This window comes from Ahaetulla prasina, chromosome 5, assembly GCF_028640845.1.
Source record: "Ahaetulla prasina isolate Xishuangbanna chromosome 5, ASM2864084v1, whole genome shotgun sequence".
Classification (NCBI taxonomy): Eukaryota; Metazoa; Chordata; class Lepidosauria; order Squamata; family Colubridae; genus Ahaetulla; species Ahaetulla prasina.
This window is the reverse complement of record NC_080543.1, coordinates 29353084-29465024: the sequence shown is the minus strand read 5'-3', so window position 1 is coordinate 29465024 and position 111941 is coordinate 29353084. Positions and strand designations below refer to the sequence as shown.

Here is a 111941-nt window from a genome sequence, read left to right as displayed (position 1 = left end):
ACTGTTTAAGCTAAAGATTTGAATATATTACTTTGAAGTAGGTCTTTTTAAAACAAATACAATAAGATGAGTTGAAATAGCTTTCAATTCCCTATGAAATATTTAAGGAACAAATTAGTGCAATTCTTCTCTTCCATTATTTATGCAATGTTACTCATTTTTATTCAAATACCATATACCAAATACCATCAATGTCAGTGCTATGGAGGATTTAGAGAAGTGTTTCTCAAACGTGGCAAATTTTAAGACTTGTGGACTTCAATTCACATAATTCTTGGTGGGAAACCCTAGACATTAAAATTTCCAGGTCTTAAAGTTGCAGAAATTGAGAAACACTGAGTAGAGCTAAAATAAATAAAATATACATTCCTGCCAGCCATAAAGCATTCTAAGTTGTTTTATATTAGTAATAAAGTCACAATCATGCCTACCAATATTATTGGGGGGAAAGGATAACTATACGTATACTTTTGCATCCTGAAGCTCCTTAAAGGCATCTATAAAACAATTTTAAAAAGTCACAATTTGCAAAGGAAAAATCATATTAGGATGCCTGTGTGAAGATGGGCAGTTTTAAAATTTGATAAATAAAATTTTAAAACATTGTTAAAATGTGTCATTAAGGCTACTATAAATTTAAGTACTAGAACTATAGCAACATACTATAACTTTTGCTAGAATCAATACAGGACTTGTTAATATGAACCTATTATGAGTTTACAATGTATATTAAAAATACCGAATACTAACATTGAAGATATGACATATTAAAAAAAACAACCATTCAATTTTATTTAGAACTGTTGCAAAATTCTGCTTCAATCAGGTCTATAAAACAATGTTATTTTTAAAAAAATAAATAAGATTTGGATGGAATTTGCATGAATTTTCTAAAGCCTACTCATTTAGTAACATTTAAGAAACATTGTAGCATTATTTGATGTAAAACAGTATTTTTAAAATGCTGTTGAGGGGATTTGCTTTTTTTGATGCAACTTTTACAAGTATAGTTGCACTTTCTGTTATCAAACTTCAAAAAGATAGGTGGACGGTCTTTTCTGCTAGAATAGTCTTTATAGTTCTTTTAAGCAGTGTTTTCAAAAAGTTCAGTGGACACTTTCTATTAAGTACTAAAACATGCTAAGTTATGGAAATGATAGGTGCAGACATATTTTTGTTAGACACTCTCAAATGTATTTTTGAATTAAAGATTTGATTTTCCTACTTTTCTATCCTGTTGTTGGATTGCTTAAGTAGCCATTAAATGTACCCCTATAAGTTGACTGACGTACAGAAAATGACAGAATTTGGTCAAGGATTCAAAACTTGTAATTTGAACAGGAGATAATATACAAAGGAAGTATAGGTACAAAGATTTATTTATTTGGAAAATTTATATCATAGCTCAACTTCAACCCTGCAAGCAGCTTCCAATAAACCGAAACATACAGAAACAGGGTAAGCAATTCTAATTAAAATAGAATAGAATAGAATAGAATTTTTATTGGCCAAGTGTGATTGGACACACAAGGAATTTGTTTTGGTGCATATGCTCTCAGTATATCACTATATAACCCACTATATAACTATATAACCCTATAAACCCTATAAATCACTATATAACCCTTAATAGGCAATCAAGAATTCACAATTTATCTGCTAGTGGGAACCTAGCCCCAATTGCAAGGAAAAAGCCAGGTACCTACATTGCATGTGACAACTAAAGAAAACCCATAAGCACAGAAGAGAAGTTAATTAGCAAGATTTATAAATTTTTGTTGCACTACAAAATGGAAGAGGAGATAGTGAAAGATACACAGAATTTTAACTATACAACAGATTTGGAGAGATGGGAAGCAATGTGGCAAGTAAATTCAAAATTAACCTTATCCACAGCATACAAGGAAAACCAGTTGAAGATGTTTTACAGATGGCGCTTTCCACCTACAAGACTTGCAAAGATGTTCCCAAATAATAATTCAACATGTTGGAAATGCAAAAAAACTCAAGGAACATACTATGATTTATGGTAGATGTGTCCGGCAGCAAAAAAATTCTGGGCAAATATTAAAAAATGACTAGAAAAAATAATAGAACAACCAGTTGAAAGCAAACCAAAAACATTTGTACTAGGAATCTTTACAAGAACATACACCAAAGAAATATAATATCTGATTTTACACATTATAACAGCTGCACCAATAACATATACACAAAATTGGAAACTGGAAAAGATACCAACAGATGAAGAAGTGATAGGGAACGTTTTACAATGTGCAGAAATGGACAAGTTAACAAAATAAATTAAAGAGAAAGAAGAGAAAGATTATTATATAATCTGGAACAAATGGTATGAATGGCTTGAGTCTAGAAATAAAGGAAAAAAACAAAGGGGAGAAATTTGAAATGTACAATGTGTAAATAATAAATATATAAGAATCTAGAAAATAAAGCTATCAGTATTAGATAATTTAATGTAAATGAAGAAAAGGGGATAAGAAAAAACAACAACAAATGTGATATGGGGGTGGAAGGTATAAAAGTGAAAGAAGACCACTAAGAAACGCTGTTTTGAAATAGGAGATATTTGTTATATGTTGTGTGTTTGTCAGATTGTGTATCACACTAAAACAATTAAAAAAATTTAAAAAAAGAAAAAGAAAACCCATAAGCAGGCTTTTATTTTGATCTAGATGTCACAGTAGCAGAAGAGACATGAGAGTTTGGTAACTGTTTAATAGTAAGGGCATTAGAGCAACATATATGCAGTGATTTCTATAGTTTCCGTGCAGGAGAAACAAAATGTTGACACATGGGGATTTTAGCAAATCTTCCACTAAGCACAGAAGATGGTCAGTGTAACATCCACAACCTTTGCCACATTCTGGCCCAAACAGGTCAGGAAAAAAAAAGGCAAAGCTAAAATGGACTGCTTGCAACCCATCAACTAGAAGTAGCTTTACAGCCTGTCAATATGTTCAGAAATGCAATTTATTTTGTTTTACATAATGTGTGCGTTAACTACCCATCCACCATCACCAACACTGGAAAGAGCTATTTTTTCCCATGATGACGCAAATGTAGCATACAAAAATATCCAACAATGAACTTAGACCCTGACAGACTCCACCAATTTAAGGGGCAAAGTGTTATCGAAATGAATTTAAATATTTTTTTCTAAAAAATGAAAACCGAGAAATGGAAAGCGCCTATTAACCGACATTCCACTCAAAAGGCGCCTAATCACACAGGTAACTTTTCCTCCGAGTCACCCAAACACAACAGCTGCCCATAACGCCACTTCTTCCCGCTAGCAAAATCTGCGCATGCCCCCGCAGGATACCTCCTCTCCCCCCCGCCGCCAGGCACGCCTCTTACCTGCGTCAAGCGGCGATAGATTGGGAGATGCTCGGCGTCCGAGGTCGTCCTGGCAACAGCAGCGTCACCAGATTCCGGGCGTTGCCATTGGCCGGGAGAGTTCGAGAATACCCGAGAAGGCGGAAGCGGAAGTCGCACGTGGAGCCGGCGAGTAGCCGCCGCAGATTCTGGAAACTTCTGCCTATTGTCATCCCCAAATCTTTTTTTCGCTGGAGGTGGCGAGTTTCGCGCGCGGGTGGGGCGCGTGAGCGTGGCATCTTCCCGCAGCGGATGAGAGGCTCCTTGCCTCTCCCCTCCCGCATCTCATACTGACTTGGGAAAAGAAGGGAGCTAAGCGGGTGTTTCCTTCCAGGAGCGGCCGGTAGAGCTGCCCAGTCATGGCTGTGGTGGGCTTTGATCTGGGCTCGCAGAGCTGCTACATCGCCGTGGCGAGAGCAGGCGGAATAGAGACCGTGGCCAACGAGTTCAGCGACCGATGCACTCCGTACGTAGCCGGCGGCTGAGAGTTGGACGCGGAGGGTGGGCTGCGGGGTGGGGGGAAAGGGTGGCGAATCGCCAGGAAAAGGGGAGGGGGAGGCAGTCCGTCCCCAATAACGGGGCTTGTCAACTCAGAAACGTGGAAATAAAACGTCCGGTGTATTTATGGGGATGGGGTGTAAGGATGCAGATTTCATCCCAGGTAACTGCGGCTGGCACTCGAGGTTTACGTAGAGCTTCTTCTCGAAGAATTGGACCTGGCTTAGACTAGCAGCACTCCCTTTTTATGGGGGGGGGATGGGTGAGTGGGTTATTTTGATCTTATTTCTTAAATCAATCTGTCAATCTCTCTCCCCTCGTTTTTTTTAAGAGCCCTTAACCCTTTTCGTTCAAAGTTCTGTGCAAAGATGCTTTTTGCAAGTTGGTATCCCTTTGTAAAGCCATAGAGGTTTTTCTGGAGTAGTTGTGCCTACGAGCATCCTCCCTTGTCTTTTACCGCGAGGCAGAAGGCCATTTCCCTCTTTTAAGAAAAGATCGGAGTAATGGCTGCAACCATCTTTCAAGCACATTCCCCCCTCCCGCTGGGGTTATTTTACACCTCATCAGGGTAGCCTTATTACATCCTTTCTATATAGTTCATGCAGGGAAAATGAAATGAACCAAAAACAAAAAAGCCATACCACCCTCCCAAAACAGCAGCGAGTAGAGTTACATGGGTGGTGGATTTGTGATGGTGGTTAGGATGAGGGGGGTGGGGTGGGTTATTTTGATTTTGGTCTTTTCTTTTGGGTGTTAGTTAATGAGTGGGATGCTGCTGCAGTACCTTTTCACAATTTGTTGCCTAGGCATATTCCCTGGATAATGAGTTTCTTCCATTTGTGATGTTCTGAAGGAGGTGGGAGTGGAGGGTGATGAGGGAGATTGAAGGAGGAGCCTGCTGGTTTCTGAGGAGGCATGATTAGGCCAACTTCAACTACAATCGGGAAGCTTCTGGAGTTTTCCATTCCTAGATTAAGATAGGAGGTGAAAGACAGGGAAACACCCGCTCCCCCCTGAAAGGTTGGCTTTTTCTTTGCCCAGGGTATGAGAGGATCTTCTGGAAAAAGAAAATCAGACTGACACATCCATGATATTGGGTTGTTCCACTTTGCCTATTCAGAGATTGTTGTGATGTATTCTTGCAGGAATTAAATTAAAATCAAAATCATGATGATTAGGCATTTAACACTATAAAATCCAGAGTTGTGTATTTAATGGATGTATTTTGGAGTGGAGTAGGTAATGTTTATAAACAGGATGAAAAGAGGTATCATAGTTTGTAAAGGGGGTGATTGGACACTGCTAGTTCAAAGAAAGAGGTATACAGTGACATTTCTTAGAGGATCTATGATCTGCAAGCTGCTTCCCTTGCATGCAGAATTTTAGTATGTAATTAACATGCTTTATAATTTGATCTCAGTGATATGATTCTCCATTGTTAGTTTTTAACTTTAGTATGATTGTTCAGATGTTCTAATCTTAATCCTAACAGCCCAATAAACCATAGTTTATTGGATTCATATATATCTTTATTCTTCTTGATACCAAGGTATAAATAGGGGTGTATAACTTGTTCCAGGCTATAAAAGACATCTAGTGGACTGTTTGCATACATGGAACACAGCTGTCTTTTGATTTAAGCTTTTTTAAAAAAGAAATTAAATTAGTTGAGGGTTGCCCACGAATCTTTCCTTGTTTCTCTAAATCATGGGTGTCAAACTCATATTGCCATCACGTGACTTTTGCGATGTTTTTCACTTTGCGGAGCTGGGGTAGGTATAGCCCACACGTGACACATCTGGCCCGCAGGCCGCCAGTTTGACACCCCTGTTCTAAATCATGATCAAATGTAGAGAATTCTAGCCCTTAAAACAGTTGAAATTGTCAATGTTGTCAGATTCATATTGATTTCTAACTGCATTACTGTTAAGATTCTTCAGTAATTTTAACACATCAAATGCATAAAATAACTATAATGTTAGCAATTGTTCTTGTAAGATATCTGCACTGTTGGCTTATTTGTAAATTCTTCAGAATTTTCAAGGAAATACTAAGTATAATGACTTGGTGTTTTTATACCTTTGTATGTCATATGAATAAACTTTCCAGTGATGTTGTTTCTGTATCACTTTTCAGTTCTGTAGTGTCATTTGGGTCCAAAAACAGGGCAATTGGAGTGTCTGCTAAAAATCAGGTAAGTTGCATTCTGAAAAGAGCAAGATAAATGGTATATAAATTACACAAAGATGTGATTAATAAATACATCATAGTGATATTTTTGGAGTAAAGCATAAAGTAAATGGTTCTACTGTACTGGCGAAATCCAAGAACTAAATTAGAAATCCAAGATTTCACATAATAAGAATAGCCATCTTTAATGTGTCTTCCAAATATGTTATATTTCCAGTATCCTGCCTTCATATGAAGGGCACTAAATGTTTAATTATGATCAAGAACTGAACTGTAACACACAAGGTGTGTGTGTGTGTGTGTGTTGGCATTTGATATTGGTGAGGTCAAAATGAAAATAGTGGCCCAGTGGATCTCCATGACACTCCTCTAAATGTAAGGGAATAGCTGCCCAATTCCTATGAGGTAGCATAATAAGAGCAGTTTGATCAGATCCACAGTTGCCTCAATATAAAAAAAAAACATAATTAGGGCAAGAAATTAGAAATATTTCTTTTCTCCTTTCATCCATGAATTTACTATTATATTTTTAATTAGCAATGGAAAATGAAGTGTGAAATTTTTTAAACCACTGATACTACTGTCTCCTTTTACAGCTAATTACACATGCTGACAACACAGTATATAATTTCAAGAGGTTCCATGGTCGTGCATATAATGATCCTTTTATTCAGAAAGAAAAGGAGCATTTGAGCTACTATGTAGTTCCAATGAAAAATGGGAGTATTGGAATAAAGGTAAACATGTCAGTAATATATTTACAATTTTCTGAGCAAAAACTAAACCAGTTGTGAAAAGGTTATGGAGATGAAACAAAAGTAGCATTGACTTGCTTTCTATTTCAAAACAAGGTTTGGGAGGAGTGTTGGAAATTCTTTGTCTAAAAACTAACAGTGAAGTGTTTGAAAATGCTACATAGCTTACTTCCCTCTTATTTCTGCAGGTAACATATATGGATGAAGAACATTTATTTAGTGTGGAGCAGATAACAGCTATGTTGCTGACCAAGCTGAAGGAGACAGCTGAAAATAACCTCAAAAAACCTGTAACAGATTGTGTTATTTCAGTAAGTAAATTGATTAAATTTTAAATTCAGTTGAATATTTTTTTTTGTCTTAATAGTTTCTCGAACAATGTAAGCAACTTTGAATATACCTTGAATCTGAAGGCAGGGTAGAACTGTATGGCAGGGTTCCATTACTGGTCTCCAGTGGTGTGCGGGAGCTAGGTTGCGTGTGCGAAATCATCCCCTCCACCACCACCCTGCGCTGCTACGAAAAGTAATATCTAATGTATTTATACATTTATTCAATGTATTTATTCATTTATTATCTCACCTTTACTACTTTATAAATAACTCAAGGCAGCAAACATTCCTAATACCCCTTCCTCTATTCACTCCACAACCACCTTGTGGAGTGAGTTGGGCTGAAGACAGTGACTGGCCCAAAGTTGCCCAGCAGGTTTTCATAATATCAAAAATTGTACGTTGAGTACCTGTTCAATTAACAAAGACTTAAATCAGATAGTGAATACTTTTAAAGATGATCAGTCTCATTTTGTAACACCTGGTTGGTTATTTATGGGGACCAATTTTTTCCCAGCTACTCAGCAAATAATTTGCTATTGTGTAGTAGCTTTCTATATTATAGTTTTGCTATAAGAGAACCAGGTTGGTGTAGTGATTAATGCATTAGGTTAGCAACCAGGAGTTCTAGCCGCGCCTTGGACATGAAACCAGTTGGGTGACCTTGGGACCAGCCCTAGGAAGAAGGCAATGACAAATTCTGAAAAATCTTGCTAAGAAAACTGCAGGGATTTATACAGACAGTCTCAGAGAATTGGACACAGTTGAAGGAGGGAAAAAAGCATTATATATGAAAATTGAAGCTTTGCATGTAATTTATTTTAAAAAGTTGTTTCAGTTAGAATTCTGTTAATTTGTTTTTCTTTGATGTAAATGTAATAAATTAGAAATGGTGCATTATAAAGCAAATCTGAGTTTTCAGAAGGTATACTATAAACTTTTAGAGCTTATTTTCTCATAGTCAGATCTGGAAGAGAAAGAAAGCATTCTTACTAAACAAAAATGTTAACAATACCTCCAAAATTATTCTCCTTTTCATTGGCTCAAAAAAAAAATATTCATTGAATCCACTTTTTCTTCCATAAGTTAGTTTGCCTTATTGAAATAAATTAACTACTTTTCCAAAAATTTGCTTATAAAATGAAAAATATCATTTGTTTTAATTTCTATTTTAAGCATTGCTTAGTACATTCCTAAAAGGAAATTATTTCACTCACGAGAAGTGAATGTACTTGTAGAGGACTTCATAGCTAATTAAAATCCTGTGACTTTTATTTCACAGGAATTGAGTTTTAAAACAAAATATTTCCCTCATGAATATCTGGTTTACATGGGTATAATTGCTTTCTTCAGGTGCCATCATTTTTTACTGATGCTGAAAGAAGATCACTGCTTGATGCAGCTCAGGTTGTGGGGCTAAATTGTCTCAGACTAATGAACGATATGACAGCAGGTGAGTAATTTAAGATCATTTCATTTATTTCTAGCATAATCTACACGTGCGCTTAATAGTTTTCAATAATAAAACAATGTTGAAACCAAGATAATGATAGAATAATAATCCCTTGCGGTAATACAAATGCTGCACACTCATCATCATTATTAGTTTTCGGAAGGCCTTTATGATGGGCATTGATCTGATTTTGGTGGTATGAGCCCACAAGAAAAAGAACTGCTGCTCCAGCCCCCTTAATCTCTTACAAATTTGCCTGGGAACATGTACTGGATGAGTTGTTTCCACATGAAGGTGCTCCAGAAGTTACCTAGGAACCAAACTAAAGAGGCTTTTATAGATAAAAACCAACAAGTTGAATTCCACATTGACTGGATGGGAATACAGCTAGTCCTCGACTTACAACCACAATTGAGCCCAAAATTTTGATTGTTAAGTGAAACATTTGTTAATTGAGTTTTGCCCCTCTTACGACCTTTCTTACCACAGTTGTTAAGTAAATCAGTGCAACTGATAAATTAGCAACCCGATTGTTAATGTGAATCTGGCTTCCCCATTGACTTTGCTTGTCAAAAGGTTGCAAAAGGTGACACAGCAATGGTCATAAGTATGAACCAGTTGCCAAGCATCTGAATTCTGATCACCTGATCATGGGGATGCTACAAAGGTGGTAACTATGCAAAATGGTCATAAGTCATTGCTGTTGCAACTGAACGGTCACTAAATGAACTGCTGTAAGTCAAGAACTAGCTGTAAAGCATCTCAATATTTGAAGCCCTTGATTTGTTCAGTTTAGCTTCCATTGATATGCCAAATTAACATACTCACTGTACTTTACTGGGATTGTTCTTGGAGACCATCCAAAAGCTGAAATTGGTACAAAATGCAGCTATCTGCCTACTAACAAAGATGAGTTGCCACAGCTATATAATACTTGTACTTCAGGATCTGGATTGGGTGTGTACATTTCCAAGTCAAGACATTCAAATTCTTCATTGTTTCTTTCCCATGCTAATGTAATTGATATTCTAGTTCTGGGCTGTAAATAATACTGCACTTCTCGGCCTGAGGTTCTTCAGATTACATCCTTCACTTGTGTTTTACTGGGCACACGCAAGTTAATACTGAATTATTTCTATTTCATTTTGTTTTACAGTGGCCCTGAACTATGGGATTTATAAGCAGGACCTTCCAGTTGCAGAAGAGAAGCCACGAATAGTAGTGTTCATTGATATGGGCCATTCAGCATTTCAAGTATCAGCCTGCGCTTTTAACAAGGGAAAACTCAAGGTAAACAGAGTTTAGAAAACAGGGCAAGGTTGCCTTTATATGAAGTCCAGTTTTATGGATAGTCCAATGAAGGGCCAATTGTGAATGTGTTGGATTAGATCTGTAGAAATGTAGGTTAAAGTTACCATTCAGCCACAGGGATCGTTCGGTGGATTTTGGCCAGTCAGCCTCATCTTCCTCACAGTTTTTTTTATTAGGATATAATGAGAGAATATTCCAATATATTCTGTCTTCATCTCTCAAGAGAAAAGGCAGAACATAGATATAATAGATAAATATCAGAATAAAAGCAAATGGAGCACTATATATTCTCCTAGGTTATTTCTTGCACATAGAAGAGACAGTAAATAGCGGATACCAAACAGATAAATGAAGAAAAACATCTCTGTGATGAAATAAAAATGACTTTAAAAGGTAAAATTTGTCTAGGCATTCTAGAGTAAGAAAATGGAAGTAAAAAAATTGGGGAAAAATCTATGCATGCTTGCAAAATATTACATTGGAATTAATATCTGTCAGGTTTCTTTATAGTCTCTGTTGAAGAAATATATAACTTGATTGGATGGGTGGAAACTTTTGATTCCTGGCAGTGCTCTTTGCCATGCCTTGAAAACACTAATAAATCCATACTTAAGCATTGACATTATTCTTAAAGAATGTTAGGTGGTAGGATCATCTCTTTGGCTTAACATCTGTATTGAAAATGTTTCATACATGGAAGGTAACAGAAGATAACAGTATGGATGATAACAGTAATTCGCATTCTATTCTTTTTCTTCAAATTAGGTTCTTGGCACAGCTTTTGATCCCTTTTTGGGAGGAAAAAACTTTGATGAAAAACTAGTGGATTACTTCGGAAATAACATCCAAATACAAACTAGACCCCAAATCAAAAATACGAGCCCTCCTTCGTTTATATCAAGAATGTGAGAAGCTGAAAAAGTTAATGAGCTCTAACAGCACAGATATTCCACTTAATATTGAATGTTTTATGAATGATACAGATATCTCTTCAAAGATGAATAGGTAAGAGATGAATGTGGCTAGAATATTATTTTTAAATTATTTTGCTGGTTCAGTCTGCGATCTAACTATTCTGTCTTTTCCCCCACAGTGGCCAATCAAAAGAACACTGAACGCAATAGAACCTTCTTTTTCTTGTAAATTTCTGTTCAGTTCATAAATATGGAGGCTGCCTCATATATAAATTACAGTTGGGAAGATGTTGCTGTCATGCTGAATCAATAGAGACTCTGTTACTTCCCTTTATAGAATAGAATAGAATAGAATAGAATAGAATTTTATTGGCCAAGTGTGATTGGACACACAAGGAATTTGTCTTGGTGCATATGCTCTCAGTGTACATAAAAGAAAAGATACGTTCATCAAGGTACAACATTTACAACACAATTGATGATCAATATATCAATATAAATCATAAGGATTGCCAGCAACAAGTTATAGTCATACAGTCATAAGTGGAAAGAGATTGGTGATGGGAGCTATGAAACGATTAATAGTAGTGCAGATTCAGTAAATAGTCTGACAGTGTTGAGGGAATTATTTGTTTAGCAGAGTGATGGCCTTCGGGAAAAAACTGTTCTTGTGTCTAGTTGTTCTGGTGTGCAGTGCTCTATAGCGTCGTTTTGAGGGTAGGAGTTGAAACAGTTTATGTCCAGGATGCGAGGGATCTGCAAATATTTTCACGGCCCTCTTCTTGATTCGTGCAGTATACAGGTCCTCAATGGAAGGCAAGTTGGTAGCAATTATTTTTCTGCAGTTCTAATTATCCTCTGAAGTCTGTGTTTTTCTTGTTGGGTTGCAGAACCGAACCAGACAGTTATAGAGGTGCAAATGACAGACTCAATAATTCCTCTGTAGAATTGGATCAGCAGCTCCTTGCGCAGTGTGCGCTTACTGAGTTGGCGAGAAAGAACATTCTTTGTTGTCCTTTTTAATGATGTTTTGATGTTAGCTGTCCATTTGAGATCTTGCGATATGATAGAACCCAGAAATTTGAAGGTTTCTACTGTTGATACTGTGTTGTCAAGTATTGTGAGAGGTGGAAGTATGGAAGGGTTTTTCCTAAAGTCTACCACCATTTCTACGGTTTTGAGTGTGTTCAGTTCCAGATTGTTTTGGTTGCACCACAAGGCTAGTCGTTCGACCTCTCGTCTATATGCGGATTCGTCATTGTCTCGAATGAGACCAATCACTGTTGTGTCATCTGCGAACTTCAGTAGCTTAACAAATGGATCATTGGAGATGCAGTCATTGGTATACAGAGAGAGAAGTGGGAGAGCACACAGCCTTGGGGGCCCTGTGCTAATTGTACAGGTATCTGATGTGATTCTGCTTAGCTTCACCTGCTGCTTCCTGTTTGTTAGGAAGCTTATGATCCACTTACAAGTCTATTCAGCTAGCCATAGCTGGTTTAACTTAGTTAGGAGAGTGACTGGAATGATGGTATTGAATGCTGAACGAAAGTCTACAACAGGACCCTTGCGTAGGTCTTTGGGATTCAAGATGTTGTAGGGTATAGTGCAGAGCCATATTAACAGCATCATCTGTTGATCTATTTGCTTGGTATGCAAATTGCAAGGGGTCTAACAGCAGATCCGTGATGGTTTTCAAGTGGGACAGGACTAGCCTTTCAAAGGTTTTCATGACTACAGATGTTAGAGCAACTGGTCTGTAGTCATTCAGTTCCTTGATGGTGGGCTTCTTCGGCACCGGGATAATAGTAGAGCGTTTGAAGCAAGAAGGAACATAGCACATCTCTAGTGATTTATTGAAAATTCGGGTAACGATGTGGGCCAATTGGTCAGCACAGACTATTAAGCAAGAAGTTATCTTGTCTGGGCTTGGAGCTTTTCCTGGCTTTTGTCTGTGAAATACGACTTGCACGTCCTTTTCTGTGATCACTAGGGGTTGTGAACCCAATGGGATAGGGTCAGTTGTAGGAGGCTTGGCTGTTGTTGGTGTGTCTGAGATGGGGTTGTGGAGATAGGTGGCTGTAGTTTCCTTTCAAACCTGCAGTAAAACTCATTCAGGTCATCTGCCAGTTGTTGATTACCTTCAGCCTGGGAAGGAGGTTTGCCATAGCCGGTGATATTTTTAAGAGTTTTCCACATGTTTGCTGGTTCATTTGCTGAAAATTGATTCTTTAGCTTTTCAGAGTAGCTTCTTTTGCTGCTCTTATCTCCCTTGTTAGTGCATTTCTGGCCTGATTGTACAGCATTTTATCACCTTTTCTGTAGGCTTCCTCTTTGGAATGTCGTAGCTGCTTAAGTTTAGGTGTAAACCAAGGTTTGTTATTACTGTGTATTCGCAAGTTCCTTGTAGGTACACATAGGTCTTCACAGAAGCTGACATATGATGTTACAGTATCTGTGAGTTCATCCAGGTCTGCAGAGGTATCTTTAAAATATTCCAATATATTCTGTCTTCATCTCTCAAGAGAAAAGGCAGAACATAGATATAATAGATAAATATCAGAATAAAAGCAAATGGAGCACTATATATTCTCCTAGGTTATTTCTTGCACATAGAAGAGACAGTAAATAGCGGATACCAAACAGATAAATGAAGAAAAACATCTCTGTGATGAAATAAAAATGACTTTAAAAGGTAAAATTTGTCTAGGCATTCTAGAGTAAGAAAATGGAAGTAAAAAAATTGGGGAAAAATCTATGCATGCTTGCAAAATATTACATTGGAATTAATATCTGTCAGGTTTCTTTATAGTCTCTGTTGAAGAAATATATAACTTGATTGGATGGGTGGAAACTTTTGATTCCTGGCAGTGCTCTTTGCCATGCCTTGAAAACACTAATAAATCCATACTTAAGCATTGACATTATTCTTAAAGAATGTTAGGTGGTAGGATCATCTCTTTGGCTTAACGTCTGTATTGAAAATGTTTCATACATGGAAGGTAACAGAAGATAACAGTATGGATGATAACAGTAATTCGCATTCTATTCTTTTTCTTCAAATTAGGTTCTTGGCACAGCTTTTGATCCCTTTTTGGGAGGAAAAAACTTTGATGAAAAACTAGTGGATTACTTCTGTGCGGAAATAAAATCCAAATACAAACTAGACCCCAAATCAAAAATACGAGCCCTCCTTCGTTTATATCAAGAATGTGAGAAGCTGAAAAAGTTAATGAGCTCTAACAGCACAGATATTCCACTTAATATTGAATGTTTTATGAATGATACAGATATCTCTTCAAAGATGAATAGGTAAGAGATGAATGTGGCTAGAATATTATTTTTAAATTATTTTGCTGGTTCAGTCTGCGATCTAACTATTCTGTCTTTTCCCCCACAGTGGCCAATCAAAAGAACACTGAACGCAATAGAACCTTCTTTTTCTTGTAAATTTCTGTTCAGTTCATAAATATGGAGGCTGCCTCATATATAAATTACAGTTGGGAAGATGTTGCTGTCATGCTGAATCAATAGAGACTCTGTTACTTCCCTTTATACTCTAGAAGCTCATCAAATTTATAAAAAACTAATGTTGATGTAGATAAACTTTGTTCAGAGAACACTGTCTTGGTTATGGGCATTTTATTTTTGTCATTGCTGCAGTAGATTGTATTATTCTCCATTACTTTTCAGGTTTTGCTTTGATCCAATCATTCAGAAACTTACTACTCATTCCTTTGTTCAAATGTGTTGTCTATAGCATACATAAACATGCCAAGTAATCTACATTAAAAACACGAATGACAAAGCTAGCAATTTCCTTAGACTTCCCAACAGGCATTTTAGAATATATTCTGCTTAGTACCTTCTCACTATTTTCATAAAGCTGTAGGTTCAAGTAAACAACCTTTCAAAGCTAACTGGGATATTTGGAATGTTGAGCATTTGTTGTGACATTTTGTTGTGACATTTAGCAAATGGGCATTGTTACTCAGTTTTCAGAGATGGTTTAGTCTCATTTTAGAACATGTTTCAGGTTCAGGTTGAACTAGTTCTGGAGTACTTGTGGCTGTTTTTGAAGTTGGAATGGCCCATTCTTGAGGCAATTGAAAATTTGGCACATTTTTCATACCTATTTACATCTTTTTATTTTAGATCCCAATTTGAAGAATTATGTGGTGATCTTCTGCAAAGAATAGAGATTCCCCTTCGTTCCTTGATGGAGCAAATCCAATTCAAAGTAGAAGATGTGAATGCTGTTGAAATTGTGGGTGGAGCCACACGTATGCCAGCTGTTAAAGAGAAGATAGGGAAGTTTTTTGGCAAAGATGTCAGTACAACCCTGAATGCAGATGAAGCTGTTGCAAGAGGCTGTGCTTTGCAGGTATTTTCAGGAAAGCAAATTTAAAATCAGAAGTAGGGCTGGATGGAGAAATACCTTTAGTATCTCTTCCCAAACTCATCCAAATCTTTTTATGGCTTTTTTGCATGCAAATTAAGCAGAAAGCAGATGATAAGAACAAGGATTAAGTTAACCTTGTTATCATTGTTTATTTGAAGCGTGTACTTAAATATCATTAGGTATTTATGGACTTTGTTTAGATACTGAACAATTGCTTATTGTGGAAAAAGTCTCCATGGAAAAAGAGTTTGTTTAAAGTCAGGCTGAAGCAATAAGAAAGCTTAATCAGTACTGATTTATTCTCATGAAGCAGACAGTTTTTAAAAGAATAGATTTTGGAAAGAATTATAATTAGGCATGACTAACAGTGGTGGTGCTTAAATAATGGTGCCTCATAAATTCTATAATATTTTCTCTCAAGTTAAAAATGGGAATTTGATAAAGATATACCTACAATCCAATAGGAAAAAGTCCCCTTTCTATAGGGATTGTTGGTATAAAAACATGTTCTCCTGAACCACTTCTGTGTTTTTCTTTCCTAAAATAGCTTTAATTCAAAAATAAGCAGAAAAACAAAAACAAGCAATCTTTTGACACATAAAACCCTATTAAGGCTATTAGTTCCACCCTTAAGATGGATTTCAGATATCAATTTAACAGTTTGTAGATCCATATCATCTTACTCAATTTTAAACCATTCTTTAGGGTTTTGCAAAAACCTTTCATAATTGCAGTTTTAAACTGATGAGATTATCTGGAAAATTTTGCTCTGTGGATAATAGTAAGCTGAAATAAAGAAAAATTAGGTAATAGTATATATTGGAGAAAATATAACATTACTCTGCTGAAACTCTTGAAATTAAAAATATTGTCTTTTATAAATCTCCTTTGGAGATTAGGCTTTGTAATAAATAATTAGCTAGAACACTTTTTTCAAACCGAAAAATTATCAGTTCTCACTTTCTTTTATAAACCACTTTAATCTGACTTTTTGGAAAGGCAATAACAAAATGCCTTCTATTGCATTTTCATTTTCCAGTGTGCAATTCTGTCTCCAGCTTTTAAAGTTAGAGAAATCTCCATCACAGATGCAGTTACATTCCCAATATCATTGATGTGGAGTACAGAAACTGAAGATGGGGATGGGTGAGTCATAATATCAAATTTCACGTTTCTCTGCAAAAGCCCTGTAATGTCAATACTGCCTCTTAAATTGAAGCTATCACATTTGACTGAATTCTTAAGTCAACCAAAGAAATTAAGTTCATAAATAACAGTATATTATTGAGTAGTTAATGATCTCAGTTCAGTAGTAGCCACTTGAAGTGAAGACAAATTCAGAAATCTCTTGATCTCCTGTCCTAGTTTTTTTAATAATTTCACTCATTCATTCAATTTTTAGAGCCACCTATATCACCAAGACTTGTAATAATACAACTAAACAGCAGTTGCAATAGTGATATGTGAACTGGAGCAGGTTTTTTCTTGCTTGTTCACATACCTTTCAAAATGTATTCGAACTCATTTGTCACCATCATCTCTGACATTGATTTTAATATTCAACCTTATACAAATATAAATTTGTCAGTTGTATGTTGCAATTACACTAAATCTTTCATATGACAATAAATTGGCAGATGTGACTACATTGCCAGATTCAGATCTTAATTATCTTATTGCCTGAGGCTTCAGCTCATTTGCATTGGATTTTCTGGATATATATATTTAAAAAAGGGATTTTTTCATTGCAAGAGCTCTTGAAATGAGTGGGAACTATGTGAATGTGCTTTATTAGCTTCCTATTTGGTTCATGCTTGATAGTAAAACCTCCTAATAGTAAATTCCTTTTGTTCTCAAAATTATTAACAACTGGGGAGAGAGTTATACTGAAATATTGTACTTATGCACAAGAATTGAAATGTTAGATTATTGTCTCATTATATCCAGTCAGTGTACAAGATAGAGACTAATACAGGCTGTTGGAAGGAGTTAAAAAAACCAATTTGAAAGTGTCCCACACCTTTAAAGCCCTGGGCACGGTACAGCTCAACGCCATCCCAGAGCCTAAAGTGAGTCTGAGATTGAGGATAAAATATTGTATGTATTAGCTTCTGTATTTATTATTTAGTATGCATGCTATTTGATTAAAATGGGCAGTCATATAGGACTCATGAATAAATAGATAAATAAGCAGTTAGGATCTGGCAGAGCAATAATAATAATGCAATAAGATTGTATTATACATGTATGTTATGTATAATACATAACTACCTCCAAATCCTTTTCCTCCTTAATCTAACTAGGATTCATGAAGTTTTCAGCAGGCATCATGTAGCTCCTTTTTCCAAAGTCTTGACATTTTACAGAAAAGGACCATTTGAACTCCAGGCATTTTATTCTGACCTCAGTAATGTCCCCTACCCTGAAAAAAAGATAGGTAAGTGGTTATGTATGTAAGAATCTCTTAACGTTTTTTATATTACTGAATATAGGAGGGATATTTGCAATATTTGGCAATTCAGGAATAGAACATTGTCTCCCCACTCTGGCCCATGCCACACCAGGGGTGATTTGTTTGTGAGAGAAAATACCCTGATCTGAAAGTAGTTTGACATGTTCAGATTGATTTACTTCCAGAATCTGCAAATCGTCTTAAAATGGCATAGGCCAGAGAATGAAGCAGAACATTCTAGCGTTTCTAGGAATGATCTGTTCCTCAATCATGAAATTTTCATATCTTTGATATAAAAGCTGAATAAATTTAACAGCAACAAAAATAACTTCTGTAGGAAAGGACTTTAGCTAAGTTCACAGACAATACAGATACTCCTCGACTTACGATTAAAATTGAGCCCCAAATTTCTGCTGCTAAGTGAGACAATTCTTAAGAGAGGTTTGCCCCATTTTATGAACTTTATTGCCACAGTTGTTAAGTGAATCACTGCAATTGTTAAGTTAGTAACATGGTTGTTAAGTGAATCTGGCTTCTTGTCAGAAGGTAACAGAAGGAGATCACATGAGTGCAACCGTCATCAATATGAACCATTTCTGAAGTATCTGAAATTTGATCATGTGACCATGGAAATGCTCAACAGTCATAAGTGTGAAAAAGTCATAAATCACTTTTTTCAGTGCCATTGTAACTTTGAACAATCAGTAAATAAATAGTTGTAAGTCAACGATTACCTGTATGTGTTTATTTTACTGTTTTGTTTATGTAATTTTGTATTCTGAATAATGAATAATTTTTATTTACAGCACGAGTATTTATAGAAGGTCCCCAAAACTTGCAATAATATAAGTGAAAACCATTGTGCTATATGCTGTTACTGTAGTCACTGATGCTGCTTAAAGAGATCTATCTAGAAATGGAGTAATTAAAAGAGATAAAGACAGTCAAGTGCTGGCTGATAAACCTTTGAAGCCAGGGGCCCTTTTTATAAAATGAAAATAGTTTTTTTTCCCCCATAAAATTATACGCCAGTATGTTTGGGAGAAAATTGATTTGCTGCTAATAAACATGGTAGCAGTATTATAAATTTCCATCTGTCGTGAATTCTATTGTTACTTAGCATATTTATGTATTTAACGTATCTTAGTGAATGATCAGAATAGAAATTCATTTGGAACATTCCCTCTAGGAGTACAAAATATGTGTTGGTAATCTGCCACTTTGCAACATACAGCACTAAATTAATAACAAGATTATATAACAAATCATGGGCGGGGTGGATTTTCTATCTCTTAAAAAAACAACTTGCTGTAGGAAACTCTAAAAACTTTGTGCTTTTGGAAAGCTAACCTTTTCTTCCATATTTGTGATTGTTTTCTTATTTTCAGGCAAATACATTATCCAGAACATTGCAGCTCAGAATGATGGAGAAAAAACTAAAGTTAAAGTTAAAGTTCGCATCAATAGCCATGGCATTTTTAGTGTCTCTACTGCATCAATGGTGGAGCAGATGAAAATGGAAGAAACTGAAAGTTCCAATATTGAGGCTGAAATAGAACCTCAGAGTCAAAAACCTGAGACCTGTAATGTAAATTGATCTCCTTATATAGAAAGTTTAGAATCTTCTTTATTTAAACTAGCAATGGTAGCATTTCAATAATCAAAATGCGTTAAGGGTGGGTCAGTAAGAACATTTTTTGCTTCTTGAAGTCTTCCAAATTCTAAATCAGGGATGGATGAAAGTACCAAGTGCAAGAAACTTTAAAACTGAGTTTAACCTGAATGGGCTTTGTTTTAGTTTAGTAAACAATGTTTGTAAACAAATGTTTACAAACTATCAACAGGGAACAACTATTGGAGCAGTATAGTTATACCCTGTACTCTCGAGAGATAAATTTTCATCAGTTTTATGAAGCTTATATGTGCAGAAATCCTCTATCTTATATTTCAGATGTATCAAATGTTAAGTGTATTTTGGATCCTTAATGGCTTTTTGATGTTACATTTTCACATCTTTTGTGCCTGGGCTCCCATTTCAGAAGAATACCCAGCAAGACAACACTGAGGCTGGGCCTCAGTCCCAGGTACAAACAGATGGTCAGCAAACATCACAGTCTCCCCCTTCTCCTGAGGTTCCCTCTGAAGAAAATAAAATTCCCAGTGTTGAAAAAGTGAGTGTCTTTTAAATGTGTTCTGTTGGGGGGTAAATGTAACCATATGTTGAAGTAAACTCATATAAATGCTCTGGAAATCCACATTAGCTAGATCTCATGGAGGTGCAGTGTTGAAACTGCACCCAAGAGAAAAGTACAGTACTGGGACTGTTTTTTTTTCTGCTAGGCCCTAATGTAATCGTGGTATTATATTGTTCACTCTAGGGAAATGAAAAGAAAAGTGATCAACCTCCAGATGCTAAGAAACCCAAAATAAAAGTGAAAAATGTCGAGTTGCCTATTGAAGCTAATTTAGTATGGCAGCTTGGGAAGGATCTGCTGAATATGTACATTGAAACAGAGGTATGTTAAATTATCTTCAGTATCCATATTCTGTTTTTTTTTTCTTTTAGTTGCAACTTTTGTCTTAAGGAATGTATTGAGGCTAATTATTAGCTGAAAAAATAGTTGAAAATGGACATTTCACTGATCAGTTAAACTTGAAGATGAGAATATGTTGATTTTTATATCAATGATGGGGTCATTTCCAAATTTATTAGATCTAATTGTTGATACGATTTTACTCAAGTTTAGGGTTGTTGACCCTTACACCATGGGAAATTACTATGCAATCTAGAAACCTGGCTGATTAGGTATTGTAGACTAAGTGTAGTTTAATTTCTTTCCCCTTCATGAGTGGCAGTTGACTTAGTTGAATCAGTTCCACGAATAGGAGGGGCATGGAGTGCAATGGATGTTCAGCCTTTAGAGCTTGCATTTAGTTAGTTGCCAAATTTTATCTCTCAGTGTATATTGTACAAAAATATTTTATAAATGCTCAACTGCAACCAACAATAGTTGCAGTTGACATTTGATGCTGTAAACCTGGTCAATATCTCTGCATATTTTAAGATACTTTCATTATTGTCATGAATTCCTTATGTGCAATAGTATGCTGTTTACCGCATTATTATCTATCAAAGTTAGTGTTTAAAAAAAAAATCACAGCTTTACAACACAGAATACTTTTTGCGAATCATTCACTGACTTGTAAATAAAGCTTTTGAAGAGATATAATTGAAGAGGCAATTACACTGTACTACTTAAGACTGTTCTGATTACTTTTTTTTTTTTTTTTTTTGTAAACAGGGCAAGATGATCATGCAGGACAAATTGGAGAAGGAAAGAAATGATGCAAAGAATGCCGTTGAAGAATATGTTTATGATTTTAGAGACAAGCTGTCTGGACCCTATGAAAAATTTGTGTGTGAGCAGGTAGTTGTTTTATTTATTTAAAATATTTCATCCAGAATGCTAGTTTAGGATATTTACAGTACACTAATTAAATATTATAATCGCTCATTGCATGTGCTGCCTAGGGATTCTCTGGGTAGAGGTGCAACATACTATAAAGTATCAGATTTAAAAAGGGTAGTTCATTTAATCCTCATTTAAAGCCATTTAAATTGGCTTTAATTTTTATCGTCACAGCTTTCAGTGGCAAATTCTTAAGTTTGCAATAGCATTTCAGATTCCATTATGTACCTCCCTTCTGCTTCTGTACTCATTTTCTTCATAACAATGTATTAATTGTAATTATTATTTTATATATGATTAAGAGCAATTTTGTATAATGAATGCAACTAATCAAACTATTAGCTGGTGGACGGTGCTGTTAATAATAAACTTATTATTAACTCTTGCTTAGGATCGCCAGAATTTTTCTATGCTGCTGTCAGAAATAGAAGATTGGCTATATGAAGAAGGAGAAGACCAAGCTAAACATGTCTACATGGACAAATTGACTGAGTTAAAGGTATAGCTAACTTTCATCTTATATGTTGGATTTTAAAAGTGCTATTGATTGCTGAAATAGCCTGTTCCTATTCTGATCTCTTTTAGAAATTTGGGACTCCCATTGAAATCAGGTATCAAGAAGCAGAGGAGCGGCCAAAGCTGCTAGAGGAACTGGGGCATAAGCTTCGCATATATGCTGGGATTACAGAGGAATATAAGAACAAAGTATGTAATTGTAGTTATAATACACACTTGAATTGTGAAGAGCTCTGAATTCTCTTTGTAAAATGTATTCTGATCAGTGGTGCATGACAATACTTAAACACTGATAATTTTTTTTACAGTTTACAGTTATATAGACTCCACTGCTACTAAAACAATAAATTGTAAGAAATCCCAGATTTTAGAGGATTATCCTGAAATACCATGATTATCATTCTGGTGCAAGACAATGAGGCTTTTCCAATAGGTGGACACAAAATAGAAAACTGAGTTTTAATAATTAGGCTGAACTGTTTTAATTAGTTCACCATTCAGCAAAACTGAAACCTGGAACTTTTGGTTGTTGCAGGTTTGTCCAAGACAAATTTCATAAGGATATTGTGAGTCAAGTAGGATTGTTGTTCATTTCCACTTTATTATGAGCAGGAAATGATTTTCACTTGCCCGTTATTTGACAATGGGTTGATCTGGTAAAGGGATGAAATCCTACTGGTTTGGACTGACTCAGGCAAACTACTAGGGATTATGGGCATCAGTTTGCCGAACCAGTAGTAATTACCCCTCCTTGGCCCCACCTATACCCGGCTGGTTGCCACTTACCTCTTCTGGCCACTCAATATTCCACAGAATTCAGTGTTAAATGCAGCTGAGAGAATGCTAACTTTTCTCCCTCCATTCACAATGGAGCTGCTGCAGCCTGTCCCTTTTAAGGTAGTCCCCAGGAGGGAGGGGGACAGGGAGGGAGCAGCTGAAATGGAGCCATTTTTGTGAATGGCAGAAAATGGGGAAGGGGATTTTCCTGCCTGTCAGCCATTCCTCAATCTCAGCACAGACTGAGGGAAGGATGTTAGGTAGGAATATTCCCCTCCCCATTTTCCTGCCATTCGTGACAAGGAGTGGCTGGGAGAGGAGGGGCCGGTGAGGAGCCCCTTGATGTGAGTGATGTGGAGTTGGTCATGCCCACCCAGTCACGTGACCTTCCCCAGCAAGCCACACCCACAGAACCGGTAGGGGAAATTTTTTAATTTCACTCCTGATCTGGTATCTATTTGTGATTATATGAGAATGTACTCTCACATCACTCATCCATTTTCTTGAATCAAACGTAGCAGAACCCCAGTCCATCTACGCCTTCTCTCCAAACCTCCTAATGTGTTTTTTCCCCTTAGCATCCCTTAGTGGTGTCCTCCCAATGGTATTTTTCTCTTAGTCTTCTGCTAAGAAATATTGGTTTCCAGTTCAAACCTGCCCGTTTTGATCTGTGGACAGATAACTTAAACCTGGCTATTTCATCCATGAACTATTTTGAATGTCCCTAAAAGACACTCAAAACATGAAGTGCCAGCCAAGCACAGAATGCAATATTTTATAAAAGTTACTTTTTACACTGATTTACATAACACATTTTGGTCATTGCAACCATCCGTCAAGCTTTAAAACTGTTTTTATTTACATTTTCCATTATCCTTATATTTCTGTGAACACTTGTTTTCGCTTACAATCTGCATAAAATTTATGTTAGTGAAGTTGAAATCTTGATGAGCTAAAAATTATATAAGAAAATTGATACGATTTTTTTTTTTTGAGTGGAGAGGAAACAATTTTTCTCAGTGCAAGAAACATGAACAGGCTATTTTAAAGCCATACTGGAAGATGTAATTTTATGTGAACTTCATAAATCTGATTTCTAATCTAAAGCAGTGGTCCCCAACCTTTCTGGCTCGGTGGACCAGCAAGTGTGGGTGGGTGAGGAGGGAATGGTTCTGTGTGAGTGCCACAACTCCATGGAACTTTGCACATGAACAAGCATGAGCGCCTGCCACTCGCGCAGATGGAGTTACGTGTGCGCGCATGCTCGCCCACCACTTGCACAATCTGATTCCTGGCCGAGGGGCTAGGGACCCCTGATCTAAAGTATAACAATCTAATGACTCAGTAAGCTACAGTCCTAAAAAAAATCTCCACAATTTAGCGATTGCTTACTATCCATGATATTTACTTAAGCAGTGAGCCAACATAATAAGCAATCTTATTTCTTATATAAAAAGTCAGAAATTTGTATCAGGCCTTTTAATAAGAGGCTTTGCTGAGATTGAATGGAACAGGAAAAATATACATGATTAACTTATATTTTGAGTTTAAATTAATTATGATTAACTTATTTATATTTTATAGTCACCCATGCCCTGGTCACCTCCCATTTGGGTTATTGTAATTTACTCTACATAGGTGTGCCTTTGAAGAGCATCCAGATGCTTCAGTTGGCTCAAAATGAAGCAGCCACATAGTGAAAGCTGCACTTGTTGCCAATTTGATTCTGGGTACAATTCAAAGTACTGGTTATCACCTCTAAAAACCCTAAATGGCTTGTGACCCAGTTATTTGATGGACCACCTCTCCTCAGTATCTGGCCCAACAGAACAGAAGGCAGGACATATTGCAGGCCCCAACTATGAAGGAAGTACATCTGATGTGATCTCAAAAAAGGACCTTCTCTGTATGGTTCCTGACATTAGAACATCGTTTTTTCAGGGATAAGATTGGCGCCTACCTTATTTTTCCACAGTGCCCTGAAAACATGGTTTTGTCAATGGGTTTGGGAGCCTCACTCAGAGCTGATCAGGTGACTTGTCTGATTCTGTTAGTGCTATAGGGGGGTGATGGGGGATAGCCTGGAGTCACTGTATCTGAGTTGGGGAGCTATATAAATTTGTTTAATAAATAAATATTATTAGCAAATAAAATAGCCGTTAATTGGTGAACAAGAATATTAGAGCTCAAATTAATTGTAACCAGGCAACACACTGTTTATATAGACATTTACCTGTAACATACCCTGTTGCTCTTCCTATATATAGCAAAAATAAAAAAAGAATTTAAAAAAAGAATATTAGTGCTGATACTTAAAGCTTGAGATAGTCTTGGAAAAAATGCTTATAGGAATAATTAATATACTTCATTTTTGTTTCAGGATGAGAAATATATTCATATTGACGAAAGTGAAATGAATAAAGTTGAGAAGTGTATCAGTGACACAACAGAATGGCTAAACAACGTTATAAACATCCAAGCTAAACAAAATCTTGATCAGGATCCTGTTGTGCGTGTAAATGAAATTGGAAGAAAGCTGAGGGTAAGTTTTAATTATGATGCAGATCTTCATGTCAAATAAAAAGCTAAATTCCTTGTAATTACATGTTTCTTATGATTCATTTTTCTGGTCATGTTTAATTTAAATCTGGTCTGAATAAAAGAAGGACAGAGTATAACAAATGTAATGGTAGAAGCATAAAATTAAACAGTTCCACTGTCTCTCCTCATTTCTTATTGCATGCCAAAATGAGGGGGGTGGGGTATTGAGCAAGATAAAAATGAGTGATGTCTGGTATTATTTATTTATTTAATTTCTACATGTATGTATTGTGATTTCTTCAGTTATTGAGAATCAATAGGGCTTCTGCATTTCTTAGTAAACATACTTGTACTACAAAATAATTTTAGCTTCACTTTCAGAGTCATCACATCTAACTCAAGCCTAAATAAAAGCAAAATGTTTGCTTTTTGGACTCACAATGGGAGTTGCATTGTGTCACTCTTGTAATGTTTCTCTCTTGTAGGAAATACATGGTTTATGTGACCCTATTGTTAATCAACCAAAGCCACAAATAGAGTCTCCTAAACAGGAAGAGCCACCAAATACATCTTTCATCAACAAAACTGAAGAATTAGAAGAAGAAATCAAAAACATTGAGACCACGCAACAGAATGGCGATTGCCACATGAATGAAAGCCCAGTTAGCATGGACTTGGACTAGCCTATTGCATTACAGTGAGGAATTTCATTGTGGTAAAATGTATTATGTGATATTAGGGAAGATATGTTTGGGAATTATTTATATTTTGGAATTCTGTTGTATTATGTGGGAATGAATATATTGACAAGCTAGAAGTTGAAATCATGATAATTTTAAAAGGAAAATTGCCTTGGTAACTTTCAGATTCCTGTGGAATTGTGAACACTGACCAAAATCTTCTGTGCAGGAATTTAACCCTTTGTATCAATTAAGGCTAAAGTATCTTGAAATTGTTGCAAAAGGCACTGCTCCTTTGAAATGAGTGCACTTAGACCTTTTGTAGTGCCAAGGTAGTTTTTCTTTTTGTCTTCAATTTTGTTATGTTTCTTCCATTGAAAAGGCATTTGGTCAAAATCAAAATGAAAGCCAAGCTTTAAAAAGTTATTCTATCATTGTTGGAAACATTTGCTAGAAGATGAGAACAAGTATGTGAAGCAGCATGCACAATTGCTTACATTTCACTTTTATGTGTGGAAAACCAGATGAAGGTATAATACATGGGTTTTGTTGTTGGTTCCTGTGATGCCTTTAGTGAGCTTTAATAAAGTTCATGAAAATGGTTACGATTCTTAAAACATTGGTTTTGTTTATTTGTCCTATTCAGTTTCTTACCTTTGTCTTGGAAGCCAACAGTTAGTAGGACATAATATTTTTAAAAGTCTCACTTAAAATTCAACCAAAATTGAGTCTTCTTTGCTGAACTGATTCCATCAATAGGCATGCAACAATCTCCAGCTCGAACTTTGGTCTAAATTTCTGGACTCTCCAGCACTCCAGCAAGATTGTCCTTATCCTTTACATTGAGGGTTTGCTATATAGTGAGAGGGGAAGTATACAAGCAGCACCCATTCTGTTCTTATGGCCCAATTCTCAAATGTGATCCTTAGATTCTCCTTATCAGGGCAGAAAAGGTTCCTGATAAGATTGAAATGAATTTCTATAGATCACAGGTAGTCTCCATTCTGTTTTTCCCACTCCATGTACACACTGTGCTGAAACGGGCATATAGCCAGATCAAACTAACAGTACTGCCAGATTTGAGGGCAGAGAGAAAAGAAAACTCTATTCTTATGAATTGATCAAAACAAAAAGATACTATTCAAGACTGAACTGTCATCTCAAACAACTGTTCTTGAATAAATTCGCTAATCTTCAAATTTCAACCATAGTAAATGGCGGACAAAAAAAATGTAAGTAGATGTTAGTGCTAGAATTTAATTTATTTATTTATTTATTTATTTATTCATTCATTCATTCATTCATATTTTTATACCACCCTTCTCCGAAGACTCAGGGCGGTGTACAGCCAATAAAACAACAGAAATCCCAAACAAATTAAAATACTATAAAAGTTTAAAATCTGATTCAACCGCTGTATACCGTATATACTCGAGTATAAGCGAGTTTTCAGCACGTTTTTGTGCTGGCGTCCTCGGCTTATACTCGAGTCTCGTCTTCGGGAACCCCGCACAGGAGGGGGTACGAGCGGACTCCATGGGAGGGACGGGAGGCGGGCCCGCCGAGGTCTCGGGATTTGTCGCCCCAGGCCGGCCCCCATTCCCGTGTCTGGTGGGCGGACGGCGCAAACTTGGCGGACTGTGCATTGGCGCGGGGAAGCCCTGGTGGTGCAGTGAGAGGGCTGGGCAGGGGAGCCGCCAGCCTTCTCGGCTGAGGAGGAGGTTTCCCGACCGCGCGAGCTTCGCCGCCGCGAGAGCCACCCAAAGGCCAGAAGAAAGGTCATTCCATCGGAGTAATGGGCGAAGGCTCCTTCCTCTCCGCCTTACCCATGCTGTGCGAGCCCGGCTGGGCTGCAACCCCGCCGCCGCCGCTCCTTCCTCAGCCTCCGGGGCTCGCGCTCTAGCAGCCGCCAAGCTCAGGCCGGACTCGGCAGCTCCCCATCAGCCCTCGCCCGGCGCGGTTCGGGCAGGAGGAGCCGGGCGCGCTCTGTGGCGGTGGGGGGGAAGCCCTGGCGGTGCAGTCCTTCTCGGCTGAGGGAGGGAGGGTTTTCCCCCCCTCTTCTCTCTCCCGTTGCGCCTGAACATCTGCCTAGCAACAATGACGACAGGAGAACCTTTTTCTACTGGTTGAGCTTGTGTCGGCTTGCTCTGAGTTGCTGCATTGTTTGTTCACCGGGCGTCTCAATTTACCAAGCGGGCAGCGAGTTTGAGGTCGCGGCGGGATGGCGCTGCGCTCTGCGCCGCCGCGAGAGCCACCCAAAGGCCAGAAGAAAGGTCATTCCATCGGAGTAATGGGCGAAGGCTCCTTCCTCTCCGCCTTACCCATGCTGTGCGAGCCCGGCTGGGCTGCAACCCCGCCGCCGCTCCTTCCTCAGCCTCCCGGGGCTCGCTCTAGCAGCCGCCAAGCTCAGGCCGGACTCGGCAGCTCCCCATCAGCACTCGCCGCGGCGCGATTCGGGCAGGAGGAGTCGGGCTCGCTCTGTGGCGGTGGCGGGGAAGCCCTGGCGGTGCAGTCCTTCTCGGCTGAACTGATTCCATCAATAGGCATGCAACAATCTCCAGCTCGAACTTTGGTCTAAATTTCTGGACTCTCCAGCACTCCAGCAAGATTGTCCTTATCCTTTACATTGAGGGTTTGCTATATATAGTGAGAGGGGAAGTATACAAGCAGCACCCATTCTGTTCTTATGGCCCAATTCTCAAATGTGATCCTTAGATTCTCCTTATCAGGGCAGAAAAGGTTCCTGATAAGATTGAAATGAATCCCTATAGATCACAGGTAGTCTCCATTCTGTTTTTCCCACTCCATGTACACGCTGTGCTGAAACGGGCATATAGCCAGGTCAAACTAACAGTACTGCCAGATTTGAGGGCAGTGAGAAAAGAAAACTATTCTTATGAATTGACCAAAACAAAAAGATACTTTTCAAGACTGAACTGTCATCTCAAACAACTGTTCTTGAATAAATTTGCTAATCTTCAAATTTCAACCATAGTAAATGGCGGACAAAAAAAATGTAAGCAGATGTTAGTGCTAGAATTTATTTATTTATTTATTTATTCATTCATATTTTTATACCACCCTTCTCCGAAGACTCAGAGCGGTGTACAGCCAATAAAACAACAGAAATCCCAAACAAATTAAAATACTATAACAAGTTTAAAATCTGATTCAACCGCTGTATACCGTATATACTCGAGTATAAGCCGAGTTTTTCAGCACGTTTTTTGTGCTGAAAAACGTCCCCTCGGCTTATACTCGAGTCTACGTCTTCGGGAACCCCGCACAGGAGGGGGTACCGAACGGACTCCCATGGGAGGGACGGGGAGCGGGCCCGCCGAGGTCTCGCGGGATTTGTCGCCCCCAGGCCGGCCCCCATTCCCGTGTCTGGTGGGCGGACGGCGCAAACTTGGCGGACTGTGCATTGGCGCGGGGAAGCCCTGGTGGTGCAGTGAGAGGGCTGGGCAGGGGAGCCGCCAGCCTTCTCGGCTGAGGAGGAGGTTTCCCGACCGCGCGAGCTTCGCCGCGAGAGCCACCCAAAGGCCAGAAGAAAGGTCATTCCATCGGAGTAATGGGCGAAGGCTCCTTCCTCTCCCTTACCCATGCTGTGCGAGCCCGGCTGGGCTGCAACCCCGCCCGCCGCTCCTTCCTCAGCCTCCCGGGCTCGCGCTCTAGCAGCCGCCAAGCTCAGGCCGGACTCGGCAGCTCCCATCAGCACTCGCGGGCGCGATTCGGGCAGGAGGTCGGGCTCGCTCTGTGGCGGTGGCGGGAAGCCCTGGCGGTGCAGTCCTTCTCGGCTGAGGAGGAGGAGGTTTCCCCTCTTCTCTCTCCGTTGCGCCTGAACATCTGCCTAGCAACAATGGCGACAGGAGAACCTTTTTCTACTGGTTGAGCTTGGCCAATCGCGGCTTGCTCTGAGTTGCTGCATTGTTTGTTCACCGGGCGTCTCAATTTGCAGCGGGCAGCGAGTTTGAGGTCAGGCGGGATGGCGCTGCGCTCTGCGCGCGCGAGAGCCACCCAAGGCCAGAAGAAAGGTCATTCCGCCGGGTAATGGGCGAAGGCTCCTGGGGCCTGCTCCATCCTCGATGGAATGACCTCTTCTGGCCTGAGGCTCTGGCGGACATCATCGCTCCGCTTCTGGTGGCGCGGTGAACAAAGCTGGCAACAAGCAAGCGGCTCAACCAGTAGAAAAAGGTTCTCCCGTGTCGTGTATTGAGCAGATGTTCAGAAGAGAAGCTCCTCCTCAGCCGAGAAGGACTGCACCGCCACTCCAGCTGCATAGCCTGGCGGGAGTTACTGCAGCTCACCGGCTCCGCCCCAACTGGTGGTGTTGGGGCAGCAGCTGCCGCTTTCTAGCAAAAAGGTCGCTCGCCCAAAACTCCTCGCCTTCTCCTGGGAAGGGCTGGATGGCTAGCCGGGAAGGGTTGAATAAGCAAGCCAACCTCCCTCCCTCCCTCCCTCCTCTCCCCCGCAAGCGAAAGAGCGTTTTCCCGTTGGAAGAGAGAGAGAGAGAAAGGAGGGGCCGTTCCTCCCCTTCTTTCATTCTTTCTTCTCCCTCCGTGCTTCACCGTGCTGGGCGACCTGGAGCAGCTGCTCTTCAGCCAGATGCTCGGTGAGTCAGCCCGTCCCCTTCCTTCCGTGGGGGTCTGCCTTGCTGGTGAAGGTTATTGGGGCTTTTGAGCAAGGGAGGAGGAACGCGAGCACCGCCTTTCGCGCTGGCATTCCGGGATTTCCCTTTGTTTAGAGCTGGGAATCCTCCTTCCCCCTTTTGCACTCCCTCCCTCCCTCCCTCCCTCCTCTCCCCCGCAAGCGAAAGAGCGTTTTCCCGTTGGAAGAGAGAGAGAGAGAGAGAAAGGAGGGGCCGTTCCTCCCCTTCTTTCATTCTTTCTTCTCCCTCCGTGCTTCACCGTGCTGGGCGACCTGGAGCAGCTGCTCTTCAGCCAGATGCTCGGTGAGTCAGCCCGTCCCCTTCCTTCCCGTGGGGGTCTGCCTTGCTGGTGAAGGTTATTGGGGCTTTTGAGCAAGGGAGGAGGAACGCGAGCACCGCCTTTCGCGCTGGCATTCCGGGATTTCCCTTTGTTTAGAGCTGGGAATCCTCCTTCCCCCTTTTGCACTCCCTCCCTCCCTCCCTCTCTCTCTCTCTCTCTCTCACACACACACACACACACACAGACTTCTAAAGTCGATTGGCACAATGCTAAGCAAACACAGCAGTGGGTCAAGGGTGAAGGGCTAGGAACCTGGCAGGTGAAAGGTTGAGCGACATGAAAGGCAAAGACCACAATTGTTTTAAGAAAGAAGCTTTAGCAGGAGGGGGATGGGAGGGTGTTTTAAGTTTTGGCAAACAGCCAGGCCAACTGTATTGGAGAAGGTCACACAACTGGCCTTAACATTTTAGCTGCTGTCTTTTTCCTCACACTTGGGTTTAATGATATTAGAGATCCTTATTGCCCTGCCAAAAAAAAAAAAAAAAGAGCCACCCCAACGTCTATGAAAATTAACCTTCTCTGCCAAGAGACACTGTGCAGGGTATTTTCACTATTGGTGTGCATACAGGCTTAGATTTGTGCTGGGTTCTTAGTGCTTAGAGCACTGACCTTCAGAGGCACCCTGGTCCCTTGGAAGCTAAAGGAGGACTCATTTTCATGCTTGCAGTTGTATTGTCAATTTCTGTGAGACAATGTTGTTGAAGTAACTCACTCACTCATTCATTCATTCATTCATTCATTCCTTGTGTGTCCAATCACACTTAGCCAATAAAAATTCTATTCTATTCTATTCTATTCATTCATTCATTCATTTTATTTTGTCAAATACATATTAAATAATTATATAAATATAAGCATGAATTGAATACATAAAAGGAATACAACTAAAGGGAACATTAGGACAGGGACGGTAGGCACGCTGGTGCTCTTATGCACGCCTTACAGACCTCTTAGGAATGGGGTGAGGTCAATACTAGATAGTCTTTGGTTAAGGCTTTGGGGATTTTGGGAAGAGACCAGAGTCAGGTAGCACATTCCAGGCATTAACAACTCTGTTACTGAAGTCACATTTTCTGCAATCTAGATTGGAGAGGTTCACTTTTAAGTTTGAATCTATTGTGTTCTCGTGTATTGTTGTGGTTGAAGCTGAAGTAGTCATTGATAGGAAGTACATTGTAGCAGATAATTTTATGAGCTATGCTCAGGTCATACCAAAGGTGGCGTAGTTCTAAATTTTCTAAAGCTGGGAATCCTCCTTCCCCCTTTTGCACTTTTATTGTTTTTCGTTCAAATAAATATTCATGTTATTTTACTTGGCTCTATCTTTATTTTTTACATTGACCAGTAGCTGCCTCATTTCCCACCCTCGGCTTATACTCGAGTCAATAGTTTTTCCCAGTTTTTGTGGTAAAATTAGGTGCCTCGGCTTATATTCGGATCGGCTTATACTCGAGTATATACGGTACTTAAAATATTAGCTAAAATTTTTCAGAAACTAAAACCCTATTAAAAACCCGCTAAACCCCCCCATGTTAAAATCAATCAGGCCAGCCCTGCTTGGTGAAAAAAGAAAGTCTTGAGCTCGCATTTAAATAATTGGTAGATAATGTGAGCAGGTTATTAATAAAGAATTGGATTAAAAATTATTGTGATAGTGACAAAACACAAGACCTTTGCTTTAATGAGCTGGTGTCCATTAAAGCAGCGATCTTAAATTTGGGATTTTGCACGTGACCTTTTATGCATTTTATACGTAATAAATTGGGATAGGATTGTATCTATGTGCAGTAGCACATACATTTTGTCTATTAAATCCAAAATTTTAAAGGTCCATTAAGTATTTTACTGTGGTAATTTGAAAAAAGAATGAAGAATAAGAAGCTAAGTAGATAGGCAAGAACTGTAGTTTGAACCAACGGAATAGAATAGAGGTGAATGTGTTTGAGTATTGCACAGTAAGGAACAATGCAAAAAAGGTGAAAATGGAAAGTGAAGTAAAGCAAAACTAAGGTTGAGCTCCACATTTTGTGGATAGTTCAGATGATAATTTCAGCTGTTTGATTCAGAATATTTCCATGTAACATTTCATTGATAAAAGCTAATGGAAGAAAAATGCAACCACTGGAACAAGAGGCCAATACCACATTAGGAGTTGTGAAGGTAATCTTCAAACATCCAGATAACCACAATATTTTTTTATTTCTTTATTTGTATCACATGGGTAGTATTTATTTTAAAAAGCCTTACTTGTCACAATCAAAGTGTTTCTTGGTAGTTTACAGTAAATAGAAAACAAGGATTAAAATTTACAAGGCCAGGTTAAAACCAATCTCAATAATCACTATACGTTTCTGACACAAGACGATTACAAAAATAAACTAAAAACCAAGATCCAGATAGCATTCAGTGTAAATTTAATAAACTGACCTCCAAAATACGGTTTTTAACATTTTGTGGAAAGCCAGCAAGGAGAGGCTTAACCCGATCTCCATCAGGAGGCTGTTTTGCTGGTGCTATAACAAAAAGCAGCACTTTCTAGATTCTGCACACATACACGATGTCTTTTCAGAAACGTGCCATGCCATTTCTCCCTGGATATTCTAATACATTAGTCTGATGCTGATTGAAGTAGGTGGTGCTGGAGGTATTTAACTGCCAAGACAGTAGCTTTATAAGTCAAAATCAGCACCATAAATTCCATCTAGAAAGCAACTGATAGCCAATACAGGGCCAGCAGAACTAGTAGTACCTGCTCCCAGCCGTGACAGCAAGGAAACATGCAGCCTGCTGCTTTATGGTCCACTTGCAGTTTCCAGGTAACTTCTAAAGCCCATGTGAAGCACATTGTGGCAGTCTTTTCAGATGGTAATGAGAGCATGAGTTACTTCAGCCAGGTTCTACGGTTTCTACCTACAGTTCAAGCAAAAAATGCGTATCCAGAATGACTCACATACTGCAGACATGCTCTTTCATGAGTAGTGCCTGCCTATCAAAAAATGGTGGCAAAGGAGGATCCTGATGTACAAACTGCTACTGTAATTTCACTAGTCTTCCAACTTCAGCCTGTTCTCTTCCATCCAGATGCTTCGAGACTCCAAGTATTGGGAAAGGACATTGATAGTATCTCCCTTATAGCCTGAGATAGTGATGTACAGATTTGGGTATCATCAGCCTACAAGGAATAAGATATCCTGAGCTGTCACATTAACAAATGGAGGAAGGAACGGACCCCTTGCATCCCATGTGTTGGCCCACTGAGCTGATTTTTGCTTCCCACATCACAGTCTGAAATGACTCACTGAGGAAGCAACGTTACAAAACTACCCCCAATTCCCAACCAATCGAGATGGTCCAAGAGGATATTATTATCAATGGTATTAAAAAAACCACCAAAAGATCCAACAGGGTCAAAAGAGATACACTCTTAAGTCCTGACACAGGTTATCCTAGAGGTGACCAATGCTATCTCTGTTCTGTCCCCAAGCCTGAACTGTGCTGGAAAAGGGTTCAGATAATTTGCTTTGCGCAGGATACTGTGAAACTGTCAGCCACTACCATATCACAATCTCCCTACCACCACTACACATACAAAGGGGTATGTACACACAATGGTAGTTGTTTAAAATCCCTGAATTGAAAGATAGATTCTTCAGAAAGGAGTATACCATGGTTCCTGGAAGCTTGGTCTCCTAGGAAGAAACGTGCAATCTCCTGGCTCAAAGTATGATATTAAAGAAACAGCTGAATTGGACTACAACTTCCTAACAATTACCATCCTGCTGAAGGTGACAAGAACTTTGGAGTCCAACAACATCTGGAAAGTTTTGGTTCTTCACTCCTGCAGTTTGAAATATTTTGACGAGATAGGCACTTATGGGTTCACACTGCCATCTAAACCTTAATATGATTTGTCTTGCTTTGATTTCTGATAATTGTCTGTACGCCATGATTTATAGTCAGTGGGTAGCTTGGTCCCTTCATCATATGTAGCCTCCTAAAACTTTATTTTGCTTTCCCTACTGCTGAATTTCGGTTTACATCATTTTTGAGATGAGCAACCCAAACACCAATTTATTGGTGGAGTAGGTTTACCACAACTTTTAAAAATGTACCCACCAAAGAAATAACAGTTTGGCACATTGTGTTGCAGCCAAGTAAAAAGTAAAGGTAAAGGTTCCCCTCGCACATATGTGGTAGTCATTGCCGACTCTAGGGGGCGGTGCTCATCTCCGTTTCAAAGCCGAAGAGCCAGCGCTGTCCGAAGACATCTCCGTGGTCATGTGGCTGGCATGACTCAACGTCAAAGGCGCATGGAACGCTGTTACCTTTCCACCAAAGGTGGTCCCTATTTTTTCTACTTGCATTTTTTACATGCTTTCAAAACTGCTAGGTTGGCAGAAGCTGGGACAAGTAATGGGAGCTCACCCTGTTACACGACAGCACTAGGGATTTGAACCGCCGAGCTGCCGACCTTTCGATCGACAAGCTCAACGTAAAATTTGTTTAGTTTTAGTCTCTACACTCTAGCTTAGTACTGTATGTTACAACCTATGTCGGTGGTTTAGAAAACCATGCTTATCTTTCATTAAATGTGAACCCAACCAACTGTGCCTAATTCAGTAAAAAACAATTGAGCAAACCATGGTTTAGCATGTGTGAAACAAGTTTGTAAAATTATTAGGTTTAACAGGGAGAAAATTCTCTATGAATTGTATAAATGTCAGTTATGAGATTAACAAGTTACTGAAGTGTTTTAGTCTATTACTGCTCTGTTGCTCCTTGATAATTAGCACTGAATATGTCTACTCCAAGGACAGACAAGTCAGGTTTCTCACAGTTTCCTGGGAAATTGTCAATTTCATAATAGTCGATGGCATGATAAATGCTTGGTCCCCTGTGTTTAATCCATCTGTTTGAAAGCTTGGATCTCTCATACTTCATCCTAAAAAAAAACAAAAGGAAATTGCAGGTAGAAAAACAACACACTGAAAATGCATCCATTCATTTGTCAATCTCAACTTCTTACCGCCTGCTTGAAGCTTGTGAGTAAAGCCTCTTGTTAATTTCTTCTTCAATATCCTCATCAGTAACAGTAATTTGTGACGAGTGTGGGTTACAAGCAGCCTTCTGATGAAAGTATAAAGACAGCTAGTGTTAGCCTTGTCACCACAATCAGAATCGCTGCTGTCATAATATGCATTACAGAACTCTTGAAACACTGTTCAGCAAATTATTTCACATGACAAAAGATGAAAACAAGGATAGAAAACATTCTAATTTTCTAATATTTATTTATTTATTTATTTATTTATTTATCAAATTTATATACCGCCCTATCTCCCGAAGGACTCAGGGCGGTGTACAGGCATTTAAAACACATAAATACAATGTAAGAAATATAAAAACAGTTAAAAAACTTATTCTAAACGCCTATTAATTTAAAATTAAAAATATAAAATAAAAGCCAATTTAAAAACCAGTAATTTAAAATTTAAAATTTAGCTCAGCCCTGCACAATTAAATAAATGTGTTTTAAGCCCAGCGGAAGGTCCGAGGTCCGAAGCTGGCGAAGACCGGGGTAGTTCATTCCAGAGGGTGGGGGCCCCACAGAAGGCCCTTCCCCTGGGCGTCGCCAGACGACATTGCCGCGCTGGCGGCACCCTGAGGAGACCCTCTCTGTGAGAGCGCACGGGTCGGTGAGAGATATTCGGTAGCAGTAGGCGGTCCCGTAGGTAACCCGGCCCAATGCCATGGAGCGCTTTAAAGGTGGTCACCAGCACCTTGAAGCGCACCCGGAAAGCCACAGGTAGCCAGTGCAGGCTCGCAGGATGGTGTTATACGGGAGCCACGGGGCTCCATCTATCCCCCGCGCAGCCGCATTCTGGACTAACTGCAGCCTCCGGATGCCCTTCAAGGGGAGCCCCATGTAGAGAGCATTGCAGTAATCCAGGCGCGACGTCACTATAATTGCTATATAGCTATATTGCTATATTGCTATATAGTTATACTGATCCCTAGGTTCTATTTCTATATATACAGTCGTTGTTACAAAAATATGCACAGGTAGTTGTTTCAGCAGGATACACATGGTATCTTATTATTAGGATTACTTACTTAATTTCAGGAGAATTTGTGTATTATTTATTATTCATATGCTGCTGAAAGGTTACACTTAACATCTGTTGACTGTATAGATAATCCTCAAATTACAACCACAATTGAGCCCAACATTTCTATTGCTAAGTGAGACAGTTAAGTGAATTCTGCCCCATTGTATGACCATTCTTGCCACAGTTGTTAAGTGAATCACTGTGATTGTTTAGTAACACAGTTATTAAGTGAATCTGGCTTCCTCATTGATTTTGCTTGCCAGGTCACAAAAGTTGATCCCATGACTCTGGGACACTGCAACCATCGTAAATATGAACCAGTTGCCAAGCATCCGAATTTTGATCATGTGATCATGTGGATGCTGCAACAGCCACATGAAAAACAATCCTAAATCACTTTTTTCAGTGCTGTTGTAATGTTAAATTGTCACCTAATAAATTGTTGTAAGTCAAGGACTATATATAGATGATTCAGGGTCTGTATGATAGTGAGTGCTATCATTGGTTTCAAGCATGATTTATAACCTATAACTTTGCTAATCATTTATCTTAAGAACTAGAAGAAACATTGCTATTATTCCCAAAGTGGCTTCTTTCAATATGCACTATAAAGATTTACTAGAAATTGAAATTTGAAGTTGAAGTTGAAACTCAGCCTCATAATAAAATTCTATAAGGTAAAGGTAAAGGTTCCCCTCACACATATGTGCTAGTCGTTCCCGACTCCAGGGGGCGGTGCTCATCTCATTTCAAAGCCGAAGAGCCAGCGCTGTCCGAAGACGTCTCTGTGGTCATGTGGCCAGCATGACTAAATGCCAAAAGTGCACGGAACGCTGTTACCTTCCCATGAAAGGTGGTCCCTATTTTTTCTACTTGCATTTTTACGTGCTTTCGAACTGCTAGGTTGGCAGAAGCTGGGACAAGTAACGGGAGCTCACCCCGTTATGTGGCACTAGGAATTCGAACTGCTAAACTGCTGACCTTTCGATCAACAAGCTCAGCGTCTTAGCCACTAAGCCACCATGTTCTATAGGTCTACCTAAAATGGTAGGCATCATATTGAGGGAGAAATACTGGTATCCCATCTCTATAAAAGTGTAGATACTAGAGCCGTGATGGTGAACCTCTGGCACGCAGTGCCCTCTCTGATGGCATGTGAGCATTCACCCCAGTTCAGCTCTGCCGTGCATACACGCACGCCTCCTGCCAGCCAGCTGGCCTTTGGATCAGCCCTATGCAGGGGTGGTGTGTGTGCGAGATGAGCGCATGCATGTGTGGGAAGTGGGAGCATGTGGGGGGGTGCATGTATGTGCGGGAGGCTGGGCACATGCGGGGACCCACATGCACATGGGGTGGGGCATATGCGGGGGGCTGTGTACACATGAACCAGGGATGGAATGCATGCGGGGGCCCACGTGCACATTTGGGGGGTGGGGCACATTCAGGGGACACACACACATGCACGGGAGGCACATGTTGGGATGCATGCACAGGGTGGGCCGCATGTGCATTGTATTTTGGAGGTTCGGGGGCACGCTTTGGGCACTCGGTCCGGAAAAGGTCAGCCATCACTGCACTAGAGTAAGAGGCATAGTGGTAGGAAGGATACAAAGGACTGAATTTAAGAATCAAATAAATCACAAATTGATCTGGTTATTCTTTGACAGGAAGTTTGCCCAAACTGACCCATACTACATCCCTGTATGGTTTAAATTTTTCCTGCAAGCTGTACCAAAGCATAGTCTGAGTAAGCTTATAGTTAACATAATTAAACCTTGGAAGGATTTTTATTCTCATCTTGGCTGATGATCTGTATGTCAGAGGAAGTGTCTTCCAGCATAGGATGTATGGGCATACTTTGTGGATCTATCAAAATCTCATAAGGGACCATGGGATGTTTCCAGGAGGATGTGTTAAAAATTTCCCAAGGTTCTTCCTGGCCAAAGGTTCCTATGAAGGGAAGAAGGAAATATACTGCAATGCTGAAACTAGCAAATATGAAAAATCTGAGACCAGACAAGACTTAGTAAAACAGAGGGTAGGTGCCTTCAAAGTTCAATGCTGAGAAAGGAACCCCTCCCCCCAAAGTTAATTATCTATTAGTGGGAGAAAGAGATGCAGGATTAAAAAAAATCTGGGAGCTAATATACAAATACAGTTAGATTCACAGATACTTTGCCATTATAAGAATTTCTTTACCATTATAAGAGATTTCACATCTGGAAAACTTAATGTTAGCTTCATTTTAATGTTAACCCAATAATCTACTTTTGGATTCCTAGAGAATAATGTATTGCTTTGCCTAGGGCAAATCAGTGACAGAAACTCCCAAACAGATTTATTAAAGGAGGACCATTCTGTGAAAAAAGCTTTGAAGAAAAACAAATATATTATTATACAGTAATGGCCAAAATTGTGGAAACCTTTTGGGAAAAGTGTATGTTTGAGGTTTGATGGCTAATAACACCACTTTTTTTTGGGGGGGGGGAGTTTCAAGATAATCATATTCCACTGCTGGAATGGTCTGGGAATAGCCCAGACCTTAACACAATTGAAAATCTATGGAGCCGACTAAAGAAACTTATTAGTCAGAAGCGACCCAGCAATAAAATCCAGTTAATAGAAGCAATCATTCAAACTTGGTTTCACATTATAACAGCTGCAGAACTAAAAAACTTGGTTTACTCCATGGGAAGATGTTGTAAGGCCATAATTCATGCTAAAGGTTACCCAACTATTAACTGACATGGTGATAATTTTTGTATATCTCGTTTTTTCTACATGTTTCACTTTTCTTCTTTATACTGTAACTGGTATTCAAATAGCAAATCCTTCATAAAAGTTATTGCATTGCATTCTTCATTAAATTATCTTTCCATTGGTATATAATTTTATGGTACTACTTCCAAAAAAAAAGTGATGTTATTAGCTAGTTTTAGAAAATACACTTTTCCCAAAAAATTTCCACAATTTTGGCGACTACTGTATAATGCTATTATAACTTAACATATATATTGCTCAAACAGAAAAAAGGGGCTGGAAATATTGCTAATATATAATTCATATCTGATAGTCCACTCTTTCATTGCAGACCAAGGGAACAAAGCTTATATTACAAGACCATTTTTAACAATAAGCTGGATGTGAACTCCATTATGCTCAGAATAGATGCATTTAAAAGCAACAGCATTATTTCCCATGGTTTGGTCTAAGCATGGCAAAGACTATGTTTGCAAAGCTAATTCATGGTTGCATGATTTTGGCTTAATGTGTTTTGTGAACCTAACTATTGTTTGTAATATACAAATCCAGCTATTTGTTTAGTCAATAAGCCATATTAAACAATGAAACAAATTGTGTGAGTCCAGTCAAACTTAGATTGGATGCTGTTAATTATATTCAGTATGTGTGCATAACTATTATTACCATTAGGCCACTGAATTTCTGCTTTTGTTAACATGTGCAAACTTGATAGGAACATAAAATTCAATAGAGGAGAATATATGAAGCTCGGGGTTTAATTATGAAGACGCTGAGCTTGGTCTTTTACTTGCAGATGTCTCATTACCCGACTAAGCAACATTATCAGTGCATATAGAAATACATTGTGCATAGATATTTCTTTCAAACTGGAGTCTATTCTAGTTGAAGTAATAGTGCTCCAGGGATTCATGTAAGGCTACTCACATGGTAGCACTCTTTAGAACCTTAAATCAGTGGAATTTAAGGTTGACAAGGCATAGAGGATTACAGTGAAAATATGTATGGAAGATATTATAAAAGCGATAACGTTAAACTGAATAATGTTAGGGCTATTGTAGCTGGATTGCTAAAATCCAAATTACCATTAGATAGCAGCAAACAGATATAGAGAACTGTAACTATTTGCTATCCTTAATGGACATAGTTTTGAAGGCCAAATCTGTAGCTCTAAACAAGATGTGGTCTTCCATAGAAAGAAACTGTCCTCCCAGCTAAGTGGAGCTAAGGAACTGCCTGCCTCAGAGTCTTACTTGGTTGAGAGTGTTACTTGGAACTCTGACAGAAACTTTTTTTTGCAGAAGGATTTTCTTTTTCAAATAGCAAAAATTAAAGACTAATTGCATGTAGTTCTCATCAATACTAATAGGACTGAGATCAACTGATTAACTTGCTTTATTATGAGTAATCATGTATTAGTACAACTAAACCTGCACCAAGTCCATTATATTATGTCCATGGTTAAAATAAATAGAAAACAGCAGACAGTTCACTGGGTTCAAAATCAAATAATTCATCACACTAACAAAATAGTTGCAACAAAATAATATCTAATTTTTTATTTTTATATGCTTTAGGCTTTTCTCTTTCTTTCCTTTCTCTTTCCTTCTCCAAAAGGATTATACAAAGGAAGAAAGGGAGGATGATTAAAAAGTGCAGACTGTTGTGTGCATATTAAAAAAAAAAAGAAGCAGTGTTATTCTGCTACTGCAAACTCGAACAACAACCCTCCTCTGTCAATCCTGGAGCCAACTTTGAGTGTCTTCAGGGTTGCCACAACGAGCCTGGATGAAGCTGTAGGAAAGGGAGCGGGGAGTAGAGATAGCTGGGGGAATATGTAGCCAAAATAACATTCTTCCATCTGTCACCAGCACCTGGAGGGGCACGGATGGGAGGCATCCGGGATGGAGATAGAGACCTGATTGGGGCATGTGATGGTTGTGTGTGACAGGGGGAAGAACTTTGGATTTTGAATTGGGTGGGGAAAACCCGGGGAACTTCAGATTCGGGTTTTCACCAGCTGTGCTAATATGACATGCCTAATAAATCTATACTTTGAGGAAGTATAGATTGAGGAACCTTGGCATTTTGATTTCGTATGGGCTGTTATTGGAACTCTGACATCCACTACATCTTCAATTACACTAAATTATATCTTATCTTATATTGTAATGCAAATCATTCCCATTTATCTGATAAAACTCTTACTTGATGATTTATTTAAAGTGCCACAAAGTCAGGCAATAAAATTGTGTCATGGTTTTCCATTGCATTATAATCATTAACAGAAAGATATATTTTTAAGTCAACTCTGTTACTACAACTATCCAATTTCCCTTCTTCTAAATGTTTACTAACATTTAAAGTATCTCATTATGCTCATTCTTTACAAACATATTGATTTACCAATGTACTCTCCATTCAGACTCCACAAACGAATTGTACAATCAATAGAACAGGATAAAAGGATATTATCTTCATCTATAACTTCTAACCTGTGGATTGAAAGAAAAGAATCAGACCAGGGTGAAATGCTCCCGGTTTGGACCAGATCGCCTGATCCGGTAGTGATGGTGATGGGTGGTTCGGAGAACCAGTAGCAAAAATCCCTGCCCCCATCATGCCCAGCTGAGCCGTGCGATCATCAGAGGTGTTTTTTTAAAACTTTTAAAAGCATTTTTTCTTTGGCTGAAAGTAAAAACAAAAGCCTCTGATGATCATGCAGCTCAGCTGGGATCATCAGAGGAATCTTTTAAAAGCATTTTTTCTACAACCTCTTCAGCTGAAGAGGTTGTAAAAAACAGTCTAACGATCAGGCAACTCAGCTGGGATTGTCAGAGGAGCCTTTTAAAAGCATTTTTTCTACAACCTCTTCAGCCGAAGAGGTTGTAGAAAAAATGCTTTAAAAGTTTTAAAAAAAAGTTGCCATGCCCACCCAGTCACATTAACCCCCCCCACACCAAGCCACAGAATCGGTAGTAACAAATTTTACATTTCACCACTGAATCAGACCTACTATATAAGCAAAAATTATTCTTTTGTAATGGTTAAGATCATACTTACGTTAAAACTAGACCTAAATGAGCTCGCCAATGGTTCACATCTGAAGCAACAAAAAAGAAAAATATCAGTTTATTCATGGACTGTTTAGAATTATATTAATAGAGAAAAAACTACGGTATATATATTAAGGTCTTATTTTTAAACATATAATACGTGAGACCTTAGGACTGTAGTCGCTGAAAATATCTGAGTCCAGGATTGGAGCATGAGGTTATAGGGGGAATGTAATTTTGGAGCACCTTGCTCTGCTCCTGTTAAAACTTCCATAGTATATACTCATTAGCATTCAGAACAGGAAAAAAAGTCAATGGAAATTTTGTGGGCTCCAATATTCTTCCAGTCCAGTAGTGAAGTTCGGGCGATCCAGTAATGATAAAAACTACCAGTTCGGGTCAACCAGTAGTTAAAAAAAGCTACCAGTTCGAGTGAACCAGTACTAAAAAAAAGCTACTGGTTCCTCCAAACTGGTATTTCTGATGATCAGCTGTGCTACACGATTTAAAATCGCTAGAAAGCAGGAAATCCTGCTTTCTAGTGAATCTGAGTCGCACGGCACCGCTGTTCCCCCTCCCTCACTGTTCTACTCACATTCCCAAGCCTTCTTTTTCCATGCGCAGCGCACGTTTGGTGTGTACTGTGCATTTGCACATGCACGGTGTGCATTTGGCATGCACTGCATGCGCATGCAGCATGCGTTTCGTGTGCACTGTGCATTTGGCATGCAATGCGCATGCAGCGTGCATTTGGCACAGACTGTGTATGCACATGCACAATGTGCATTTGGCACACATTGTGTATGCATGTGCAATGTGCGTTTGGTGCAAACTGCGTATGCATGCGTGCAGCGTGCATTTGGGGCACAACACGCATGGGCGGGCAGTGAACTGGTGGCAAACTGGGGAAGATGTTCCAGTCTATATAACACCCACTTTCCCCTGCCCCCATAAACACCCACCATACAAAGTTTACTTCAGGCTTGGAGGTGAGATAAAAATAATTCCATAACAAGGACTGAAAGAAAATAAACAGACTCATTTTTCCTGCATTTTAGTTTCCCGGAAGATTCCAAATTCGTGTCCCTCAAAATACAGGTAGGAGTGTCTTTATCTGCTAGAATAAAGAAGACTAGGTCTCTTTTCTATGGGAACGTCCATCATTCACAAAAGCATGATTTCAGCAACATATATGCCCTGTTAAGAAACAAATGACTTGAGTAATGATTTTAGGAGGGTGGCATGCAGAGCGAATAATATGTAGACACGGTCTTTAAAAGAAAGATTAGAGAATGGTCATTTAAATACTCCATGCAAACTTGCCCCTTACAGTTTTATAAACATAATGTTTTCTCTGTTTCTTGTCTATTGCAATCATTAAATAGGAGTACTGAATACAGAAATATAATCAAAACAGCTCTTGATTTTACATTTTAAGTTATTATTTCACCAGCCGTACTGAAGAATATTGCCTGTTTACAAAATTAAGCCATACAGTGTAGGAATACCCCTCTGTGAGTGATATCTGGACCAATTCAACTTTTTAAAATAATGCACTCTAGATTAATTTTTTAAAATTTGTTCTTCCAGTTCTAGATACAAAGCTGTAATATACATATACACATACATTTTGGTGTTTCTTCTTTTGTGTCCTGAAGAGCATAATTTTGGATGTCATGGACATACACATAACCATCTTCATCAGCTGCATACATATACGAATCATCTGCAGTCATAGCAATGCTGCTGATCAGGGATTTCCCCCTAGACTGGAGTATACAGTGGTACACTATAAAATTATGCACCATTTTGAAAACTGCATGACTGCATGACTATACAGTATAAGGAGAAGTATAAATTCCAAAGAATGAGATTCAGATTTGCGTGTTAGTCCACTAATTTCTCATCAGCTATCTGCTCACATTAAATTTCAGGGAGACTGAATTCCTTAAGCAACTCCAGTAAGATCCATACTGTAGTGGCCATCTCTGTTTTATACTACAAGGCAATGTAAACTCTTGCATTCATAAAGATTTAACAGAATGAGGACTTCATAGGATGATGATCTTAAACTTCAATCAGTGAAACAAAGGACTGCAAATTTACCAGTATTCATGCTGAAGATCTGTTTATAATTCATCACACAATCAGCCAGATATTTAAACTAGATTTCGTATATTATTATGATTATGATGATTGCCTTCAAGTCAGTCTTGATTCCTGGCAGCTGTCTGAATAAATCCCAGCAGTTTTCTGAAGAGGTTTTTGGAAAGGGGTTGGCATTGCCTTCTTCCTAGGGCTAAGAGAAAGTGACTGGCCCAAGGTCAGCTAATCTAGAACTCAGAGTCTCAGAGTTTGTAGCTTTAATCTCTACAGCAAAGTGGTGTTCTTTCTAACTTTTACAGCCATTAATTTTACCAATTAAACTTACTGGTTGAAAACTTGCTATGAGTGGATCCTCTGAAAACAGGCTCCAGAAATGCAGAAAACCTGGGGGAGGGGTGATCATAAAGACACAAGATGAAATATTTGGTAACATTTAAACAAGCATACTTTTGTACTAACTGTAACTGAATGACCTGAAGGCAAATTTATAAAACTACAGTGAGTGTAGACTTGACTATATAAAGCTTAAGATTATTAGGACTCTCTCTATAGACTTTTAATCTCATTACTTTATCTTTCCAGGTTTTTAGCATGATTGATGATGCTGTGACAACAGGAAACAAGGTTCCTGACACCAGAGTATCATTTCTTATCTAGTCTATAAAAACATAAGCAAAATTAATTGAAATAGAATTTATCTCCAAATTGGGCTCATCAATTAATTAAGTTATCCCTATAGTTGTTTTGTTAATTATTTATATCATCCATTAATCCTACCTTGTGGCCCATTGGAAACCAGAGATGCAGTAGTTGAATCAAATTTCACAGCACGAGTCTTTAGAAAAATTATCCGTGCCACATCAACTGGTGGGGAAGGAAAAACATATAATCACTGAAAGGAAATGTGAGTTTTTCAGTACACTGTACAAAAGGCATAACCCAACTCAGTGGTGAAATCCAATTTTTTTACTACCAGTTCTGTGGACGTGGCATGGCAGGAGAAGGATACTGCAAAATCTCTATTCCCACCCCACTCCAGGGGAAGGATACTGCAAAATCCCCACTCCTTCCCCACTCCTGGGGGAAGGATATTGCAAAATCTCCATTCCCACCCCACTCTGGGGCCAACCAAAGGTGTTATTTGCCAGCTCGCCGAACTACTCAAAATTTCCACTACCGGTTCTCCAGAACCTATCAGAACCTGCTGGATTTCACCCCTGGCCCAACTGCATTCATCCTAATATATTATTATGAAATTTCTTTGGCTTGGCTTTGCATCCAGACGTTTATAGTTTGCCAATTAAATCATAATTAAATTAACCAAGACTTGGCACAATATGTGAATGCAGTCAAATATCCATATTATTAAAGTTAAAATTTAATTTCTATGATTAAATTTTAGCATAAGTAAATAAGAGGCCCTCTGTTCTGGGAATGTCATATACTTTTTAAGACTACCACTGTAATTGTATATATATGATATAAATTGATATACCTTGATGAACGTATCTTTTCTTTTATGTACACTGAGAGCATATGCACCAAGACAAATTCCTTGTGTGTCCAATCACACTTGGCCAATAAAATTCAATTCTATTCTATTCTATTCTATTCTATTCTATTCTATTCTATTCTATTCTATTCTATTCTATTCTATTCTATTCTATTCTATTCTAAATACACTTAATTTAGTTTTATCTGAATTGTATATTTGAAAGAAACTTTTTTGGGATCAATCTTTTCAGAAAGATTTGTTGCTTTAATCTGCTAAATTTTAGCCTCCCCCCTCCCTCACAATTTATTGCCTGCTATTTTATTTTTGTCTTTTGCTTGTGAATGTGACCTATCCTTCTTAATTGTGTAATCCATATTCTAAGGTCTTACTACAACAGATAAAACCACATCTGAATGAAATAAATGCATAGAGATCTTATTTTAAGGTTCTTATTTCAAAGATCTGAGCTGTAGTTCCAGCAGAAATCTGTTTCTAAAGTTAGTCAAAAGAGTTGTGTTGAACACATGACTGAGATATATTAATTAAATAGTTTAAGGACTTATGCCAAATAAAGATCATTTCCTGCCCACCCATCTGGAAATCAGGAGGTGACATATATATTAAAATAACATCAACAAAATTAATGGGCTGACTTAACTATTCCTAATGTGGTAAAACATTGAGTTGTTTTAACTATCCCAAACATGGGCTAGGCTTCAACTGTGAATTTCCCCCGTATTTTCCATTTCTATGCAATTCCATATGCAATGATTCATAAAGAATTATTCATGGCAATGTGGGAATTATATTCTACAGTCTTTTTTTGATTAGTAAACTTACTCTGAGAATGAACGGAGGCGGCTGTGGTCATTGGAATGTAGAATCTATGGTCTATGTGACCTGAGACCATATTCCAAACAATAATTTCACCATCATAACTGGATGTTGCAAGAAGATTAGGGGGACACTGAGCAACACAGAGAATGTCTTCTTTGTGTCCCCAGTTCTGGATAAGAAAAAAAAAAAGGTAAGAAAAAAAGTAAGAAAAAAGTGAACAAAACTGATTTGAGTTGTTTGTGTTTTGGTTTTGATATATTTTACAGTGGTGAAATCCAATTTTTTTTACTACCGGTTCTGTAAGCATGGCTTAGTGGGCCTGATGTGGCTTGGTGAGCATGGCAGGGGAAGGATACTGCAAAATCCCCATTCCCTCCCCGCTCCTGGGGGAAGGATATTGCAAAATCTCAATTCCCACCCCACTCTGGGGCCAACCAGAGGTGGTATTTGCTGGTTCTCTGAACTATTCAAAATTTCCGCTACTGGTTCTCCAGAACCTGTCAGAACCTTCTGAATTTCACCCCTGATTTTACACAATATGCAAACCAACAGGTAGATGAAATTACACAATTCAATGTAACTTCATAAGTATAAGCTCTCATGAGTTGCAAAGTCTACAACTTTCATCATGGCTACTACATATACCCTGGAAAGAAATCTACTTTATAAAATAAAGTTAATAGGCTGATTTTTATGAAAAAATAAACATATATTTTTGGATACTGCCATGTTCATTTACTTATGGATGGCCTCAGTCACACTGGCCACAAGCACCATGTGACTAATTTTATCCTATTGGAACTCATCAGAAAAAGAGAGTTTGAACCCCATGGAGTAACATCTGATTATCCACATCTGATGAGTCAAGAAGACAAATTGGTCTTGTGGTGTTTCCAGGATTTACAGATCATCTATTTGGAGGTGGAAAGCTTCAACTTGTTGTAGGCCTCCTCTGATTCACCAGAATAATGCTTCTTGTCCACAAGATATAGATGATCTCCCTATCTCTGATTTATTTATACTTTGTTCTTCTTCTTTGTGAATTTATCTGGAGCTAGCTCATGTGATGAATTCCTAGGGAAAGTACAAAGTAGGTCTTTCAAGTTTATCCAGCAGTACCAATCCACAAAGATGGAACGGATCAGATTTATCTCCACTCTTACATTATCCAACTCCTCAAATGTAACCAAATTACTTATCCCAAACTGCCTATACAGCAGTTTATATGCCAAACATTTCTTACTATGTCATCCTGCCAGTGGGGCTGAGGTTTCTTAATATGATAGAAATCATCTGTGGCATCCTATAACAGAAAATATCCAAACAAAGTTAGATCTAAGGTAATCATCTATAATCTCCAACATAAACTTTGCATTTCCAGACATACAAAAATAAAATTTAGCTCTAATCCTATTATTCCCTTAAAGTTATCCAAATCTGACTTGCCTGTTTCTCATCTGAGTTGTGCATTCAATAAGTTACCAGCATTTGTTCCTATGAATAGGTTGTGGCTTCCCTTGATGCTTGTATTGCAATCCATCCTCTCACTGAAGCCTTACAATGCTACCATTTTATTTTACATTTTTCCCAAACAGTTATCTGTTATTCAGTTATTATATCAGTTATTCTGACATTAAATTAAATTTCAAGTGTGTCAGTCATTCAAAGCACAATTACAAATTTGCTACAAAGCCCCATAGAGTTGGACAAACACAGCTACAAGTAAACCTTTATTGCAGTTTTAGAAGAGTAGCCAGAACAAAACAGTCTCTGGGTGTAACTTAAAATCATGGGCCAATAGAGCCAGTTCCTACACTAAAATAGAAAGTGTTCTCACTTACAAGGCCATTATTTATGTATGAGGGTACTTTGGCACAACAATTTCAACAATCAATTAAGAGTGATACCATTTTTATGTATAGAAACTTGTTACTTACATAAAACAAATTTATTCTTCTGTCCCATCCCACACCTATGACATACCTGCAAAAGCAATTAATGTTTACCAAAATTTGAATTATTATAATTTTTCTGCTATGCAGCAGCAGTTAATAGTCTAGCTGCTAGAACCAGCTATATTCCACTATCCCTCTTATATAAATTTTTTTTAATTTTATTTTGTCACAACAGTATACACAAACAATTGTCATAGATAAAACAACATGTATTGAAGAAAATATATAAGTAAAAAATATGCATCAATAATATTAATTTGATATAATGAAGGGAACAATAGGACAGGAACGGTAGGCACTATTGTGCTCTTATGCACGCCCCTTATAGTCCTCTTAGGAATGGGGTGAGGTCAATAGTAGACAGTTTTTGGCTGAAGATTTTGGGATTTTGAGTAGAGACTATAGAGTCAGGTAGTGAGTTCCAAGCATTAACAACTCTGTTACAGAAGTCATATTTTCTGCAATCAAGTTTGAAGCGGTTGACATTTAGCTTGAATCTATTTTTTGCTCTTGTAATATTGCGATTGAAGCTGAAGTAGTCTTTTATAGGAAGGATATTGCTATAGATGATTTTGTGTGTTAAACACAGGTCATGTCGGAGTCGACGGAGTTGTAAGTTTTCTAATCCCAGGATTTCAAGTCTGTTGGTATAAGGTATTTTGTTGTTTTCGGAGGAGTGAAGAACTCTTCTAGTGAAATATTTCTGGACTCGTTCTATTGTATTTATGTCAGAGATGAGGTATGGGTTCCAGACGGATGAGCTGTATTCAAGAATAGGTCTGGCAAATGTTTTGTATGCTCTGGTTAGTAGTGTAGAGTTTTTAGAAAAGAAGCTGCATAGAATTAGGTTTACAATTCTTAGGGCCTTTTTTGCTATGTAGCTGCAGTGGGCTTTGGCATTAAGGTCATTTGATATGAGAACTCCAAGATCTTTGACAGGGTGGGGGTCATCAGTTAGGTAATGTCCATTAAGTTTGTACTTGATGTTAGGGTTCTTTTTTCCAATATGTAAGACTGAGCATTTGCTGGTTGAGATTTGGAGTTGCCAAGTTTTAGACCAATCAGAAATTAAGTCAAGATCTTCTTGAAGGGTAGAAGTATTATTAGTGGTATTAAATAGTTTGACATCATCAGCAAAGAGAACACAATAACTTGAGATGAGGTCACAGAGATCATTTATGTATAGTATGAAGAGTGTTGGTCCAAGAACATTACCTTGGGGAACGCCACTTTTGACAGGAACAGGATTTGATGTAGCGTTGCCTATATCAAATCCTGTTTGATATTAAATTAATTAAATCAAATTAATTATGCTATTAAACTGTCAGTGAGTTGAATGATCTATTACTAATTTTTAAATATAGGTGTAATCTTCAGTTGTCCCTAATTTTTCAAGGAATTCATTCACTTTCAGCTCAGCTGAGCTAAAAAGATCTTTTTCTCCAGTTCAGACTATAGTTGTCATGCTGCAGAATGGAGTTTGTATTTTGAACAGTACACTTTCAAAATTTTCATTCATTCTTTGTTATTGTAAGAGGCTTCATTTTTTAGATTTCCCCCCAAGTTTTAACAATCAAAAATTGTCTTCAATATGTATCAGTTTCTGAATGACCATTGAATACTTTTAACAGGATTTTGTATGTATGAAACTGTACCTTCATGCCATTAAGTTTTACATGCTTATTTCTGCATATTTAATTGCTAAAGACAAGAGCAAGCCAAGCTATTTATTCCCCTCTCCAGCACTACTCTATATCCTTGAAGTAATAAAATACCTCAACAATCAAAATACCTATTTTTCTGAACTTGAAGACTCAGATACATCCCTAACATTAGGGAAATGTATGAGATCTTTCCTATGTCATCTGCTAAAACAATGTGATGGATTGAAACTTATTTTTTCAAGAAGAGGCCTGTTTATATGAACCTGCCCCACAAAAAACCAAACCAACCCATATTGTTTTCATTAGCCTTTCCTACCCTAAAATGTCACACGTTATGACAAATATGGATAACTTACTCATTTTTGTTGATCTCCGCATAAGCACAGTCGCGAACTTCATCACATCTGTCTTCTGTACAGAAGAAAAATATAATGCTGGACTTGTAATTTTTTCCCCCTTCTTGAAATGAATGTTTAGATAATCCAGTCAATGATCTGCTTACCCTTTTTCAAAGTGTGAAGACATTGTCCATTATTATAATTCCATATTTTCAAGCAGCCATCTTTTCCTCCAGTAATTAGTCTGAAACATTATTGCAATGTCTAATTATTTCTTTAGCAATGTGTAAAAAATATCACAGCCCTTCTCACACACTGAAACTCTCCAAATGTACCTTCTTCCACTAAAATCAAATGTGAGGCATGTAATGGCAGAATCACCATGAGCATTGCCAAATTCAAATATAGGCTTTCCACTTTCGAAATCCCAGACCTTGACCACCTTAAAAGAAGGAAAAAAGGGACATATATCAAAACACTACTGCCATGGTACTAAAACAAGTATCTTACAGAGAAATCTGTTCTACAAGCTGCTCTGCCAGTAGATTTTTTGGATGAAATTCAAAGTGCTGGTTGTCACCTATAAAACTCCTCATGGCACAGGGTCTGGTCATCTAAGAACAGCCTATCCCTCATCTTTTCTTTCCATCCCACACAATCTGACAAGAGTGGCATGCTGCAAGTCCCATTGATTAAATTGTCATCTTGTAGGACCCAGGAAATGGAGCTTCTTTAATGAAGAGCAGAGGGACAGGATATTTCTGCTTACACATGATTTTCTACTGAATTATGTTTGAAGCCCACACAGCTCCAGCAAACAGATGTAGCAGACAGCATAAAAACTTTGTTCAGAAATTAAAGTGCACTGAGCAGTTTTCAAAATATACTGATATCAAGAGTCGCCTTGCAGCAAGATGGGAAGCAAACAAATTTAATAAACAAATAATAAACAACAACAACTACTATTATTATTATTATTATTAATAATAATAATAATAATAATAATAGTAATAATAATAATAATAAACATTTAACAAATAAGGGATGAGATAATGAGATTTGAGGCTAATTTATTGATGATTAAGTTTTATTAACTTCAATAAGAGTAGATAGGCAGAAGTTTGCACTGTAAAACATAGAAAGAATAGGAATAGGAATAGGAATAGGAATAGGAATACGAATAGGAGGAAGGGACCTTGGTAGTCCAACCCCCTGCTCAGGCTGAGACCCTATACCATTTCAGACAAATGGTTTTCCAGTCTATTCTTAAAAGCATCCACAATTACTGATGGCAAGCCATTCTATTGATTAATTGTTTTTACTGTTAGGAAATTCCTCCTTAATTTTAGGTTATTTTTAAATTGCTTGGTTTTAAGCAGCAACCTAACCTCAGCTTATCTGAGAGTAAGCCTTATTGATGACAAAGGAGAAGGAGGAGGAGGAGGAGGAAGAAGATGATGAGGAAGAAGAAGAAAATGAAGAAATATATATGATTGGCTATAAAACTCTGCAATCTAAACAAATACACAGGAAGTCTTGTTTCGTGGGACGCCATTTCATAACATAGAGTGTATTTAAAGGAGTGTTTCTCAGCCTCTACAACTTTAACAAAAGTGGACTTCAACATGCTAGTTATTCCACACTATTTATTTGTCACATTTATACAACTGCACATCTCTCACAAAGTGACTCTTAAAGTTGCTGAGGTTGAGAAACACTGATCAATCACACACAATGAGCGAATGCTTTTGGAAGCACATGTATGACATCTTGTCTTTTTTTTTTTATTTACATTTATACCCCACCCTTCTCCGAAGACTCAGGGTGGCTTACAGTGTGTAAGGCAATAGTCTCATTCTATTTGTATATTTTACAAAGTCAACTTATTGCCCCCCCAACAATCTGGGTCCTCATTTTACCTACCTTATAAAGGATGGAAGGCTGAGTCAACCTTGGACCTGGTGGGACTAGAACCTACAGTAATTGCAGGCAGCTGTGTTTTAATAACAGGCTTCTTACAGCCTGAGCCACACCGCGGCCCTGAGTCTTGATTTAAGTATTTATTTAGAAGCATTTGATCATGAAAGGCATATAGAGACACTAAGAGTAAGTAGAGATAACTGCATTCTCCGTTAATATGTAAAATCTTTTTTAAAAGCGATTTTTACCATGCCTTTTGGCAAGGAATTTTGAGAAGGTCCAATCTCGAATCATAATTCACTTCATATCTAAAAGAAAGAAACTCGGAATTCTGAAGATTGTAAATAGATTAATTATAAAACTGAAGAGAATTTTAAAATTATAATTTCACTTACAGAATCTTCAGAGCAGCTCACAACATGCCTGAACACTTTGTTGAATTTGCAGCACAAAACTGGTTTTTTATGGGAAGTTACTACATAAAGATCTGGAGCTGATCTACTTTAGAGACAACAACAGAATCAAATTATCAATCAATTAAAATGTTATTTGTCTTGCTGCTAATGCTTAATTAGCAAAATATACATAAATGCACTATTCTATATGTTATGTTCGGGAAGTAACGAGGCTGGAGACCAGGGTAGTGACAACAGCTCTTTAATATAGGGTGAACCCAGCAACCGGCTGGGCGAAAACCCTCTCCTTTTATATAGTTCTGTTGGAGGTTTTGACCAATCAGCAACGTGCTGATTTCCCGCTCAAATATTTAAAGGTACAGCATTAATACATAACACTCCTCCCCTCCCAGAAAACACTTTGCCTCTATTTACATAAATATTTACATGTTATTTTTCGACGTAGTCACGCAAATAACCTGGCGTCTCCTAGTTCTTTCTGACCTCGCGGTTCAGTTCTGGTGGTGTTTTGAGCTGGTCGGAGGGGCTGTTTTCTCCTCCCAGCTCTTTCTCTGGGCCAGGCTCATTATTGGCTGACTCTTTTCTTGGCCATCGGCCTTGGATTACTTTTTAATTTCCTGCTGTTTCCCTCGGGAACCTGATGGCGTCGCTGGAACTCTGGGACCTCAGCTAAGTCTTGCGCCTCCCGGGTCATTGTCAGCTGTGGAATCAAATTGGTATTGGTCATGATATGTTTCATTTGGTTGGTTTGATCGGTTATTCGTTTCCTTAACTGATCTATGTGGCGCCTCCACACTCGGTTGTCTGGTAGCTCTACCACGTATGATTTTGGCCAGTTATCTTTGTTATTTGTCCTGCGAACCAACTAGGGCCGTCCCCATAGTTTCGGGCCCACACCGGTCGCCTATGCTCATTTCCTTGTCTTTTCTAGTTTTCCTTGTAACCCTCGGGTGTGTAATGGGGGTTCAAGCGGTCAAGTGGGCACCGGAGTTTCCGTCCCATTAGCAATTCGGCTGGGCTTTTCCCGGTGGCCGTGCTTGGGGTTCTGTGCTGGGCGGCTAGGAAAAAGTCTATTTTTGTTTGCCAGTCACCTGGCTTGAGCCTGGGCAATGCCTCCTTAGCGCTCGGACGGGCGCTCTGCAAAACCATTCGGCGCGGGGTGGAAAGGCGCAGAGAGGGCATGTCGGATCCCCTCCTCTGCCAGGTATTCTTCAAATTGGGCTGCCGTGAATTGGGGCCCATTGTCGGACACCAGAGTGTCCGGCAACCCGTGAGTTGCGAATAGGTGGCGCAGGGTTGCGATTACTGCTTCGGCCGTAGTGGATTTCATGATTATGATCTCCAACCATTTAGAAAATGCATCCACAACCACTAGGAATGTTTGGCCGTGAAAGGGCCAGCAAAATCAATGTGGATTCTTGACCAGGGCCCTTGGGGCTTTTCCCATTCTCTGACTGGGGCCGTTGGGGTAGAGGTCTGGACTCTTGGCAAGCCTGGCATTTCCCTACCCTCTCAGCAATCTCTCGTCCATGAGTGGCCACCATACATAGCTTCTGGCTAACCCTTCATCCTTACGATCCCTGGGTGACCTCGTGGAGGAGGTCCAATACCTTTCCCTTAACTTTTCAGGAATTATTACACGATCACCCCATAACAGGCACCCCCTTGAGCCGAGAGCTCATCTCGTTTTTAACAAATTCTTTGAACCTTTCGCCGGCGCGGGCCACCCTCTCTGTACCCAACCGAGTACAGTCCTTAACACAATGTCCCGGTATGATGCCCGAGCCACTTCCTTAGATGTGACTGGGCCAGAGTCCAAAGAGTCAATAAGTAGGATGGGTGTCCCGGAGTGGGGTCTTGATCGCCCCTGGTAGTGGGCATCGGCTAAGCGTCAGCATGCCCCACTTCTTTTCCTGGTCGATGCTGCAGCTTGTATAATAAGCGGCTAAGAATATAGTCCATCGGGTCAAGCGTGGCGAAAGTGCCACAGGCGTTGGGCGATCGCCAGCCAGTATTCCTAGTAGCGGTCTGTGGTCAGTCACGATTTCAAAATTCCGCCCAAAGACATACTCGTGGAATTTTTGACCCCTGACACAATGGCTAGTGCTTCTTTGTCTAATTGGCTGTAGTTCCTCTCTGGGGAGGACATCGTTCTCGAATAGAACGCTATAGGGGCTTCTGTGCGTTTGAAGTCTATGGCTGAGTACAGCCCCACCCCATAAGGGAGGTGTCGCAAACCAGCACTAGGGGTAATGAGTCGTGATATTGGATGAGCAGGCTATCACTTGAGAGCAGGTTCTTTACTGCTTCAAAAGCCCTATTTTCTGACTTTCCCCAAGACCAAACAGTATTTTTCCTAAGAGCCTATGCAGCGGTTCCAACGGTTGCTTTGTTCTTTAAAAGACCGCGTAAAATTAACCAATCCAGGAATGCCTGCAGCTCTGCTTTGTTTTTGGGCGCTGGAGCCTTCCTAATTGCCTTAACCTTGCTCTCAGTAGGGTGAATTCCTTTCTTGTCTATCCGGTAGCCCAAGAAATCGACGGATTCGACCCCTATCTGGCATTTGTTTGTCTTGACTTTTAATCCGGCTGTCCGGAAAATGCTCAAGACCTTTCTTAACCGCTCCCCAATTCCTCCATGTTTTCCCTGAAATTAGGACATCATCAAGTAAGGAACTACCCTGGGAGCCCTGCAGTAGTCGTTCCATCAGGTTTTGGAACAACCCTGGTGCCACACTGACCCCAAATTGCAATCGGTGCACTTGAAGGCACCCCTGTGCGTACAATCGTTTGGGCTTGGCTGTGCGGGCGTCTACTGGCAGTTGTTGGTAGGCTTGGGCCAAGTCTAACTTTGCAAAGACTTGCCCTTGCCCCAAGAGTGCAATAAGTGTTGCACCACGGGAACCGGGTAAGCGCTTTTCTGTAAGGCTTTGTTAGCGTCGCCTTGTAGTCAGCGCAAATTCTAATTGACCCGTCCGGTTTTATGGGGTGACGATTGGCGTCTCCCACTTTGCGTGATCGACTGGCACCAAAATCCCTGATTTATGAGCTTATCCAGCTCCTTATCAATTTTGGTTTTAGGGCAAAGGACTCTCCTCGCCTTAAGCCTAATGGGGGCTACCTGGGGGTCTAAGTTGAAGGAAATAGGGGTCCCTTTGTACTTGCCCAGGCAGTCCTTGAAGACATCTTCGAACTCGTTAAAGAGAATGTCTTTCAGGTTACAGTCACTTCGGTAGATGCCAGTCACTCCCATGCCCAGGGCACGAAACCAGTCTAGTCCCAACAGACTGGGCAGAGTTCCTTCGACGATCGTGATGGGCAGGGTCTTTTTATGTGGACCATACTCGACTCGGACGGAGGTGGTCCTCGAACAGGGATGCGATTCCCTGGTAGTCGTGCACTCGTGGCCGTTGTGCTTGCAGGTGGCGCTTGCGACGGACGGCAGCGACTTCGCCAGAGTGTCCCAGGACATGATGGTGATCGCTGATCCCGTGTCTACTTCAAGCCTGCAACTCCCTCGATCTTGGGCTTTGTGAAAATCTTCTTTCCACTTTGGTTGAGGCGGCCTATAATGACAGTCGTTTGGTTAGACTTCGCGCCTTTCTTGTTTGAACCAATCGCGGGCCGCCCGATTCAGCGCTTGATTGGCGATTTGAATTTTCGGCGGAAGGTTGGGCCGCTCTGCAAACCTGAGCTAAGTGCCCTTTCTTCCCACACCGCCGGCATGTTGCGTCTTTAAACCTGCAGCGTTGGCGCTGATGTTGCCCTCCGCAGCTTCCGCGTCGTCACGGTCCTCAATGTCGCGTTTCTCGGTCCGGCAGACCCTTCCTCCTCCTCGCCTCACCGTCGGATTCGGACTGAATCTCCTCCTGGTGTACTGGCGTTGGCTTTGAGCTCGCCTTGGATTGAAGAGGCTTTTGCAGTGTCTCTGCTGCTTTAGTAGACATTTCATGTGCTCTGGCTTCGTCCAGGCGTTGGCTAGTGTCAGGTTGCTCTGGCTAGCAGCCGCCGTGAGCGGATGTCCTTGACCCCTCGGATGAGTTGCTCGAGTAGCACCTCGCCCAGGTCTCGTATCCGCAGTCCTTGGGCGCTCTTCTTAAAGCGGCCATGTAGTCGCCGATGGACTCGCCTCCATCTGTCTACGTTCTCCGAATTCAAACCGCTGACGATTTGGACGGCGCCGGCGAAATGGTTCTTCAGCAAAGTCTGCAGAGTCGGCCACGATACCGATTGTATCGGCGTTGGCTCTGCCAGGGCTTCCGCAATCTCGATGACCTCCGGCCCACAATGGCTTAAGAAGTAAGCCCGTTTGCGGTTATCCGGGATCCCCTGTAGTTCGTTGGCTTCTAGAAAGCTTTCGAAACGGGTCATATACGTTCCCCATTTCTCCTTGACCGGGTTGTACGGTGCGGGTGGCGTGTTTGCCATTTCCGCGTTTCTGCCCTGAGTTTGCTGGGTTCGGAACTAGCGTGCTTCAGCTCGGTTCTGGTTCTCCTTAACCTCGAGATCCCATCCTCGTCGCCAATGTTATGTTCGGGAAGTAACGAGGCTGGAGACCAGGGTAGTGACAACAGCTCTTTAATATAGGGTGAACCCAGCAACCGGCTGGGCGAAAACCCTCTCCTTTTATATAGTTCTGTTGGAGGTTTTGACCAATCAGCAACGTGCTGATTTCCCGCTCAAATATTTAAAGGTACAGCATTAATACATAACACTATAATTAAAAGGAAAAGCTACCACTACAGTACATCAAACTGTACAAATCAATAGCAGTCCAACTATTCAAAAATGAAATCTATCCTCCAAAGCCCAATTTTTGATCATCCTTTTCCTGAATAACTGTCCAACAAATTTATTAATATACTAATCTTAATAAGTATGTTTTGTTGAATTTAGTATCTCTAAATAAAGTTGTTGTATGTGTGTACATTGGGAGCTTATGCACCAAAGACAAAATCCGTGTGTATCCAATTATATTTGGCCAATAAAGAATTCTATTCTATTCTATTCTATTCTATTCTATTCTATTCTTCAATCTTAGTGTCAAGATAAACTTTATGTATCTATAAAATTAACAAAATAGTAGGAAGTGAAGTCTGCATTTCTCTATATTCACCAGGATACACGTCCCTGTCTTGACTTCTGTATTAATCTTCTAAAACTGCAGATCAGAACAGGACACATTAAAACTTTCCTATATTTAAGAATTATGAAATAACCCATAATAGGGTTTTTTTTAATTTCAGTAACCAAAGATAAATATAACATTTAGCCATTGTAAAATTATTATTATAATCAATATGTAAAAGGGTAAAGGTTTCCCCTGTCCAGTTGTGTCTGACTCTATGAAGTGGTGCTCATCTTTGTTTCTTAACCAAGGGAGCTACCATTGTCCCAAGACAATTTCCATGGTCATGTGGTCAACCAATGTACATGGAATGCTATTATCCCCCCCACTGAATATCGTACCTCTTAATCTACTCACATTTTCATGCTTTCGAACTACTAAGCAGGGCAGGAGCTGGAGCAAGGAACAGGAGTTGCACAGCACTCAGGTCTCAAAGCCAGAATTTCTAGCTGACAAGCTCAGCATTTTTCAGCGCTAAGCCATTGTGCCCCCATTTTTTCAATGTGTAGTATTCTTTATATAATCTCTTTAGATAACACACTATTCTCTTTGCTTGGCTAAGGCTACTTTCATTAGTCACATACAGATGTAGAAATACATACAGGTTGGAAAAATATCACAAGAAAATATTATGTCATTGATTTTTTCCCAGAACTGTTTTCTGGCTTTTAAAAACTGTAGGTGTTATAAGAGAAGTGAATTGAACATGTAGAAATTTAATTTGACTTATTTCAAACAATGAAGTCCCCTGCAGATTATCTAAACCAGAGATCTCCAACCTTGACAACTTTAAGCCTGGCGGACTTCAACTCCCAGAATTCCATGGTTTGCTGGCTGGGGAATTCTGGGAGTTGAAGTCCGCCAGGCTTAAAGTTGCTACAGTTGGAGACCCTTGATCTAAACTAACTCATTCCAGAGATCACTGGGCATCCACCGGTATCCTTTTCAATTCATTCCCACTGGCAATTTTACAAAGTAAATAGAATAATGTTTTAGCTCCCCAAATTTATCCCTATGTGAAACAGAGGAGAGCAAGTTGACTGACCATATGCTCTCACATTGTAAGTTTTATTCTGACATAAACTGACAAACAGAACACTAGAACAAACATTTATATAGCTTGTTGGCTATTCTTTGGGCAACAAGCATTCATCAAACCTGAATTGCTGAATATCCTATTGCTGAAGTCTTAATTTTGATTTGCTTTATTCATTTCTACTGATTGCATTTTTGGTTATATTTTGATTTAAGACTATAATAGCACGTATTTGAATGTGTAATCGTTTAGACTTATTGTAGTTTACTTTCATTAATTGAAGCTAATTTTTCACTCGGTAGAATTAAATTGAAATTACATTTTTCTCTGAATGAATCTGAAATTATAAAGGAAATAAAATCTTTAAACAAAGTCTTTTGAAGTAAAAATTAACTAAAAGCTGTATTTCAGGTTTAATTAATGTCACTCCTGTATCTAAACATAAAACTGATATTACATAAACAGTTTGGTACTCCCAAGAGTGCCTACATATATTTGGATATCACTTTTCCTCTATGGTTCCTAACACTCCTGATATGTATTAATTTAATATGTGCACATATGTTAATTAAAGCATATGAATGTCAATTTCTCTAAGCCTGATTCAGCATTGCAATACAATATTGGAAATTTAGAGATTACTTATCCTGAAACAGAAGTAACACCATAATGACATGCTCTAGTAATGAAAATTTCTTAAGTTACAGATTTTAATAGATTCCAACAAGCTAATCCAAAAATCACATTAGTAGTTATTTGAAATTACTGTAAATGTTCATCTAGATTTTACAAAATGTTATTTCCTTGTAATATTTTGCTTAAGAGTGCAATCCTAATAAATGCCACAACATTGCAAGTATTCTCTTGAACTGTCCCAACATAATAATCACACTGTTTCAATAAATCCTAGAATTTTTTCAGCAATTTCTTACATTTTGGGGTTTCCATAAATGCAATTCTTGGATCTGTCTAAACATCAAGAGCTCTGATTATGTTGCCTTGTACTTTACCTTAATCTTAGGTGAAGAATAGCCAGTGTATCTGTGGCAACACAGAGTGATCGAGTGCCAGATATATAATGGCAAGTAGTAATCTCTCCTTTAATTCCATTGTTTTTTGAACAAGCAGTGAATAAGCAAGTCTGATCTTCTATATCCCATATCTGCAAGGAAAGAATTGTGTTATATTAAAGAGAAAGAACTAGGATAAAAAATATATATAATTTGAAATATGAAAAAGACAGACCTTAACTGTGTTGTCTGTTGATATGGAAAATATTTTATCCTCCTCAGATATGTACACATAGAAAATAGGAGCCATATGACTTTTGAGCATGCCTGTGGGTCTTCTGAAATTCAGCGAGAACATTAAATCTTGACCAATTAGAAACACATAACGAAGTTTATACTACAATGAACCAGTAATAATGGTAGTTTATTTATTTGTCTTTGTTAACAGTAATGGCTCATACCTAAAATTCCCCAGTTGTACCAACAATGATTACAATGATCTAACACAAATAGATTTCACAGAAGATAATGCTGAAAAGGCCCTTCGCAAACTGAAACCATCTCTATCTATTGGACCTGATGGTCTTGTGCATACTTCTTAAAAAAGCTTTCCACTGTTATAGCAAAACCCCTAAGCATAATCTTTGAAAAATCTTTCAGGCTCCCTTCCCAAACTATGGTCACTAGCCACGGTCATCCCTACCTTCAAAAAAGGAGACCCCAGTCTAGTTGAAAATTACAAAAAAATTTGTTTACGCTGCGTCACCTGCAAAGTAATGGAATCAATCATCAACCAATCCATCATCCTTCACCTTGAAACAAACAACCTACTCTCTAATAAACAATTTGGTTTTAGAAAAAAATTATCCTGTAATTTACAACTTCTTCACTGCAAAAACATATGGACTACAAATCTTGACCAGGGCAAAGCAATAGATGCAATTTACATAGACTTCTGTAAAGCTTTTGATTCAGTGGTACATGACAAACTTCTTCTAAAACTTAAATCCTATGGCATCTCCGGACCCCTCCATAATTGGATAACAGCGTAACAGTCAAACAGACAACAAGTTAAAACGACAACCTCAAAACGACGCTATAGAGCACTGCACACCAGAACAACTAGACACAAGAACAGTTTTTTCCCAAAGGCCATCACTCTGCTAAACAAATAATTCCCTCAACACTGTCAAACTATTTACTGAATCTGCACTACTATTAATCTTCTCATCGTTCCCATCACCAATCTCTTTCCACTTATGACTGTATGACTGTAACTTTGTTGCTGGCAATCCTTATGATTTATATTGATATATTGACCATCATTTGTGTTGTAAATGTTGCACCTTGATGAACGTATCTTTTCTTTTACCAAGACAAATTCCTCGTGTGTCCAATCACACTTGGCCAATAAAAAATTCTATTCTATTCTATTCTAAGTGGTCAAAATAGGCAGTGCCCTATCAAATCCCGCTCCTGTCAATAGCGGTTTCCCCCAAGGCAGCGTTCTAGGACCAACACTCTTCATATTATACATTAACAACCTCTGTGACCATATTATAAGTAATTGTGTTCTCTTCGCCGATGATGTTAAACTATTTAACACCACCAACAATGCGGCTGCCCTTCAAAAAGATCTTGACTTTGTGTCGGAATGGTCAAAAATTTGGCAACTCCAAATCTCAACCAGCAAATGCTCTGTCTTACACATTGGAAAAAAGAATCAGAACACTAAATACAAGCTTGATGGACATTACCTTGTAGATGACACTCACCCTGTCAAAGACCTTGGAGTTTTCATATCAAACGATCTAAGTGCCAAAGCCCACTGCAACTACATTGCCAAAAAGGTTTTAAGAGTTGTAAACTTAATCTTGCGTAGCTTCTTCTCCAGAAAGATTACACTACTAACCAGAGCATACAAAACATTTGCTAGACCAATTCTCGAATACAGCTCGCCTGTCTGGAACCCACACCTCATTTTGGACATTAATACAATTGAATGTGTCCAGAAATAGTTCTCCACTCCACTGATCACAACAAAATACCTTATGCCACCAAACTTGAAATCCTGGGTTTAGAAAATTTAGAACTCCGCTGCCTTCGGCATGACCTGAATATAACCCATAAAATCATCTGCTACAATGTCCTTCCTGTTGAAGACTACTTCAGCTTCAATCGCAACAATACACGAGCACACAATAGATTTAAGCTTAATGTGAACCGTTCCAATCTTGATTGCAGAAAATATGACTTCAGTAACAGAGTTGTTAATGCCTGGAATGCACTACCTGACTCTGTAGTCTCTTCCCAAAATCCCCAAAGCTTTAAGACTATCTACTGTTGACCTCACTCCATTCCTAAGAGGTCTGTAAGGGGCGTGCATAAGAGCACCAGCATGCCTACCGTTCCTGTCCTAATGTTCCCCTTGATGGTATCCAATTTGTATGGTTATTTCATGCTTATACTTACATATACTGTTGTGTTTAACAAAATAAATAAATAAAATAAAATAAAATAAAATAAAAAATTATTTGATTATTTTTCTGGGCTCCAAGATCACCGCAGATGGGGACTGCAGCCAAGAAATTAAAAGACACTTGCTCCTAGGGAGGAAAGCTATGGCAAATATAGACAGCATACTAAAAAGCAGAGACATCACCCTGCCAACAAAAGTGCATATAGTCAAAGCTATGGTTTTCCCAGTTGCAATGTATGGCTGTGAAAGTTGGACGATAAGAAAGACCGAGTGCCAAAGAATTGAGGCCTTTGAACCATGGTGCTGGAGAAGACTCCTGCGAGTCCCTTGGACTGCAAGCCGATCAAACTAGTCAGTCCTAGGGGAGATCAACCCTGACTGCTCTTTAGAAGGCCAGATCCTGAAGATGAAACTCAAATACTTTGGCCACCTAATGAGAAGGAAAGACTCACTGGAGAATAGCCTAATGCTGGGAAAGGTTGAGGGCAAAAGAAGAAGGGGATGACAGAGAACAAGGTGGCTGGATGGAGTCACTGAAGCAGTAGGCGTGAGCTTAAATGGACTCCAGAGGATGGTAGAGGACAGGAAGGCCTCGAGAAACATTGTCCATGGGGTCACGATGGGTCGGACACGAACTTCGCAACTAACAACAACAACAAATTTATTTGATGTTTCAAGTCATTTTTGACTCCTGACAATTAGCTGGACATCATGGCTATAAATATACCTGTGTTTTCCCAAAAATAAGACCTGGTCTTATATTTTTTTTGCCACCAAAAAAGGCACCATGTCTTATTTTTGGGCAATGTATAATTAATGACTCACCTCGTGGCGGCGGCACCAACAGCCCCACCCTGCAGGAACCTGCTGCCGGCCTTCTTCAGCCAGTTGCTACCGCTTGTGTGCATCATCCCCGGCCTCCATTTCGCCGTCAGCTGAGAAACAGGCTCCGGATTGATACATGCAGCACCATCTGGCTTCCATTTTGCTATCAGATGCCTTCCGGAAAGCGCTCTGAAGCTGATAACAGAGCTCTGGATCACATGCATCAATCTGGAGCCCATTTATCGGCTGCAGAGGCATTTCCAGAAGGCCTCTTATGGCAAAACGGAAGCCAGAGGGCGACACACGTGAGCGGTGGCAAGCGACCACAGAAGAAGTGGGCCTGCAAAGCGAGGCAGGTGTCGGGGTGTGCGAGGCTTGGTAAGTAAGGAAGCTTCACAACCCTCCATCCCCACCCTAGTTTAATTTTTATCTGTGCGCCTTGCCCCACCCCATGCAACCCGGAATGGGCGGGGTCTTAACTAGGGCTTATTTTGGGGGTAAGGCTTATATTGGGCGCACATGTAAAAATTAAGCTTTTGGAGTAGGTCGTATTTTTGGGGAAATACGGTAGATTTATAAATATCTACAACAAAAATAATTTCATCTGATTCAGTTTTGAATTGCATCTTCAAAAATATTATTAATTTGTGGGAAGGTTGGAAAAATGCAAAACAATCACTCTTCAAAGACCAAGAGATCTCTGAAATGTATTACTAGGAAACCTGCCTTAAGGTAATACTTTTAAAGATATCATGAAGAGGCAGCTATATTTCAATGGTCCCAAAAGACAAACCAGTGTTGGACGATTGTGGCATATCTTTCTATTTTTCACAGTCAAGGGAGGGGAAAATGAAACTAATAAATTCTTAGTAGGAGAGTGTTATGAGTGAGAATAGAAAAGGTAATGGAGAGCTGATTTTGTTCCTTACAACAAATCCTATTTTGCCACGGGCTCCTTTAGAAATCTAATGAAAATCTAAAGAATAATGAATAAATAATAAAAAACCCTTAGATTTATTTATATCATTGATGACAAGAAAAATATTATCCACTCCTTCCATAACTATAGTACCTCTTAAAGGGGTATTAAGCTAACTGTGAATTAGGAACTCATCTGTTCTAATTTTTTCTTTACGAATCATACTAATTCAGGCATATATATCCTAAATAAAAATAGCACCATATGCATTTAAAATAACTAATAGTTGGCTAAGGACTATAATAGAGCAGTGGAAGAATAGTTGCAGTATCTTACCCAGGCATGTATGGATTCCATATTCGAATAATTCGATCCATCCCGCCGGTTACTATGGCATTATTCTTTTTACTAACTGCAAATGTTTTGACTCCTTTATGAACCCGAAAAATAATCTGATCCCCTTCAGCTCTCTGGGAGGGAGTTCCTAGCATTTCCTGTGCTTTCTTCGTCTTTGAATCTTTCTTATTTTCTTTTATTTCTCTCATTTGTTGCTCAACATTTGTAGCTCCCATAATGCAACCTGTAGAAGGATATGAGAATTCAGTAAAAAATTCCTACACAGGATTTAGACTACAACGTTCTTATACAGAGTGAATATTCATTGATTTTTTTTTAATTATGAGAGTTAGTTTGAAGGCACCAAGCTAGGAAATCAGGAGACCATGAGTTCTAGCCCATGATAACCAGCTGAGTGACCTCAGGTCAGCCACTCTTTCTTAGTCCAACTCATCTCACAGGGTTGTTGGGGGGAAAATAGGAGGATGAAGGCATGTTGGATATGTTAATACAACAAACATATCCAACGTGCCTTCACCCTTTGTAAAAATAAAGGCGGGATACAAATTAATTAAACAAAGAAAATTGGAAGTATGTCTCAATATACTAGCTAAGACTGAAAGCTTAATCTACACCTTTTCCATCTTATACCTAAGTATTATATAAAGGACTTGATTGACCAAAGGCAAGCTCAAATTACCCTATTTTGGACCCATTACTCACAGATCTCTCTCTCTAGAGAAGGTTCTAATGCTGGGAAAGTGAAAGGAAAGAGAAGAGAAGAAGAGGCTGAACAGCAGGGAGTGACTTGGTAACAGTAATGATGGATGGACTGGTGGAAGACTTGAAAGATCAGATGTTTATGGAGAAATCTTTTGGATAGATCTTTATGGAGAAAATCTATTTATATGGTCCAGTGGTGAAATCCAATTTTTTTTACTAACAGTTCTGTGGGCGTGGCTTGGTGGGTGTGGCAGGGGAAGGATACTGCAAAATCTTCATTCCCTCCCCACTCCTGGGGGAAGGATACTGCAAAATCCCCATTCCCTCCCCACTCCAGGGGAAGGATACTGCAAAATCCCCATTCCCTCCCCACTCCTGGGGGAAGGATACTGCAAAATTCCCATTCCCATCCCACTCCAGAAGAAGGATACTGCGAAATCCCCATTCCCTCTCCACTCCTGGGGGAAGGATATTGCAAAATCCCCATTCCCTCCCCAATCCTGGGGGAAGGATATTGCAAAATCCCCATTCCCACCCTATTCCTGGGGCCAGCCAGAAGTGGTATTTGCCAGTTCTCTGAACTACTCAAAATTCTCGCTACCGGTTCTCCAGAACTTGTCAGAACCTGTTGGATTTCACCCCTGATATGGTTACTAAGAGACAACACCAACTTGATGGTGTATAATCATGAAATAATTTTAAGGAGAGACTTTATAAACAACATATAAAAATTATACAATTACCTATTACTAAGGCTGTAGGCTCATGGCTTGATGAAGAAATTATTGCCTTAATGGAATCATAATAATTGAGCTAAAAAGACAGAGAAAAGAATATTATTCAACCAAATACTGGTGAGATGAGAAGGTTATTATTATTTTAATTTTTTCTTCTTAATGAAACAGATTAATTTACACAGAAAAAGACATAGCTGTCTAATTATTACAAAATCCTGGAAAAATAACCAATCAATTCTCCAAAAGGATTATGAGACACAGAGTCAAAGTTTAGCTGTCTCTCAAAAATCAACTCTTCCTGCCTTTCTGGAAAAAATATGAGAGTTTTTGGATTGCTGTAAGAAGCTTAAACATGATTTGAATGTATTAAAAAACTGAATAGAACCCCATGTTCTCTTTAGATCAGAAGGTGGAAGACCCTTCTGTTTTTACCTGAGTCACCCAGTCTCCATGAACTTTCCAACGGATGTAAGTGACATTTGGAGAAAGTATAGCACTTTCAAGCCTTATATTAGGGAGATTTTCCACTTTGGGCAACTTCTTCCATGTCCTGAAAGACATCAAGAAAAGATAATTATATCATTTCATCTGAAAGAACTGATGTCATATCTCTACCAGGCAGGAATTACAAATTGCCAACTGAATGCTTCCTGTTATCTGAATTGATATTTGGACTTTTGTAAGCGCTTACCTCAGGGTCTCACCCACAGAATATAACTGCAAGATATTGACACATCCCTACAACAAAGCAAGTGGGGAGGGGAGGAAAATATAAAGATATATTCATATTATCTTATAGATTACAAAATTATATAAGTTATAAGATTCTGGTCAGGTGCTAAAAGCAAATTGAAAGGCTACAATTATGCATTTTTAGGACATGAGGTATTTTGTAATTCAACATTTTGAAAGCGATTTTAAAACTCTAATGTCTCAAGACCAGAACATTACAAGGAGGGATGCTTCTTTCCATACACAGGTAGTACCAGTGGTGAAATCCAAATTTTTTTAGTACCGGTTCTGTGGGCGTGGCTTGGTGGGCGTGGCAGGGGAAAGATACTGCAAAATCTCCATTCCCATCCCATTCTGGGGCCAGCCAGAGGTGGTATTTGCTGTTTCTCCGAACTACTCAAAATTTCCTCTACCGGTTCTCCTAACTACTCAAAATTTCTGCTACTGGTTCTCCCGAACCTGTTAGAACCTGCTGGATTTCACCCCTGGGTAGTACTCAACTGATGACTGGTTGCTTAGAGAACATCTGAAGTTCCAGTGGACCTACCTGGGGAATACTTTCAACCTAGGATTTGAAGTTCTAACGGTCACCCGCCCCCCATGGTCACATGACTGTATTTCTGGCGCTTAGCAACTGAGCCACATTTATGACTGTTTGGAGCATCCCACAGTCACACGACAATGTTTTACAAGAATTTTGCGGAAAAACAACATTAACTTCTGGGTTTTTTTTTGCAAAACTGCATCTGTAGCAAACCATTAGTTCACTTGACTGCAGCACTCACTTAATAACTGTTGTAAAAAGGATTGTCAAATTGGGTTGGCTTCATGACTGACCCACTTTACAACTAGGTTAGGACTATGTAGAGTAGGCTTCATTATGGTCATAACTCAAGGACTACTTGTATAACTTGTGGGTTATTCCGTTAACTGCACTGGCTGCCTGTGGCCTTCCGGGTGCACTTTAAGGTGTTGGTTATGACCTTTAAATCGCTCCATGGCTTAGGAGCTGGGTACTTACGGGACCGCCTGCTGTTACCACACGCCTCCCACCGACCCGTACGCTCCCATAGAGAGGGACTTCTCAGGGTGCCGTCCGCCAAACAATGTCGGCTGGCGGCCCCCAGGGGAAGGGCCTTCTCTGTGGGGGCTCCCACACTCTGGAACGAGCTTCCCCCGGGTTTACGCCAAATACCCGACCTTCGGACATTTCGCGAACTCAAGACTCATCTTTTATCCAGCTAAGGCTGGCTTAAATTGGGATTTTAATGTTTAAATTTATTAATTTTAAACGGGGTTTTTTAGTATGGTAAATTTTAATCATTGGGCTAATTTAAAATAAGTTTTTTAAATCGTATTTTAAACTTGTATATTGTATTGTTGGTTTTATTATGCCTGTACACCGCCCTGAGTCCTTCGGGAGAAGGGCGGTATAAAAATCAAATAAAATAAATAAATAAATAAATGGTTGCATTTACTGAAGTATGATTTCCAAATCACAAAAAGTAATCACTATATTCTGCTTTGGTCAGACCCTCCCCCACCCACCTTGAATACTATATTCAGTTCTGGGCATCACCCTTCAGGGAACTTGGAGCAGAGTTCAAAGAAGGGTAATAAAAATGGAAATAAAAACTAAGCTTTATGAAAAGAGATTGAGGAAGTTGGTGTATTTAACTGTAAGAAAAAAAGAAAAACCAACTCAGCAGAGATATTGTATGATACTCTTTTTAAAATGGCTGAAGAAAGTAAAAACCTGTTCTTTTTTTTAGAATGCAGAATAATGTATTTAAATTACAGGAAGAGGAAGAATCTCCTGAAAGTTAGAAAAAGCTTCCTATCAAAGGTGGGCTACCATTTGTTCAAGATTCTTTCATTTATATTCATGCAATAAGCAGCACTTTGGACCTAATCTAACTTCTCTCTTCACCCTCTACATAATTCTGTGATTATACCTTTAGAAATAAATATCACACTTCCGTTCCTTTTCTTTTCTCTGAGCAAGTGTTTTTAGAATACATACCTGGTCGTCGCCATAAAGAATCATACATCCATCACAATCTGTGTAGCTGAAAATGAAGTATAGGAGAAAATGAAGACTTTCCTGTCCCTCATAAATAAATTTCATACAAGTTTTCAAGGAAATTTGAATCCTGCAAGGGTATAAATGAAATCTAAACAAGATGGTATTCTTCAAACCCTTAAAAACATGTAGGCATAGAGAGGAGCCTAGAATACAGATATGAGCTCTGATGCTTATGACATCCATACATCAGAAGATCTGTAAACAAATTGTAATCAGCTTCATCTGAATATGCTTTGCACAAAGGGTAGCAATGTGCAATCAAGACTTTCAGTTCTGAGCTGAACAAAATTCCTTGGTTGCATATCTTCCTGGCAACGGAGAAAGTCACAGATGAATGAGGATAAGCCAACATTGTACAGTTCTCCTCAGAAGAGTGTAAGGCTAACATGCTTTGAAAACAATTCAGAAGGGGTACTTTGAACCCCATGAAAGGCTAGCACCCCTCTCTGCTACTTATTAAAGTGACCTACTTTTCTGCAGGCTTCTGTATAAGCTTAAAAATGCTTTAAGAACTGCCTCATTAAAACAATTCTTAAAGTAACCACTATCTTTTTTTTTCCAATTTGAGCAAGAAATCTAAGAAAGGATAGGTTGATTTTATAACCAGCAGGGAGCTGTTATGCTCATGAAAAATTCACAGGATGTCCTCTGAATCATTTTCTAAATGTGCATAATCAAGCACAGAGATTTTGAATAGGACTTTTGGAATATTGGCATTTTAACCCTCTAAGGTCCTGACCTGTTATAAAGGTTCTCATGCTTACAGGTTCCCATAGTTTTCTGAAGCTAGTTTTCAAAGGATAGTTAATGCTATAATGATGGTTTATCTCATAAATGCAGGACCTGTGGCTCTCTGGATACTACTGAACTATCATTTCCACCAATGCTAGGTAGTGTAGCCCGAATGCTAGCACAGCCACAGGAAATATGTTTCCCCAATCTTCATGACCAAACGGTTCATGCAGCAACATTTTGGTCATTATTGGAAAATTAAAAGAATGTTTTCTGATGGTTGCTGACCAACTCAAGGAAAGCAAAAGAAAGAATCATAGCCAGAGAAATGTATTGCACCACTGACCTTCTACAACTATATAAGACAGAGGTGATATTCAGCCAGTTTGGCCGCAAACCGTTGGTGGAAATTTGGCCATGGTCACTGAACCGGTAGCAATGGCTGGCTGGCCATGCCCCAGAACTGATCACCCGGTCCCCACTCGCTCGCCCTGCCCACCATGTTTGTTGCCGCCATATTCTTTGTGCATGTGGATCCCATTGCCTTGCAAGCCCAATGGGATGCGCATGCGTGAAGAACATGGTGGTGATGGCAGCAGCTTTTTCCCTGACCTTTTGGCAGTTGCAGTCAGCCACCGCCTCTTTGAGAGCCGTTTTGCAGCTACGGTGCCTGGGTGGGGGCTGCCAAAAACTCAGGGTCAGCTTGTCTTTTGAACTGTGGACTAGCCACCACAGAAGGTAAGCAGCCCAAACAAAGAGGCGATGGTGGTGGAGGAAGCGGGGCAATGGCTGCAGCTGCTAAAGGAGAGGAAACGGGGGCGACTGGCGAAGGGAGGGCAAGGATAGATAGGTGGTTATTCCAAAAATGTTCCTACCTTTTCCTGTGGGCGTGGCTAGGTGGTGGTGGGGTCATGTGACTGAGTGGGTGTGGGAGTGAGTGACATCAATTTGTCCACGCCCACTCAGTCACATGCCCCCCCATCTAGCCATGCCCACTGAACCAGTAGCGAAAATTTTTGAAACCCACCACTGATATAAGAGTACCAAATGCCAAAACAGAGCACAGTAATAGAGCTGGTGACATATATAATAATACGGAATCATTATGTGGTGATAAATGGTAGATGATAGGGATTTGTATTGGCTTACCAGTAATCTAGATTCAAAGGTATAGCTTCCAAACCACTAATCTGAAGGTAGGGTTCAAAATTGGAGCTTTCATAAAACTGAAGTTCACGATCCCTATCACAAGTTAAAATATGATCAGATGTTAACATCACAGACTTTATAAACATACTTTTCCCACGAGTAAGACAAAGAGTGATAAACAATAGCTGTAGACAAGGATTAGTTAGGATAATTTCAAAATGGATTGAAAATAAAACCAATTTTGTAATGTCATTAGATATTTGTGACAGCGTAATTGAACATACTGTATGGTTCTATTTATGTTCAGATGGATGATATTCTGACATTTGTGTCATCTTATAATCATGCAAATGATACATTATTAATCATTCATGTAATGATATTAGGAAGCACATATTGTAATTTTGTTGGTGCTGTGGCTCTTTCCACATGCTCCTCATAGCAGTTCTGCAATGAGAAAAATGTAAATGGTTTTAGTGTAAGAGATGACATGAGTTTTGTAAAACTATGGTTGTTGTGGATATTTGATTCCACCTTCTTCCAAAGTTCCAGAATTCAGCTTTAAAGGGGGATTAAATAGACACGAACCTAAGACATTGTATGGTTTGTTTCATTTTGATTTAGGGTTGTGTGTATCCACTTATTCTGGATTGTACACTAGCTGATATTTCCTTACATGGAAGCAGAAGACTCCTACAATTATAAAAGTTATTGTTTCATTTAGTTAAACTATTAATTGTAATTTTGTATCCCCACACCACCACTCCTACTCTCTGCATTAAGGAGAAGTTGGAAAATGATGCATAATTGTTTGGGCTTCTACTAACTCTAAAAATACTGGGGGGCGGGGAGCAAAAATCTCTGCAGCCACAAGAATCCCTCACCTCCACCCCATTTGTAAAGAAAAGAAGGGAATTGTGTCCCTTTCTAAGAGAAAGAGAAACTGATGAAACTTTTCAGCTCTTCTCCTTTGTCTGGGTTACTGAGGGGGAACTGCAAAGCCTAGATGGCAGCATTTCTTTACAGCAGCAAGAATTCCATCCATTTATGAAATGGACCACAGCAGGTCACATCCACATAATTCTTTTGCCTGCTTCATCCTTGTTCCAAAGAGGCAAGAAATCATGCCATCCAAATGTTGTTGCCTTCACAAACAGGTTATATTGCCTAGCCAGAGTGGGTCTGTGCTGTGTTGCTGTCTATATGGCTTTTAATGTTCTATACTCAAACAGTTGTGGTTGTTGGTTTCCTTGGCTGAAATTCCAGCCCCACCCAGCAACTTCCACCTCAAGAGGACTATCCTCCAGCGGGCATGAACAATATTCTGGTTACTCATGCACTGCTATTTTTTTTCCATTTTCCTTTCCTACTGCAGCATCCTCTGACTGACATTAACAAAACAATGGTACAAGCTTTGCTCACAGCCTGTATCCATCTTGAATTTTTTTACCATATCCTGTAGCCATTGCTATGTTCCAGTAAATGTCTCTCCCAATGTTCTGCAGTAAAAGGAAATGATCAATCAGGTTAGTGGGTGTATATATGTGAGATACTTACCCAGTTCCCAGAATTAGTTTATTGTAGGGTGTCATGACAGTAAAATCCATCAGCCACTTAGATTTTCTGTGAATTTTTTCCTACAAAGGGCAGAAACAGATACAATTCAGCTGGCATTTCTGAATTATTAATTAGGCAACTCTTCTTTCAAAATCAAAATAAATTTTAAATTTCCTGGATACAGGAAAATGCAGAGTGGACATGGCTGTACAGAGAGAATAACGAAGGAAATAGTTTTAAGAAGAAATTCTTGCCAGTACACTAATATAGGAAAAGAGATTTCTTTGGATTGTCTAAAGAATGCTATCGGAGTGAAATGGGAAGCAAACAGTTCTCCAAATATTGCAGAACTGCAATTCCCAGCTGTCCAGTTACCAAAGGCAATTTTGATGGACCTTGAGAATAGTTGTTCAGCACCATCTGTAGGGTACATTTCTCTCCCCCATGTTAAGACTTGGGGCCAATTGAATAAGTTTTTTAATGTTTGTTTTTAGCATTGTATGTGTTGTTTTTTGTATTTTACTGTGGCTGTAAACCGCCCTGAGTCCTTCGGGAGAAGGGCGGTATACAAATTAAAATATTATTATTATTATTATTATAAGACTTAGGTCTGATCCATACTTCCTGCTTCTTGAAATATGCGGTATTTTTCTGGGTGTTTTGAAACGCTGGCGTATTTTCTTTAACACACACATAATATAATCTTGATGAAAATAGAAAGAGTTCTTCCATTTTTCCTTAGAAGCCAAAGAAATTTGGAAGAGTGCCAAGATTGGTGTTTCAAATGGGGAAAGGCTGTGGTGCAAAAAGTCATGTAAAAACCATTCCAAAGAGATGAGACAATAGTCCTTCCTAATCCAGTGCGTATCAGATGTAATGCAATGCAATTTCCTTCAGCACCAGCAAACATCTGGAAGGTCATATTGGAAAAGGCTGTATGAAGGGCCAAGAGAGGTGAATTTGAACAGTTGGGGATTCTGCTTAAGCAGAAAGATCTTTTAAAATGCAACCTCATCGAGATAGAACACCATACAAATGGAAACAATAGAACTACATTCCTAAATACTGCAAAATAAAAACATGTGACATACAAACACCATCTTGCTTCGTTTGAGCTTGAACTCTGGTGACCAGAAAGAAATTTGCCCATCTTCTTGTGCTGTTATTAATGTGCTGTCCACCAGGGAGCAAATGCGCAGCACAGGATCTCCGTGAGGGATCTCTTGCATTGTAGCAGGAAGTGAAAAGGCGACCTCTTTCAAGCGCATAGATGAGCTGTCCAGTTCAGCATATTCTATCTGCAAGTATGTGCAGAAATCATGCTGCATCAGGAAAAAGAGACAGTTATTATCCTGATGTCTGTTCATGCAAGTGGCATGCATGGTTATTCAAAACTGAATCCTTCAGTATCCAATAGACTTATTCCTAAGTGAACATAGAGCCAAATTTATTTATTCCATCCTACAAACATGCCAAGTAAAAGATATGTAACAATTGACAAGTAACTAATTTATGGACTATGGTGCTATACATATTTACAGAAGGAACAAAACCTTTGTACTAATTTCAGTACCTCCACATATACTGTAGTGCCATTTATTTCCAACACTTTCGATCAAGTGTTTAAGCTACTTGTGTTTCAAATCTGAAACATCCACCATTTTGTGATTATTTATTTAAAGCTTTTCTAATGCTGCCACAAAGATATTTCTGCTAATTCACATTAAAAAAAAAGATTTCTTATTTTGTTGCAGCCAAATGTTTGACTACACCTCATCTACTTTTCCATTAAGCAAAATATGTATGTACCCACTGAATGTTGCCAGTTGCCAAATAGTCTATTTTCATGAACAGTTTTTCCACTTCTTCATCAGTCTATAAAAAGAAAAAATGTGCAAAAGATCTTTACATTAACAAAGCATTGAAATTTCATGAGACACATTTTGTTGGAGCTCACTGTTCCGTTCCCCCCAGTTTGACGCAGCACCTAAAAACAGGGCAGGAAAGAAGGCATTTCCTATCCCCATCCCCCTTTTACTTATAACTTTTGCTACATGTTAAAATATCCCAAGTAATTTCAAACTATTTGCTTACTGCATTAGGTGATCCAACACATGTCTTTAATATGTGCTTGAAGCTTTCTACATCCACAGATTTATGTCCACTTGTTTCCAATCCCTGGAGGCAAATAAAGCAGCAAAACATTATTAAGCGTTAGTATAGAGCAGTAGACATGGAAAAATATTAGCTTTTAGGTTTTCAAATCATAGTTTCATTCTGCTGTCACTGCTTTCTTTCTTTCCAAATAATTCGAACATGAGAGCAATGTTAAATGTTAAACCATAATGTCAATATTATCTTTACCAGAAATCAGATATTGTGAAGAAATGTGCAGCTGAAGGAGGAGTGGGGGAATGTTGGCAGTAGCACTGTGACTTCCCATGGAGAAGGCAGCACATTCCAAACAAGAAATCAAGACAAGAGTCTGTGTAGTTCTGAATTAGATGGGGGAGGAAAAAAAAGATTCAGGGTAGCCACACCCTAGAATCTCCCAGGGTATATCAATTAGGTTAGACATTTATAGCTTTAGTCTGGCAAGATTCTGTCTATTAGCTCTAAGCAAATGAAGAACTGGATTCACTATGTCGTCTTTGGGCTGAGGCTTGACAGATACAGCCATCCCCAGGAATTGAAGTGGGATTCTGATCCACTTTCACTATAGTAAGATAATAATAATAATAATAACAATAACAATAACAATAACAATAATAATAATAAGATGACCAGCCGGTCATTAGGCTGATCATATTAGTGGTCTGTGCGATTTAAAATTATGAATTTAGTGGTCCCTGAGGTCCGAAAGGTTGGGGGACCCCTGACCTAGATGACTGAGAATCTCCATAGATGTATTTGCTGCCCTTCTCTGCATTCTTTCTACAGCTTCAACATTAATTGGCATATTAACTCCTGAACATTTTTCACGAAGAGGAACTCATTCAGTCATGTTATATTGAGTCACTGTTATATGATGGGGCAGCAATAACCTCATCTTAGAGCAGTGGAAAAAGATGGGAGGTGACTGGAGAAAAAGATGTCCTAAATTTGTTTGAACATTTTCAGCCTATTTAGTGGTAAAGGCAGGGGAAAGCCATTTTTTCCCTCTTTCATTTTATTTTCTCTGTATTGTCCAATTGGGCTTTCTTGAGTAGCTCAAGTCCCTTTGACATTTCATCTAGCTATAGATTAAAGAGTTATTACAAATGCACTCTGTGATATTTGAGCAAGACTGAAAGCAAAAGTTATTAAATTAGTCATGGCTTAGACTCCCCAGTTTGCGCAGTTCAGTTTTGAGTAATATTTTATATTTATTAAATGTATATGCCATCCAAAGTGAATACACTTGTCAACACTAAATGACAACAGTTCATTTAGTGACCATTCAAAGTTACAATAGCACTGAAAAAAGTGACTTATGAGCATTTTTCACACTTATGACCATTGCAGCATCCCCATGATCACATGATTAAAAATTCAGATCCGTGGCAACTTGCAAATTTAGAAACACTTCAATCCCAATTAACCTAAGTACTGTACGCTCCATCTGTAGCAAATATTAAAACAATAAAATAGCAATTCTTAATCATCATTCATCCTATTATGCCCGGATAGGCAATCACATACTACAAGGATTATGTTTCTTGCTTGACATCTCTTGACAATGACCTTTTCAAGAATGAATACTTTCTTTCATGATCACCTTACCTTAAAATCAAACCAATCCCAAAGCATAAATATTTTATATTAGACAAATATTTTTAATCAAATGATGCCTTTAATCTACATTTTCCAATTGGATAACATCTACAAACCTTCTCAATTTAGATCTCCCCAGATATGTTGCAATTGCAACACCAAAAATTTCCACGCAAAGATCATTATATACTTTGACACCAATCATTTAATAGGAGGACTGTACCTGAAAGGCTGTGTATAGTTTCTGCAGCTGATCAAGTGTAATCTGCTGTTCAATCTTGCCAAGACAAAGAGCAGGATGGATTAATGCAAGCATTGTATGGTACACAACTAAATTTCAGAGAGAACTTTCTAGTTTGATATCTTGAGTCAATATTTAATATCTGCCACAAATGTGTTTAGTCCCCTCTCACAGCATCAGGAAGAATATACACTCTTAGAAGGCAAGTAACAAAATAGCAGTAATACATGAAAACAGTATATAAATGCAAAATCTTAAACTCCCAAATGTTCAACTCTGCCCCTCTGAGCTAAGGATTCAGATGTTTTAGAGAAACATTAAAGCACCATGAATGTTAAATGTATCCAAAAAGAAGGTAGAATATGAGAAAATGTTTTAGCAGAGAGTGAATTAAATTTCCCTTCATTGTAACATTTTTATTTACGTGCCTTCGGCTGGATATATATAGATTAGCACTTACCAGAGCAACATAGGCAACAAAACATATTTTATAACCTTGAATGGTAGGTCCAGTGTCTCTGTCCAACCCCCAAACTCATAATATTTTAAAGCAGAAAAATAGATCTGGGTGCCCATATCTTTGCTTCATATTTCAGTGGTTGGTTTTGAGCAGACTGCAGTGCCAATTCTGTGGCATCTCCCTGGAGACTGAGACGTGTGCTACAGTCCTAAGTAACCTGATAAAAATGTATAGCATGACCTAAAATATGTGTCTCAGTTTTCAGATGCTTTCTGTACAAAGGACATTTGAATAAGCTTTTATATAGCTCTTGGTAGCCTTTAACTCTGGAAAATCCTTACTAAAGCCAACAAAGAGAATATGTTATACTTTGCCTTTCCAGTGGCTTCTGGAGGAATCAGCACGGTGATGAATACTTTCGCTCTCTGAGATGTTTTCCATGAGTCCAATGGAATGACTCCTTTGCTGCCGTTTCAGCAATTCCCTCACCAGCCATTCTGGAGGTCTGGGAATATTCTTTTGGTCTTCTGAGAAGCTACCAACAGAAACTGGAGAGGCAGTTTGCAATCTGGGGCCTGCAAATGAAGTCTGCGCCCTTCCAAACAGAGAGTCTTTTGTCAATGTCGGCTCTGTTAGCTCATTCAGAATGCTGTCCAAGCACAAAAACAAAAGGTGACCATGTGGGTAATGGTATTAATGTTCATTCATTATTAACCAGTTTTGGGAACAATAGTAACAAAAGAAGTAAAGTTCCAGACTGGGATTAGAGTTAATTCTCTTTGACGCAATGAGACAGGTTTTTTTTTTCCATCCATAAATTATAATTATTCTACTAACAAATAAAGATGCCTGAGGTGTTAAAAGGTGAAGTGACTTTCTCAAATTTGGACTAAAGCTGCAGATAACAAAGCAAGAAGGAAGGGACAGAGGAAGAAGAAGGAAGGAAGGTGCTTCATTAAGGACACTTTCTATGTCAGCAACATCTAAGAGTTTCTGTCTATCTATTTATATGCTATACAGTTTTGGAAATCACTTATCTGTATGGATTCTCAGTGGTTTACAAGAATACTCACAAAAATCAAATTAAATCCCTAACCTAAAAACCAACACAGCATCCCAAAACCATTCGATTTTGTACTCAGAGTTCTACAAAAGAGCTCCATGGCTGACTACCTGAGTTTCATCAGCGGGAATGAGGTGAATATTCTGAACAAAATAGAATATAATTTTTTATTGGCCAAGTGTGATTGGACACCCAAGGAATTTGTCTTGGTGCATATGCTTTCAGTGTACATAAAAGAAAAGATACGTTCATCAAGAATCATAAGGTACAACACTTAATGATAGTCATAGGGTACAAATAAGCAATCAGGAAACAATATCAATATAAATCGTAAGGATACAAGCAACAAAGTTATAGTCATACAGTCATAAGTGGAAGGAGGTGGGTGATGGGAACGATGAGAAGATTAATAGTAGTGCAGATTTAGTAAATAGAAGATGGAATACTCCATAGACGGACAATACCACCACATGTTATTTTATGATCCATGTCCCTGATCTTGCAGAGCACAGCATGATGATTAGGTCTGTGAACTCTTAACAACCTAACTTGAGATTGATTGAAGTGATCCAATTCTATCTGACGATTATACCTGCAAAGCCATGAGTGTTTCCTTTTCCTAAAATGGCTCAACCAGTTTCTTCTGCTATGTTTCCCAACCCATCTCAACTGAGGTGTATCTGCCCACATACTCTCCAACCACTTAAACCTACTTGATAGGGCATTTGGACTTGATAACCTAAACTCTCTTTTTCAACTCTATCATTCTTTCTTTCTAAGTTAATATAACAAAGCAGTTATATGTTTCTTAGTTTTTATGGTACTTCAAAGCTCTTGCTCTCTTTTGTTGCAGGATTAACATAAAATCTCCTCCAGAAACGGGTGCGTTTAGATCAGAGACAAGGGATCTATCTATTCTGTAATGGCTTTTGCCTGATGCTGGAGTCTTCTGCTCATATGCAAAAAAAATATTCAGCTTGCAAGGGCACAATGCAAGGTATATGCAGGGTATATCATATTTGATCTTTATGTGACGTTCTGACACTTATGTTTCCAGGCATGATCACAACCAAGAATGGAATGATGGTGATTTAAATAAAATAAAATTGAATTAATCATATATTTCTTTTAATGAAAAGAAGAATTAGGGGTGACATGGTAACAGTTTTCCGATATGTCAAAGGTTGCCACAAAGAGAGGGAGTTAAGTTATTCTCCAAAGCATCTGAGGGCAGGACAAGAGGCAATGGATGGAAACTATTCAAAGACAGAAACAACTTAGAACTAAGGAGAAATTTCCTGACAGAACAATTAACCAGAGGAACAACTTACTCCAGAAGTTGTGAATTCTCCAACACTGGAAGTTTTTAAGAAGATGTTGGATAACCATTTGTCTGAAATGGTATAGGGTTTCCAGCCTGAGCAAGTATTGGACTAGAAGACCTCCAAGGTCCCTTCCAACTATTCTATTCTATTCTATTCTATTCTATTCTATTCTATTCTATTCTATTCTATTCTATTCCTATTTTGTATATGTTTAGAATTTAGAATAAGATACTATTTTATTATATAGAGTTAGTTAGGCTATAGTTTAATCATTAAGTTATATTTTAAATAAGTTAATAATAGTAATTTTCATGTAAACGAAATGGTGAGGAGACATAATGCCATGATCCACTTTTCTCCTCGTTTACATAAATTCCACATTATTCTTTATCATCCAGTATTATACTACTTGCTTGCTTCTGCACTCTGTATTACTTTTTCTTTATAAAAATATATATTTACTGTACTAATCTTGATGCGTGTGTGCCTTCTGTCCTAAACTTATGCTATTTATCTCAACGTTATTACTCTACTGAATAGAGGAGTAACTTTCCCCAAAAAAAGTTGAGTTGTTGAATTCCAGGGAGAGACATCCCTGAGCAGGCATCTTCAGGAGCTAAAACAGATCACCCTCCTACATTTATGTAAAAGTACTTAAGCCAAGAGAAGTAAGAATAGGATGGCCATTTGGTGTAGACATGACTGGGAAGGTTCTATATTTCAGCTAGCCCAAGAAGGGATTCACCTAAAATATTTTTCAGTTTTATCTGCAGAAAGGATATTTAAGTATACATTCTCCTATAATTTATATTATTTTAATAAACTATTGGCCTCTTTGCTTTATGAATATGTTTATTGCTTTGAATCCTAAATATATCTACTGGTATCCAACTGGCCCCTGGATGACAGAACTCCTACTTATTGGGAATTTAATACTTTCCCCCTTCTATTACAATTTAAAATTATAATTTGCCAGTAATTTGGGTTCTTAGGATTTCTCCAAAGGCTTTGGGGAGCTACAGATTGAATACCAAATGTTATGGCAAACCTACATCTCCAGAACATCCACCTCCACTAAAAAACAATGGAGCACAATGGATGGCGTATATGTTTCCTGGCTTCCTGGATCATGTGCATTTCTTAATGGCTAAACATATGATAACAAATAAAATGATGTATAGAAGAATGAGCTGAATTCTCTTTAGTTTTGACTATGGTTTCCTTAGATCAGGGGTGTCAAACTCGATTTCATTGAGGGCTGCATCAGGGTTGTGTTTCACCTCAGGGGGCCTGGCTGGTTGTGGCCAGGGTGGGTATGGCCAGCCTGATGTCACTCGGGGGCGCCCATGGTAGCCTGAGTGTTCTGTCAGCTAAAACGGGCTCCGTTTTCAGCTGCAACAGCCTCCTGCAACCCTCTGCTAGTGAAAACGGAGCTCAGGAGGGCTGCTCACAGCCCTCCCTAGCTCCATTTTCACTGGCAGAGGCACTACGGGCTGGTCCTTTCCTGTTTCCAGAGGCCCCATGGGCCAGATCTAAGCACTCCCTGGGCTGGATCCAGCTCCTGGGCCTTGAGTTTGACACCTCTGCCTTAGGTGAACCTTTTTAAATCCACAAGCCAGTTACTTGGCTGAAAGCCAAACTAAAAATAAACATACAGTACAGCATTGTAGTGAGTAATAGTTTTAAACACTGTCCTCATGTTTTGTTCACTCTTCAATGTTGCTTAGTTGCAATTAAGCTAATTGGAAAGCTCAAGACATGATCTTTGCTAACATATCTCTATGGTATTTCCTTACTGGAGATTAATTATTCAAATATCCTGGAAGATACAATAAACCAGACTATACAGAAATAATTTTAAAAAGACAAAATCTCCTTTAAGTTGAATGTGATGAACAGATCTGTATATTTTTCTTATTAATACTAGCAAAGGGTTTGTCATTTACTTTTTTTTAAGGCCCCTATAGTAAAAGTTCTCATTCACTGTGATTAACTAAAGCACATCTGGTCACAGCACTAGTAAGTGCTCTGTATGGAGAACTAAGCAAGCATAGGCTAATACAACGTAACTCTTTATTTCTAATAACGTTGGCTAACAGAAACAAGGCAAACTCCACGCTAGCTAAGACACTGACAGAAAGTTGCCATCTGACAGCTGTTTAAATAGGGAGCTGTCAGATGGAAGGAACCAATAGCCGCGCTGCGATTTCCCGCTGTTTAGCTGCATGCGTCTTAGCCAATCAGGAGCGGGTAGCAACTGGCCCGGCTGGGTGGAGTTGTAACTGCAAGGACTTAACAGTAAGAATATGAAACCCTAAGGTGTGAATCACATATATGTGACATAATCATTCTATATAGTTTTGTTTATTCTTGCAGATACTTAACTGGGATGGGTCGGGGATGGGAAGGTAATTGTCTCATTTTATCCATATCAAAGCAACTTTGTCAGACGTGGCTCAAAGCCATCCAATGATCTCCACTGGATATTTGGACTTAACATAGTTGAGCATGATATAGAGTTGAGCATGATATAAGCCACATAGATTGTTTTCTATTGGTTGTTGAGCATCTCTGGCTGAGAATAGCTTATTGGACAAACCACAGGGTGTGGAATTCTGTGAAAAGAGGAATGCGTAATTTATTTATATTCAAAAGAGCTGAGGAAACCTAATACTGTACAAACCTGGGACTAAGCATATTGTATGGGCCCAAATCTTAAAATGTATACGTCAAAATGGATTATTTAGCCAAATTCTACAATATTTTGAATGATATATTTCATATCAAGGTGGTATTTAAAGGAGAAATGCTTACCCATTTTGAAAGACAGAGGATAATTCAAATATCAGGAGATGTTTACTTAGCCATTATGTTAATTAAAGGAGTTTTAGAAAATTACTGAACTTCACCATCAATGAAATGGTGAAGTTCACAGTTTTTAAAGGTAACCATTAAATATGCCCATTTTCTGAATAATTCTGTGAGACCCTGAGACTTTTCAAGTAAAGAATGAATGATTAAATAAAATTAGATAGCATAGTCTAGTGGTGGCACAGTGGCTAGAATGCAGTACTCACTACTCACTGTTAGGAGTTTGAACCTCACCGGCTCAAGGTTGACTCTGCCTTCCACCCTTCCGAGGCTGGTAAAATGAGGACCCAGATAGTTGGGGGCAATATGCTAACTCTGCAAACCACTTAGAGAGTGTTATAAAGCACTATGAAGTGAAATATAATCCTAAATGCTATTGCTATAGTACCGTGTTTCCCCGAAAATAAGACATTTTTGAACCCTGAAATAAGCACTTGACCTTATTGCCATGTGCTCAAAAACACAATTGGGCTTATTATCAGGGGATGTCTTATTTTAGGAAAAACAGGGCAGTATGTTGCACGTATTGCAAGTTGTCAAAGGATAAGATTGTGTGACTGAATAAGTGGCTTTCCCCCCCCTTCTCCTAGAAAATAGTGGTAGATCAATGGTGAGTGGCAGCTCACCTCTTTAAAGGGTTCAGCTTATTCCTGAGTCAGAATGCCACTCCTGATTGAGATAAAATATGCAAGGGAACAAGATTTTCCCTCCTTACAAAAAGTGCTTTTGCTCAGATGTGCACTTTTAGCAGGAATCCTGCAAAGGTTATGTTAAATGTTATTAAAAATATTCCCTCTGCTCTGTGAATTTAATCACCAGCATTCCAGAAATCTAACTTTTTTTTTTTTTTGCAGGAACAGAGTGGCTTTATTCTTAAGCTTATCCTGTGAGAATAAGCCTTAGGTTATGACATCAAAAAGTCCTCAGGGGACTGAAGATGATTATAATGTACTGCATCTTTTAAAAAAACAAAAAGCTAGCAGACCATCCTACCCAAGAAACGTTCACACTTTTCACTGAAGCTAAATCCACAAGTCAACTGTACATACTGAACTCCTGACAAGATAGAATTGAGGAGGAATCATTGCTAAGTAAAGGAGCCATAGTGCCAAGCAGAGACAATTATAATTCCTACACAAGGAGAAAAACAAACGCTAAACTCCAACAGCTTGGGTTCCTTGACAACCACACAAGCTTTCCAAACATGACTCCCTTTGTCAGCTGCAACTAAATCTTATTTCATGTTGAAAAAAGAAAAAAAATAAAGGCAGCAATGTGTTTCTGTTTAATGTACAGAGACCTAACATCTTCCTTTCCATTATTGCCCCTTACCTGGTCAGTGTGGAGGTCTCTAACTTCCCAGAAGCAGAACTTGGTCGCACTTTTTTCCTCAGAGGCATTATGAAATCTGAATCGTTGTCTTCCTAATTCCAGTGGCTGAAATCTTGGATTTGTTTTTCGTTCATAAGGCAACAGCTTGTGCTTACTTTTATTCAGGAGACTGGAACCTGCTGTTAGGTCTGTCTGCAATGCTCAGGTTACTGCAATCTTTGCACCTCCCTTAAGTCCCCAAACATCAAAGGAGGAGAAGTCTCGGAATAGTCCTAGCTACTGGTGGAGTTGTCACATGTATTTCAGAACACACGTTTCTCAAAGCTATGACAAGTTTCAAGAACTACAGCAAATATTTGGGTACAATATATTCATACCATTTTGTTGTGACCCAGGCCCAAGTAGGTAGTAATAATCTCAGTCCATGAAAAAACAAACAAACTTTATCCGAACAGCTGGGAATTACTTCATTCCCAGCATTGTTCAACTCAAAGTAAAACAAATGCCTCCCAACACCAATTCCTCAGTTATCTCGCAAACCTTGGTCCAATTAGGTAAACTGCCAAAGGCCCTTCCTGGCAAACATCCAGAAGCCACAAAGACAAAGACGTAGACGAAGCAGAAGACGCAGCTACAACATTGTTTTCTGGCAAAGGCCAAACGCTTTAAGCCTTATGGGAGGGGCCAATCATCTCTTGGCCCTACTCCCGAGTTGTCCTCTCTGCTTGAGCTGCTCTTGCCTTCTGGCAGCTCTTTTCATGCGTGCATTAGGAACAGGATCCTCCTGTTCCTCTGCCTCACTGCTATCAGTTTCTGGAGGCTCTGGAGTCCACACCTCACTTCCCGATGGCCCTGGCCTCACCTCAGCCTCATCGCTGTCCGACTCTGTTGCCAGCTCCGTAGGCTGCTGATGGACCACAACACATTTTTGGCATCTTTCCGCAGATCTCCCATTGCATTCAGTATGGATCAAATGGTCTATTGATCCAAATATGCAACAGTTTATTGTGTCATGCTGCACATCTCTGTGTTGGCTAATGTTGGCAGGAGTTGAACTTTAGACTTGGTCTGCACAAGTGGTCCAATGCAACAGTGAACCATGTCTTGGTACCCTGATGTAATGATGCTAGTTTACCAGTAGATTACCAGTATGTTTCTGGGTGCAATCAAAAATGCTGATGGTCATTTATAAACTCCTTCACAATCTGAGGACTGGATACTCGTGGGACCACCTCTCTCCAATTGTTTCTGCCTTTCTGATTAGATTTGACAGGTTTGCAGTACTTAAACAGTGTCACCAAAAAAGTGAATTGAAAAAAGGGGTGTCCATGAGAGGTCAAAAACATTGTACCCTTGGTGGCCACAAGGGTACAATCAAAGCTCAGCCCTTTTATAGGCATTGTGACCTATGTAAAAAGCAGGAGGACTTCAGTCATTATCTGTGGCTTCCATCATGACTTTTTGGACATCTCTCCCTCCAATAAAGGGGAAAAATAATTTTTATGCCAATGAAAAAAATACGTGAAAAAAAAGCTACAAATCAGACTGTCATTTATACAAAACACATGTATACAAATCGTCTGATGAGCTCAGAATCTTTTAACTGGAACACAAATATGAAAACAGCTCTAAATGATTCCAGAATGTCCTTTTCTCTTTTGGGTTACACAAGATATAGGAATGTGGCTTTTAAACATTTCCCACTTTTCTCAAGTATTGTTTCCTGTATTACTGATTAAACAAAAATATTCCAAAATGATTCATAAAAGACTTCTAGACAGAATATTTCAGAAATATAAGAGAACATTTCAGAAATGTAATAGAGAGACTATCATTTTAAGATTCTTGTACATGTTTAAATTGTTTAATAAATCTGTTTAAAGAATTGCAGTGAAAAATGTAGTCAACAGTTGAGCTGAAAGGCATTTGCTCTGAAAATATCCCAATTTTTGTGATACATGATTATGTAAACACATAAAAACCGCAACCTATGTACCTGTGTCAGATACCTTGACAATTTACCACAGACATCACTGGCTGGGTCCACACATAATTCTAATCTATGATTGTCAAACCGCATCTATCTCTTCCCACTTATGGCTACAACCATATATTGTTTTATTGTTTCCTAGTATGATTTGATTGTTTATTAGTATCGTATGACTATCACTAAGTGTCGTATCTTATGATTCTTGATGAATATATTGTATTTTTTCTTTACGTACACCAAGAGCATATGCACCAAAGACAAATTTCTTGTGTGACCAATCACACTTGGTCACAAGCCAATAAAGAATTCTATTTTATTCTGTTCTGTTCTATCTACACAAAACATTAAATTATATACTATGGTTTTGCAAATCAACCCATCTGGTTCTCACAACCTAATGCCAAAATCAGACACATGATGTATTGTGATATATGGTGATGTTTTTTGCTTTTGTGGAGCTGGGGTGGGTGGGGCGTGCATGTGATGCATCCGGCCCATGGGCCGCCAAGTTTGACAGGCCTGGGTTATAGTATGCTAGGATTGCACTACTTCTAGAGCTATGTAAAACATTTGAAGGGAACATGTTGCACCAAACCAGTTTTCCTAGATGTATTAAAACAACTGGGTATTGTTCCTCTTGCAGCAAAGCAGCTGTATTAGCTTCATCCTTGTATTTAATTCCTTGCACTTCTATCTAATTTCACTAAAGAGCAGAGCATTTTATTTTTATCCTTCCCTATCCTCATACACACAGTCAGCTGTATCTGAAAAGAAGTGTTTTCATAAACATTCTAATTTGTATGTTTTGATTAGGCTGTTGTGAAGCACAGCAGGAATATTATATATGTATTCTATCATAATGTCAAGGATCTTAGATTTCTAACAGCAGGCTTATTTCCAAATAAGTGTGCAAGTGATTGTGAGCCTTAACTTCCCCCTCTAACTTTGTTCCATGGCCTTGGATGTATTTATGGTTTTCAATGTAGCTGAGTACTGAATTGACTGAAAATAATATAAAATAAACATATGCAACAGAAATATTTTCTAATGAGGTTGTCTTGGGTTTTTTTTGTTTCTGAACAGATTAATTTATAAAGCAATGAGCATAATTAATATGTAAAAATAGTTCTTTATCTAGCAATATGTAAAAATATGGCTTCAAAGAAATAAAGAAGTTCATTGAAGAATGAAAATCTTGCATTGATTAATTAAAATGGAATGTTTAGTTGACCAAAAGTTAATGTTTAACCAGAGAAATGTTCACAGAAAATATGTAAACACCTAATGCCAGATAAAAATAGTTTTGCAATGATAAAAACTCTTATGGCATTCAGTTTTTTCATACTCTTGAGATGGTTCTTTTAAGATTGTACCTCCTACTTTTACTTGTGCAAATGTAATTATTTAATTGTGCCTATATATTTTACCTATGCAAATTCAATTGTTTAATTTTGTCTTTTGGGGGTTTTCAACTATTTTGGCATCAGTATTTTGGCTGGGTGTTCTAGGGGGTGCAACCCTAACAAATTGAAAAGCTTCAGGTTGCAAAGAAAAAAAGAAGAAGCAATCTGTCAACTAAAACACATCCATTTATTAAATTTGTTAGGTTAGGGTCCCAATTAAAATGCCTGATCATTTTATCAGTACATTTAAGCAAAAATAAATAAGTGTGTGTGTGTGTGTGTGTGTGTGTGTGTATAAGAAAAGTAAATGTAGTCTTCAAATGGTTTACTATTAAGACAGATCATAAGGATATTGCATTTTGAAACAGCCACCCTTTTATTTTAATGATTTTTCTTCTGAAAAGTATCAGATGCATCTGATTGGATTTTCCTTTGACTTCTTTGATGAGGAAAGTCTTTGTAACATTTTGTCTCCACTGACTCTATCAAGGAAATTCTGAAGGATTATTTTTTCTGTTGAAAAATGGAAAGAAGGTTATCGCTTACATCTGAAGAGCCAGACAAAATATATGCCGCTAATTATTTCTAATTCAGAGTATGGATTGGTTGTCAACAAGATTTGCCTAGATGTCATACTAAAATAACACTCTGTATTTAATACATGTTAATCTTTTTTTAAATGCAAATTACTGAGGAAGCTTTGACAAGAATTAATGATTAGAAAGGGATTCACAGTTTTTTCTTGTTGTGGTATATATAAAAATTATTCCTCAAATCATGGTATTTGTCACAATGTAAGGTTTCTATTAAAAGCAAATTATTTCAGTTGGACAGTTTCCATTTAAACCGAAGTAGGAAAGGGCTAAAATTATAAAATTGTATTCCGACATTCACTACATTGCCCATTATTCCCTGCCCTTCCCTGACACACACTAGCTACCCAAATTTCTATAATAATCTAAAAGCTTTGAGTCTCAATGAGGTCTAGTGGAGAGCTATGATACAGTAATACTTCTCATATTAATACATTTTGTTTTCATATACACCAAAGGGCTTCTGATTGTCAGGCATGCAGACAACCATACTTCCAAACAGGATCTGCTTTCTATTTCTGCTTCTCCCTATCTGTTCAGTTGGCTATCAAGGTCTCCTCTAAGGTCAGATGATTCTACTGACTTACATGTATCAAGTGATCCAGATGCTAATATTGTTTTTCATTTCCCCAAAAGATCTCTAAGATCTTAGAGATGAATTAATATTAATAAATAGAAGTTGTTGCTCAAGTATACTAGGAATTAATAATTCTGTGCCTGAAGATTCCCAAACAACCTATGTGACATCCGTGAAACCCAAACTCAAATATATTTTTAAAATCAATAGCTTTCAAAATCTTAATTCTGATGTCTCACATCACTTTATATGAAAATGGTGAACAGATTTTAATATAAACATATTACCTTTTATAACACCTTTAATATTCATTTGTTGGGTCATGGTGTTGTGGTCTACCAGCAGCCTGTGGAGCCGGCAGAGGAATCGGACAGTGAGAAGGCTGGGGAGGACAATGGGCCAGTCCTGGAGTCAGGGGAAGGCCCGGATGAGGGCTCTGTGTTGGAGGCAGAGAGGGGCCAGGGCCATCTGGAAGCAATGCGTGGACTCCGGAGCCTCCAGAGGTGGACAGCAGAGAGGCAGAGGAACAGGAGGAGCCCTAGTGCATGCATGAGAAGAGCTGCCAGAAGGCAAGAGCAGCTAAAGCAAAAAGGACAACTCGGGAGTAAGGCCAGGAGATGACTGGCCCCTCCCATAAGGCTTAAAAGAAAAGAAACGGCTCTTGGGCTTTTTGTAGGAAAGCAACATTGCTACAATTGTTTCTTGTCAGTGTCTCTTGTTTCTGAATTTTGAGGGGGTTTGCCAAGAAAAGCCTTTGGCAGGGTGCCAAAGAAGACAAAGGTTTATGATAAAGCCGAAGGACTTTTTCTGAAGGACTTGTTTTGGAATCAGTTTGGACTAAGCTGAGAATGAAGTAATTCTCAGCTGTTCTAATAAAATATGTTTGTTTAGGACTGATTGGGTCTGGTAATAACTACTTGGGCCTAGGTCACAACACATGGTGTCTGCCATATTAAAAGACTGTTGACTCCTACCTAGTATGTTTTAGGTTTATTTAGGTAGGCAACAGATCTGTTCTGACCTAGGCTCCCTTAAAAAGCAGGAAGCAGAGTTTTAGTTCTCTTTTATTTACAAGACTGTTAATTACTTTCATTCACAGTTAGCAAGGCTTGTCCAAACAGTTTTTCAAAGGAATATTTATCAACACACCTTATCTCGCTTGGCAAGCTGCCATGTAACTTGTTTCCAAACACAGAGTAAGGCAAAACTTGGCACAGAGTCTCTTAGAGTCATGAACAGAACTTTCCACTCTTGAAACAACCGACCGAATGACCAAATTGTTTCCTGCACAATCCCCCTCCCCATTTGCTCCTCTTTTGTTTCCTATGGGAGGGGCCAATCATCTGGAAGGTGTGGCTTTACTCCCAAGTCGACCCTGCTTTCTGAGTTGTTCTTGTCTTTTGGCAGCTCTGTGCATGCATAGACTGGGAATAGGCTCCAGCTGTTTCTCTGACTCGCTGCTGTCTAGCTTCCTCTCTACCTCCGATGCAGAGCCCTCATCCGAGCTTTCTCCAGCCCCCAGGACTGGCCCAAGTTCCTCCCCAACCTCCTCACTATCCAGCTCTGCTGCCAGTTCCACTGGCCACTGGCAGGCCACAACAAGATCCAGGTCTTGAAAGAAACTTTGGAAATGGAACAATTTAAAAAACTTACCATGTAGATAGAAAGAACAAGTACAGTCTTATCATATTCAACACATCAAGTCCTCTACAAAATCTGCCCCCCCTTGCAATCAAATACCTGGCTTAGGAGCTCTTTCCACATATTCTTTAATTTCTTCTGGATCTACAGAATTCAGGACTGATAGGATATCAAGGTAATCATTTCCGAAATCCTTCTGATAGGTGGACAAATGTTTGCTATGTTCATGATTCCAGATCTGAGCAATTGTCATTGAAGGCACTGTGAAGGCAAAGCAGTAACAGTCATGTCAAACTAGAATTCAACAAAACTGAGTATTGTCCACATTTTTACATCTTTCTGTTTTTCCATGTCAGAAAACCTTATGCCCCACCTTCATAAGAAGTGGTATGTTGTTGCCCATACAATCTATGTTCTTTTACCATTATAGGCCTTGAATCTGTGGGAATCTAAAACTATACTTGTCCATTGAGAAACTGAGCAGAGTGCTACTTTAGTTCCCTTAAGACTGATACACTTAAGAGTAATGCAAGGAGAAGATGCCTGGGAGCATGAGGAACAACATGGTGGAATGGTGAGCTTCTGCCAAGAGAGTAGGAATACTTGCACCATGATGTTGACTAGCATTCTTTAGCTCAGAGCTGGAGCACATATGTCTCTCCCAGGGGTGGTATTCACTTACCTTCACTACCAGTTCTCAAATGTGAGCTTCCACCTCCTCCACGCATGCACAGAGCCTTCTGGACATGCGCAGAGGGTAAAAAATAGAACGTGATGATGTCTGGGCGGGTGGGCGGAACCTCCCGCCACTGCTACCGGATTGCGCAATCGGGATAGAGCCGGCTGAATTTCACCACTGGTCTCTCCCCCCAGCACTTATTCTTCTGAAATTTGGTGACAAATCTGTCTACAACTTCATTTCTCTCTCTCTTTCTTTTTATTACAATAAGACACAAAATGGCCCATCCAGAGTCCATGAAATTTAATGCAGAACTATTTCACACCCTAAGTTATAGATGCTGAACATTGGCCTAAAAATCTGACCCTTGTCCCATTCTGGTGAAGATAATTGTCCACCGCATTTGTGATCATTGAAAGCTGGAAAGAAAAATCTAACCATAGAAGAAAACACGCTTGCATAGTGAATTTATGGAACTATGTAGTTGAGCTGTAGAAACACACTGCTTACCGGCACCTTTGACCGGAATTTTACGTTTTGCATTACACCCATACTTCCAAGTGAAATCCATTAATTCTGGTGCACGAACTTGTGGCTGATAATGGCGCCTGACTTCAGTATCTGCTGGCTTTGGGAGTAATGTTTTCCAATCTGGAGGGACAGCAACATCATCCCTTGGAGCACCTGAAAAGATTTAATAATAGAATTATTGTGAAAGGAATGGGGAAGGGGTATTAAGTAAAAAGCAAATAGCAGAAAATTATTTCAATTGCAGTTTTAAATACACTTGAGAGTAAATCCTATTAATCTCACCAGCAATAGCAATAGCACTTAGATTTATATACCACTTCCCAGTGCTTTACAGCCCTATCTAAGCAGTTTACAGAGTCAGCATATTGCCCCCAACAATCTGGGTCCACATTTTACCAACTTCAGAAGGATTGAAGGCTGAGTCAATCTGAGCCTGGTGATATTTGAACTGCCAAATTGCAGGCAGCCGGCAGCCAGCAGAAGTAATCTGCAGTACTGCATTTTAACCACTGAGCCATCGTGACTCTATCCTCAAATTGAAGGATGGTACCTTACCAAATACCCTACATGTAATTCACTACAAATTCACAATATAAATGTTCAGTGCATGACTTCATCCAAAGAACTCTATTTTCCATGTTCTCCAAGACTGCAGTTCTGTGTGTGGTTACTTTTTATAATCTCTTACTTAATCAGAATGTTTTCTGGGATGTTTTCAGCTTTGAGTCAAAACTGTTAATGTGCACTTCATTACATATTTCAAGAGAAGGAAGGAAAGCCACAATGTTCACCTGGTTGCATTCCTAAATAATCTCTCGTGTATACTGTTTTGTACTGCTTCTTTAGTACCTCCTCCAAATCTTGTTTACTAAAAGGTTTTGTCCATGGTGAAAAGCTATCTGTAGGTAGTGGTGCTTCTTCTCGAGGCAGTTGCCATATTAGGAAACGCTAAAAAAATGGAAAGAAAAAAATGATAAAGAACAAAAACTTTTTAAAAAAAATATCTATCCAAATGTGCTTTCAGTTATCTTTTTAAAGCAATTAAATTTTTTGTTATCTTTGTAAAAGATGCCTGTGATCATAAATATTACTTATATCTTCCATAGCTCTGAACTGCTTATTTTAAATTTTTATCAGTAAAAGGAAAAAAAGCTGCCAAAGAATATGGTGGCTGGACATCATCAAGGCTGACACCAGCAGGAGCACAGAGCAACTCAAAGAAGTAGTGCATGATTGGAAGTCGTGAACAGACCTGACCCATAGGATCGCCAGGAGTCAGACGCGACTGAATGGATAACATCATCATCAACAATTGAGCACATATGTATTAAGATAGCAATTTCGGGCCACTGAAATCTTTTTTAGGCAGAGAATCTTGTTTCTAAAAAGCTTTCCTAGTTTCTTTCCTGCCCTTCTTAAACTCCACAACTGCCCCTATCTCTTTTGGGGAAATTTTCATACACCATGTATACCTGCATACTGTGAAGCCACAAATACAATTTTGTATTCCAGTAAAATAATTGGTGAACAATTGCCTGGGTACATATTCAGCGTTAGATAGTCCTTGAGTTACACCAGCAATTGGGACCGGAATTGCCCTTGCTAAGCAAAGTAGCTGTGAAGTGTGATTCCATGTGACTACACCGCTCAGCAATGGCAATCCAGTTGGCTGTCCCAGTTGATGTCATAATCCAAGACATGTGGGTAATTAAGCGGAAAGTGGAGGAATTGCCCAGGAAAGACTCTGGGGAGCGGTGGGGAGGGGAGATCTAGAAGAGGTCACATACAAGTCATGGAAAGGGTGCCTGGTGTGATGTGAGCTCAGAAACACCAGGAAATGAGGGATCAACGTGCATGCAATTGCAGGGAGGATGTGGAAAGAGGATGTGGGTTATATGTGTGCATGTGTGCAATTGCAGGGAGGCCAAGAAAAGCGGGCACAGTGTGCATGCGATCTCAGAGAGGACATGGAAAGAGCATGCAGGGTGTATGCAATCACAGGGAGATCATGAAAAAGGAGTACAAGGTACATGCATGTTTGCAATCATAGGAAAGCTATGGAAAGAGAGTATAGGGTGAAACAGGCCAGGAGACAATATGGAGTATGTGCATGTATGGGATCACAGGAAGTCCATGGAAAGGATGCAGGGTCCATGCATGCATGTGTGCAATTGAGGGAGACCAAGGAAAGACGGTGCAAGATGTAGAATTACAGTGAGGCCATGGAAAGAGGATGTGGAGTGCAGGCATATGTATATGCAAGTACAGTGAGGCTGTGGAAAGAGGGCAGGGGTGTGTGCAAGTGAAGTGGGATGCAGTTGGATGCAAGTGAAGAAAGGCTCGGGAGGGAGGCTTAACCCAGTGACCTTTCCTGTCAGCTTCCCCATTGATTTTCTAGGGAAACCGGTGGGGAAGGTTGAAAATGGGGATCACAGATTGCAATCACATGACTATGGGGATGTTGCAATAATCATCACTTTGGGAGAGTGGTGATAAATCCCTTAGTTCAGCATAATCAAAACTTCAAGTGGTTGCTGAACGAATGGTTGTCAACAGACTTGCCATAAATGATGTTAAGCACTTAGCTGGCTCTGTGTATATAATTTTTTGTTAAAAAGCAGTAAAGTTTGAATGGAGAAAGGTTTTTAATTTTTTTGCCCTGAGTGTAATTCTAATCAGGACTGAAGGCTTCCTACTTGGTGGAAATTATCATTAGACTCCATAAAACTCAGTGAAAAATAAATACATATAAATTTGGATTCAAAATTCAGGCAATGCAAAGCAAAAGAGAGACATTCTATGCATAGCGTAATAGTGGAGCACACTATTAAAATAGCTGCATCTTTTGCAAGGCTCACATCACTGTTTTGCACATTGTTCATATCTCTAGGTGTGGATGGATGTGTATATACAGCCACTTTACTCTACTGGCACTTTTCAGTTCAGTGGAAATGTTGACTGCAGGTGCAAATTTAAGTGCAGAAAACAAGAAAGTCTTTGAAGCATACAAGCCTGGCCTGCAAGCAGATCCAGCTGTTTTAACACTTCAAAGAATAATAATTTGACATTCCAAATACTTTTCACAACTTTATTAAATATTTCTTATAACTAAGCCTTTCCTTTCCCATAATATCAACTTTGAACAATGATTTCAAAATACCAAAAATCATCAAAAATTAAAATAGGAAGCATAAGGCATGTTCCTGAAATAAAATAACTTGAACCCTACTTCTCCAGGTTGAGGATTATTCCTGTCTTTTACTGTCACAAAGCCATTCGTTATAGGCTCTGCCTTGGAATATGGCTTCCAGCAGAATTCATCTCTGTAGATGCTTTTTGCAGTTGGTTCATCTACTTGAAAGGGAATGACATGTCCTGTCCCAGCTCTGGCACTGCAAGAAACAAGACAATGGCAACGACAATGCAATCACACACCTATTATCTCTGAACTACCTGAACCTGCAGCTATCCCTAGTTCTATTCGACCTCTCTTTTCAATAAAGTGTATCTATATGTATGATATGAGCTCTTATTAAATAAATAGGCCCATAAGAAAATGGATTGATACCAGTGGTGGGTTGCTCCTGGTTCGAACCAGTAGCGACAGCAGTGGGAAGCTCCGTCCACCCGCCTAGGCGTCATCAAAAATGCTCTGCGCATGCTACCGATAGCGTACCGGTAGCTTCAGGATTTGAAACCCACTATTGCTTACCATAAGTTTATCTAGGTTGTTACTGTCTTCATTAGCATTCCCCAACCTAACTTTTCTGTGTGTGGGGATTTCCCACTCAGTATGGCCATGGGCAACTGGACTAAAGGATGAAATATTGGCAAACCAGATGACCATGATCCAGGGAATATAACACCATGACAACTACCCTGACATCAATTGGGAATCAAATTCTGCGGGAATTATTAAATACAGATTATGAAAGGCTTAACATGAAGTAAAGGCAAGTAAAGAAACTGTAGTCTATAAAATTATATGCTATAAAAAGAAGCGGTTGTTAGAACATGGACAGACCCATGAAACTAAATGCAATAATATTCAAGACTGATAAAAGGAACTATTTACACAATACAAACGGTGGAATTGGGTGGAACAGAGTGCTAAATGAACTTCTGGCCTATTCAGAGGTCTCTATTACATTCTTTAGGAAAACAAGTGATTGGCAGGATAGGCCTACTGGTGAACCGTTCTTTCTTTCTCTTCTATAGCAGATCCATATCTCGTATGGATCATAAGCTCTGCAATCAAAAGATACATAATACTCGGACTGCATATAATGCTAACCCACTATACAGGCTGTTTCTATCTAGCTCAGAATTGTATTGAATTGATCTTGTTTAGCAAACCCTAAATTAGAAAATCTTGGTTTAGTGCTCTATACATAAATACAGCTATGACTTTGATTTTTTTCTAGCCGGCTTTGAAATTTAATTTTTTTTTAATTTTGTTGACACAGAGTTTTAATAGGAAAAATGTATTACAACAATGGATTTTGTCTTGTAAAGGCGGAGAATGACCAGTACAGTAGGAGATTTATTCTATGGTTTCCACTTGGTAGCAGATAATTGATTGAAACAGTGTTCTCTGGGGTGTGAATAGCCATTAGGATACAAGGATACCTTATCTATGAGGCCAAAAGGTTGGCAATAAAATAGCCTTCTGTCTGTCTTTCTCGCTTCCTATCAATAACACCTGATATATATTATAGCAACAGAATCTTCAAACAGGCAGGGAATTAGTTGAAGGCTAAAAGCATACTTTCGTGGAATATATATCTTCTAGAAAATGAATATAGGAATGGTTATCCTACTTGATTTATTTATGCTCTATTTATATGTATAAATATCTCTCTTTTCTAAAAGAAATAAATCCAGGTAGCCCATATCTTGAACTTTTCACCACTTGGGAAATTGGTAAACCTGTGAGAACATACTGTAAAGTTTGTATGACATATTACAATGTTTCTTATACCTGTATATATTTGCAATAAATGATATGAAAATACTATAGATATTTAATATCAATTCATGGTAATCAAAAGCTATTTGGGCTTAATGTTAAATGCTATTTGCAATGGCATATTACATGAAAATAAGATGGTCCAGACTCTGGAAATGTGTATCATGGAAAAATTCATAAACTGAGGATGTTTCTGCCTCAAGAGGCAGTATAGAATCAATATCCCTGACTAAAAAAAAATGTCAACCCTAAACAAAAATGTTCCACTAAGGAGTAAGGACTTCATTTCCAATCATATCCAAGTCATAAAGATTTAGAAGAGCATCATGAGTTTTTGCTATTCTCTCCATACTGTAATTTACATGCTTAAACTAGCTGCTTCTAATTCCAGAAAAATAATTCTGATTGAAAATATGCTTCAGATTTGGAGGAAAAAAAATACCCTGAATTTACAGATGGGGGGGATTACCGTATATACTCGAATATAAGCCGATCCGAGTATAAGCCGAGGTCCCCAATTTTACCCCAAAAACTGGGGTAAACTGGGGACTCGAGTATAAGCCGAGGGTGGGAAATGAGGCACCTACCGGTTGAAACCCTCCTCCCTCAGCTGAGAAGGCTGGCGGCTCCCCGCCCGCCTCTCACTGCACCGGCAGGGCTTCCGTCCGTAAAATGTGAAAAAAGAAAAAAACTTCAGTATAAGCCGTATAGACCCAAGTCATAAAGATTTAGAAGAGCATCATGAGTTTTTGCTATTCTCTCCATACTGTAATTTACATGCTTAAACTAGCTGCTTCTAATTCCAGAAAAATAATTCTGATTGAAAATATGCTTCAGATTTGGAGAAAAAAAAATACCCTGAATTTACAGATGGGGGGGGGATTACATTTTATGTGGATTTTTGGTTGAAATAAACTATATCTATCATGACAAATAGCAGATGTGACAGGCTAATCTTTGGCAAGAAATGAGCATGGCAATCTGATACTGCTCAGAACCGGTTCTAGCTGAGGAACTTATGTGGCATATTTTTCTTCAGCAGAGATATGGCTTAAACCCACTTTAAAAAAAACATGAGGGATGTATCAGTTGGATTCTGAAAATATTAATATAACCTACTTTAAAAGCTTAACACTGGGGGAAATTGCAATTACACACTAGTTTGGTGGGAAAATATAGATAAAATAGAAGGAAGCAGATTTATTCTCAATCTAAATAGTCTCTAGCACATATAAAACATAACCAATCTTAAAGCTACTCTCCTTTTCCATATATGTATCACATGCCATCAGAAAAACAAAACTCAAAAGTTTTAAAAAGCAGATTAATAAAAGAACATCAGAATGTTTCAAAAGAATAAACCAATAAACCAAATATGATTAAAAAGGTTAAATCAGTTAAAGTAAATTAGTATATTCTTACCAATCTGCTTCAGGGTCTGCTGTAGATTTAAAGACAAAATCATGTTTCATTGTCGATTCATAAGGATCCCACTTTAGTCTACCTACTAAAAACAGTACGTGTTAAGTGCTAGACATTTTACATACTCCCTAAGGTTTCTTGTCTTACTAATCAAGAATGAACAAAATGATGGTTGGGCAACAGATCTTTCGAAAGAGTTTTGGCATCCATGGGAATTACTTTTGAAAGTAAATGGCAGATTGGGTGGGGAATCTGGATCAGGTCTCTGACAGACAAAGATAACACTGTCTCCATATTATCGTTTTCATCCAGTTCATTTCTCTCCCACCCAAAGGTACTATTTACTTTCATCATACTACAACTAATAATTCAACAACTTCTTATACCAGTAAGAACTTATCTATCACCTAAAAAACCCCAAAACACTTACAGTTTAGCGAACTGAAGAAAATCTCTTTTCTGCATTTCTGTTTCTCATAGTCAACTGGCAATTATAGAATCTTTACCACACAACATTCAGGCTTCTCGCCTGACCTGTTTTAAAGTAACAGTATCACAGATCCTTTCTTCTCTTCATCAAAGTGATAGAAACTCATTCATTCGTTCGTTCGTTCGTTCATATGTATTTCTTTCTAGCATTTTTTCACAAGCATAAGGTCCAATTTTGGGGAGAATAAACTGAGTATTGATCATTGGTTGCATCAGAAATTGACTGACTGGCTTGTTGCCTGAGCTTAATATTATGGGCTGAGAGAGAATGACTGGCTCAAAGTCACCCAGCTGATGTTCATGCCTAACTGTATCTCCTACTGTACCCAGAAATGGAGGGGTGGTGGTAGGAAAAACCTATGAAAATGGCTCACAGGATGCCACAATAAATGTGTTCCTCTTTAAAGTGCCACACGTATCATGCATGGTTGCTTTTGTAAGAGTAAAACAGGTGGACCTTTAAGTTTTCCTTCTCTAACCTGAGATCTTGCAATGGAATTGCAGTGACCAAACTCCCGTAAACTAGTAACCTCTCCAATTTCAGAACACTCTTATGATCCTTATTTGAAATATGCTCTTTTTGTTCTGTTTGGCTTATTCTCTTTCTCTGCACTCATCTGGCACTTCGGGCCAAAGGCAAACACAAAGCAAATTCAGATTTTGTACCTTTTCTCCATTGTAAGCATTGCTCGGGCCCAGAGGTTCTTGTTAAAATGCAGGCCTCATAGCTGACTATCTCAACTCCACTGCGAGAAAATATATTTTTGGTCAAATATTGTACTATGTGGAGCTTGTGGAGGCACACTTGATTAGAATATAATTATATTCTAAACCAGGGATCTCCAACCTTGGCAACTTTAAGCCTGGTGGACTTCAACTTCCAGAATTCCCCAGTCAGCTTTGCTGGCTGGGGAATTCTGGGAGTTGAAGTCCACCAGGCTTAAAGTTGCCAAGGTTGGAGACCCCTGTTCTAAACCATCAACAAGATTTGGACACTCCCAATGCCTATGTGAATCCCCCCAATAATTTAAGTTCAACTCAACAAATCCACATTGTAATTTTATACAAAGGTGCACAATCTGAATTCATAGAGCTTACATTGGAATCCTCAAAGTCTTGAAAATAGTCCCCCAAAAGACCCTTAACAATTCTTATAAAATTGCAAGTGTAAACGACACAAGGAGAGAATTATTAAATTTTCACAGAGGAGCAATCATATTACTATAATAATTCTTAATTTTAAATAAAATCAAATGAAATTATTTTTTTCTTGGCCCCACCCACTACTCAGCATGCTTCTGAAGCACAAATGTCTGGAAAAAGTTAAACACTATTACTTTAGTTCAATGTATATGAATCCAGTCAGTGCAACAGAGAAAAACGTTTTTCCTGTCTTAGTAAGCCTGAGTTATAAGCCAAAAACAAACCTGGTTTCTGCATCCAGCTTACTCAGGAACCAAAAAGCACAAATGATCAACTGCTGAAGGAGCTGTCCAGACTTAAAGTCACTTGCAACAGGAGGAATTGAGGAAGCCCTACATAGCTGCTCCTTCAAAATGTAATGCAATAAATACAACCACTGTGCTGTACTAAATGGTAGTCCATATTGTACTGAACTCAATAAGCCAATTTCCTGAGCTTTTTATTTTTAAAAGGATCTTCTGCTAAAAGACCTCTGGGTTTCTTCTTCAATCATGGAAAGCAATGTGCAGCTTTTTCTTGCTGTTTTGGGTAACACCTAAAATATCTTTTTTAAATCACTGAAGAATCTGTTCCATCTTTCCTTTCAAAAGAACATAAAGAGGCATTCCCCATCAGGCATCTCTGAGGAACAATAGCTACAAAGTCACCTGGTGAACTTTACTGGTGAGCTGGGCAATATTAAACTAGTTCTTGCCTGTTACAGTACAGCAGGGGTGTCAAACTCACAACGACACGTCGACACATGATGTATCGCAACTTTCCCCCCTCTTCACTAAATTGGAGGTGGGCATGGCCAGTGCGTGATGCGTCTGGCCCGTGGGCTGCGGGTTTGACACCCCTGCCCTACAGGTAGTCCTCAACTTACAATCATTTGTTTAGTGACTGTTCAAAGTTACAGCACTGAAAAAAAAAGACTTATGATCATTTTTCACATTTAGGACCGTTGCAACATCCCCAGTCATGTGATCAAAATTTGGATGCTTGGCAACTGGTTCATATTTATGAGAGTTGCAGTGTCCTGGGGTCATGTGATCCCCTTGTTACCTTCTGACAAGCAAAGTCAATGGGAAAGCCAGATTCACTTTACAACCATGTCGCTAATTGAACAGCTGCAATGATTTAATTAACAACTGTGGCAAGAAAGGTTGTAAAAGGGGACAAAATTGACTTAACAACTGTCCTGCTTAGCAACAGAAATGTTGGGCTCAATTGCGGTCGCAAATCGAAGACTACTGTATAACCACATTGAGAGGTGTAACACATTGTTGTGGGCCTTGCTTTAATCATGATTTATTGAATGAAATCCCAATTAGCTTGATGGAAGCAGCATAACAGCCCTGAATACCCCAGCCTTATTGTGACACATATTGTGAAACAAGCAGTTGAGTGGCATCATTTTGCTTTCCCAGGGACAGCCGTTTCTCTAACTTGACAATTTTAAGATGGGTGGAACCATCTTCCAGAATTTGGGGAATTCTGGGAGTTGGTCCACCCATCTTGAAATTGCCAAATTGGAGAAATGCTGCCGTGTGAGATAAGACAGGGCTCTTTCTGCCTCCAAATATCTGAACGTTGAAAGATTGTGGATTTAGTTTTGTCGTTAACAAAAACTGTGGGGTTTTTTGGGGGGGGGGGGCTTGGCCTTATTTCAGTCCGTTCCATTCCGACCCTCGCCTCCAGCCTTCGCCGTCTTCGCGCTGTTTCCTCGCCTCAAGAGTTTAAGGGCGCGCCTTCCAGCTCTCCAAGGCGCAGACCCACTCCAGGTTGCGGCGCTCGGATCTCCGCAGGCCCCATTTGTTTCTTCCTTCCCTCCCTCCCTCCAAACCGGCCAGAGTGGGATTCTCACCAGCAGGCGGCGGCTGCGCCGCTGGCGCTGTCCTCGCAGACCTGGGTCTCCATGGTGGTGCGCCGGGAAGGGACGCGAGAGGCGCTGGAGCGGCCCCATTAATCGGGGGAAGGAGAGCGCTCTTGTTGCGCTCCGGCAACTGCATGCGGGTGGGCTATTCCAACTCACCTTCTTCCTGGCTCTCGGACCGCAAAGCGATCGCTCTGGAGCAGAAAAGAATTGGGAATGGAGACGGGGTTGGGGGGAGGGCGGGGAGCCTGGTCCTGTCACCAATCCGCTGCCAAAGCGGGAGACGCAATAAACGCCTGTCTGCCTGCGCCCAGAACTGCCTGTTGCCCTGGCACCAGTTTTGCGATTGTGACCCAGGGAGCGAGCAGGCTGCACCTTTCTCCCGCCGGGTTGGGCAAGGCGCCGGGGACTGACCGCGATGGGGATGATGGTTGAGGCAAAGCAAAACTGGGTTGTGCATTTTAGGCCAGCATATTATTTAAACCAAGGTGGCTGGGTTCCTGGATTCCATCCAAGGACCAAGGTGATGGATGGGGCAGCTTCTTCCCCAGTCGTGGGAGCTCCTGGCCCGACGTTTGGGTAGTTCCAGACTGAGAGAGAATGGGGGAAAATAAAAACAAAGGAATGGGATGTATGCTGAAAGAAATGTAATAGACACTAATGCATGGATCCTTGAAGGATTGGCAACCTATTAGTGACAAAGGGTCTCCTTTAAAATGGGGGGCGCAGAGGGCAGTAAAGGGACACCCCTCAAACATAGTCCTCCCCGCCTTATCTGTGATGAACAGCTGCTATTTATAAGCTGCAGTACTGAGGTTAATCATTCCATGGCTTCAAGGAGTTTTCTGCATTTCTTTCCTTCTAGCAAGTTAGAATTTTTTGCAGCTCAAATGTGTGCTGGCATCTTTCCAATTTCAATGTTATGCTCTAGTTTTCACTGTCTGTCTAGGGAAAGTGGCACAAAACTCTCCTCCCAGATTTTCAGCCACTTATACTCAGAAATAGTATAATGGTATAGTCAGAGGTCTGACCCCAAGGAGATAACAAGGGATGACTAGTACTTAACAATTGTCCTTTTCTTATGATCAGATAAACTCTCTTTGGAGCTTATCTTTATATAGACCCGACAACAAAGGTAGCCAAACATAATCTTGCCTAGACTGAGCAATCTGATAAAAGTACAAAGACTCTTGTGGCACCTTAAAATAGAACGGAGTGTTGTCTGGGAAAAAGGGATTATTTAATGGTGGAAAGGGGCAAGGAGGAGCACTTTATATGGAAAACAGTTTTAAGTTTGCAATGCCTTAGTTATGTGAGATTCCACTGGCTTCTTTTTTTCTTTCTTTTGTAATTGTTCAATGATACTTTAAAAGAAGAACGTGCTGACTTTTCTGGAATTTGAGCCTTTAGGTGGTGAGTGAAGTGAAGGAATTTAGAATAGAAGCCAATGGGTCACATGGAAGCCTCTGCCAAAATTCCTCCTTCTATAAGAAAACAATAATTATACAGAGTTTAGCCCTTCATCGAATCTAATACAGTAATAGTATGGTTAGCAAGATAAGGTTGTCACCTTTTTAAAAGTAAGGCCCTTATTCTTTAATAATTACATTAAGGGGAAAAATAGGTAATGCAGATTTTCTTGGCATGCAAACACAGTAATAGAAAAGTTCATTTACAAACATCGATGTTTCTGATTAAAAGTTTTGGGGAAGTATGGAAACAGCAATGAACTAGCTTGAACTTACAAAGACATCTCTTTGTGCAAGCCTTTATGGCAATGAATTTAATATATGTGCTTTTGACTTATGACAGATTGAAGATAAAGATGTAGGAGATGGTGTTTGTCTGTGGTGCAAAAAAAAATATCAGGTTTTTTTCCAGTCAACAAATTTTATTAAAAGGTATAAGGTTTCCTGAGCTGCCCCTTATTGCATCAGATACATCAGAAGATACAAATGGATCATTTTATGGGAGTGCTTCAGAGGTGGGTTTCAGCAGGTTCTGACTAGTTCTGGAGTGGAAATTTTGAGTAGTTTGGAGAACCGGTAGTAAAAATTCTGACTGGCCCCGCCCCCATCTATTCTGTGCCTCCCAAGTCCCAGCTGATTGGGAAGAAATGGAGATTGTACATTATCTTTCCCCTGGAGTGGGGTGGGAATGGAGATTTTACAGTATCCTTCTCCTGCCATGCCCACCAAGCCACGCCCATCAAGCCACAACCACAGAACCAGTAGTAAAAAAATTGAAACCCACCATGGGGTGCTTAATAGACACTTTCAAATCTTCACATTAGATGAAATAATAAACACAATAAACAAGTGTTTATTCTGCACTTTCAGTCTTTACATGTATCATTTGAAATTCCTTTTCAAGTACATTATATGAAATTCAGTAGTGGAGTTGCATTAGGAAATAATAAAAATAAAGGTTTCCACTGTTGTGTTTTACACATAAGTTATTTATATTTCATATTTCCTCAGAGAGGAAGACTTTGACTTAATCAACCCAACAAGCTCCTAATTGTGAATGCTGTTTAAACAAGTCCCCAAATGTATAAGTTCTCTTTAAAGCTATGATCTCTATGAGCTCTACAATGGACTGTTTATTTGTGCAGGCTTTTTTTAAGGATTCTGCTATATCAGAGCAAAGTTTTCAGTGAGCAGGTAATGCAGGCTCCTGCCCTTTTTATAGGATGGCTGTACAGCTTCTCTAGCTGTGACAGCCACCAGCATTTACAGAACCATTCAACGACCACATATTTCACTGAAGAAAATGTTGAAAAAGCTCTTCACAAACTGAAACCATCCCTATCTATAGGACCCGATGGACTATGTGCATACTTCTTAAAAAAGCTTTCCACTAATATAGCAGAACTCCTAAGCATAATCTTTGGAAAAGCCTTCACGACCAGTTCCCTTCCCAAACTTTGGTCACTAGCCACGGTGATCCCTGTCTTCAAAAAAGGAGACCCCAGCTTAGTTGAAAATTACAGACCAATCTCTCTATGCTGTGTCACCTGTAAAGTTACGGAATCTATCATCAACCAATCCATTATCCTCCATCTAGAAACAATCTACTCTCTAATAAACAATTTGGTTTCAGAAAAAAATTATCATGTAACTTACAACTTCTTCACTGCAAAAACATATGGACTACAAATCTTGATCAAGGCAAAACAATAGATGCAATTTACATAGACTTCTGTAAAGCTTTTGACTCAGTGGTACATGCAAACTTCTCCTAAAACTAAAATCCTATGGCATCTCTGAACCCCTCCACAATTGGATATCAGTGTTCCTGTCAAACAGACAACAAGTGGTCAAAATAGGCAGTGCCCTATCAAATCCTGTTCCTGTCAATAGCGGCGTTCCCCAAGGCAGTGTTCTTGGACCAACACTCTTCATATTATACATTAATGATCTCTGTGACCATATTAAAAGTAATTGTGTTCTTTTCACTGATGATGTCAAACTATTTAACACTACCAACAATACAGCTACCCTTCAAAAAGACCTTGACTTTGTGTCAGAATGGTCAAAAACTTGGCAACTCCAAATCTCAACCAGCAAATGCTCTGTCTTACACATTGGAAAAAAGAATCTAAACACTAAATACAAACTCGATGGACATTACCTTACAGATGACCCCCACCCTGTCAAAGACCTTGGAGTTTTCATATCCAATGATCTAAGTGCCAAAGCCCACTGCAACTACATCGCAAAAAAGGCTTTAAGAGTTGTAAACCTAATCTTACGTAGCTTCTTCTCCAGAAACACTACACTACTAACCAGAGCTTATAAAACATTTGCTAGACCAATTCTTGAATACAGCTCGCCTGTCTGGAACCCATACCACATTTCAGACATCAATACAATTGAACGTGTCCAGAAATATTTTACAAGAAGAGTTCTCCACTCCTCTGAATACAACAAAATACCTTATGCCACCAGACTTGAAATCTTGGGTTTAGAAAACTTAGAACTCCGCCGCCTTCGACAGGACCTGTGTTTAACCCATAGAATCATCTATTGCAATGTCCTTCCTGTTGAAGACTACTTCAGCTTCAATCACAACAATACAAGAGCAAACAATAGATTTAAACTTAATGTTAACCGCTTCAATCTTGATTGCAGAAAATATGACTTCTGTAACAGAGTTGTTAATGCTTGGAACACACTACCTGACTCTGTGGTCTCTTCCCAAAATCCCCAAAGCTTCAACCAAAAATTGTCTACTGTTGACCTCACCCCATTCCTAAGAGGTCTATAAGGGGCGTGCATAAGAGCACAAACGTGCCTACCGTTCCTGTCCTATTGTTTCCTTTCATTATATCCAATTAATATAGTTATTACATACTTATATATATGCTTATATATTATATAGTTACTTTCATGCTTATGCTTATATATACTGTTGTGACAAAATAAATAAAATAAATTCTAGGATTTAAAGACATGAAAGATGCAGAGGATAATGGTGCATGTTCCTTTTTCTGTTTCCTGTCTGCATCGAATCTAGACTGCCACCTTGTGGTTGTCATAGGCAGGCCACCTTAAGGATCTGGAAAGTTCCTGAATCTCAAAGGTGCTCTTTCAAAAGACAACTGGATTTTTTTCTTTGAGGAAGATGTTTTGGTCTCATCCAAAAAGCTTCATTGGTTCTGGCAGGATGGTAAGGGTGGGTGAGCGACCCATGAAGCTGCTTGGATGAGAAGCAAAATTTCTTCTTCCTCATGAAAAAAGTGTCCAGTTGCCTTTTGAAAAAGCACCGAGACAACTATGACCTGGATGAATGAGACTCTCCGCAGACTTCTCTTCTTAGAATTTTGACATTTGTAGATACCCACATTAACCTACATTCAAGCCTCCTATATGTCGGATGATATATTTTTTTTATCCCCATCTCTTTTATTTTACATCGATAGGTTAATTTTTTTAAAGTTATCATTTTATTGTCCAGCTTATTTGTAAACTGCTTTTGTATGGATAGTGCTAGGTGAGGATATACACGCACCTGGCCTACCTTGACAGAGGTGAGAGATACCAAGAAGCACACAGAAATTATCTGCTGCAAATTAGTATGATGATAGAGCCCAAATTTATACTATGAGTTAACTATCAGTCAGTTTGTTCTCTTTTATTTCAAGGCCTCTCAAGTGAAAATCCTTTGTGTCCATCTCTGTTTGGAACCCTTAAAATGGCCTATGCTGTAGTTATGTTTTAACTAAAAATTAATTTAAAAAAAACCCTACGAACACAAGCTCTATTAAAAAAATGAAGTTATAATTAAAATCTTTTTTTCAGTTATTCATATGCTAGAAAGGTCATGCAGCATAGCTGTCTAGTTGCAAGATCTGTTGAGCTGAATTCAAAAGTATTAATATTCGTACAAACCTTTTATCCTGCCAAATTGTTTTCAGATTTACTATACGAGTTCACTCTTTCAAGATTTTACTTGTGGGAATTACCAGATGTTGGCTGGTTGCCCAGTCTTAAGACTTAGTCAGAGCACTTTTAAATAGAGGAGCAGGAGTCGCTAGAAATCCACAATGGAAAATTGATATAATGTGGCATGGGGGGAATGATGCATCAATCAGAACTCTTCCTAATAATAACTTTAGAAATTTTTATTAGCCCCAACAAGGGCGCTGAGAAATAAAGGGTTAACTGTATGCTTAAAGAAACTTCAAAACTAGCTGAAATTAAAGGATTTTTTTAAATTTAAAAATTACAGAGAAAAACCAAAGACAGACAGCATACTTAATAGCCGAAAATGCTTGTTTAGAAGAAAAAAACACAGCACACCAACATGGAGTACCATTGAAACAATGTCACTGGGCTGAAATAGCGAACAGGAACATGGCACAACTATCTGCATGGCACCCTTGCATTTTATAATGCATTCGTTAAAAATATCAAGGGATTCCATTGCTAGCTTTTTTGCTAATAGGAATGTTAATTCCTCCTGTGAATTTGGCAAATTGTTGGGGACAGTAGATGATACTCAAAACAACGGAAGAACTGAGGGGCAAGCAGCAATAGACTTACGCTACAAAACTTGAATTTTGAAGGTTGGTTTGGATATTAAATGTTCTGTTTTTTGTGAGGGACTTCTGGGTTTGATGATTTTTGTCTTTTGAAAGCATCTTTTAATTTGCTTTCCTTGTCTTTCCTTTTCAGTTATTCTCATTTCTGTCCAGTTTTCTATTTTCTTTGCTTTCTAGTGCAGTTACTCTTTGCTGTTATGTTCATCCTAGTTTTTCCTTTTTTGTTGTTTCTGCTGGAAGGAGGAGTGGGAGAATGTATATATATCTATGTAGGGTGTGAGAATAGTTTCTAAATAGTTGGTATTTGCATATGAGAGATAAAACAGTTTCTAAATAGAATACGTTGTTATGTAGACAACATTATTACTGACATTATTACTACTATTGCTACCATTACTATGGTTTTGGCCCTGTTCTTTTTGCCTGATCTGACCTCTATCAGACTCTCCTCCTCTGTCAACAAGTGTATTATGGGAGAGAAATATCCAGGATTGGTTTTCGCTATGATTAGGAAAAATATGTGTGTTTATAATTCTTTCTTGCTTGTTTCCATTTCTGGAAGGATTCTCTTAAGGTTGATTTTTTAATTTATTACTGAATTTGCTCAAATTTTGTTTATTTATTTATTTATTTATTTAATTTCTATACCGCCCTTCTCCCAGAGGACTCAGGGCGGTTTACAGCCAGATAAAAAACACAATTATACACATAGCACAAGAATTAAAAACCTTTTCAAAATCTGATTCAAAATAGGCCGAAATAAAAACTTAAAAAACGATAATAAAACTATAATAAACCCCTGTTAAAATTACCATTACTTTAAGCCAGCCCTGCGCGGTAAAACAAAAAAGTCTTCAACTCACGGCGAAAGGTCCAGAGGTCAAGGAGTTGTCGTATCACTGGAGGCAGCTCGTTCCAGAGGGCAGGTGCTCCCACAGAGAAGGCCCTCCCCCTGGGGGTCGCCAGTCGGCATTGTTTGACTGACGGCACCCTGAGGAGGCCCTCCCTATGAAAGCGCACAGGTCGATGGGAGGCTATTGGTGGCAGCAGGCGGTCCCGTAAATAACCTGGTCCTATGCCATGGAGCGCTTTAAAGGCGGTAACCAACACCTTGAATTGCACCCGGAAGACCACAGGAAGCCAGTGCAGCTTGCGCAGGAGAGGTGTTATATGGGAGCCTTGAGTTGCTCACTCTGATTACCCGCGCAGCCGCATTCTGGACCAACTGGAGCCTCTGGGTGCTCTTCAAGGGGAGCCCCATGTAGAGAGCGTTACAGTAGTCCAGGCGGGAAATGACGAGGGCATGAGTGACCGTACATAGGGAATCCCGGTCTAGGAAGGGGCGCAACTGCGTATCAGGCATACCTGATAGAAAGCTCCCCTGGCGACGGTCGTCATATGCTCTTCTAAAGACAACCGTCCATCCAGGAGGACGCCTAAGTTGCGAACCCTCTCCATAGGGGCCAATGACTTGCCCCCAACAGTCAGCGATGGAATCAGCTGGCTGCACCGGGATGCCGGCATCCACAGCCACTCAGTCTTGGACGGGTTGAGTCGAAGCCTGTTCTTCCACATCCAAACCCGTACGGCCTCCGGACACCGGGACATCACTTCATCACTTGTTGTAAAAACGAACAAGTAGGGTTATCAAAAATGCCCCAATCTGGGATGAGAACGTTCTGGAGAATCTGGAAGATTCCACTCCTTCACCAGATCATACTCTTCTGGGATGATGTATCATTTCCAGAAATAAACCCTCCAAGCTGGAATCCGTTTGAAATATCCTGGATACAGCATTTATTTTGTTCAGAATTATGTCATTGAACTTCTTCCGGTTTGCAGGATTTACATCTGGGAACTCCCATACTGCCTCCAGAACTGTGTAACTGGAGAGAGGTTTCATGTCATCTGCTGGAAGAGTGGGACGTTCCAAAGATGTATGGAACACTCCATGTCCAATCAAGTGAATTTTGCACAGCCCTGTAACAGGTAGTTTACAGCTATTAATTTCCTTTTAAATAAATGTAGTTTATTTATGTAATAAATACATGAATACATGTAATTCTTGACTTAGGATCATAGCGGAGCTCCACCCAGATGATCAGACCCAATTTAACTATTTTTGCTTGCAGTGGTTGTTAAGCAAACCAATGTATTACCATGGGCTGGAAAGTTTGGAAACAGGCAAAAAACAGAATACATCACAGTCATGTGACACAGAATCCTGCAATCACCTATGTATGGGGGGGGGGCTTGTAACTTTGAACAGTTGCTAAGTGAATAGTCTTTAAATAAGGACTACCTGTATTTATAAATTCCCCTACTTACTTTCAACCCTTATTCAAATTCCTGCTGTGTAATCTGGCTTAATGTTTATAGATGAACTGCAGTTTTGACATTGTGCGACATGGAAAGTTAATTTGAGAAAAGAGAGAGAGATCCATATAACCTCTGTTTATTGTAAAACAATGATATATAGAAGGCACTGATTAGGCAATTGTTTATACATGAGGTCTTTTCAATATAAAGAGACTGAATATTGCATTCCTTAAGATGTAGACATTTAACTTTATAATAAAAAAAGCCTACTAAGAAAAAAAGATACTTTTATGGCATATTCATTCCAGTCATTCTTTAAACCTGCTGGCATTCTCCACATTGGGTGGGCCTACAGCCAGAAGGCTACTCAGTGGAAGTTTAGAAGCTGCAGCTCTAGAAGACATCAGTGAGAAAGGCTGCTATAAGCCCAAAATATATCATGCAATTCAAATGTAACAAGGTCAGTTTTTCATGATGCAAAAATTATACTTCATAAAAATTATACTCTTATCAAAAAAAGTTTTTTAATGTTATGTCATAATGAAAAAGTAAAATATTCATCAGGTAGCCCCAAGGTGACTCCTCAAATTACAACCATTCAGCCTTTGCTCCTCCCATATTCTGTGGATTACATGACACATTTTCTATAACCTTCCAGGATAGTAAGCTCTGATTCAAAGCACCTCTATGTGTTATGTTTACATATTCCAGTAGTATCTGAAAAGATTGTTTATTCTCTATTTGAGATGTACAAATAAATGCATGCACACCTCTTTGGATTCATCTCTTTGGATTCAATTACAACGAAATACGGAGTGCATAATATAGCACCTGTCTGCTGCTATTTAAAGCAGTCTGTCTTTTCCTGGGAGAGCACATAATCCTGGAAAAGATGTAGCTGCTTTAAAGAACTGGACAGATGCTCTGTTGAGTATCCTGAATTTTCTTTTTGGATTAAATCTGAAACACTGCACAACCGTTGTGAAAATAATGCCCAATGAGTGAAAGTTAGGCCAGGCAGCAAAATTTTCCAACCCAGAATACAGCTGAACTCTGATAGCAGCTGGCTTCTGGATCAAAAGACATGGATTTGAGTATTCCTTCTGCCAGTTCTTTACCACCATCCATTTTAACCAACACCAAGTACAGTTCGTAGTGCTGTCATAGCTACTAACAATTCAAAGCTGTTTGGAATTATCAACTTGCCAGGGTATGATAAATGTTCCAGCAATCACAAAAATAATGCATTTTTCTATGATTCTGAAAACCTGGCAGTTATTTAGAAACTGCTGAAATAATCCAGGATTTAAAATCATTCTAGCTATACAGATAACTGCAATACCAAAAACTCTAGGCTTCAACAGCCTTTAATGTTGAATGTAGACTGTAAATATTGTGTATTGGGTTCGAGGAATTACTGAGGCGACTACGAGCGTAGTAAACAAGCAACCTTTAATGAAAGCCAACTTCAAAACAATAATGGCTGGCACCCTGCGTTTGACAGCTCTTATATAAACCTGCTGTCAAACAGGAGAGCCAATCAACACACTAAGAATTCCCGCCCATTGGGTTGCCATGCGTCTTAACCAATAGGATACCGTCTCTCATTTAACATGGCGGCTCGCCGAACACAACACTCCTTCCCCCCCGGATCGCGCATGCGTAGTCCTGTAAGTATGCCGGGGGCCGACGCGGTCTGGTGGATCGCCGTAACTCAGGAACGGACGGCGGCTGGACACGAATGGAAGGAGGTTGGACCTGCAGCGCTGCAGAGGCCCCAGAAGGTGGAGCCACAACGATGGGAGAAGTTCCACCCCCTGGTAGGTCGGGCGGTCGGTTGTCGCTGACGGCATCATGTGGAGGGCTGGAACCCGGAACAGAATTAGAGGGAAACGCACACCAGGCGGGCATCGGGTGTTCCCTCTCGCCACGTAGGGGAATGGCTAACGGTCGCCCTCGTAGTTGGTCCACGTGGCGCCGCCACGTCCGGCCGTCTTCGAGGCGGACCCTATAAGAGCAGGGACCAGTTATGCCTGAAATAATGCCAGGTAGCCAACGCGGTTCACCCCCAAAATTTTGCACATAGACGTGGTCCCCTCTGCGAAGGACCGGGCGGCGGAGCAGGTCAGGGGTGGTCTGGGTGAATAACCGGGTGGAGTCGGTCCAACGTGGTCCTTAGGCGGCGCCCATTAATAACTCAGAGGGCTTCTGTTAGTACTGGGGCAGGGTGTCGTGTGCTGGGCCAACAGATAGGCCGATACCCTCTCATACCAGTGTCCCGTGTCCAACCTGGCCAGGGCTTCCTTGGCCGATCGCACGGCCCTTTCAGCAAGGCCATTACTAGCCGGGTGATATGGCGCAATTGGGGCGTGACGGATGCCCTGGGATGCCAGGTAGGA

At 39.3% G+C, this 111941-nt stretch overlaps 3 protein-coding genes across 14 annotated transcripts; 1 reads left to right on the top strand and 2 right to left on the bottom strand.

Annotated features, from left to right (window-relative positions):
- The first annotated feature begins 3511 nt into the window (after positions 1 to 3511).
- HSPH1 (heat shock protein family H (Hsp110) member 1) lies at positions 3512 to 26304 on the top strand. The gene is made up of 18 exons (XM_058186284.1): positions 3512 to 3862; positions 6031 to 6088; positions 6681 to 6821; positions 7028 to 7150; positions 8525 to 8624; positions 9781 to 9914; positions 13917 to 14161; positions 15005 to 15233; positions 16291 to 16397; positions 17555 to 17688; positions 19092 to 19291; positions 19743 to 19874; positions 20082 to 20219; positions 21006 to 21131; positions 21565 to 21672; positions 21759 to 21878; positions 24847 to 25008; positions 25493 to 26304. Exons 1-18 carry the CDS (start codon positions 3756 to 3758, stop codon positions 25688 to 25690), a joined length of 2562 nt encoding a protein of 853 aa, XP_058042267.1. The 5' UTR covers positions 3512 to 3755; the 3' UTR covers positions 25691 to 26304.
- Positions 26305 to 32207: 5903 nt separating this feature from the next.
- Positions 32208 to 84408, bottom strand: LOC131200078 (WD repeat-containing protein 64-like). 4 transcript variants are annotated; one of them, XM_058186446.1, is made up of 31 exons: positions 83826 to 84408; positions 77604 to 77883; positions 76757 to 76810; positions 74875 to 74958; positions 74590 to 74655; positions 73872 to 74102; positions 72781 to 72860; positions 71224 to 71316; positions 69280 to 69325; positions 67216 to 67262; positions 66957 to 67074; positions 66531 to 66600; positions 65065 to 65308; positions 60741 to 60843; positions 60506 to 60657; positions 53312 to 53417; positions 51332 to 51438; positions 51161 to 51240; positions 51015 to 51069; positions 48977 to 49022; positions 48283 to 48342; positions 47043 to 47208; positions 45485 to 45571; positions 45033 to 45091; positions 44229 to 44370; positions 42609 to 42648; positions 41952 to 42040; positions 38560 to 38735; positions 35702 to 35802; positions 35511 to 35617; positions 32208 to 33847 (listed from the first exon to the last, which is right to left on the bottom strand). In XM_058186446.1, exons 1-31 carry the CDS (start codon positions 83891 to 83893, stop codon positions 33843 to 33845), a joined length of 3162 nt encoding a protein of 1053 aa, XP_058042429.1. In that variant the 5' UTR covers positions 83894 to 84408; the 3' UTR covers positions 32208 to 33842. The 4 variants fall into 4 exon arrangements, with proteins under 4 accessions (XP_058042429.1, XP_058042426.1, XP_058042428.1 ...); XM_058186443.1 differs by having other exon boundaries at positions 32208 to 35617; XM_058186445.1 differs by having other exon boundaries at positions 32208 to 35617; positions 53312 to 53414.
- Positions 84409 to 87386: 2978 nt separating this feature from the next.
- Positions 87387 to 101422, bottom strand: TEX26 (testis expressed 26). Of its 9 annotated transcripts, none has more exons than XM_058186206.1 (7): positions 101169 to 101422; positions 97631 to 97649; positions 94469 to 94631; positions 92031 to 92187; positions 91219 to 91392; positions 90129 to 90290; positions 87387 to 87731 (listed from the first exon to the last, which is right to left on the bottom strand). In XM_058186206.1, the coding sequence occupies exons 1-7, from the start codon at positions 101311 to 101313 to the stop codon at positions 87625 to 87627; spliced, it is 927 nt and encodes a 308-aa protein (XP_058042189.1). In that variant the 5' UTR covers positions 101314 to 101422; the 3' UTR covers positions 87387 to 87624. The 9 variants fall into 9 exon arrangements, with proteins under 9 accessions (XP_058042189.1, XP_058042187.1, XP_058042188.1 ...); XM_058186204.1 differs by having other exon boundaries at positions 97631 to 97715; positions 101169 to 101421; XM_058186205.1 differs by having other exon boundaries at positions 97631 to 97712; positions 101169 to 101421.
- Between the last annotated feature and the right edge of the window lie 10519 nt (positions 101423 to 111941).

Excerpts from the sequence above, each read along its gene's own strand:
- HSPH1 (XM_058186284.1), top strand. The coding sequence starts at position 3,756 with ATGGCTGTGGTGGGCTTTGATCTGGGCTCGCAGAGCTGCTACATCGCC. Across the intron at positions 16,398-17,554 it reads GAAACTGAAGATGGGGATGG|GATTCATGAAGTTTTCAGCA; the intron begins GTGAGTCATAAT and ends TAATCTAACTAG. Across the intron at positions 17,689-19,091 it reads CTACCCTGAAAAAAAGATAG|GCAAATACATTATCCAGAAC; the intron begins GTAAGTGGTTAT and ends TCTTATTTTCAG.
- LOC131200078 (XM_058186443.1), bottom strand. The coding sequence starts at position 83,893 with ATGCCTCTGAGGAAAAAAGTGCGACCAAGTTCTGCTTCTGGGAAGTTA. Across the intron at positions 69,326-71,223 it reads CCTTTGAATCTAGATTACTG|CTACACAGATTGTGATGGAT; the intron begins GTAAGCCAATAC and ends CTTCATTTTCAG. Across the intron at positions 67,263-69,279 it reads TTCTTTATGGCGACGACCAG|GGATGTGTCAATATCTTGCA; the intron begins GTATGTATTCTA and ends GCTTTGTTGTAG.
- TEX26 (XM_058186204.1), bottom strand. The coding sequence starts at position 101,313 with ATGCAGTTGCCGGAGCGCAACAAGAGCGCTCTCCTTCCCCCGATTAAT. Across the intron at positions 97,716-101,168 it reads GGCGCAGCCGCCGCCTGCTG|TAGGTAGACTAAAGTGGGAT; the intron begins GTGAGAATCCCA and ends TACTGTTTTTAG. Across the intron at positions 90,291-91,218 it reads AATTCCGGTCAAAGGTGCCG|TGCCTTCAATGACAATTGCT; the intron begins GTAAGCAGTGTG and ends TTGCCTTCACAG.